We start from the raw sequence: 144,179 nt of genomic DNA, 5'->3' as shown, positions 1-144,179 counted from the left end.
TTCTTTTAGAAGGAAATAGTATTCAGATCACAATTGAGGCATTAAATATAGTTATTGCCACAAGGTTGCCATTGCTTCAAAAACTTTTCCTTGGACAGCAGAGGTATTTCTCTCTCTTTTAGAAATAAATTATGAGTTCATATTGATTTTCCCAATTAAAATGGAAGATTACAGGGTCTTATTTAGGCTTATACTTGTGTCTGTTGTCTTTTATGCTGAAAATCTTGGTTTGCAGCGACATTCATAAAAGTACTTATTTGCTGATCCTACAGTATGAATGTGGTAGTTTCAAAATAAAAATACTGATCATACCGCTCTCTGTGTCAGACTGTATTAATCTTCACTCCCGTTTGGTGCACATCTCTGCAGTGCTTCTTGCTGAGAGAGGAACATAGATCCTTGAGGTTTTGAACTCAGATTATGTGACTTTCTCTGGCCAATAAAAGATGGAATAAGAGTGGTGGTCACTTCCAGGAAGAGGTTTTATGAGCCTGAGGATCTTTTTCTTCTGCCTCAATGACTAGCAAATATACCAGACAGATGCTGTTCCCCCACTTGGGTCACGGGGGGAAGAGGACATACATCAGAGCTGTAGCTAACATACAATAAACGTGTAGTGTGGGGAAAAAGAAATTTTAGTAGTTGAAAGGCACCAAGATTTGGGGTTATTTGTTATCACAATAGAAATAATCTAGTCTATCCTGATTGATATACCACTGAAAGCAGTTTTAAGATTCCTCATGGTCCTTTTTTGTCCTTAGGCTATATCCCATTAAGGATATACTGCCGGGACACCTGGGTGGCTCTGTTGGTTGAACGTCTGACTCTTGATTTTGACTCAGGTCATGATCTCAGGGTTGTGAGATCGAGCCCTGTGTCAGGCTCTGCGCTCAACATGGCGTCTGCTTGAGATTCTCCCTCTCCCTCTGCCCCTCATGCTCTCTCTCTAAATAAATAAATAAAATCTTTTTTAAAAAAGATATACTGGCAAAATATGGTTTTCTAGAGTCATTTGCAATACCTCTTCTTCAGGTGGCTGAACCACCAACCTAATATACAAATATTGTTTCCATTTACCCAAATTTTATAAATCTTCTTTTCATCTTTATTTAATTTTACATTTGAATTAAAATATTTACATCGCTCTAAATTACACAATAAATTACATGTAGTTAAGTCTAGGTTCCATCCCTGCCCTTCTATCCTGTTCCTTCTCTCTCCTTATAGGTCTCCATTCTTATTGGTTTTTGGTTTATTCTTCCATTATTACCTTTTTTTTTTAGAGAGTGTGTGCACGCAAAAGGGGTGGGGGAGAGGGAGAGGGAGAGAGAGAATCTTAAGCAGATTCCATATTCAGCATGGAGCCCAACTCGGGGCTCAATCTCACGACCTTGAGATCATGACCTGAGCTGAAATCAAGAGTTGGTCGCCTAACTGACTGAGCCCCCCAGGAGCCCCCCATTATTACCTATTAATAAGATAAGCAAATGTTTCTATATTCATATACCCCCCTTTCTCAAATAAAAGATAGCATACTGTTCTGAACTTTTCCTAACAATATATTCTGGAAACTATTTCACATAAGTGTAATAGAGGTCCTTCTTATTTATTTTTGTAGTTTTGTAATACTCCCTTGTATGAATGCACCATAATGTTTTCATCCAGTGGCCGTGATGGACTTTTGGACTGTTTCCATTCTTTTACTATCACAATTATTGGCAGTGCATATCCTTGTGCTATCTCATTTTATGTTTTTACCAGTTTATTTTTTGAGCTAGATCCATAGAAGTAGAATTGCTATGTCAAAAGGTAGGTGAATTTGTAATTTTTCTAGATGGTCCAAATTCCCCTCCATGGGGTTGTATCCTTTTGTATTTCAGCAACTTATAAGAACCTGTTTCTGAGAATTTTATTAATGGAACATGTTGTCAGACTTTGGATTTTTGCCAATCTGATAGGAAGGAAATCCTATCTCAGTAGAGTTTTAACTTTCATTTTTCATATTCTGAGAAAGTTGAGCCTCTTCCCATATATTTAAGGGTCATTTGCATTCCCCTCTGCAAACCATTCATATACCCTGACCATTTTTCTGCAGCGTTGTTGGTGGTTTTGTTCTCAATGTTTAGAAGCTCTTTATCTGTTAAGAATATTTATCTTTCATCTATGATATAGGTTCTATTTTAAATGGTATGATCCATATCCAGGGGAATTTGGGGACATTGAGCAAAATTACTAATGCATCTTCCCTTTGACCCAGAAACTGCACAGAGACAATGGACCTGGCATTGTCAAGCTGCTGATCCAGCAGCTGCCTACCTCTGGGCTTTTTGTTATGCAAGAAAAAAAACCTTTAAGTGCCTGTACTCAGTTTTTAAATGTTATTGTTATTTGAAGATGCTTTCCTACTTGTTTTTCTAAATACGAGATTATTGTAAATTTTATTTAAATATTTTCCCCTTCCCCGAGGCAGGTCAAAAACATCTATTCTCTCTAATTGCTACTTGTCTCCCCTCTCATTTATCTCTTATATTTTCTTCCACTTTTTGCCACCATGATGTTACCCCACCGAGTGATACAACCATAAAGCAGGAGTATCTGGTACAGAGTTGAATGTGGGTCCCCCAGCGCACAACCGGGGTTCCCAGGGAAGCCAAAAGGAGAGAGGTGTGGTTTCATTGTTTTTTCTCCTGTCTTTCTTTGGAATGAGCACTCGGAGACTAACAGGTGGATACCTTGGTGTCAGGGCAGCAGGACGGCTCTAGCTTTGCGTGCCCTGGCGATGTCCAAGGACATTGCACATAGCTTGAGTAGGTGTGGAGCCTGGACCCCTACTGGCTTCCTCTTGGGCCGGCTCAGGGGCCCCAGGGCTGTGTGCATTCTTTGGCTATCATCTCCTTGGCCATATAAATGGTCTCTCTTCTCTCCCTGATCTCGGAGGAGCTCACAATATTTCAAGAGTCTGATGCTTTGGTTCAGCTCATGGGTGTGCCTGTCATTTTATATGGAGGATTCCAGGTTCGGCACGAACAGCCATAAACTCTATCCTAGAGAAATAAAAGCACTGGTAGCTAAGGATTTATATTCTGAGTTATTTATTGCTACAATGTCTGTACTGCCCCCCCCCCCAAAGGAAACAACATAAATGCCTATCAATAAGGGCCAGTAAACGATGGTGCATTCATACAACGGGGCGTTGTGTTGCTCCTAAAACACGAGTTAGAGCTGCGTCTATTGACCCGGAGAGGGTGACAGTGATGTACTGTACTTGATACGCCGCTGCAGTGAAAAAGTCTGCCCCACTTTTTCTCTGTGTCTTCTTTCGGGGAGCCAAAGAGACTTCCTTGGTTTATGTCTACGTTTGCTTATAGTTTTGAATATTATGCACCTGTTGGGCCTCGGTTTCTTCATGTGTTAACTGAGGAGGACCCCAGGGGCTTCGGTCACGCGGCCGCGGGGAGGGTCCGAGCACCTGCAGCCGACGTGGACACAACACGGTACAAACAGCGCCTCCCCCCGGTCATGAGCGGGAAGTGAATCTCGGCTGTTAGTGTCACTCTTTGCAACGCACACAGAGAAAGACATAGGAGATACTTTCAGGCTGTTCGTACTGGTTACAGGGTCGGGGGTAGGGAGGGAAAGTTGGGAGAAAGAGATAAACTGTGATTTTCACAAAAGAGAAATATCATGTATGGTAAAAATTAAAGTGAAATTGTGGAAATTAATATCCTAAGTTGTCTCTTTGATGTGATAATGACTAGGAAGCACCATATAGGTATGGGGGGAAAAAAATAAAAATATTGACTTAATTAGGTGACTGGAGTGCAGACAATTTTTATCTTAGATCCTGTGGTTATTTCGATGCGGTTTTTCCTATCAACTCTTTGAAAAGAGGGTCTCCCACTGCTGCTGGCACGCAGGGGCTCAGGAAATGGTAGCTATGGCTAAAGGAATTTTATTTTAATAACTGCTCTCCGCTCAGCTTCCCAGCCTTAGGCTCCCTCCACAACACCCATGGCTCCTCACCAGTGCCCTGAACTCCCCTCGACCCCGCGGCGTAGCTGCTGATTATTCCTGTTTGCAGAGCTGTTTGGGTCCCGTGACACCGAGCAACAGGGAACCGTGACTGAAATGGTGGCTAACGACCGACCTGCCAAAGGCAACAGTGCCTGACGCTGAGGGCCCGTGCCTTTGGCCACCTCACCCTACGCAGTGGGCATGAAAGGGATATCCTCATTGATATTCTGACACAACGCAGAACCAATTTCCAGACTGGAGTTGTAACACCAGGAGAGCCACCTGGAGAGAAGATAATAAAATTTTAGTGTCAAATTATCTCCTCCCGTTTAACCGGGTGCGGCGTCCCAAGCTCCAGCACTGTAGGCAAGCAGAGGTGCCGGCCAAGGGTGAGAGAGGCCTCGGATGGGCGGTAGCGGATGGAGGTGATGAGCTCGTTCTGTTAATCTTGCATTCAGTTTTACGGCCTTGACCATGGGGACTAGAATTTTACCCGCCCTCTCAGGGAGGAATGAGGACATCTGATTCTCGAAATACAACTGCACGCCTCACGTCCTATGGAAGAGGAGATAATGGGAGCGTATGATGGACCCGAGGGACTCAAGGGCTGAAATGCGTTGGAAATACCTTGGGTACTTCCTCAGATCCTCTGGACTTCACCTGCTCTATCAGATTCTGCCAGCTTCCTCGGCAGCCTGGGCCCTCAGCTGATGGCTCTGTGTTGACCCTCGAGCCTCTGTAGGCCTCCTGAGGCTGATCACATGCAGAACCAGAGCCTCTGGTTCTTTCAATCACTTCCAGACTCAGATACCACATCACAGCAAAGGGCGTAGCATCTGGCCTTCCAAATCACTCTCAAAGGGGCCCAAATGATGCCGCTCAGAAACGTGCCAGGATTAACCCCACGTGGACCAGACTTTGATCAAGGGGAAATGAGGCACGGGAGGGAAACGGACAGATACATTCTGTCTCATCCCTCTTTTCACCTGACTGCTCCCAGAGACAGCTAGCTGCTCCATACAACGTGCCAGGAGACCTCCACCCGGATGAACAATTCACCTGCTGACAGCCTGCTCTCTTCAGCTCATCCTGAGGCTGGGTCAGTTCAGGAGTCACCGTCTCGCATTGCTTTGCAGTCTGCTGCTTTGCCTCCCTCTGCCCTCATCTTCCTGCTCTAGGTTTCTACAGCACAATACAATGGTCAGCGTGTAATCCTTCCCCCGGGCTCTGTTTTCTAGGGTAATGTGGCAACCAGAATAGTGGCTCCCCAAAGAGGCCTATGTCCTAATCTCCGGAACCTGTGAATGTGTTCCCTTCCATAGCAAAAGGGATTTGGCAAACATGATTAAGTTAAGCATCTTACAATAGGGAGATTATCTTGGATGACCCAGGTGAGCCCAGTGTGATCACAGGGATCCCTACGAGAGGGAGGCAGGAGCGTCAGAGTCGGGAGAAGGTGATGTCAGGATGGAAGCCGAGATGAGAGACATGCAGCTGTGAGCCAGGGAATGCGGGCTATTCTAGAAGCTAGAAGAGGAAAGGATTGGCCTCCCCCGGAGCCTCCAGAAGGGACCCTAACAACAACCTTGTGCCCCCTAAGACTCCCTTCACACTTCTGGCATCCGGAACTGTGGGAGAATGGATGTGTGTTGTTTTAAGACACTAAGTGTGTGGTAATTTGCTGTAGCCGCCATAGAAAACTAACCAATAGGGGAAAGTTGGCTAAAACATCTTTTAATGCCCTGGTTTCCAGCATGATCCTATTTTGCATGATTAAAGCTGAATGTCACATTGTATTTACCCTTTGAATTCCTTCTGTGAACAAATCCTAATCTCTTCTCAGGCAGATGGATGCCCTGGTCGACTAGGGCAGAGATTTATTCTCAGAAAGGCAACTGTATACCTACCTGTTTATCTCTACACAAACAAACGAAACAGGAAGTCTGGGAGGAAATATTATGAACAGTGGTAGCAGGTGGGTTATTTCCTGCTTGAACTTTTGTGGATTTCCCCACTTACCTCTAACAAGCAGGCATCTCTTTTATAATAAAAAATAATAATTTAAAGTGATTAGGTATGAAACGGGCTAAAAATTTGCACCAGCCTCTGGTATTCTGGAAGTTAGTATAAAGGATAGGCCACCATGAGCTGGAGGTGGTCAGGGAAGGCTTCATGGAGGAGGGAGGAATCCGAGCAACACCTGGCAGGATGGGTATTTGAGGAGTAGAGGAAGGGGAGAAGGCATGATGTAAGCCGAGAAAAGTGTCTTTGCCGAGGTTAATAAATAAACCCATTTGATGTAAAGGGAATATCTGCAGAGAATGTAATAACAGTACAAAGAAAAAAATAATTTATGCGGCATTTGCTTTTTTGCTGGATATTGTACCAAGCCCTCTGCTGGATTATCGTATCTAATCCTCCCAACAATCTCATAAGGAAGGTTCTGTAAATATCCTAAATATATAGACAAGGACATGGAAGAAAGAGATGCCATGTAACTTGGCAGCAAGTGATCCGAGTCCAGATTCAAATCCCACAATCACTCCCAGCTCATGTTTGAGAAGCCGATTGGAGAAGAAGCCTGGATAAGAGCGTTTAAGGCCTCAAAATATCAAATGTATCAATTTTCTACTGCTGCACATTACAGACTGAATGTTTGTATCTCCTCCCCAGTTCATACCTTGAAGCCTAATCCCCAGGGTGACGGCATTTGGGGATGAGGCCTTTGGGAGCCCTCATGAATGGGATCGGTGCGCCGTAAAAAGAGACTCCAGGGAGACAATCTCTCTCTCCACCATGTGACCACACAACAGGAAGGTGACCATCTGCAAACCAGGAGAAGGGTCCTCACCAGGACATGACCCTGCTGGCACCCTCATCTTGGACTTCCCAGCTTCCAGAACGAGAAACAAATTTCTGTTATTTAAGCCACCCGGGCTACGGTATTTTGGTAAAGCTGTTTCACCCAAGACCTTGCATACCAAATTACTAAACATTTAGCTGATTGAAATGACACCCATTTATTATATCACAGTTCTGTGGGGCAGGGGTCCAGGTAGGCTCACCTGGGGTCTCTGGTTAAGGTCTCACAAGGCCAAACTCATGGTTTGGGCCAGGCAGGGCTCTCCTCTGGAGGTTCTAGGGAAAAAAATCAGGCTGCTGGCTGAATTCAGTCCCTTGTGGCTGGGGACCAAAGCTCCTGCCCCCTCACTCCCTGTGGAACCCTCCTCCCCTGCGAACGGCTGGAGAAAACACTGCTCGTTCGGGGCTCATGTGATTCAGTCAGGCCCACCTGCGTCATCCTCCTTCTGCTATTTTGTAATTATGAGAATGGCAGCTCATCCCGTTGACCGGCTTCTGGGTGCTCACAGGAGACTGGATGAGTGTCACAGTAGGGTTCTGCCCACCACCCCCAGACTAAGGATTTGGGGTTTTATCCTGGTCAAGGAGCCTCACTGGAGTTTTTGTAGAAGGATGCACCTAGCTGAAGGGTGGGTTTTACAAGGTTCCCTGGGCGTCGGGACAGAGGTGTGGAAGGAGGGAAGACGGGGAGACCAAAGATCAGGGATGGGCCGGTGAAAGCCTCCATGAGGGCAGGCATGGGGGAAGCTGGCGGGGAGACAGATGGCAGAGACATTAAGATGGTGAAACATTCTGCAGGACTGGCGACCCTTCGGAACACCTCCGCATTCCCAATTTCATCTGGGCCTCATTACGCACCTGTGGGGAGGAAGACAGTGGTCTCTCCACGGGACAAGTGAAGAAACGGGCAAGTCTCTGAATCTCTGCTTCAAAGGTCATACTCTGGATCCGTGGTCCCGGCCGCCTGACTCGGGCTCCCTGTTCCTGGAGCTCAGGAACTGGAAATTGGGCCTTACTGTCCTGGGCTACCCGGTTCCTGCCATTGTATCCTCGGAGGATATGAGGGAGAGAGACCTTTTTTTTAAATCATCACTTTGAAAAGGCAATGACATCGCTTCTCCACCTTTTGGCTAAAATCAAGCGTGGGAAGGGAATGACAGGGGAAAGAGGGTGGAGGGAATGTGGAGACAGAGCGAAGGGGGTGTGGTGTGTGGTGCAATGACACCTGTGGATCGTTAAGTGATACAAGACTATAGAGGGAAAACGAGGCACTCCAGAGGAGCAGGAAGGAACAAAAGCCACTCACGTTCCCACCACCCAGAAATAACCCCCTTAAGATCTTGGAGCCAGAGAGTCCAAGTTTTGCATGTGAATATGTGTGTCCTATAACGGGCACGTATTATTCTAGAAATCTGCTCTTGTGGTTGATCAATACCTATGACGGCTGTCAGGGATGGGTCCATGGGGCCCGTGGGAGTGGATGCCTCTCCAAGCAAATTTCTGCAGGGGCTGTTTTCCCCCTCTCTTCCCCCATGACCAGTGGACAGACATCAGGCAAGCCCTGTCTTCCGCTCTCTCCAGGAACTCAGTCCACTTAGCTTGCCCTGGACTGCCTATTCTCCAGAAACAAATCACTTTAAAAAAAAAAAAAAATCACTCCATTAAGAAGTTCAGCCCAATCATCTCAGGCCTCAAATGCTTCCATTTTCTCCAGTCTGCCTGAAAAGGAGAAAAGCCAAAAGGAGAATTTTAAGTTGCACATATTGATTGGCTTGACTCACCAAAAGAAGGCACTTTTACCAGCTTTTCAAATTACAATTTATTCAATAGTGAAAAAGTAACTCAATTTGAGAAAGAGCTCTGACATCCCGTAGGAGTTGCTTTCTCTCCACTTAAATTATATCATCATCATTGTTCACTCATTGTTCTCTGGAAGCCACTGGGCAAAGCACAGTTCTTGGCACTTAGGAGATAATCAGTAAAGATTGTTGAATTAATGAGACTATAACTGGCAGGGAAGTTCAAAGTCCAGAGACTTGGGAAAGTCAATGTGGATGAAATGAGTTGAGCTTTTAAGGTTTACCCGCTCTGGTCAGCACTGGGAAGATCACACGGTTTGGAAACAGCCTGACCTACGTTCAGATCCTGCCCCCTTTTATCTCTGTACTTCGTATCTCTGGGCCTTAGTTTCCTTGTCAATAAGAGAAGAGACATCTTTCCTGCATGTTTGTGGTGAGGATTCAAATAGATGCCCTCCATCAAGTGCATCTACAGGACGAGAAGAAAGAAGGTGCTTCTAGATCCTGTTCTGCTGGAGGTTAGGGTTTGATTTCTCCAAGGGGAGGCCGCTATATCTTGAGTCCTGTAAAATAGTTGTTGAATTAAAAAAAAAAAAGGTGGTTCATCTCTCTCTCTCTCTCCTTTTCCCCTTTATTCCTTTGTTTTGTTTCTTAATACCAGAGGGGAGTTGGGTGGGGGGATGGGGGAAACAGGTGAAGGGGATTAAGAGTACATTTATCACGATGAGCACTGAATCACTATATTGTACACTTGAAACGGATATAACACTGTATGTTAACTGTACTGAAATTAAAATGAAAAACTTAAAAAAAAAGTTGGTTCTCTTTACTTCTCACTTCCTTGTCCTTGCCTTCAATTCCAGAAGCTGCTACCAGAGCTAGAGAAATGGGTCAACTCAGATTTGAGTGAAGGGCACTGGGCCCTCCTTGTGAGGAGTGCAGGAGTTTTGTATACATCCCTTCCCCCGTTTTTCTGTCTTTAAATGATCTGAATTTCTTTACCCACAATAAAAAGATTCATTTGTGTAGTAGTTTCTCAAATGTAGATCTTGCTCAACTTACAGTGGGGTTATATCCCAATAATCCCATTGTAAGTTGAAGATATAAGTCAAAAAAATGCATGTAATACACCTAACCTACCAAACATCATAGCTTAGCCTACCCTACCTTAAACGTGCTCAGAACACTTACATCTACAGTTGGGCAAAATCCTCACACACAAAGCCTATTTTACAATAAAGTATTGGCTATCTCATGTAATTTATTGAATACTGCACTGGAAGTGATGAACAGAACAGTTGCGTGGGTACAGGATGGTTGTGAATGTATCGTGATCGCGAGGCTGACAGGGAGCTGAGGCTGCCCTGCCCAGCATCACTGAAGAGGATTGCACCACTTATCACTAGCCTGGGAAAAGATACAAATGCAAAGTACAGTTTCTATCAAATACATATCACTTTCACACCATCATAAACTCAAAAAATCTTCTGTTGAACCACTGTAAGCTGGGGGCCATCTAGATTCATTGTCAATGTCGTGGGGGTGCATCTTGGCTTGGGGCTGTCTGTTGCAGGTGAGAAAGAAGAAAAGTAGGGAGAAAAACCTTTGCAAGTTTCTGGGTCCTTGCATTTGGGATCAGTTGATGACAACTTGGGGAGAAGCTTTCTGCTAAAAGTTCTGGGATGCTTAATGGGCTTCTGGAAGATAAGTGATTTACTCTTAGGTCAAACATTGGAATTAAGAATAAAGGTCATCATGACATGAAAAAGGATTTTCTTTCCAACTTGCATGGGGCTTTCTCTCATTTTTAATTTCTCTTTATTCATCCCTTCTCATAATTTCATCCTATTCTATTTCATTTCTTTCATTTATTCATTCATTTCATTTCATTTTCTTTCAAACATTTATGGGCGCATTTGTGTGTGTAGGACTGCTAAAGCCAGGCCCTGGGGGATTTATCTGGGAACAAAACAAATGAAGTCTTTGTCTCATGGAGCTGATGTTCTGATGGGGGACACTGTAGAAAAATAAATAAACATAAGATACTGGCAGGCAGTAATAAATGTTCCAAAGAAAAAGAAAGCAAAGTAAGAAGCTAGACCATCATGGAGGTAATATTTGGGCAAAGTAAACAAGCACAAAGGCAGAGTAAGCTTTTGTAGGTGTCTGGGGGTGAAGGACTCTTCTAGGCAAAAGAAGTAGAAAGCGCAAAGGTGTGAAGGCAGGAGCATGCGCTGTGGCCATGAGGAACTAGGAGGCCACTGTGACCAGAGCACACTGAGCATGGGAAGAGTAGACGGGGATAAAGCCGGAGATGTGGCCAGGCCCAGATCGCACGGCCCCTAAGCGGATGTGGTATGGACCTGGGGTTCTATTCTAAGTTTGTTGGGACATTGTGACAAGGTGTTATTTATAGGTGTTATAAAAGGGATGAATTATACCCCCCTCCCCAAATTAACACGTTGAAGACCTAACTCTCCGTACCTCAGAATGTGGCTGTATCTGGAGACAGAGCATTTGGGGAGGTGATGAAGTTGAAATGAGGCCATTATGGTGGGCCCCGATGTCATATGACAGATGTCCTTATAAGAAAAGGAAATTTGGACACAGAAAGAGACACCAGAGATGCACATGCATAGAGAAAAGACCATGTGAGGACACGGCCATCCACAAGTCAAGGAGAGTGGCTTAAGAAGAAATCGAAACAGCTGACGCCCTGATCTTGGACTCCCAGCCTCCATAACTGTGAGAAAGTAGATCTGTTGTGTAAGTCACGCAGTCTGTGGTGTTCTGTCATGGCAGCCCTCCCAGACAAATAGGAAGGGTATCGAAGTATAGATTGCTATAATCTGCCTTTAATTTCCAAAAGATCACTCCAGCTGCTATGAAGGAAGAGCCACGCTGGGGAAGACTGGAGGCAAGGAGGCCAGCTAAGAGGCTGCTGTGGTGACCCAGGTGAAAGGGGGTAGGAGGCTGGGCTGTGCTGGGAAGCAAAGAGGTGAGGAGAAGTATCCTGAGTCCAGATGGACTTCATGGGCAGCGCCAACAGGACTTGTCGGAAAGAGGAAATGGAGATGTTGGCCAGATCAGCCTTGTTCAGAATGTCCACTCCGGCACTGTCCAAAATCATTCATCCTCTGTCCCCTAAGAGGTTCTGGGGGGTACTGTGAGAAGACCTTAAAAAAATTATTCCTAAGATTTCAGAGCCAAACCAGCCTTCAAAGGATCAAAAGGCAGAGGTCACTGAAAGAAAGGAGTTCGTAAGATGGTTCTAGAATCAGAATGCTTGGGTTAAAATCCTGGATCCACTTCTTACTGTGTGACTAAGGACAAGTTACTGAAATGTTCCACATCTCTGTTTCTTCATCTACACAACGAGGATGACAATATCCACTTCATGGGCTTGTTGGACAAATGGGCATATTTTTGTGAAGCTCTCAGCATAGATCTGTCCTATAGTAAATGGTATGTAGCAGTTAGCTCTTGCTGTGTAACAACCCCCCCCCCCAACAACTCAGTAGCTCATATAAGAAGCATGTATTATTGCTCATGAATCTACATGTCAGTTTTTTGGGGTTTTTTAGGGGGCTAAACAGGACCAAAGATATGAGCTCTGTTTCCAAAGGGCCTATGATCTAGGCAAACAGTGGAAACATACACATAAAGCTCATAAATCTTTGCACAGGGGGCAGGAGCATGTAAATGTGGACTGGGACTGGCTGGGAGATTTGAGTTCTCTTCCGACTGTGGGATTCAGGGCAAGTTCCTTCCCTCACTCTGCCTCAGTTTCCATATATAAGGGAAGGAGTTGGATCAGACCATCTTGAGAATTTCCTTCAGATATGGATTCCCTTAAATATACATAACATTACCTGCCTACCTATGGTTTAAGCAAATGGGGGCAGTCTGACGCAAATCCAGAGTAAGCAGTCCGGGACCCACGTGTCAGCTCAGCAATAGCTGCACTCTCCCCTTCTGCCACCCTTAGGGGGCTGGCTTGTCATCTCAGTCCCAAGGCAGTCACGGTGCCTCCAAGTATCACGTCTTTGTTCTAGGCAGGTAAAAGGGAGGGGGCATAAAGGGAGCAAAGGTTTATACCCACGGAGTCTGTTTCTATTTGTAAGGAAATCAAAGCCTTCCTTGGGAGCCCCATCCTGATAATTTACATTTGTCTTATTAACCAGAGCTGTTCTCCATGGCTGCCCAACTAGAAGGTGGCTACAAGTCCTGAATAGGAGTTGGGTCAGCAACTCAGGCTGCTGGCTGCAAACATTAACCACAAGTTCACAGAGTCCCGTGGGAGCCCCTTTGGGCCCTTGGACCCACAGGGAGCTCTGGCCAGTCCAGAGGTTGTCACTCAGGGAACATTTCCCACATCATTTCATGGGACTATACACTCTAAAAAGACAAGGACACTGCTTGCTCAGTCTCACCTGGATCTTTAGAACCCGGTTCAGGGCCCGGTCCTTCAGAGTTGTACAACAAACTTTGTGAATGAATGAATCGCCCATCGATGTGTCTGGATTTCAATGGACGGGGCACTCGGGGAATGAGGGATCTGGATAATTGGATTTTCTGGCAGTCTGAGGGTGAAGCAGAAAAGCTTATGATTTCAAATTAATTCCAGCAACACTGAGTGCCTTCTGCATGCAAAGCTCCAAGGTAAAACCATGCGTGCTATGTATGTGTAATGGTCAGGGTCTTGGCAAGAAAGATGGCACAGTCAGGGTCAGGGGGAGGCTGGGGAGGCTCCACTGGCACAGGGGCGGCAGGCTTAAGGGAGCCCGACAAGGGGTGGTGGAGTCCCCTGGGGCCAGCCATGCTGGGGAGCCCTGCCGCCCCTGGGGCCGACAGAGGAAGAGGAAGAAGTGGATCCCGCACACGCAGAGAGCGGGAGCAGGGGCTGCAGGAGCGGATGCCTGGCGGGAGCTGTGGCCCCAGACGCACAGAGGGGGCTGGGGAAGGGAAGCTGCACCCCTCTCTCCTTCTACCCACTGCTCACCTGTTGGTGCATTTCCTTCGCCGATTCCTCCCGGGGACCAGAGGACGGAGGCGGGGGGGGGGGGGCGGCTACTGCAGTCAAACTCCCGGGCACAAGGCTGGAAGATCTGTGGTGGGGTCGACGGAGAATAGCTGGGACAAGGTACAACTTTACAGCCTCCTGATGGCTCTCCGAGGTGGACATCACCGCCCACCTCTACACAGTCGGACGGAGACCCGGAGTCGCTCAGCCATTTGTCCAAGTTCCCATAGCTTGTTAGTGGCCAAGCCAGGATGAGCGCCCATTCCCGCGCTTGTTTCTGGCTCCTTAACACCCCCCCCCCCCCCGCAGCCGCCTACTTGGGAGAGAGCCTGCTCCTTCCTTTCGCTTCTCTATTCTTCTCGGGAACCATGAGACCAGGGTGGAAAGCGCTACCTTTCTGGCAGGAGAATGAATTTTGCAAAGTGTAGATTGGAATTTAGGGGCCCGGGATGGGGGTGTTCTGTTTCAGCCTTTTTCGGAGTGGCAAGAAAACTAGGGTGGCAGGGAGCAGGGCTGAGTGCTCGGTGGGCCCCCGCTGACGACAGGTATTACTTGATCGAGGCTCCATTATGTGCCAGGCATCGTCCTCAGTGCTTCACACACATCATAACCCTCAAAAGAGGGTATTATTATGTTCATTTTCCTGGCTCCAAAACAGAAGCACAGAGAGGTTACATTACTTGTTAGGTAGAAATAGGATGCAAAAGCAAGACTGGGTACAAAGGCCAAGTTCCTTCTTTTATTCCAGTGGTTGCCCTTCAGGGGCCTGCAAGCTGATTTTGACCCACTTGGACCCCAAAAGTTTTGCGAAAAAATGAAATCAGTGGCCAACATTTTAAGTGTAATTTCACATAAAAACCCGGATTTCTGACTTCTGTTAAAAAGTGGAAGATTGGAAACCCTGGGCCCATATTCTCATGTGGCCACAATCAACTGAAGCTAAGTGACAGCTGACTTCTTTAAATGGGACATTTGCTCTCACTTGGCCACAGTCCTCACCACTCCCTATCGCCCCAACACTGAGGCTGCAAACCAGTGGCCATTCCTTACCTGCCTGAACTATGGTTCCCTTACACTCAGGCCACTCCACTTGTTTGTGTCGCCTGCTTGGCTCCAGAAGGCACATGGGTTTGTGTCTCCAAAGGGCCCACATCACTCACTGATGGTACACGATGATCTACTGGGGTGAGAGAAGCAAATATTTGACCTTCTGTTCCTATGTCTGATCTCATTCATCCTTAATGTTTATCTTCATGTTTTATAGTACACTTAATATAGTAACACGATAGCCATGGCTGCATTTTATAAATGAGTTTTATGCACATCTCTTGGGGGTATTGCTCAGAACATTTTTCTAATGGGGCCCTGAGATAGCAATGTTTGAAGACCACTGCTCTTTATCACCCCCTGTATGGTAGCTGAGACGCTGTGAAAACCCCTTTGACTTTCTAGGCTTTAGATTTTTTTTTTTTTTCCATCTGGAAAATGGAGGTATTGTTACTGTCTACCTTGAAGAGCTGTTTCAAAATTCTAACCACCCAGCAAACCGTAAAGTGCTGAGCAATAAACGCAGAGAGCCACCCAGAGAGAAGGAACCGCTCCTCTTATCTTCATGTCGACCTGGAAGGGGAACTGGAAGGTTCCCTGCAGGGGGTTGAGTCATAAAGCCTGGGCTGCTGGCTGACTCGCTCCAACCCTCCCCCCCGCCCCCCCGCACAGCAACAAGGATTGATTTCCAGGTTCATTAGTGCTGATGACGTGCTCCCGAGGAAGACAACCGCTCCACTCTCATTAAAGAGAGGCAGCTGCCCCATTTCTCTTCACCTTCCCCTCACCTCTGGCCTCCACCTGATAGCCCAGAAAGACTTTTTTTCATTTCCTTCAACCCCGGTGGCCTCCTTTGTCCTTGGGTTCACTCCTGTTGGGGAGAGTGTGGATTTAGAGGAGGACTCAGAAACATAGGTGGGGGTGTCCAGAGTGTCTGCCCCAGTGTGGTCATGTCGAAGCTCCCTCCCGCCAGAAGGGAAGAGAAGAACTTGAGATGAGTCTCTTCATGGCCCCTTAAGGGCAGCTCCGCCTGAGATGGGACCTGGGCCTCCTGGCGGCGAGCTCTTTGGTGGACTTAAGGGGTTAGGCAGACCCCGAACATAGAGTGAATCTCTGGGACAGGACACTCCACGCACTCACTCCTTTCCTTCCAATACCCAGGAGGAGTGCAGAATTGTTCAAACCCCCAAGGTGCAGAGAGAGAATGTTAACCAGGACTACAGCCTATTAAGCAGTGGAGTGTGGATGACCAAATGTCCTGCTTTGCCTGGCACCGAGAGGTTTCCTGGGATGTGAGACTTCGAGTGCTAAAACCAGGACAGTTCAGGGCAAGCAGAAAGGTCGGACATCCCAGATGGAGCCAGAATTCAAATCCTTACACTCTCTCTCCGAAGGCCACACCCTAACCCATGCCTCCACAGCACCCTGAGTAGGACAGAGAGAGCCCCCGGGGGTGTGAGCAGTGTGACAGGCAGTGAACCCTTGGAGGAGACAGCAAAAGAGTCTCAAATATAGGGACAAGTTCTCTGTGTTATTTCTCTGTCTGGGAGTGTGGTAGGAGACAGCAGAGAGGGTAGCTCCCTACCCACCTTGTTTGCAAAGTGAGGTTCCAGGAGAGAGCGGGCCAGCACCTGTGAGATCCCATTTATGGAGCATCTTTCTATTTATAACTTTAGTCCAAACCCTTGTGAGGTAGGTTTTCCAGATGAGGAAACCAGAGCTTTGAGAAGCTCAGAAATGTGCTCAAAGCCCACCCCAGTCTCTTTGCTCTGGAAAAAAAAAAAAAAAGCCATAGGCTGGGAAGCTTATAAGCAGTAGAAATTCATTGCTAACAGATCTGGGGGCTGGAAGTCCATGATCAGGATGCCAGCATGGTTGGATGAGGGCCCTCTTCTGGGTCACAGACTTCTCACTGTGTCCTCATATGACAGAAGGGGCTAGGGAGAGACGTGGGGTCTCCTTTATGAGGGTATTAGTCCCATTCACGAGGGCTCCACCCTCACGGTCAAAGGAAAGAGATGACCCTCCACTGAAAGTGGCAGAGTTTGCATCTGACCTCAGGTCTGTTTGCCCCCAGTGGCTGTGCTTTTTAACCATTAGGCCAGACTCTCCCTCTGAGAGGACTTTCTTAAAACATTGAATCATTTCCTATGATTATAACTCAAAGCTGGCAGGGGAGGGAAGATGGTAGGTGAGAGTTTGTTCCATCTTTCTGTGCCCTTTGAGTATTCTCAACTTTCTACTATTGGTTGCTGGTGGTGAAGCAGGGAGAGTGAGCCAAACTTCAGTTTCTCGTATTTCCTTGTTCCTAACATCTGCTGAGGAGAGAAGGTCAAGGCTGTTTAGTGCAACAAGGTCTTGGAGGTGTCTGTGGAGTTCAGTTACCCTCCCCCACCCTGTACCTACTTTTCCAGCCTTATCTGAGCCTTTAGGGGTGTGTGTGTTGGGGGGGAGTTTACCACAGACATGTGCACACCCTGGGTTTGATTTATCAGTGTTACAAGTTAGGTTTTGCCAAACTGCCTATGGGCAAGAGCCAAAATTGAAGTGTTATTTAAAATACATGAGAGAGGGGTGCCTGGGTGGCTCAGTCGGTTGAGCATCAGACTCTTGGTTTCAGCTTGGGTCGTGATCTCATGGGTCTTAGGACTGAGCTTTGAGCTCAGCAGGGGGTCCGCTTAAAGATTCTCTCCCTCCCTCTGCCCCTCCCCCCACTTGCACACTCTGTCTCAAATAAACAAATCTTAAAGAAAAGATAAAAAAGATGAGAGAGACTGATAATCATTTAAATAGCTTTGAAAAGTGTGAGACCACATCGACTGTAAAATACTACCTCCTTGGGAGATCCAGTCCAAAGAAAAGTTTTTTCCTAGGTCCTGTTAATACATGTACCTGCAATCTTCTCACACCTGAGCAGAAGTCATTCATTTCACAAATGAATTTGTGAAAATTCATATATCGAATGTCTTCTATGTGTCAGGCCCTGTGCTGGGTGCTGTGAGGATATAAAGATGAGACTGACTAGGATCTTTCCCTCATTGAATCCTCAGGTCATTAAAGGAGACAAAAGACACAAATTAATGTACTACTGGGTAGGAAGGAAGAAAGGGAGAGCACTGCAGGCAGGGGCAATGGCCTGAGCGAGGATCTAGAGGGTGGAAACTGGCACCCATGGGACAGGGGAAGAGCCTCTTGGGCTCACAGAGCACCAGGGAACAAAAAAAACAGAGAAGGCACATTGTTTGAAGTACCTGAATGGAGGACCGCCCCCCCCACACACACACACAACGTCAGCCCTCACTCCTGAAGATAGGGCGATGTATACATATGCCAGAAATAGGTCTCAGGAGAACCTGATGGTCGACAGCAAGAGTTAAATGTTGGTAAGTCAAAACCCAAAGAATGGCACAAACTTGGGGAATTGCTAAACCTTGGGCACAGACGAAGAGGTGATGCGTTCAGCTGGGGGAGAGCTTGGCATGCGCGGAAGGAGATGAGGTGCCCTTCACAGGCAGAACTGGAAGTCAGCCTAGAGGTGCGCTTTGGAAGGACGGAAAGAATTTCCTTGGCAGGAGAGGGCGGCCACTGGCATTCTGAGCCCGGGAGTTGTGTGAAGAAGGTGGGGAGCCGGGGAGGAGGGAAGGAGATGCAGCTGGGGTGTGTGAGTTCCCTGGTTTGACCTGTGCTGAGGATCTGCTCTAACTTCCTCCCCTCTGGACAAGTGACTGATCGGGGTGATGAAGGGTGCCCAGGTTTTGGGGGGCAGATGGAGCTGGGCTGGGTTGAACTCTAGCTCTCCTTAACTGATCTGAAGGCATCTCTCTGTACCTCCCTCGGCCTGGGTTTCCTCATTTGCAGAAAGGCCTTCCCCAGGCTTCCCTAGCAGGGCTGCTGTGAGGGTTAGAGCTTGATGTCGGAGCACTTTGTGGGCAAGTCATAGTGAGTCCCAAGCCGCCTCGCCTTTCCACTTTGCACCCCTACCTCTGCTTCCGGCTCAGAAGCTTGGCCCACAGCCACGTACCATTTGTGGAAAGAAAAGAGACAGCCCCTTGCGGCTTTCTCCTGTGCGTGGGGAAATCTCCAGAAGCCCCTGCAGGTCACGTGCTCATTCGGAAGCACTCGCTGACGGAGGGGGCGGGGCTTCCCTTAGGCCAATCAGGGCGGGCCCTGAGCCGGGAGGCGGGGCCGCTTCTGTTTCCCGGAGGGGCGGGGCCGGCTGCAAGTCTGGGGACAAGGCTAGCTGCCCCGGGGTGCATGACCCAAAGTGCCGGGTTCAGTGACAGTTTGCAGAGTGCACGTTCAGAGTAGGGTCTCAGGCGGCGGAGGAGCTCAAGGTCTCTTCCCTTGATGGTGTCTGGGTCACTAAATCTCAAAATGAAAGGGAGCGGAGAAAACGAAGCGAGACTCTGAGAGAACCCGCGCAGCTCAGAGTGGTTGGTATCAAAATCATAACGTTGTCTAAAAAGTTTTTTGAAATCCATAGTTCGTGACTTTGCTTCCTCCTCTCTTCTCCAGGGCGTAACAGCCTATCCCTTTTCCTTTAGTCCTCACAAGCACCCAGGCTCCTCGCGGGGACAGTTCTGAGTGCTTCCTGCTACCGTTTTGTGCCATCTGGAGGTGTCCTGTGGTTGGCGCCCTAGTGACTGTGAACACGGTGGGCCAGGCTACCTGGGGACAGACGTCAGGTGCAGCGCCGCGCGGCAGCTTGAGTGTATGCAGGCTAGGCTCCCTGTGCTTGTCCTCAACGGGTCCTAGGAGACAAGCACTAGCCCTTGGTAGTCACGGTCAACAAACAGTTTGCTCTTCTCTGTCAGGAAGAGGTGGCCGGTTGAAAAGGGGACGATTTGTGAATCCCGCAGGATTGGATTCTTGCCACTTCCTGCCGTCTCATCAAAGAGCAGAACACAACAGGGCCATGTGAAGGGAGGGAACGTGCAACTTAATGAAAAGCATGTGCTCCATAATGTAAGGAAATTACAGTATTATTACTTCCCAGCATAGCAACAAGATATAAATAGATGCTAATAAGTAAAATTAGGTTAATTGCTGAAAAAAGTACCATTCATAATAGAGTTGCATTATATAAATGTTTGCACATGTAAAAGTCCTTTAATATACATGGACTTTGATGCACTGGCATGAAAAATTGCCAGTTCTGTGACTACTAGCTGTGTGATCTCAGGCAACTCTCTTCCCCTTTCTAAGCTTCAATTTCATTGGCTATAAAATGAGGCTACTAATTTCTTTCTTCTAATAGAGGACCAGATGAGATAATGTGTGAAACGGCTTTGAAAACTGGAAAGCACAATCCTTTCCTTAGGTATTTCCTAATTACCGTAACTAATAATCATCACAACTAATCATCCACAATAAAAATGTATTTAAGGAAATCGTAAAAACTCATTGTTTGAAATACCAAACTTCAAAACCATCTTTACAACAGTGTCTACAAATTGGAGACATTTAATTTGCTTTTTTAGATACCTTTTGATCAACAACAACATTGGGCCTCACCGCATCTTCTTTAGGGACTGAACAGCAATTTGTGGATTGTTTCAGACTGAAATCTGGGTGGTCCAAGTTCCTGGATTAAGGTAGCTCCCTTTATGAATGTATTTTCTGGGTAAACACGAAAACCAGATTAAATCAGGCACTTCATCATGGATAAGGAAAAATCAATGCCCTGTGGGATGAACTGTTTATAGTCTTCCTACAGAAATGGATGCGCTGTTTATACCTACGAGTTCTGCTCTCTCAAACCATGGCTGTTAGCTTCTCACTTCAAGTTCCTTCACCTAGCCGTCACTGCGGAGAGTCTGTCGTTGTGGGTTAAAAGCAACTAATGTCAGACCCCTGCTGGCCTAATCTGGCACTGCATGGGCAAACACAATCTCTGGTTCCTAATAATGGGGACCTTAGCTACAGGGGCAGGAGAGCAGAGATGCCAAGGATTCAGTGTTGCCTTAATTTATTTCTAGGTGTCACTATTCATCAAAACGTGTGCCAAAATGGGAGCAAGAAGAAAGGTCGAACTTGACTTACAATGGAGAACAATGGCTCTTAGGGGCAACTGAGGATCATAATCTCCCTTCAGAGTTCAGAGCTTGAATCTGTCCCACCAGCTCACCCTTCATTGCTAACAGCATGTAGAATGTTGCATTGTTCTTCACGATGCTTTCAAACTCATTGTGGGTTGAATGTTCTAACCTCCAGTGGGGCAGAAGCTTTCTCCCCAGCTTTTTTATTCTGCCTCTCAAAAGCAAGGAGGAAGGACTCTGAAGGCTCAAGGTCAAAATGGAGTGCTCAACCATATATGTGATGGAACCACCATAATGGGAGGTGGAATCTGCAGGTATAAGGAATGTCTAGAATTACAATGCTTTTCCTTTTTGTGGTCTGAACAGGCTTATTCTTTCATGAAACCGAAATAAAATGGGGCCTGCCTCTGCAAGGAAAATGGAGTCCAGGGTAAAGGAAGCACAGAGCAGCCCGGGGAGGGACAGAAGAAAACCCAAACCAAACAAGAATCTCAGATGAAGCAAGCGCAGCTTTTGTTTTGAGGAAGAGGATCCTGACTTGTGTTCCTGGCAGGTAGAAATCAGAGCAAGAATGAAGAACCCATTTTGGAGGAGCAGAGGTTGGAGAGTGGCCAAGAGGCTGAGGTGCCAGATAAACTCCCAAACTGGTGGTTTGGGCTGCAGTGAATGGGTAAACCACAGGGTGGGGGTGGGGAGCCACGAGGGATGGGGAGAGTCCTTCCATTTTCTCTGCTTTAACATGGTTGAGCAGATGAACTCTTCTTCCTTCTTCCTCTCATGGTAGAAAGCTCCAAGGACGGTTTCCAATGGTCAAGAGTCAGGGCCTTGACTCATCTGGTCCACCCTTGTGGCCCCATGATTTGAAGGTCACAGGGTTACACTGGACATAAGGGTATCTTTCAGCCAAGCCCTTCAATCCCTTCCTCTTCAGGGCTTGTGCCTCTTGTTTGGCTTAAGTGATGCAAATCCACTCTTCCCAGTAAAACAAAATCATCATCTCATTAGCATCCCGAGAATGTTCTGTGATTGCAGGAAGGAAAGCTGTGATTGCCAATCTAAACACAGAGGACTTGATGATTTTCAAAAGCACTGTTGGCTGCATTGAGCGGGCAGTGAGAAACCCACCCTCAATTTTCTGTGGAGTGTTCCGTTACACGGATGGACTCTAAGATACTTAGCTACTACCCTGTTGATGGATACTTAGGTCATTACCACATTTTCGCCATTAGAAACAATGCTACATGAACATTCTTATGCAAAAAGCTTTATAGATGTGTCGTATTTCTTTGCTAGAGAGATTTCTAGAAATGGGATTGGATACCACCAAATTTCCTTCCAAAAATCTTTTTTATACTTCATCAATCAATTTGTTATAATAATGCTAATATTAATCATAACTATTTTATTTCTTGAGGGCTCACTACGTGCCAGGCAGTGTATTAAGCGCTTTTTGTGCATTATCTTATTTGATTATCTCATCAACTCAGTATGGCAGGTTCTATTATTATCATCCCCATTTTAGAGATGGGGAAATGGAGACACAGGGCATGTAAGTTACTCATTTAAAGTGACTTAGGGGCACCTGAGTAGTGCATCAGTTAAGCGTCTGACTCTTGGTTTCGGCTCAGGTTGTGATCTCAGGGTCCTGGGATGGAGCCCCACATTGGGCTCTGTGCTCAGTGTGGAGTCTGCTTGGGATTCTCTCTCTCCCTCTGCCCCTCCTGCTTGTGCTTTCTCTCTCTTTCTCTAAAATAAATAAATAAATCTTTTAAAAAATTAAATAAGGTGACTTAATACATGCGAGGCCCAGGCTTTCTGATTCATTATTCCACTCAAAAAAGAACCCACCTCCATTTCAGGAAGAGAAAGCTTGAGCAAAAGGCATAGTGAACTTGTCCATGAAAAGAAGCCAATGGGAGGCTTATTGGTGGAAGTGTCGCCATCTTGAGTCTTCATTGACAAATCCTTGACTTTGGTGTTGATACAAGACCTTAAGCTCAAGGTTACAGGAGGATTTCACTCCAGCTGTGCCTACAAAACCTCTTTTTCAGATGCATAATTCAATCAGTTTTGTAGTTGCTCCATTTAACCTCTCCCAAACAGCTGCTTGACGTGGTTTTCCCCTCCATTAAATTAGCTGGCTATCTCGGTGTTCTGTTGTGTCAAGCTGAGAGTACATGAAATGGGATGGTGGGTAAATGCAGTTCAAGGCCATAGGTGGTGTGCATTCCTAGAAACAGAATCCCTCTCTAAGTATGAAACGTCACAAGGAGAACCGGGGACCACTCAGGTGATGGCTTCTTCCGGGCACGCTTGTGTCCATGAGCTCCTCTGGGTGATGCACCTTCGTCCCTGGGAGGGAAAGGGTCAGAGTGGGCTTAAGGAAAGAGGTGAGAAGGAGGAGGCGGAGGGAAGACAGCTGTCCCGGCAAGTGGGGATATTTATTCCTTACCATTGCTAAATGCTCTTGTTACATTCCAGTGGATCTACTAATCTCCTAAGAAAATACCACCTGTGTCTCCTCTTGCCTTGGAAGGACATGGACTCCGTCCAAGAAGGCCCGCAACCGCATGGAGGGGGTCACGCACACTTTGTATATAAAGAACAGGGTCACGACTAAATCACCAGCCTGATGACACACACACATACGCACACGCACACTACACATGATGCACGACCATTCTGGCTGGGGAGGGGGGGTTGTGTAAAAACCTCACTAAAGTTGTAGTGCGGTGGACAACTGCATTTCTATGAACTCCTTTCAGGGAGACAATTGCATGGAGTTGGAAGAAATACTTTGCAAGCCATTTGGAAGTGGGTGGGGGTGGGAAGCTTGTGGGTGCTGGAATGAGAACAGGTGGTCGCTCAGTGGCCTTTTCTAAAAAGGGGGTCAGGGCTTTTGCTTCTAAGTGTGGTAGGCAGGTGGGGGCCGTGGCCTCCAGTGGGTATGTATATAAATACCCACATTTCCCTCTGGTATTATACACGCTGCCTCTCGCGGGCACGTCCCAGTGCCCTGATGCTAAGTGCCAGAGAAGGCATCTGAAAATGGTCCATGGTCAACTCTGTTAGAGGCCGGGCACAAGCTCCCAATTTTTAGCGACCTTACACCTCGGAAAAAGGATGTGACCATTCAGCTGGAGTGAAGAGGCTGCCAACACACAAGGCTTCCCGAGCACCTTCACCCTGGGCCCGGTGCACTGTGGGGCCAGACGTCTTCGGGAGGCAGGCCAGTGCCGCCTCCACTCGCCACAACCGTCCCCCCAGGATGCGGGGATGGGGGGCAGGGGTGGAGGAAGAGAGCCAGAGAGAGAACCACAGCTTGTCAGGGCTGCACCCCACATTCCAGATGGTGCCGCTCGCACCAGAACGACTCACTTGTGGTAAACGCTCATGTCTGTGCAAGCCCTGAGACGAGAAACCCCAGCCTGTGGAAAGCGTGCTTCCTTTCAGTATCAAAGAAGGAAGCTCAGGGTGACTCCCAGAATGTTCTAATGTGGGCTCTTGGGTCGAGAGCCAGACTTTCTCTTCTGGGAGATAGTGGCCAAATCTGGATACGAACTCAGGTCCCCCAGCAGCCATATGACCTTAGGTGAGTCATTTATTCTCTTTCAACCTCAGTTTGTTCACCAGTAAAATGAAGTCTTTGGGACGCCTCTCTAAATCTGTTTTCTATCATTGTTACAGGGATCACCAGAAAACCATACCCTGACCCCTTCTTGACGTTCCCTGATGCTCATGAGCATATGAAAAAGTCTGAGAAGTCCCACAGGGAAGAAACCAGTTCAACTTTGTGTGGCCTCCGGGTCCACTTCCTGAGTCGCTCGACTACACTGCATTGTCTCATGGCTCATGCGCGTTTGTGGTCTCCGTCTGCTCGGGCTGCGATAACCAAACACCTAAACTGGATGGTTTATCAACAAAGGTCGATTCCTCACAGTTCTGGAGGCTGAAGTCTGAGATCACAGTCAGGTTCTGGTGAGGGATCTCTGGGTGGCAGCCTGCTGATTTCACACTGTGTCCTCGCGTGGAGGAAGGGACAAGGGACCCAGCTCCCTGGGGTCCCTTTTCTAAGGGCACTGATCCCATTCATTAGGGCTCCACCTTTATGACCTAATTATTCCACAAATACCTCCTCCTATACCGTCACCCTGGGGGTAAGAATTGCAACATATGAATTTTGGGGGTACACGAAAGTTCCCCAAAGCATTTGGGGGAATCGCTGATCTCCATCAAGTCTACGTATGAGTCCAGTTCTCCTGGCATAGCCCCCGTGCGTGCACATATGTGAACCCACACGTTTCACCCATGGACACACACATACACATCACACATACGCGTGTGCACACACACACACATACACAGTCATGGAGAGGAAGAAGGAAGAAGAGTTGGGGATTCTTCGAGGAAGGCTGTTTCCATTTCTACCATCACTTCTCACTTTGCTAAGATCTTAGAGTGTTAGAGCTGGCCGAGGTGGAGAGATCCTCCAATCTAGCAGACTCTACCCCTCATTTTAGGAGCATTTAGACAGGGAAGCTGACTTGCCAAATGCTGCACAGGTTGTTAATGGCACGGTGGGGAGAGCAGCTAGGTTTCCCAGCTCTCGTCCCCCTTCTCCCAGGAAAAGCAGGTGCCTTTGGGTGGCCCCACGTGCTTTGGACACTCATGCAGCCGTCAATGTAGCTAAGGGCGGCTCCCGGTTTTCTGCGTCAAGATGTAATCTCTGGAATGACTCTGGAAATGAATGCTATCAAATGTGAGTCACGATGTTTTCAAACATCTATTTTGCAGCAGGCCATTTTGTCAGCATCGGTAATACGGTGGCGAACAAACAATACAACCTTCAGAAAGTTATAGTCAGTAACCATATGGACAAATAAATGTACGTAACTGATATGAAAGTGTAATTGGCTGGGTGTGGTAGCGAGGGCTGTGAAGTAGCTGAGCAGAGAAGCTAGTCTGGGGCAAGCTAAGGGCAGGCTCCGTCTGCCAGGACGACTCCATTCCGATGCGTGATGGCCATCACAATAAATAGCAATCACAAGCCACTACTTACCAAGTTCAGGTGCTGTGCTGAACCCTGTAGATCTAGCTGCTCCTTTAACCCCTCGGAGTTAGTTCAAGGCAGAGCTAGTACCAGAACCAAGTTTGTCTGCTTCTAAAACCCAGTATCAAGAGCAAGCTCATTTCATTTTCCAAAGTCCACACATTGCTTTTTCCTGGAGATTCCACACTGGGGTTAAGTGGCTTGTAATGTTAACAATTTCTCCCTAACAATTAACAATCCCCCCAGATTTTACCTTTTACTTCATTCCATCACTGGTAGGTCTACCCTCCAGAGACCCTTCCCTTCCCCAATAACACACACAAAATCAATTATGTCCTATTATCTGATACCAGTCATGTTTAAACCTCACAAGGGAGAAAAATATGTTTTTATGAGTGGAGACTTTGTTTTCGCATTCTATTCTCTCCCAGGGGCGGGGGGAGTGGGTGAATCTCAATACTTTTTCTGACTTTAGACATAGTTGTGAGTTTGGAGCCGAGTTGGCAGAGGGGATGGATAAACACCACACCTTGTTTTCTGTGGAAGGCTCTCAGCTGTTTTTCTGCCCAAATTGAATTGTCTTACCCTTGAAGAATGACCCAAGCAGAGAAATTTCCCAAACATCCGAAATCTGAGAATTTGTGTCTGGAATCCATGAGGCTCATGGTTTCCAGATGGAGGGACCGGAAGGAGAGGAGGTGGAGGTGGAGAGGGAGGAGGGTGGGAGGATAAAAGGCAGGGGGAAGCCTGAACTCTGGATCATTTCTGACGGCCTTGTGAGCCAGGCCAGGGCTCTTATTTGCTCTGCCAAGTTTGCCATTTGACAATGTGCCAGGCCCTAAGGAATGCAGCAGTATGCATGTCCTCATGAGACTGTTCCGGTGATTATTAGGAAGTAAGTCATCATGAAATTGTCTTTTCTGAGGGCAGCGACTAACCTCATAGCACAATATAAAAGCAAGCTTATGGCTTGGCTATCAAGAGGAGCATAAACACTCCAGATGGATTTTCTCACCATCGCAGAAATGGTGAAAGACAGATACTTCTAGAAATTTTGGCTTCTAAACCATATGCAACAGTGGACCCCAGGTGACCTAATTCTTCCTCCGCATGTCTTGTCCTTATGCCAGAGGTGGGGAAGGGAGCTTAACAGGAAACCTAGTTTTAAGTAAAGTAACAGGCAAGTGTAGTCTGGTCATAAGTGTGAGAGGTATGATCTCAGAAGGAATGCCCTTGTTTGATCAGACAGGCCAGTATTTTCCACGGAAAAGAGATCAGAACCTACCTGTTAGCAAATGGGAAATTGGTTTAAGTGCTGAGAAAATGCCCATTTTTATTCTTAACTAGTGGTTTCTTTATCATCACCTCCACCTACAACCACTCCACTGATGTCCCCACCACCACCGCCACCACCACCAAGCCAAAGAGCAACCTTGCTCCTCTGTCCTGGTTCTTTCCCTTTGGAATAGGCTGAGTTTGATACCAGGATATAGCCATCCATTTGGGCCCAAAAGGTCCCAGAAGGCCAAATATGTGGGGAGAAACGAAATAGAGAAAAATTATTTCCTAATTAGACCTACAATCTCTAGATGTCTTAATAAAAATGGTGAGCAGCAAACAGCCACCTTCAAGCCGGAGAACCACACTTGGACTCGATGTTTTCCAAGAGCCAAGCGAAGTGTTCAAGCTCTCCTTAACCTGGTCTCGCGGTCTGGGACGTGTAAATGTTTAACTACCCTTTGGCTTGCGGGAGAAAACAAGCAGAGCTGAACAGATTCTGAAATGGCGTAACTTCCACAGACCCCTCATTTCACCCTGAGGTATGAAGGGACACTGCCTGCCTCAATCTGAGTGGTGCCCAGAATTTATGAACTTCTTCAGAGTATGACATGAATCTGGGGTCCAAGCCAGGCATTATAACATCGGGAAAAGGTGGACAATTTTCCTCTCTGCTGCTCATCCTATGCTGATTGTACTATTCAGAAGTGAAATACGATTTAATCCCTTCTGTGCTAAGGGTGTTACAAAATGTTGGGTGCAATGTAGTCATAAATACTTAAGTAAAAGGGAGAGAAAGACAGAAAGAGGAAGGAAGGAAGGAAGAAAGGAAGGAAGGGAGGGAAGTGGGAGGGAGTGAGGGAAGGAGGGGAGGAAGGAAGGAAGGAGGGAAGGAAGGAGGGAGGGGGAGGGAAGGAGGGAAGGAAGGAATGAAGGAGGGAAGGGAGGAGGGAAGGGAGGAGGGAGTGGGAGGGAGGGAGGGAAGGAGGGAAGGAAGGAAGGAGGGAAGGAGGGAAGGAAGGAAGGAGGGAAGGAGGGAAGGAAGAAAGGAAGGAAGGAAGGAGGGAGGGAGGGAAGGAAGGAAGGACAGAGGGAAGGAAGGAAGGAAAAAATGTAGCAAATGACAAAACTGATCACTGCCACCAAAAGAAGATGGATATGCATGGAAAAATCCTTGCCCGTATACCAAATGGAATGCAGCTAACTTAGATCATTTCTATATATAATCAATGTGGAATGTGCTTTTACAATTATGTGGTGTTGACAGCAGTGCATCGTGGGAAAAAGGATGGTTCCAGTCGCATGCTTCTGGATTTCTTTATCTTAGGGTCATCAGAGCAGGGCCAGGTTGCCACAAAGTGCTCAGTGATCCATGGGAAATGAATCATGTCTTCATTCCAGGGCTTAATATATGCATTACATCACTATTAGAAGCAAGGGACTCTGTGGTTGATGGCTCCAGCATGGATTAAGGTCAAAAGTGGACCTGGAGACCAAATTCCCTAGAGAGGGCTCGCCACACAACTCCGCGTGTCCTTTGCTTCTGAGTTTTCTTCTCCTAGCAACAACTGCTAAACACCAGCTTCCCAGGCTGGTATTATGTCTACACAAGGTGTATTCTTCCTGCAGCAAAGAATTGGAGAAATACAAGGGAGAATCTGTTATTACAGGTTAAATTGTGTTACACCCAACTTGTGGTGAGGGTCCAGTTTCTTTTTATTATACTCCCAATTTTGTTGTAATGACTATTGCTTGAAATAAATGGGCAATTGATAGGGCCTTAAAGATAACAGGGATGCTTAAGTGATTTTTATAGTAGCAGTATTTGTTCTAACAGAATCTGACCTGTATTCTGGTTATTAGTTTTATTCATCACATTGGAAGCTTGGCACTTCCATTGTTCATGACATTATATGCAAAGCACTGTAGCATGAAAGTCACTTATAAAGCTACGAAAAAACCTCCCTAAATACAAGAGGCTCAAGGAACAGTAAAACCTCAAGTAGGGGGATGTTTTGTTTTATTTTGTTTAGCTACATGCTCTGGATGGTCAGAGGTTGATTGCTTTTCACCCCTAAAAGGTATTTGTTTTGTGTTGTTTTCTACCATTTGTGATAGAAACACTTCTAAAAGGTTAATATGCACATTCTTGCCTTCTTCTGAGCATCATTTCTTTAGGCGTGATGCTCAGGGTTGTCATTTGGAATATGGTTACACTGTCCTGTAATACAACAGTCCCCTGTAGGGGTTGAGCTGGGTGTGGAGCTGTTTTGGGCACTATACACTCCCCTAAAGACAGTGCTTTTTAACCTCTTTGGTATACATGACATTTTTTTGTCCCCACTATTGCTCTTTTTCCTTCTTGACCTGAATTTCCTTTAGAAGTCTGTTCCTCACCCTTGCGTTTCATCTGCTGTAGGCTTGGAAACCATCTAACATGTAGAATTATGTGTGATGTAGGAATGGTTCCTGAGTAGTGGCTCGATGGGGAGATGTATGGACTGTCTCTCACGTATGTGCTTCATGGTATTTATTTCAACTGGGAAGAGCCTCGTATGCTCACTCTTGAGTGGGTCTAGCAGAGGTGCTAGATTTTTCCAGTTCCGACTCAATTACTCATTGTCAAAGCACTTGTTTGGTTTCCTGTTATGGACATAAGGCGAGGTGAAGCTCACAGGCGGCTGAGCCACAGGTGAATGAGCTGCTCCTGAGTCCCTGAGCTGGTGTGAGGTTTGTGAGGCACATGGTCCGCTGTGGGCCATAGCCATGATGCTCACTCAGTAAGCGGACTACACCGTAGACAAGCTCCTTCTGCAGTCCCTTTCCAAGAATATGAAGCTGGCCCCACGTCAGCCTGGGGGAGACGTCTTCAAGATGTTTCATTAAATCAGACTCAATGTCAGAGTTGGCTGACTTTCAGGATTTTAAGACTATGGCAGAAGAGGCCCTGACTTTGCCTCTCCTGGTGATTTCATTATTTATGGCCTTGAAATAAAGGAGACACAGAGAATCCAATAGTTCCCTTCCTCCAGAAGTGCAGTTTCAGGTCCGAAGAGGATTTCCCTGCCATCCTTAGCCCCCTTCCCTCACTGTACACTGTACTTTGCAGATGGTACAAAGCAAGGCCTAACACGAAGGGCGAAGTCCTCTGCCCCAAAGCCACGCTGTGAGTTTATTCACCAATCCAAGGTGGACCCCATGCCGCTCGGAAGGAGAGATTGAGAGCAGGGGTTGCAAGGCCTGTGAAAAGCCAGATTTAAATCCTGGCTTCCCATTTATTAGGATGTGACTTTGGGCAGAGTATTTAACTCTCTAAATCTGATTCCTGTGCAATAAAATAGGAGATGGTAATACCAGTGCTCTGAGAATTCAGTAAGATAATGAAAAGCAACTAGGCCAGCGCCTGGCCCAGAGAAAGAGCTCCCGAAATGGTAGCTAGAGTTATTAACGAAAGGATTTAACCCTGGAGATTGCAGTATTTAACAAGTACAGACACATACCCAGGGTGGCCAGTTACGGACTTAGAGCAGTCGTTTTGTTGTTTTTTTCTGTGACATTTTCTCCTCTGACTGTGCTGGGTGTGGTACCTCTGATGCCTCGTTAAGTCCAGGAGAGACTCCAGACAAGCTGCAATTTCACCCTTTTAGGAGTGTAAAGGAAATGGGGCCACCTGTAAGTTGGACCAGGTGAAGATCAATGAAACAAAATAGAGAGTTGTAGCTCTCAGAGGGGAAGACAATAAAATGAGAGAGGCCTGGGGCAATGGGATGTGGTGTTGAGATACTGGCACCAGGCAGTAGGGAAGAAAACCTCCACACACATTGTGGTTTGTTAAAACGCTGAGACTCCCCAGTGCCCCAGGGCTTGGCAATCCCACCCCACCAGGCAGAAGTGGCCTCGGCCACTGGGGAGGGAGGAGGGAGGGCCTAATGATCGCTCCAGGAGACAGAAAGTCTGCTGTCCCGGCTCTATCCGTGTGGCTCGCTGGCTGACCTTCAGCGATGGACTCAGCTCATCTTGGACAATTTCTCTGAAGTTCACACAGTCCCCCCGGCTAACTAACGAGGTCTGATGGAGACGGATTTGTTCAAAGCAAATTTAGAGCAGGGTTCCTGAACCATAGCTCCTCCAGACACACCTGCTGGGTGGGGGCAGGGGAGGGGCAGGGCGGGCTTTTAAGCAGTGAATTTCAAGGCCTTCAGGCAGGACTTGGCGCCTTCTGGCTCACACAGCATCATCGACCATGTTGGGTGTTTGCATTTTGCCTCTGTGTATAGGACTGTTGGTTTCAGTGCAGCCTCTGGTCCTCGTATGACAAACTGGACCAGAACTACTTCATTGACAGCTTGATTCTACCTCTGTATCAATTATAACAAATGGGTAGCTCTAACTAACGTTCCACCAAGATGATTTTGCTGGCCTACCTGTAATTTGCTCTACAAAGAGTTTTTATTTCTAGAAAATATGATAAAAATTAAAATCAGGTTAACCCAAATGGTAAAGCTTTAATGTTATTTGAAAACATCATTCAGGATCAAGTATTCTTCAGGTTATAATCTAACTTTGCTCAGAAACTTTAACCTAGGCACAGACTGTTTTACTTTGAGGCGAAAACATATCTCTAAATAACGATGACATTACATGTGCTCACGTGCCCCTTCCCAGAGATCTAAGTCGCTCCGGAGAAGTCGGGAGTAAATGAGCATCCTGTATTAATAACCAAACACCATCATCTCCAGCTTTACCACAGTTAAGAGTGGAGATCATCATGAATATTTACACCTAGCAGGGTCCTTTGTGCACAACTCTCAGAGACAAATGGTATTTCCAGTAATAGTTTATTGATTTCCAAATGCACAGGGGCACTGAGTCCAAACATCCTGGGATAGCGGTAAATCTCTCTTACAAAATAATTTACAGTATGAAAATGATATACTGAAACATTAACTCAAATGTGTAATTCCCTTGAAACATCGCGTGTCCCCTTGTTTAATGTGAAGGGTGAAAGGGGAAGGTGACTAAGGAGGGAATGTGACTGTGCACGGGAAAACAGGCAGAGGACAAAGGGCTCGTCGGTTGCCCCCCCAACCCCATGCAGTGTGGCCTGTCACTGTACAAAGACTGGTCAGGTTTGACTCCTGTTAATATAAATCTACTGTCCCCTCAAGGTCATATCAAGCCCAGAGCTCTGTGGCAACTTTTGCACCAGTATACCCACAAGTGTCTTAATTCGTTTTCCTTTTCCTGCTCTGGCACTTGCTCTGCTGTTTCTGGTGTGTTCTCAGTTTCGAATGCTACTCTTCTACCAGGCAGATCCCCTGGGCCTCTGGGTCTTGGAATGGGCTGGGGTGGGGGCTTTAGAACGCCGCTGGGTAGAGGCAATGGTAATGAGATCTCAACTCTCCCCTATGGGCCTTCTTTCTCTCCTAAGGCCGGGCCAAGTTCATCCAAAATGAGATTTGTGTTTTAAATAGAAACTTCCAGATGTGCTAGGCACACAGTAAACATGCAACCGATTTTCTTATTACAAAGCATGTACTGAGCGGCCATTATGTTGAGTATGGAATTTCAGGTATTAGAAAGGGAATATTTTCTAGGTGGGGGAGAGGGCTTCCTATGCCCTGCCACAACCACAAGTCATAAACTCAGCAGCTGTGCCCTCAGGCCTGACCAGAGTGGACAGATCCCCGGGTCACCCAAACCGTTAGACATCTTGGAGCAGCCTGGGAAGTCCCCTCAGGGGCGCCATGTTGGCTCAGTGCTTTAGGAGCTGACAACCGTCGCCAAGGAGCTGTTCTTCTTGTAAGCACCTTGTAAGCAAGCACCGAAGCTCCGACTATCTGGTGACGCTTGTGATCAGGGCTGGCAGAAACCTCTGCAGGGATATGCGAGGTAATGAGGGGCTGTTCTGAATTCCCCTTAGTTCTTAAATTGCGTGTGCGCACATATGTTTACGTGTGTGTATATACAGATGCACGCATATCGTGTGTGTGTGCGTGCATATACACACCAGTGTCAGCAGGAAAGTCTAGATTCACTGGACTCTGAGTTAACACAGCCTCACAGAGCACAGCACTGGCTGGGCTCAAATATGAAGATTTCCTTTTCTGCAGGATTGCAGCACCAGACATTTTCAGATAAACTTAGAGCAGAACACCCTCCACTTTTACTATTTCTTAGAACTTCTATACTCTTGAAGGCCTAGAGACACTTTATTTATGGGGGATGGCACCAAAAAGGAAAGGTCCCCCCAACTCCTGGGGGCAGGCTCAAGTTAGCAATGTGCACTTCACAGACCTGCTAAGGTGGAAGAGTGAGGCCACCTTGATGCCATTTCTGAGCCCAAACGGTAGCCATGAAATGTAACTTTGAAAAAGAATCCATAAAGTGGGATAGTCAGACTGCAGTAGGGGAACCGGAAGCCTTTTCCTCCCTCTGTACTGTAGATGTACCACGGACCACCACAAAGTTAGGAAGAGCTCCAGTATTTCCTAGCTGTGTAACTCAAGGCAAGGGGCTCTATTACTCCACATCCGTTCTATCATCTGACAAATGGGGGCCAAGTACAGGGCCTGGCTCACAGCTGGTCCTCAATACAGGTCATTTCCCCTCCTGGGCTGTCAGAGCTGAGACTCCTAGGAGAACCTCTTGGAATTGCCCTGGACTTCAGGACATCAAATCAAAGGACCAACCCACTCTCAGCCTCCAGAGAACCCAAATCTGGAAGGCAGCCAGGGACTGCTGTGAGGCCCCAATTCATTCTGGAGACATTCATTACCTGCTGCCCTTGATGACATCTCCCTGGGGGTTTCTGCAAACCCAGAGCCTGCAGCCAGTCGGCACACACTGCTGAGCACTCTAACTTACTCACCTGGCAGGAGCTTAAGGCCGAGCCGCATCCTCCAGCTCTGGGGGAAGCTGGTGCCACTGCAGGAAGCACCCTAGTTCTTACACTGAGAAAGGCTGTTGGCAGGGACTCCGGAGCCTGGGCAGAAGCTGCTGCTCTGTGTTTAATGCTTCCCTGGTTAAAGTTTTATCAGGTGCTGAAGACAGCAGGAGCCCATAAAGCAAATCTGAAATCTTAAGTAAAAGCAAAAGGGCTTTCCTTGAGGATTACAGAGATATGATAATATAATGATAATATATTGAGACAAGCTGGCATGTATTTTTATATTTCTGTTCATATCCGCTGCATAAATGCTTGGGTTTCCCAAATACTGATTTTAACTAATAACATACAATCAGATAGGGAGGAGCCAATGGTCTATCCATTGTGAAGATAAGACTGCTATTTAGAGATGAAACAATAATTATTGGGGAAAGACAAACACAAGCATCCAGACCCTAAAATCGAAGTTCTTCATCTTCTGGCTTTTAAACTCTTATAAGAGTGGCCACTTGTCCTTCTTTATGGGTAGTTCTGTGGGATACGGCTGGGGGTTGTAATTAGTGGTATGCCAAATTCTCCAGTCTTTGCAGGAGGACAGGTAAAGCACCGAAATTGTCTTAGCCATTTTTTGGCCACCAGTTTGAGAGAAAAATACTTTTTTTTTTTTTTTAACAGCCCAAAGTACTCTCAGTCCCAACATCCTAACATATTTAGTGAGCTAGGATAATCTTAACCCAGAAGCATATACGCCTGGTAGCTTCCTGGCCTCAAAGAAATAATTTTATAGCATGCACAGGATTGAACAATGACATAAATAGGATTCTTACAGTAAGTACTGTTTCTGCCTCAAAACCATCCTGCACACACACACACCAGCTGGCCCTAATGCTGTGTGCCAGGTACACAGGTCACGGGCAGGCAGGCTGGAAGAGGGACTTCTCCCAGTGCAGGCCTTCAGTTTTGCTTCAGAGGCGACTAGAGGTCTAGGCCCCAAGTCAGCTGCTTGGATACAGTTCCAATTGTACTTCTCGGAAGTGAACACCAAAATACCACTAAAGGCAGAGGAGAGGGACCACGTACCCCACTTGCAAATAAGCATTCCCTCTGAAGTGTCCCACTCTATCTTAACTGTGTGTATGAACACTCTATTTCATAATGTAGCTGTTTTATCAAAAAAGAAGGTCATCCCCCGACTCCAAACCATTTCAGTAAAACTGATGTTTCAGAAAATGCAGGCTTTTTAACTTGCAGGTTGGTATTCCCTGGTAATCACCTTACTTGGGAGGAGAAAACTTGGTTGTAAGGAAATGTGACTTGGCAAGGGGGAAAGGTTGGAAGTCCAACCGTGGGATGTCTCTGCTCAGGGTACTTGAGAGGGAAGAACCTGGGTGTGGGGGCGGGGCTGAAGGCCTGTGGCGGGGTGCCATGGAAAGAGGGGTTCCAGCTGGAGGGAAAGGAGGGTGTACCTGCCGGGAGACGGGGCTTGATTCAGCACACCAGAGTGACGAGAACTCTCTCTACACTGCCTTTAAGCCAAATGAGGCCAAGGGGGCTGGAGCAGGAGTGACAAAAACCTACACTGAAAATCCCCACTTGGTAATACACATCCCGGCCTTCATGTTGCGACAAGACCCAGAAAACCGGCAGAAAGCACCCAAATAATTCAGGTTCCATCAGATCCTTTAGTGACTATTTTGGAAACTCAGGCAATTTGAGTTCAGAAATACTGATTTCAACTTTTAATCAGATCTCTTTGGTCCTTTTTTTTTTTTTTTAAAGTCATTTCCTTTCTACCTCTTCAATCATTTTTTTCATTTCCACAGCACTGAATTATGGATTTGAAGTGCTGGATAACCTCATGTACTAAAAATATCCCTGTATTTCGAACTTTTAACTCTTTCTCCAACCCCGTCTTCACGCCACCCATCTTACTTCGTGGAGCCACATTTTCACAAATGTATAATTGGACTTTTAGAGACTATCTACAAAGCCCTACTGTGCCCCCCACTATTTCATGCTGCAATATAAATAAAGTGGGGTTTTATTAGCAGGTAGGGAAAAAATTCTGACTGCCCTTCAGGATTATTCCAGATCCTTCCAGATAAAGCAATGCTATCTGGGTATACAATATCATGGGGGCTGGCTTTCCTGAGTAAGTTCAAAGCAGCCATTGAGGGACTACCTGAAGGACGCTTCTTAATTAACTGCTCCTGGTTGATCATAGGGGCACTTTTTCTTGAGCTACCACGACAAGAGAATGAAAAGCACAGTCAGTAACAATAAAATTGGTCATCCCTTGGAGAGATATGTGCCTGCTGTGGATCTGGGGATGTGTCCGGTAGAAGTACGTTTGTTGCTGGGCAGCTTTCACAGAACTCAGAAGCCGCTACATACACGCCGTCACATACACACAGGGGGAAGGGGTGAGTTTCCACGGGGGATGGCAAGCCTTCATGTGTCCTCTTCTTCACTGGCACCGCTGCAGAGGAAAGGAGAACCGGGTGAGTTAAGACATCAAAGAAGGGAGCAGCCTAGTCTACTGGCTGAAGACACGGGCTCTGTTCTCAGACCTACCTGGATCCCGGGCCTAACACTACCTCTGTTGGGCCGTTGGCCATGGGCAAGTTAATTAGCTTCTCTAAGTTCTGGTTTCTTTATTTGACTCCAGGGATAATTTTGATAATAAGATATACTTCCTTGGGTCACTGGAGAATTAAATCAGAGGATACATGTAAAATGTACAATGCCTGGTACATGGTAAGTGAATATCTCTGTAAAGGCACAGGTGAGGGTCATAATATTTTTTAAGCTTACTTGACAAAATAAAGAGCTGGTAAAAATCAGGAGTTTGACTTCCGCTTAGCCTGAAACCCTCTATTGTTAGGAGAGAAAAACGGGAGAAGCTACCGCTTGGCACTCCCAACAGAGCTTCTCACTTGAAATCAAGCCAAGGTTTCAATTCCTGCCCAGGACAGCCACAGGATTCAAATGTCACCTCTTTAGAGAAGGTATTCTATCTAAGTAGGATTCCCTCGTTATTCTCCATTTTATTTCATTAATTGTCCTTATTACATTCTATACATTGTCTGCTATTTACTCTCCCCTCTACCTCCAACTAGAGTGTAAAAAAGTAGCAACACTGTTTATCAGCACCAGCACTAGGATTAGTAGAGAAGTGTTAGTGTTACTAGTAGAGAAGTGTTCAATAAATTGTTGTTTTCAAAAAGGGAGTGAGAAATCAAAGCAAGAGGAAGGGAGGGAAGGAGGGAGCTGAAAGGAATAGTCAGTCATGATTGCCCTGGCCAGGGCGTCCAAAACGTCAGTGATATTTCAGTGGCCAAAACGTGCGCTATGAGTCCCAGGGGCATGGCCAGGCCCACGGGTGCCGAAGGTTAGAGCCTCCCTGGCTTGGTCCTGCTGATCCAGGGATTGGGGTGGGGAAAAGGCAGGGCCAGACAGGGAAAGGGGCAGAAGCGAGCACACTGAGAAGGACGAAAGCAGCGAACTTGCCCGTTTCTCCTCCTCCACTTCCAGAGGCCACTATCCTTAGAAGAGTAAGAGCCAACCTGATCAAGTGCCTACTGTGTGCTGGGGACACTGAGCTGCGCGCTCCGCTTTCCACTGTTCCTCACCACAATCCCAGGACGCAGGGACTGGTGTTGTTATCCCCACTTTGCAGATGGAGAAAGTAAAGCTGAGACAGAAAATCCTCAGTCACCAGTAACGTCTGTGTCCTTAAAACTCAAGGATGAGTTCTGGCTGGAGAAAGTCTGAAGTAATCAAGTGGGGGTGTCTGGAAGGGAGGAATACTCTCCTTCCTCTGGTAAAGACAGGAGCTGGAGAAGAGGGAAGGCCTGGGGTGCATCGGCTCCCAGCTATGACGGAGACATTTTTTATCTCACAAGGGATCATCTGTGTCTATATAAAATCTGCTTTTTTGCATCCATTTGGGATAGACTTTAAGGGAAAATATCCTAGGCAATAGACTTGTAGTACTTCTGCTACAGGCGAAAACATTTCAAGACACGGAGCCTGAAATGAATGGAAGTGTGCTCTAGCAGCCAAAAGAACCAACTCAGCAACCTTCATGATCCAAAGCTCTGCCCTACTTCCATTCCCTCTTCCTGCCTGGTGTCCGATCACAGGATGAAGGGTGCATGCTGGGAAGGGCTGGACAGTGGACTGTCATTAAAAAAGCAGTGTTTGGTGGCATCTGTCCCAAAGGGAACAAAGGATCTTTTATGAAAGTGTCTCACCAGAATCAAGGCACAGTTGGAATTGGCGCCATATTCTCCCCTTTGGTATTATATCCAAAGCAAGCTCTATTGTTCTCTTGTCAATTTTCCTCCAAATACAGGAGGTCCAGCATGATGACTGCACCCTTTCCTTAAGCTGCGGTTCACTTTTCAGCATTCTTGAGATGCATAGTTTAAAGGGTTCATGAACCTACTTAAATTGTACACAAAATTTTGTCTGTGTGTTCCTTTGTTTGAGAAAGGCCATAATTTTCATCATATTCACAAAAAGGTCAACAACCCTTCCCCCCCAAACTGAGTATAATAAAATTGAGAATAAATTAAGTGTTTTTCTAGTTGCCAGGTTCTCTAAGACTTGTACAGTTGGCTTGGGGAAAAGATCAGAAGTCCTGACTGATAAAATCTTTTCTCATGACCCTCAAAGAGATCTGTTCTTGAGTCTGATAAAGTTCATCTCATGGTTTAAAAGCATGAGATCTTGGGATTCTGGCGAATCACTGATTCTTTCATTTGCTAAACATTTATTGACTGTCTACTATGATGCTAGGCACAACAATGAATGATGGACACAGTAGTTGCCCTCACAGACTTTACAGCCTAGTAGGGGAGGGGGGAGGGGGAAGGGGAGAGAGAAGGGGGAGGGGGGAAGGGGAGGGAAGGAGAGAGGGAGGGAAAAAGAGAAATGGTGGGGGAGAGAATTATAATTATTTTCCCACAACTGGCATCTTCAAATACAGCATATTCATTTTCATAATTAACTAGCAAACTGCTTTTCACAATAATGAAGAAGAAAAAGGATCTTAAGTGAATGGATAACAGAACTTTGCTCACCCTGTGTGTGGTCTCTCCTGGAGGGTTACACAATATAATTAGTATGAGACAGCATCTCCCGAATGCTTCTTCACTTTGTATATAAGCTGGTCTGTGTTCATAACATTTTATCTTAAATAGTCTATAAAAGTCTTTACTTTCTCCAAGGGAAGTAACACAGCCTTCTACCTCGGCCGCTTACCATCCTCCTCTGACCCATCTACCAGCCACATTTAGATTTATAATCGGATCAGTACTCAGAGGTTACTGAAATTCTTTCTACTGTGTTGTCATTGAGGTCACTGTTGCTGTTCTGAGAATGAACTAATTGTGTTAGAAAGACAGCCCAACGTTCTGCATGGAGCACTGGGTGTTATGCACAAACAATGAATCAGGGAACACTATATCTAAAACTAATGATGTAATGTATGGGGATTAACATAACAATAAAAAAATTAAAAAAAAAAAAAGAAAGCCCATTCATGTCAACTATACTGGAATTAAAATTAAAAACTTCATTAAAAACAAAGAGAAAGAATGAAGGACAGCCCACTCTGTAGGAGGTATTTACCGACGAGAGCGGCAGTATTATATAATGGCTCTGAGGTCACCAAGACTGAACGAGGTTCAAATCTCTGCTCTGGCACTAATGAGCTGTAGAACCTTGGGTGAGTTACCCAACCTCTCTGAGTCTCAGTTTCCTCATGGTAATTCTATCTATCTTATAGGTTTATTGTGAAAGTTCTATTTACTTCATGCAGTATAAATGATTAACAATGGGGACTCTCTTCTTCAACCCACCTTCCTTCTTATCCTCAATCAGCAGCTCCTCCTCCTGACTTCTCTTCACTGTTCCTGGTCCTAGCATCTGAAACACTACCCTCTAGAGCAAATGTGTTCCTATCCCCAGATGCCCTTAGCTTTCTGGAGAGCAATAGTGCTCTTCTTTGCTTGCTTGGGGAGTGTTGTGTTTTGTTTTTTTAATGACAACTCCAGACAAAATGAAACACCGGTACTGAAGAGAAAGAAAGGCTGAGTTCAATGGCTTTGACCCTTCCACCTGACAGGTCTCTGCCAAACCCTGGTGAGGACAAATATTGAGCGAAGCCTAGTTAACTGGCCTCCGTCATAGGCAGATGGAGGGTGAGTGTGCTGTCGTATCTAAAAGCAGTGGTTTTAAGGCTGGGACACATATATCTTTGTGGTACGTAATGACTTTCCAGGGGGTATTTGGGCATGTGTAATCTTAAGGAAATACACGTTCAGACCCTTAAACTTCCATATACACTCCTTCTTACAGCTGACCTTTCCAAGAACATGCCTGGGATCTATACGTTCTCTCAGCAGCCACTCCCATTCCCAGTACAATCACCATACTGCACTTCAGAAAAGAAATGCATACCTCTCCCCCGCCTGAATCTTACCAGGGGACAATTTGAAAAGGCCTTCCTTCTAAGAGGAGTCCTATGAGAGCAGAGCAAGAAATATTTATTTTGCCCAGTCAATAAACTCTTGGCACGGTTGCATGCTCCCGTCTGTCCACAGACCTTAAGAATTCACATTCAGAAGTCAGATGGTGGTCATGAGGTATGTACTAATAAGTTTATTTGAGTTGAAAAAATGAAATCAGACTTGGGTCTGACAGAAAGCAAGACTGATTTGGCTGGATGGTTTGACCATAAAAACCTTTGCCAATTAGATTATATAGTGAATCTTGCCTGTACATTTAATAAGTAGTGCCAAAGCTTTGCCAAAAACTTATGTAAAGCTCAGACCATGTAATATGTCAGATATCACACCCTTTTCAACTATCTCCACTTGATTTGTCATTTTAGGAGTTAACTTTAAAATAGGCAAGGAGGCACGCAGTTTTTTCTAAATTTCAGGGGGTGTAAGAACACAAAGTTTAGCTGAGGAACTGAGGGCTCCCAAATCCTGACTGGGAGAGTGGTGTGCCATTTACCACTTCCCTGGCCGGGGGCTGGGGTCGGGGCACACTGTCGGGGGGGGGGCGCGGGATGGGACTAGGGAGCCCCAGCCAGCAGCCAGCCGACACAGAGTGACACGTGTGGCCCACAGCTGCCACGCTGTCAGAGGAGGAATCCTGCGAAACTGAGAAGCTGTGAGAGGTATGCCACGGCCCGTCTCAGCCAGCCCCCAAACACCTGCTGACAAAGCGGCTGCGATGGAGGCGTGTTTCCTTGCCTGGCAATTTTCCAGCCAGTCCACACAGATAGGCAGCCCAGCCTTTCCACTTCTTCCCCAGAGATGGCAGCTTATGAGAGGACGTTAATAAATGAGGTGGAAGGCACTCTGACCTCGCAAGTCTAATAGTTTCTTTTCCTGAGAATATAATACAACTTAATTTGATTTGGCATCACTCCTATCTGCTGAATCTTTGGCTATTTATTAATTCATTATTGCTGTAAAAGGATTATTCAACTCAAGAGGATAGAGAAATTAAGAGGTACCAACAAGGGAGGAAGGTTAGATTCGAAAAGATAGATTTAGTATTCTCCCAGAATGCAGCCACGCGGGTCTTGTCAAGGAGCTCACGGGCAGTGTCCGTTCACCATCCGAGGCTGTGGCCACCCAGTGCTGGGAGGTGTGCAGTCAGTCTGCCTTCGGGGATGGACCACCCGCCCCGACCCAGAGACACTCCTCCACCAGACGGAGCAGAGCTGCTACTTCTGTGTCCCCTGTCACCCAGCAGCCCAGCCTGGGGCGAGGGGGGTCATGGTGCTGGAAGGAATCAGAACTTCTATCTGTAGCTGCCGCCTAGGGAACTAAGTGAGGTCTAAATATAAAATAAGGCAAAATGTCCTCCGTTTATCCTGGGTTAACTGAGAAAACATGAGAGGACTTCAAAGTTTTAGTCCTGGCTTTGCTGGTGACTCTGGGAAATCAGGATGTGTTGCATTACAAGTAAAATTCAGAAAAATTCCAAACCAGACAAAAGCTAATAAGCTCCTTTCTGACTTACATACTTGCTAATTCACTAGCTCTCATCTGCTTTTGTTGTGCGTCCTTCTCCCTGTTCCTCCCCAGCTCAATCTGAAGGCTGGCCTAAATGGTCATGGTTCTTTCACCTCTTTCTGTGGCAGGGCCCAAACACCAGGCTGGTCAGGACCTAGTACAGAGCCAAGAGCAAAAGTCTGTTGGGAGCAAAAGCCCCATGAGCCCATGAGCCTATGAGCCTCAAAAGCCTCGTTTATTGTTGGTCTTAAAAAGTCTCACATAGCTCCAGCCTGACCGCATCTTCCTTCTCAAATCACAGGAAAGACAGGGAGAAGGACCCTTCTCTCCACATTGCATTCTACTTTATCCCCTGAACCTTCTCTTCAATAATAACCATTATTCACAGAGGGCTGACTTAATGTTCTGTGCACTGTGCAATACCTACCTCCAAGGGTTGTTATGATGAGATGGAAGGTACACACAAATTCTAAGACAAAACAATGCTAGGTACTGACAGGATTGCTACAGAAGGAGAAGGCAACCCACCTGGGTTTGTCTCTCAGCTCTCCAGCTGCCTCTGCCTTACAGACCCACGTAGGCGCTTCTGAAAGAGGCTTGGGGCTCCAGCTTGGCCTCAGGTCCACACTGGACCTCACTGCCAAGACTGATCTCCACGCACCTTGCAACCTATTTACTGTGTTTACAGGGGGCTACGCTCCTTGCACCCCACAAGGGCTAAGCGGGTGGTGGCCTGTTTCTATGGAAGATGGAGGGTGCCCGAGGGTCTGTTCAGGCAGTGCGCTTCTATAGGGAGACACTTGAACAGAAGTAACAGGCAGGCTTGCTAGCCTGCCAACGTCCCATCTGCTCTCAGAACTGCCTTCTTGGAGCGCCTGGGTGGCTCAGTCGTTAAGCATCTGCCTTTGGCTCAGGTCATGATCCCAGAGTCCTGGGATCGAGCCCCACATCGGGCTCCCTGCTCCACGGAAGCCTGTTTCTCCCTCTCCCACTCCCCCTGCTTGTGTTCCTGCTCTCGCTCTCTCCCCGTCAAATAAATAAATAAAATCTTATTAAAAAAAAAAAAAGAACTGCCTTCTTTAGGATCGAGTCTCCTGTTGCTGCTGTTGGATTTATAATGGAATCATTTCCAACCTTTTTTTTTTTTTTACTTCAGAAAGTAACATTTTATTTTTTGCTGATCTGTACTTTCTGTAACAAGCAAATACTGCTTCCATGAAAAGAAAAATCCATAGCATTATGCATCAGTGATAATTACGATTAACACACTGAAATACATTTATCTATACCCCCTCATGCATATATAAAAATATATATATTTTGCAGGCTCTTTCATAATCTGATTTTTCCACTCAACTAACAATCATAAATACCTTTCCTTATTAAGAAATATATTTCTATAAGATTGTGATTCATGACTGAATTGTATGGACTTACTGTACCCACTACTGGATATTTAAATTATTTCTACCTTTTCATTTATTACCCACACCTCTGTGACACATATCCATGTGGATGAGTCTTTAGGTTCATCCTTAATTATTTCCAAAGGGAGTGGGAAGGGAAACGCCTGGGTCATACACCTTTTTACAGCAACTTTAGATCTACAGAAAAATTACAGAGATAGCATCAAGGGTTCCAACATGTAGCTTCCTCTACTATTAACATCTTATGTTAGTGAAGTACGTTTGTTACCATGAGCCAATACTGGTATGCTACCATTAACTGAGGTCTGTATTTTATTCAGATTTCTTTAGTTTTCCCCTGATGCTCTCATGCCGGTCCAGATTCTACCCAAGAACCACACTACATTTAGTCATCATGTCTCCCTGGTCTCTTCTTGGCTGTGACAGTTTCTCAGATTCCTTATTTTTGATTACCCTGACAGTTTGAGGAGTACTGGGCAGAGATTTTGTAGAGTGTCCCTTGGTTGGGATTTGTCTGATGTTTTTGTCCTGATTAGGCCATGGTTACAGGCCTTTTGAGAGGGAACCACAGAGGGACCCTACCATTCTCATCACATCACAGCCAGGACACACAGTCAGTCTGACCTAGCACTGCAGATGCTGACCTTGATCGCTTGGCCCAGGCTGTGCTTGTTAGCATTTCTCACTGGAAAGTTACTCTTTCCCTGCTTCCCAAACTGTACGTTTTGGAAGGCAGTCACTCTGAGCAAATCACACCTATGGAGTGAGGAGCTGTTCTCCCCATCATGGAGGGTAGAATATTTGCATACATTATTGTAAATTCTTCTGAAAAGGAGATCTGTCTCTTCTCCTTTATTTATTCAATAGTTTACTTAGAACACTATGGACTCATGGATGTTTATTTTTACACTTTGGGTCATAACCCAATACTACTCTATTTATTGTTGCTCAAATTGTTCAGCTTTGGTCTTTGGGAGCTCTTTTCATCAGTTCCTATGGCCCCAGACATATCCTCATCAGCGTGGGGTTTGCATGGGGTTTGTTCTGAGTACTTCCTTACTTTCTGGCACTACAAAATGCTCCGGGCTCATCGTGTAGATTTCCTTCCCCAGTCCTATAATCAGATATTTCCTCCAACAAGCAAAGGAGATGTACTTTTAAAGGTATTTGATCTATTATTGTTAAATTGCCCTTGAAACATCACCTTATACTGATTTACAATCCTGAGAGTGCCCCCTTTCCCCACACCCTTGCCGACACGAGGCAGCTGCAAAGTGTCTGTGGGGATGGGGTGCATGTGTGTGTGTGTGTGTGTGTGTGTGTGTGTCTCCTCTCTGAAATAACTTCCTTGTTATTATTCGGGTTCCCATTGAACTTCAAGAGGAAGATGCCATGGGGACATTTCTCTTTCTGTGGGCCTTCCTCAACCTCCCTTCCTTCCTCCAGCACAGTGGGATTTCACCTGACAACCTCCTGCGGTGAGGGCTGGAAAGGAACTTTTCCTAAACCCCTATTAGAGCCCAGGCAACTCCAGGGGGTGGAGGAACTAGAAGCAGAAAATAGCCCAACAGCTTACCTTCCCTGCTCCCTACACCTTCAGGAAACCCCTCCCCCCACCACCCAGTTTTCTCATTTTTTCTTGGCAAGTAAATAATGGAAATCCAATCTCTCTCAAGCAGCTTCCTTCCACAGAAATCTTAAACGTAAGATTTAATAAAATGCTGGACTTCAAATTTCCTGTTGCCTCAGCTGCTGTATCTTACAGGTTACCAAAGGGAGAGGGAGAAAGGATCAATAAATAAATACACACTTGACACTAATCTCTAATCTCTGTATGAATAGTAGGCTTTTTTTTTTTTCCTAAGTATTCCAGATTAGTTCTCAGTAGTTTTGAGTCCCACAGTGACCTTGAATTGAAGTCCGGAAGTTGGAAACTGGAAGCAAACCAACTCTCAAGACCTCCTGCGACTATCTTATATTGCAGAGGGTTATAAATGTGGAATTGAGAGTTAGAAGCACCTAGGCTTGGGTCACAACTTTGCCATTTACTAGCTGTGGGATTGTGAGCTCAGTGCTCCTACCTGGAAATGAGGACAATTTAGTGCCTACCTGGAAGAGTCGCAGAAAAGATTAAGTGGGGATGAGCATATATAGAGTGTCTGGCGTATACACACATACATACATACATACATACATACATACATACTGGAAGTCAACATCTCGGTTCCTGAAAGCATTTCAAACCTGCAAGCCCCATTTTCTCGAAGAATGCCGTTTATTTATTATTTTATTTATTTATTTAAATTGTGTCGACTGTTCTTGTACCTTTATTCTTTTTTTTTTTTAAGATTTTATTTATTTATTTGACAGAGAGAGACCTAGCGAGAGACAGAACACAAGCAGCGGGAGTGGGAGAGGGAGAAGCAGGCTTCCCGCTGAGCAGGGAGCCCGATGTGGGGCTCGATCCCAGGACCCCGGGACCATGACCTGAGCCGAAGGCAGACGCCTAATGACTGAGCCCCCCAGGCGCCCCGGAACGCCATTTATTAACAGAAGAGAGCAGCTAACACTGATGTGACACAAGTGCTGGAGGCATCACACTGTCACTTGAAGGGGCTCCAGATTCCTTCCCGAGCCTGTTCCCTTGGTGTTTGGTAAGAGGCCATTTGTTAATAACGGCAGCAAACACCTACAGCTTATTCAGTACTTCCTATGTGCCGACGATTGCGCTCAAAACATTAGAAGCACCATCTCCCTATCCCATCGGGTCCACAGCAAGTTCTGTCCCCTGCCTGTCCCCTCCGCTTCTCCACGGCCGCCACCATCTCTTGCTGGAATGACTGCCACTGCCTTCTGACCGGTCTGGCCTTCCTACTTGTACCCTTACTTCACTACTGTTCCATTTTCAAGCTGCATTCAGCGTAATACTTCTTAAATGTGCAACCGATTATGCCACGGCCCCACTTAAAAATCCTTTAATGGCTTCCTACAGCCTTAGAAGAAAGCCCCATGGCCCCAAATCCCTACATGATTTGGCCTCTGCTTACCTCTCTAACCTATTTCGGGACACCTGCCGGCACACTGGCTTTCTTTCCGCTCCTCAAACAAGTAGAGCTTGTTCCTGCATGAAGGCCTTGGCATTTGCTGTTCTGTTCCAGAAGCTCCTCCCCTCATGCCTTGGAATGACTGGCTGGCTCCTTAACATTCAGGTCTCAGCTTCAATGTCACCTTCTCTGAGGCCTCCCCTGACCAAGCAGTCTCGAGCAGCCCCCCAGCCCCGCACTGTGGGGTCAGGCTGTTGTACTGTCTTTACAGCACTTGTCACTATCTAAAGTTATTCTGAGATGCTAAGGGTCCTGAAGTATTTTGTCCCCTGCTACATCACCTGTACTGGATAATGCGCCTGGCACCAGGGAAACCTCACCAAATATTTTTTGAATGAATGACTAAGTGAATTATCAAAACAACTCCTTAAGGTATTATTGATCTAGAAGCCTTCCAAGCTTTCCCAGGCTAACTGTGGGCAGCTTGCTGGTCTTAGAAATACTGCCCAGGCATCTCGTGGACAGCTTATTTCTAGAGGCTCTATTTCTTTTCTAACTGTCACCACAATCACCAGGCACATATAACCACAAGGGGTGGGGGGAGGCACCAGGTATGGATGAAAATGCTGTTATCATAAACAGGACTGCTCTTACAAATGACTAAGCCTTACTGGTAAAGGCTGGGTGTGTCCAAGGAATGCTGTTTCACTGAGGGCAAAGCAGAAGCAAGCTCAGGTCCAGCCCTTCCCAGGCAAGGAAATCTGAAGAACCAATTCATCTGCTGGAGGAAATGTTCTCATCTGGCTTCCTTATAAAACAGCTGCACGTTTGGCAACTTCCAGCCCTCCACAATCCAGCTGTGAGCTGTGCTCAAGGCAGGCTTGGGTTCTAAGACTTTAACCATCCGCCCTTCACCCTAATGGTCTGTGAAGGGAGAATGACACCCAGGCCAAGAAGGAAGTAAAGGGGTGGTTATCACTGTTCCCCTCCCTCCCTAGTAGGAAAGCCAGCTGAGGCGTGGGTGCGCATGTGGGCGAGCAGGGTTAGCTGTCCTGATGGTGGGGACAGTGGGACAAGCACACAACTACAAATCGGAGATGTGCCTTCAAGACCATGGTCCAGCACACGTTAGCATATGACCTTCGGTGGGATGCCTCATTCATTCACTCATTCATTATGTGCAATTAGCCAACATAGAGTACATCATTAGTTTTTGAGGGATGCCTCTTTAAACGAAGGTTTCCACATGTGTAAAATGAAGACAGTGATACATGGAAGGACTCACTAAACGGGTGCTATCATTATTATTCGCTAGGCTCTGAACTCATCACCTTACTAACATTTTCACATTCGGTTTTCATAGTAATAACCCTAACAGAATGAACATTTTACAGATGAAAAAACACGAGGAGCACAGAAGTGAAGTGACATCCCAAAGTCCCACAGCTAGGCAGGGCTGGAACGACACCCGTGGCCTGGCCCGTGTTCCTCCCCCTGGGCGGGGATGAGGGGGAGCCCTCGGTGGTGGTGAAGGCCGCGCAGGAGGGCGCTTGTCCCGTCAGCTTGGCTGCATTCCTCACTGCCAGTAGCAGAGGTGGGAACCTCTGCGGATCGCTAAAGATCATCCAAGGCCTTGGCAGACTCGAGCTCCAGCTTAGACACCAATTACCAGAAAACTTCCTCCCTGCTATAGGGCATCCCAATAGTCTCTTTTAAAAAAAAAAAAAAAGGGTATGGCTAGATGTCTTCTGCGTCTACAACTGTGATCTGTCTGGACATTCCTGTAGCCACCTGGCTGCAATGTAGTGGTTTCCCTCGGATTCCTGCTTGGTTCCTGTGCGCTCTGGCACACAGTCCCAAGACACCGTCCCGCAGGCTCAGGGCAGAAGGTCTCTGGGTCAGATACCACTTTCAGTTTCAACCCTGTCCTGAGGTGAGAGGCACCCACTTCTCACTCTTTTAATTAGGATGCAGAGAAACTCTTCCAAGGCTTCAGCTGATTCCCCACCCCCACCCCCGCCCCGCCACTAGAAGATACAAAATATGAGTTCAGTTGGGATGATGCTCCCTTGTCTGCCTACGGAGAACTGACGACGAAGGTAGTCTGATGGGTCCCTGCTCTGTCCTTGCCGCCTCCCGGGGTTCAGGGATTCAGCACCCCTTGGTGTGGTTATATTGTAAATGTCTTTGCCGCTTGAGCTCCTGGGAGGCTGACTCCGCTTCCCATTCACCATTTTACCCCCAGTGGTTAGCACCACGCCTGGTACTTAGGAGGCATTTTGGTGGCTGTCACACAGGATCTCACACAACCTGCACTGGCCTAGGAGAAAGGAGTTAGCAGGTAAAGTGCAGGGTGGGGAAGACTGGCCTTCAAGGCAGTAACTATGACCAGAAGAAAAGCAGACTTTTCTCCTAAGAGCATAAGATCTATTTTCTTGGAAAACGCCTAAAGGAGGTAGTATAATCTGTCAGGATCATCCACGCTGGAGTAACACCAGGATTCCCATCTAGGCCCTTCTGAGCTGGGTGACTTTGGCACAGCTACTGAACCTCTGTACGCTTCAACCTGCTTGTCTGTGACACAGGGTGTCATGCATTCATTCACTATTTCAGTGAACAAATGCTTACTGAGCACCCACAGGATATGAGGCGCTGTCCTGGGCACTGGCATCACGGTAGTAAGCAAGTCTGACAAGGTCCCAGTTCTACGGAGCCTCACTTCTAGTGAAGGAGACATCTAATAAACAAGGAAATGGATAATTTCAAATAGAGGAAAGTACTGTGGAGAAGGTAAAGCAGGATGCTGGACAGAGAACGATGGGCGTATGTGTGCTGAAGGGCAACCGAGACGGGAAATACCAGGATATCCCTGCTAGAGTGGACAGGAATACTAAATGAGCTCAAGTGTTTAGCTTGCTTACTACCAAGTAATGGGCACTCTACCAAATTCAACTGTTTTTAGATTGCTCCCCATCCCTAAGCCGACTGCTTCTATTTTGCCTCACGACGGCTGAGCCCCCACTACATGCCAGGGAGGGGAAGACAGAGGGCACTCAGCTGGAGCTCTCAGACTGGCAAAGAATGCAGCCAGTGCTCTATGAGAAGAGGAAGAGATGGCAAATTCCACCTGTAGAGTCAACAAAGACTGCCACTCAATGTGGGCAGACGGACTGGAATGTTCCAGGAAGCCCATGGGGCGAGAGGAGGGCATGGCAGGTGGGGGGAGCAGCCTGAACAAAGTCCTGAACGGTCCCACTCAGCACGTCCAGGGAGCCGTGAGGCGCTCACAGCGGCTGCAGACAGAGCATGAGGGGGCGCCCCAAGAGACAGAGTATCTCCCGAGCAGCTCCCAATACTGCTCTCCAGGGGTCACGCTGGAAGCGTCTCCTAGGAAGATGGGAGGCGTGTGGGCGGGACCGAGCAGCAGATGAGAAGGGCGCCAGGGCTCCATGTGGCGTCTACCGCACTGCCAGCACGAACAGCGGGAACCAGGCCTATGTTTAAAATAGCCTGGGTTCCGTGTGGCATTCCCCGAGGCGGCACACACAGATATCTCAGAGAAGCAGGAAAAGACAACCAGCCAGCGGTGGCTCAACATAAAGCCTGCGTGGCGGCCAGGCAGGCACCGGGCTGCTCCAGTGCGACTGTGGAGCATCAGTGCAAGTCTGACCCTCAGCTTGGAAGGCTATCCGAGGCACCCATGTATGATGCCGGGGTCTGCAGTGAGCGGACGCACTCCCAAGCACAGCCGAGGGCTCCTTCTTCGCCAAAGTCAGACTCACTTGTCCAAGAGTCTAAGGCCTATGCCAGGGACAGTGAGAGGGCTTGGAACTAGGGAGACAGTGAACTACAAGGAGATTTCTTGTGCCTATCAGTAACTCAGGCACCCCCACCAGCTCACCTTCTCTGAGTGTAACTACGAAGCAGAGGTTTGTAAAAGGAAACCATTCAGATGGAGGCCTGGTTCCCTATTCATTACCCTGTCCTATCCCTGCCCTTGCAGTGAACACTCTTGTTAGGAGACCCCTCAGGAAATGGAGAAGGCAAGAAAGCTATCCCCACCCCACTCTTCCAAAAGCTCGCGATACAGCCATTAGGTCTGGACTGTAGGAATCTGCCCCTATGGGTGCAGAGCCAAGGAGATGAACATCACATCCAATTTACATTCAGCCAATCTTACCAGAGGCTCTCCCTGGATTCCACACCAGTTCTGTCAGATGACAGACAGGCACTAGCCTGGCCAGAAGAGAAGAAGATGACCCAAAACACATGAACACACCAAACAGGAGAGGGCCCAAAACAGAGAGAAAAGAGGAAGGGACACTGCAGGTCTCCACCCTTCGCATATCATCACCCAATCTCAAGACTGAACAAAGCCCACTGCTCTGAATCAAAGGGCTGCCCTAGGTACTGGCACGTATGACACTGGGTAAAAGGCAGCTGTGGCCTTTGTCATGTTCAAAAGATCTCCCCATAAACCACTAAACCTGAAGAACTTATCAAAGTTGTTTCTTTAGTCTGAGGTACTGCACTTCTGGCTGAGCCCCCAGAATGAAAAAATCAGTCATATCGTAAGACAAGAGTAGGTCATGGGGCTACCATACACCACTTGAGCACAGGTGAGTTTCTGGGTGAGCCAGCTGTCCTCTTAGAAGCTGATGGGACAAGGAAGATGGTTAAGTTTTGCTAGGGAAAGAGAAATGCTCATCTTTAAAGGGCCAGGTTTAGGGTCTAAGCAGAGGGTGCTGAAGGAAGCACATAAAGATCATTAAAGACACATTCTGCCTTCCTCCTGGTTTTTTCTGAGGCCAGCTCAGCTGTGACACTCAAATGACATCATCCCACCACTTCAGACCTGTCCCATCCATTTGCAGGAGAACTTGATTACGGCTCACTTTTCAACACAAATCAGATGTCATAACATTTATTCATGATACCTGAAAAGCAATTGCTCTTCACTGGCCCAATTTCAGGGCTTAGCCAGAGCAAGATAATCCAAATACCCCAAAGGGCACCAGGGGAATGTTCCCCTTAGTATCGAATAAGGCCCAGTCACCCTCCAAAGCTGCAGAGTTGAGAGGTAAATGTCTACAATCTAGATGGCTCACTGCTGTCAGACTTTTCACCCTGGCTTTCAGACAGAGAAGAGCAGGAAGGGCACAGAGAAACCAAGGTTTGAATCCAGTCCTCCCACTTATTAACTGGGTCCCCCTGGGCAAAACTTACTCCACTGGGCCTCAGTTTCCTCATCAGTTAAACAGGGTTGACGATTCCAGGTTCTTTATGAAAGTAAAAGCATATGGCACATGGTAAATGCTCCTGAAGTGACTGCTTCTCTCAGGAAATGGTGTGTAAGACAGTGCCTGACACATCAGACTTCCACTCCGCCTTGCTCTGCTCCCTTCCTCCTTCCTGGATTAGATGATGGCTCGGGCTCTCACTTCTGAGTCCCAATCAGAACTCCATCGCATATAGGATAGTACACGTATCAGAGGGCCCTTCTACGCCGGCATGAGAAATTAACAAGAAGCGTAGAGATCTTTTGCTTTCCCTACCCACTCACCCACTCGCTATTTAAAACGCTCCCCTGCAGTCTTCACTCAGCCCGGCGCCAGAGGGATGGAGGGAGGGAATGACAGCAAAATAAACATTCCAGCTAACCACTTTGGGGAAAAGATGAGCGAATCCTTTCAGGGGTTGTTTTTAAATTAAAAAACATTTGCTGTGAGACAATAAAGTCACTCCTCTCTACGAACTATTTTTAGGGCCCTTGACTGAAATACATGCAAGAAAGAAAGAAAAGAAGTTTAAAAAAAGAGGACAATTCTGTAGATGGGAGTTTCAACAAAGCCTACGGAACTGCTTGCTTTATGCTCAGCTGGAAAGAGAAGGTTCTTTTCCTTCCCAAACTGCTTCTCCGATCTCTGGGGTCTCATTTCCCCCCAGCTTTACTGAGATCTAACTGGCATGTAACACAGTGCGAGTTTAAGGTAGCCACTCTCATAATCTGGCACACGTAGTATAGGTTTTAAAATGTCTGCCACAATAAGGTTAACACATCCTTTACCCACATAATTGCCTTTGGGTTGTTGCTCTTATGATGTAAGTCTGACTGCTGACAGTGCTTGGAGTGCTGCTGGGACGAAGGGCTCTGGTGGCTAATCCTACACCTCTTCCTGCCCACTGGAGAGAACGGCAAGACCAGGCTTTAGAAATGGGGCTAGATTAACTGGAGGGGCCTAGCAACCAATGTGGGAACGACCAGTCTCTGGAAAAGAAAAGATGCTCACCCACTTAGCTCTTACTCATCTCAACTGGAACGAACGGTCACAACACGGCTGTAAAGGGCACTCCTGCTGGGGGTTAAAAGCAGACGCGCAAATCAGGCCCACCATAGGAATGAAAAAACTGCCTGGAGGAGGAGTGTAGGACTCCATGAATCTGACATAACTCTGTACTAGAGGCTTTATTTTCTCTTTCATTCCAACTCCTCCTCCCCTCCCCTCCAGTAAAGAACAGTAATGGCATTGAAATCCACAGATAATCCTTAAATCTCGGTGGCAGCTCCAGTTCTAAACTCCTCCCTCACACTGACGGCTTTAACAGCTGTTAACAAGTCACAACAAGGACCTCTCTTGCTCCAGCCTGGAATAGCAGTATCCTCTCCCTTGGCCTACCCAAATCAGACCCGGCCTTCAAAGGTACGTCCTCCACGCACGTTGTGCGGAACCCTCTGGCCTCCAGAGACTATTCCGCATTCACCCCTCAGACTCACAGAGCCTGGTGTGGCCTGTAGGGCCGCGGGGACCTTAGCGGTGTGCTACTGCTCCCGGGGGAGCAGGACACAGGTACAGTCTGGAGGCCCGGTGAGGCCAGCCGAGCCAGAGGCCGCCTCCGTAGGGAAATACGCACGAACGACCGCCATGGAGGCGCGGCAGGGGCAGAGCTGGCGCGAGGGGCAGAGTGGCAGCCTTAAGCAGTGAGCCGTGTCCACGAACAGGACAATTCATCACAAAGTCCAAGCTTGGGGAGGGCCAGGCAGGCCGGGAAGTGGAGTGCAAGGGGGGCAGGCCTGAGATCAGGATGGAGGCTGTGAACAGTGGTGGGCACCGAAGCCTCTTCGTAAAGTCCTGGCTGTGCGGTTTAGGGCACAGACCGTAAGGTACAAGGGAGCCAGGGGCACATGACTAGGCACGAAGCACTTGACGTGAAAGGCATTTCCCTGGCACTGGTCACCGGCTACTCTGCATGTCTCTTGCGGTGGGATTAACCCTGTAGGATTCTTGGCTTTTCCTCCTCTAGACCAAGAGCTGTTGCTCGAGGGCGTATCTTGTGACTAAACACTTCCAACCCGGCTTTGCAGCTGTGAGTCTATTTGTGAAATGAAGATAGAAGGGATTCGCATTTTGCCTCCATTTCTTGTACCTCAATCACCTTCCCCTTGGTGAGGACAGTCCTATTTAGGTTTTAGTGGGAGGCTGCCTAGGTTCCCAGGTGGCAGGCCCCGGAATGAGGGCTGGCTGGCTCTGGTGCATACAGGGCGACCCTAAGGACACCGCATTCCTTCTCTCAGTAACACAAACACTGCGGACGTGTACTCCTAGCAGCCTGTGGTCTTTATCTGTGTTTCTGTTTTGCTTTTTTCGTTGGGGCTAAGAATGTGGGAGTTTGCCCATACCATAATCCTCTACTGGTCACACTTCCAGGCCCGCAGGACAGAGGTGGCAAAAGGCATGAGGGGATGTGTGGAGCCCCTCCTCCGGTGGCCCGCCAGCCCATCGGGGCCCATCGCCTCACTTTGCGGGCGCAGAGCCTGCCTCCCCCCTCCAGGCCCCACTGCTTTCCCAGAAGCCAGCCACAAGTTCACATCAAGCAACAAGCGGCAATTACAAACTAATGCCTGCTGGGAATATCTTTCTAGTGTCAAGCAGCCATCAAAAGCACTTAAGGAAATCATAAAAGGGAGGTGAGAGAATTCTTGGGGAAGAGCTATAGGATAGGGAGGGCAGAAGGGAAGGCATCGGCCCACCTCCGACCTTGGAGGGAAAAACAGGCCATAAAAAGCAGAACTGGTTCTAAAGAATGAACCTGCCTTTGGGGAAACTGCAGAACACTGACATTTTAAGCACTATGTATCTTTTTAAAAAATCATCTAGTGAGCATGCATCATATTTGGTAGTTATATACAATCTCTCATCCCATGTGGACTGCATCTCTGTGAAGAAGGCATTATGCCTCCCTGTTTTACAGATGTGGAAACTGAGGCTCAGAAAGGTCAGTGACCTGTTCACGTTTGGAGCCCAGGTTTGTCCCACGGCAAAGCCACTGTTCTTCCCACCAAAGACAATGCTGGGCTGGGCTGGGCCCCTTGCCGGGTGTGCATGGTGCTGAGCCGCCTGCCGGCAGCTCTTACCACGGGGTGCATCAGGCACTAGCGTGGCTGGTGTGGGGAGCCCCGTGGCCTTTCCTGTGCACTTGCTTAAAGGAGGAGGGAACTCAGCTCTCTTAAGTGGGCTAGCGGAGTCTCTTCGAGGGACTCTTTCTTCAGTCTTCTAGTTGTCAATGACCATGTGAAAGGGAAGGACTGGGCTCTGAAATAAGTAGCTACTGTCACGTTGGGAACATCACTTTCCTCTCTACGTTTTAAATCCTCATGTAAAATGGGCCCAATAAACCCTATGTCACAGAGCAGTTGTGAACGCTAAATAAGATACCTTATTAAAGTCCTTAGTTATAGCTGGCACAGGTCAACATAAATGATAGCTATTAAGAGTAATTTCTGCTTTATTTCAGATAAACGGTTTCAAAAAACACACAGATTTGGCATCAACCTGTTCTCACTCAGTTGGTGCCATTTGCTGTTGAGGAAAAACGTAAAGCCCTTGCATTTGTTTCATGGCTAAGGACAACTATAACAGAATGGCCATGGAAGCGCAGACAACTTGATTCAGGAAAGAGCAAGCCATATTCTCCCTGGGCCTGGTCCTCTCCCTTGCTGCTCAATCAACTCAGAGTAGACTCTAAGCACAGCTATTTAGAGACCAGAAACTTATATACACATATGGCAGGAACCTTGAACATTTTAGGAGGCTAAAGACATGTGTAGGATGAATTAATGCAAATGGCTTTGCCTCTGGTTCTATAGTCCCCTGAAGGCACATTTGCTAGAGGTACCCTCTTCAGATGGGCGGCTCCTCGGGAGAGCAGTGCAGGCTGGCTCCCAGGCTTGCCCGCCTGCTTCACCGAGCAGGTAGCAGCGACTGGAAGGAGCACCGGGCAGATACTTTGTTCTCACCCTGGTTCCCCACTCTAACCCCAACAGTGGTGTGGAGACCCAGAGGTTCTTGGGTTTCAGTCTTCTACACTTCTGACTCAAAACGGCTCTGGTGGTAAACTGCATCTTCTTCTGTGATCTGTCCATGGAAACCTAAAGCCACCACTGTAGGACACGGCTTCTAGCTGCACCCTCGTTTCTGCACTCCTTTCAGAGACTAACCCTGCCCCTGGGCAAAAGTAAAATGTGCTTCACATAGCTGCCCCTGAGCAAATGGTGAACAATGGCGCAGATTGCCCAGACGTGCAGAGCTCCGAAAGTGTTTGCCTCTTGCTGTTCCCTTTTAGAGGCTGCAGCGGGCATTACTAGCATTTGAGTTTGCAATAATGGAGAATATGGGACTCAGAAATTCAACTCAAGAGCCAGATCCATTTCTGTTTTAAACACAACATTCCTACAGAATCTCCTATAAAACGGTAGACTTTTCAGTATAGGACAAGTGTTAGTAGATTGCTGGCATCAAGGAAGCAAAGAACAAACTTCTTTAAGGTTATTGCATTGGTCTTATCTGGGCTTAGATTTCTAGGTAGATTTGGAAAAACTAGTTCTTTCAAGTCTGTCTTTTGGGTATTGACAGAAGAGCCAGGTGATGCACTGTGCAAAAGTTAAGGCTGCAGAGACTCGGAGGGGAAAGCATTCCCTATGAAACAGAAAAGGACAAATATTGAAATTCCAGTCTAGATTCTGATAGATTTTTTAGCAATAAAAACCTGGTGAGATTTAAGATCACTTAGATATAAAGAAAAATTCTGCTCTCCCCCAAGCCAAATTTTAGAAAGGGTCTTGCCCTTTTTTGTTAAAAGAAAAACATTTCCAGACCCCTTCATCTATGTGTATATCGCATATCTGTGTGTATACTAAGTCAGTAGTCCTAAACTGAGTAGACAATTTTTATTAAGGGGCAACTCCTGATATTTAAAAGATTTAGCTGGAATAGGTGATATAAAAATGTAGGATTTTACAGACATTTAGGCTATTCTTCTATTCTGTAAACCACCGTGTTACCTCCTTTTTAGCTTAGTTATGAATGAAGATTCCTAAGAATGGGTCTCACAGGTTATCTTCCAGGTACCCTTTCACCACCGCAATCCTGAGCCTTGGAAATGTTTGGCATAGATGTATCTAAAAAGATACCACCCCAAGTATCCCCGACAGACAGACAGGCTCAAGGTCTAGAGACTTATGGCCCACATATTGTTTCAAACATAGGGAAAACCATTTCTTGGATAGCTGAGTACCTCAGCCTCTCTCCACAAAGGAGCCACATTCTACCACAATCTGGCATTTCAAATTCTATGCCTATGATCACCCCTCTACTTCACAGACAGACTCTCAACGTAAAGATCAGTTCATGCAACTAGCCCCAAACCAAGCACCTTATGTTCCCCAGGGGCCCTGTGTCACTATTCACCCTCAACGTCAAAAAGGCAGTGACAGTGTGTGGCTGACTGATGGGGTGATTTTGTTGGCACCAAGCATAATAGCAACCTTGCCGCCTGTGCACATGAAGGCAAGATCTTGGGGTACCCCAGAACCTGGATCCCCCAATCAGCTATCTTCTTCCCTTTCTAACAAAATCGGACTATAATTTGTGCCCCTTCAGCTGGCCCAAACACACATTCATAAAGAAACCTGCTTGCACAGGTTTGCTGACATGCACGGCAAATTACCTCCAGTGTGTCCTTCCAAGAAAGGGCCAGACTCATTTCAGGCACACAATTCATTCTGACCAAAACATTCTATCTGCTGCATGAATGCAAAAACATATGCATACACACAGGGTGTCCCTCATTTCCTCTGGAGTAATGGGAGCCTGGGCAATACTTTAGGTATTCATTTTCCAACATAAATTAGAATGGAGCATCAAAAACACCAGTGACATCTGCACGGATACAAAATGTACTCATTATGGTCGGTGCTATTACAATGAAAGGAAATGCATTCATAATGGCAGGACATTTTAAATAATGTGTTGCTGGATTCTCTGTTCATAAAAGCAATAATGGAGAAACAGGAGTGGGTCAAATAAATTAACATGAGTAATAGGGGCATGGGGTGGCTTCAAGGGCTCTGGGCCATTACAGTGAGATGGCACACTTACTGGATCCACAGGGAGACAGTTACGAGAGTTTAAAGGTAGAAGAGGCAAGAAGAGCATCTGGCTGGCATTTTGGAGAACTGACATTGGAGTCCCGGCTCTGCGCTATGCTAGCTTTGTGATCCCATGCGAGTTAGGCCAACATCTCCCTACACCTCAGACTGCTCACCTATCAAATAAGGAGAGCCTCCCTCTCAGGACTGCAAGAGGAGGAAGTAAGAGAACAATGCAAAGTGCTTAGTATAGTCTGGGTTGTACTAAGCACACAATCAACATTAGCTTTCATTTTTTGTGTTATTATTGCTACATAAAGGTACAGCTCTGTGATTGCAGGATCTCAGTTTCTTCTTCTCTAAAGTGGAGCCAATAACACCTGCTCTTCCTACTTATAAGCTTATCATGAGGAGCAAGTAAAATGAAATGTGTGTGGCAGATACTACTGTTGGGTTGATTTAGTGACTGCTAACTTGCTTCCCTTGCTGGTTTCTACTCTGGAGGGTAGAAGGGTTAAGTATCTGCACACAAAGCCTGTACTGCAGTGCGGGGTAGGGGGCATGTGCCTGGTCCAAGCCCATGACACGGAAGGATAAGTCTTCTGGTTTGGGTGGGGGTGCTCCTTGGGGATATGTTTACTTTTCTGATTAATAGACATGGCCCTTTTTCTGACCCCTGTTTCATGCTTGAACACAGATACGATACCCAAAGCTGCAGCCCCTTTTCAATCATAAGGCAACAAGCCCAGGGAGTCTCAGAGACACGTGGCAGTATTGACATCATTAGGCACTGAACCAAAGCCAGCAGTCACCTCCCTCCAAACTTAATAGGTGAAACAAATAAACCTCTGTTTGCTTAAGCTACTGATACCAGAGTTTTCCTCAAAGCTGAACACAATTCTGATACAATGCATAAAAGTACTCTGGAGAATTAAAAGCCTTTCATATAAATATACGATCACTCCTCTGCCAAGAATTTCATTCCCTTGGACGCATCTGGCTAATTTATATATGTCCTTTAAACTTAGATTTAGTAAGATCTCCTCTAGGAAGCTTTCCAAAACCCTATCCCTAGCCCCACTGTGTGGACTTCTCAAAACACTCCATAAACACCTCTATTGGTACATGTTACACTGCTTTGTAATGATCCATTTACTTGTCTCTTTGTTCTCCAGATGGTTAAAATGTCTCAACAGCAAGGATTCTTATTTTAGTCATTTAAAAAATTTCCTAGCACTTTGCATTACACCTGGCACACAGTGGATATCTCATTAAGGGTTTGTTGCAATACTGAATAAGCCAATGAAAGAGTGACCTGAAAGGCATGGAGTAAATGATAGCCTGTCTAGCCCTATTACCCATTCATATTTCTGAAACATGGTAAAGAGCTTTCTAATTCCTATTACTATGTTCAGGGTGTCTAGGTTAGGGAAGTATTGGTCTAGGCAGTGGTTTCTACTGTTTTAAAAGTTACTCCACTCGAACCTTGTTTGAGTTCATGGTACTCCCCCTATTTCTACTCCCTAAATTATTTTAGGCTGTGTATTTAGTCCCTACTTTTCTACAAAAAAATATATATATATAATTTTATTTCCCTCTTTGTTGTTTTAGAATTTACCCCTTGGGATAACCAAAAACATCCTGGGAATAATCTCATTTGGCACCAAAACAAATGTTCACATCATCCAGCGGCTCCCTTCCTAGGTATCTAAGTTCTGTGTGACTGGGGCTTCTAGAGGCTTCCCGCTGATCCTGCCATATCTGGATCCTTACCAGCCTCGAATGCAGTGCTCCACTGCCCAGGCAGAGCCTAGGGTATGTGGTTCTCTCCCAGGAAACAGATGTAAACCCTGTGTCTACCTTTTTCCTATAAAGCCAACTTAGGTCCGTGACTTGTATAGATCACAGCTTTCTTAAAGTAAGATTACTAGCCCCATTGCCAAAATACCCAGAAAAATAATAGTATCAAACAATATAATATCATCATTCAGATTATATATCAGACACACTGCTCTGTTAAGCACATTAAAAAATGTCTAAGAGGTGAGGTGGTCTTCACCAGAGGCCAGCCTCTAGTCTGAACTTCCTGTTCCCTTTGCCTGCAATGCTCCCTGTGCGCACTGCTGCTTGACTAGGTCCTTTGTTCAGTCAGGTTTCAGCTCCGAAGTGGCCTACTCAGCTCTTCTTTGAACACCTTGTCTACAGTAGTTTCTTCTCTCCGGTCCCTTTTAATCAAATCACTTTATTTCATTTCCTAACAATGATATCTGAGATTATTTTGTGTATTTAGTGGTTTACTAGTGCTTTTGTTTTTTTGTTTTTGTTTTTTGGTCTCTTTCCACTGGAGTTAAATTCTACCTGAGAAAGGACCTCATCTCTGTCTTGTTCACCCTGTATCCTCAGCAACAGGAGCTGTGCTGGGCATAATATGGATGCTTAAAAAACATGTGCTGAATGGAAGTAAGAAGAAAATGAGCAGCTTAGTAAATCTACTTTGCTGGCCTTTACTTGAGCTTCCTTTTGGGAGTGGGAATGAGGATGGGTTTGGTGGCCACAATGAATACTTTGAGATGGTGAGGTTGGCTCTGAGAGGCTCTGTGTGGTTACGGAAAGAACCATAGTCCTGTCCTGCCGCTTACAAGATGTACGAGAATTGGAACGTGTCCCTTAATCTCTCTGAGCTTCAGTTTTGTCATCTGTATAGTAAAGTGTTTCAGAGGATCAGTGTAACAATTAAATGAGACAGTGCTAGCACACAGTAAGTCCGTCCGTTCCCCTCAGCCTGTCCTTTAAGGCTGTAAAAAAGAGGAAGCAGTCCAGTAGCTCTGGGAAAGTGGTCTGATGCTTCTTCCCATTTGGGCAGTCACCTTAGCAACCATGATGATTGTTCACAGAGATAACGTCTACCTGCTATTTCAGGGAGTCTTAGCCTACTGGCCAATTTTGAAGTCCTGAGTACATTTTCAAAACACTAAGCACAAGTCTACTTTGCAAGATTAGTAGAGATTTATTCCTCTCTTCTCAACTTTGTATCAACTTATATTAAACTGAGGGTTGATGTTATTCCACAGAGGTAAGCTTATAAATCCGCTTTAAAAAACTCTGGGTGCTGAGCCACAACATGTGCTTCCTCTAGGCTCATTAAAACCAGAACATTCAAAGCCATCAAAAATCTGTGTTCTCCAGGCCTGCCACAGACACTTTTGGTGACATCATCCTTGACAGCTATTTGCCTATTTAAACACAGTCAATTCTTCACACTGAATTTATTCTGCCCACTCATCTGTTAATTCAACAAGCATTAATTGAGTGCCAACTGCATGTCTAGCCCTAGTAATCAGAATCAGCACACACTGGCAGTTACCAAATGTTAAGCACCATGCCTAACCCCTTATGAGCATCAGGTCATTCAATCTGCATTTCACCCCACAGGCATCAAGATTATCCCCATTTAATAGGCCAGAAAACTAAAGCTGGAGAGTTTACATAAATTGCTTAAGTGGGCAATAAAGGGTGGGTCAGTGCTCCGACCTATCTTTCTGACATCAAACCCCACCCTGTTAATCACAATACTCCAGTTAAGTAGGCCTTGAAGATGCATTTGGTACTTATCAAGGTGACAGCCGCTTTCCTGAATTAAAAAGAAACAAGGCTGGGCTGTGATCTTCCTCAGGGTAGGATTTCCATCTTACTCTTCTTTGCATTCCCAACCCCCCAAACTATGCCAATAGTGCTTGCTGAACTGATGATGAGCATGTGGCTCCTGTTCTCAAAGATATAGTACAGCCAAATAGACAAGGTGGTATGAAAGACCTTAAAATAACAACATAAGAAGACCAAGACACAAAACTGTACAGGGTACAAAAGATGTGAGTGATTACAACCAGGGAATGGGTTTAACTTTAAAACCAAGCAACAAGGGGCACCTGGGTGGCTCAGTTGTTAAGCGCCTGCCTTCGGCTCAGGTCACAGTCCCAGGGTCCTGGGATTGAGCCCCGCATCGGGCTCCCTGCTCGGCGGGAAGCCTGCTTCTCCCTCTACCACTCCCCCTGCTTGTGTTCCCTCTCTCGCTGTGTCTCTCTCTGTCAAATAAATAAATCTTTAAAAAAAATAAAAAAATAAAACCAAGCAACAAAATGAGGAGACTGGACTAGCCCAGACATCACAGATGCTTCTAGGGATCTGGCAGGTAATGTGAACAAATGAATAAACTGGGCCAGGTGAAGAATGGTAAATTGGAAAGAGCATGCCCTATCTAAGGGGCCGGCTGGCCAATGTCATGGGAAAATATGGATCTAATATTGTCAGAATGTTTGAATTTTCAAAAGAAGCTAAAAATATCTATTTTTTGATGTGGAATTGTCCAATTTTTAAATGCTGGTAACTCATAAATTAAAAAAATACTTTATGAGCCAAACAAAACACTTCCTTAGGCTAGATTTGGCTGATAACCCATCAGTTTACAGTCTTTGGATCAGACTATATTTCACAATTTTTTAACCACTAATGACCCCTATATGCCCTCCAGGGGCTTCAGAATTAGAAAATCTTGGTCTAACAAATAGCAGTTTTGAATATTAGTTTTCTTGTATGAATTAAATAATCAATAACTGACAAATTAGGTCAGAAGGAGGGGAAACAGCTAACATAACTATGCCCTGTTATAGTTAAATGGAAGATTTCCCATTACAATTTCTGAAATACTGAAAACAGTCCACAGACTTTTATTTCTAGCTTCATAGATCCTCTTGGGATTTGAGAGCCCCCATTAGAAATCACTGGACTAAACTGAGCTCTAAGATCTGGTGGCAGTGACGCAGAGTGGAAAAATGTGGGAATTTGATTCAGGCAGAACTGGATTGAATCCTAGCTCTTGAACTTACTAGTTGAATGACCTTCAACAAATTATTCAGTTTTTTTTTACTTGTTTGCAAAATGGAAATAATTTGTGATCCATGTTTCTTCCTCACCATCACCATCTAATTAAAAGAAGCACCCCAGATAACAGCCCATGTAACACCATTATAATGATTAAAACATTACCACCTCCAAAATGAACAAAAGGCCCTCTATCATGACCCAGAGCCATGACGATATATGCACACTGATGGAGGCGCATGCACCTAGTACCTTTCATTACACCTTTCATCCAAGGAACTCCAAGTGCTTGATGACAGCCCTGAGACGTAAAGGTAGAGAGCCAGAAACTTGGTGTTTACGGATCTTGCCTGAAGCCATGGCCTGCCTTAGGTAAGCAGATGCCAGAGGGTCTATTCCTTAGCACCTCATGTTAAATCCCAAACAAAAAAACTGTATCTTTGTTACTGTCTCTAACATAATTTATTAATAACTGAACTCATCTGTACAGTGCTCTACTATTCACAAAATTATCAGTTGCTCCTCGCAAAGCACCCAGGGAGGCCGGTGAGGAACAAGTCAAGCCCATTCTGTGAATCAGGGAACATGTTCTAAGAAGTTGGAACTGTTCATAGTCACCCAATTAGCAAGACATGGAAGTAGCTCCTGAGATTTCAAATTGTTTTTCTCATACACCCTGGCCTGTAAGAGGTCACAGCAAATGAAAACAGTGTGCTATTAGGAGCCACATGTTGGCTGAGTGATCACTATTCTGTTTTTCTGTGAAATGTTAGCTGAATAAGAAATGGAATTTGTCTGTGATGGGATACTAGATGTAGGCACTTAGGGGTACTCTCTTGTCTAATTATCAAAAACTGTGTTAAGAAAGACTAAATTATCATCTTAGATTATGTACTAGTTTGCCTCTAGGGTAGCATAGCAGAATTTCATTCAATTTTGCTTACCTTTCCCAATTTACTCTGCTGCCCTGCCCCCTCCTTGGGGAGGAGAAGCCCTGCAAACCACAGGTCTCTTCCTCCACCCCCACATACCCTTTGTTACTGGAGCTGTCTGTGTGAGGTATGACCACCTAACTCAAGGGCAGCTAATTACTAGACGTGAATTAGCTGGGTTTTCTCTTGAGACTGTGATGAGGCAATTTTGAATCCTGCCTCAGAAAACCGCTGTACAGCTGGATCTGAAGCAGTGCCAGGGCGAGCAGGAATTATAAGGGAAGATGAGGGACAGGAGTAAACACAAGAGGCTGCTCTGTCATGGGGAAAGAGAAGCAGGAAGCACAGACAAAAATGGAGCCTGAGAGTCTTAACCAGTTCCCATCCTGTCTCCACCAGGCACAGGAACACTTCCTTGAATGGGGTTCTGTGAAATGCCCTTTCCATGCCCCACTGTGGATCTGAACTAGTCTGGGTGGGTTTCTGCTCCTTACCAGCAGTCTCTAGTAAGAAGCCGCAGTTAGAATACAGAACAGCTGAAGACTAGGAGGCTGTTAAAAAGAAACTAAATCTCTTTCTTTTAGATTGCAGAGAGGGAGTGAATGAATGAATGAACGAACGAATGAACAAATGAAACTTCCAAGTTGAACAGGCCCCCAAATATGGCCTCAATATATGCTAAATTTATTTCTATTATGTTCATGCTCTTTTTAGAACCAGAAGAATGAATGGTGGCAAAGCTCTCTTCTTACAGAATAAAGCACAATGCCGACCAAGGACATAACTAGTCATATAGCACACAGTTTCCCCTGGTGAACGAACCGTGGCTCCAAATCCCCTTGTAATGAACAGTTTACTATTCTGAGTCCATTCTCCACACTCCCCCAATCCACTTCCAGCTGTAAAGCTCTGAGCAGGCTGCTGGTTTGAATGGGTCACCATCTGTGACATCTTCCCAGTTTGCTAGGAAGAACTACTTTTTACTCTGCCTCCCATAGCACTTAACACATTTCTCCACGTGGTTCTCATACTGGTACAGCGTAATTCTCTGCTCACGAGTTCCAGTTCTCAACTGGCCTGTAAGTGCCTTGAGAGCAGGTCTGTGGCTCGTCCTTTATTCCTACTGCGCCTCGCAGCCTGTCTGGCACACGTGCGGGTGGAGTAAACCAAGGCCCACTAGCTGTGTCTCCTGAGGATTCCTGCAGACCGTGATCAAGACTGAAACTTTTTCTGTAACAAATCAACTGAGGTCACAACGATGCACACAAATTGGTTTAACCATTTCAACTGAGTGAGCCTGTAACTTTAAAAAAGCCTATAGTTAAAAACAAAGACAACGTGCCAGTATCACGTCAGGATTTAAGTATCTGCCAGTTAAAAGGTATATTTCAAAACACTGCCTGGTGTTGGAGATAGGCAAGAGGTTAGAAACCTCAAACTCATTAGGTACAACTCTCATCTTTGGTGAGCTTAGACTGTACAATAACGTCAATACTGAAAAGTCCAAGTAGTCATTTAACTGAAACGACCACACGAGAAAAGCACCACATTCAGCATTCCGGCTGAAGTGGTTAAAATGCCAGACCCAGAGCTGCACTACGTTTCCTAGAAACACAGCTTCCAGGTCAAGCAGACACTGGCTGACGGAAACTTAGCTTTGTAAATAAACTACTTCCTCTGATGCACAGTGAAGAACAGTCTCCTCTTTCACGGCTGCACTTTCCCCCTGGAAAAGCTGAGGATGGGGGCTAGAAAGCCATGAACTGTGATGTGACATCAGAAGTGTTCTGTTGAAGGTCACGGTGTCACTTATTCACCGTATTCTCATTTCAAACAAGGAGAGCAAAGACTTAAGGAGCTAAATTGCCATTAAGGTGCTACTTTTGTTAATGGAGACTCAATTAATAAAATGTCGTGCTGACCGAGGATGGTGTCTGAGGCTACACGAGGTGCTTCCTGCCACTATATCAACATTTTCTGAATCCCAGGGAAGGAGTGACTCAACTTACTCATCTAGTCACTGATGGAAGTGCTGGAACAAAGACCTATCTGGGTCCATCAGAGGCAGTTCCTTCCTAATCTGCTTACTGCAAAGGAGAGCAGAAGAGCAAGGATGGCCCATCCTGCCTCAACCAAGTGATCCAAGAGATGCAAAAGAGAAGAGAGAAAGATATGGCCATGTTGTCTCTTCAGTGCGGTGATTGTTAACATATGAACCCTGCACAACAGAGAAGAAAAGCCAAATGACCGCCAGACTCTCACCAATCAGACAAGTTACCCCTCTTCCCAAGGGAAGGGGCAAATAATGGCTAAGAGAGGCAGAAGCGTGGAAGGGAGGAGGAGTTGTCAGAAATTTCTCATTCTGAGGATATATGGGGGTGGGGGGAAATAAGTTTTCTCCCCAAGCAGACTCCCAGGCTGACACTGTGAACATGTTATCATAACATGAAATATGCTGGAAGAAGCATATAAAGATGCTAGCATACCAAAGATGCTGGAGACACACTGTGCACAAAGCTACATAAGTCCCATGACCTCAAGGCCCTGTGTGTCTATGGATCCCACTTTGGAGATGAAAAATAAATTCTAGCTCCTGTTTCAGATTCATAACAAAGCCCAAGAGAAAGTGAAGGCTATGAGCAGAGGCACAGTGGAAAGGCACGTAATCTGGTGCACTGAGACAAATGCAAAACGGAGTTATTACATCTTCCTCTCCAAACCAACCTTTCCTCCCAACAGCATGACTCCCCACAGTCTGTGGTCTCCTAAGACAAAGACCTTGGAGTCTTAGAGCCATAGAGGGATAGAGCTGGAAAGCACCTAAGGGGCCACATTAGACTCAGGCCTCTCGTTTTATAAATGTTCAAACTGAAGCCCAGCGAGGCTCAATGACTTGTCCGAGTGTACCTAAGGAAGTAGTGGCCGTGCTGGGCGTGGAAGCCAGGGCTCCCGAATGAGCTCCAGCTTTCTCCTTTATTCCTCAAATACACCCATTCACTCCATACTCTCCATCTCCCTGGCCTAGCCCATGTGGCCCCCAGCTATTCTCCTCTCCCCATTGCTCCTATTCTTATCCAGGCCTAGAACTTCACGATCTTTCACACGAATCACTGCAATGATGTTTGGGCCAAGACTCCTCTCCATCTGAAATCACGTCACACACTGCCCCAACAGCCATCCCCTGCTCTGCTGGGGTGGGGTACACGGTTTTGCCATTGCTCTTTTCCCTTTGCTGGCATGTTCCACATAGGAGCTGCTCCTTAGCCTTGGTCTTAGAATGGAGGAGAAGGGAGCAGAGCTAAAGCTGATCCACAGTGGACATGTAGTGAGTGAGAGAAAGAAATGTCTCTTGTTGTTGTAGCCACTGAGATTTCAGGCGCATGGGCATCCCCCATGCACTTACAACACTGCCTTGCACAAAGAAGACACTCCACAGACCTTTTTTGTTAACTGAGTAAATACATCATCTCATTAATCCTCACAGTAACCTTACTTTAGACACTACCAGCAGCTCCATCTTGCAGATGAGAAAACCAAGGCCTAGTTTAAACAGCAGGACTAAGGTTCTAAAACCACTAGGTGATGAGCTGGAATTCAGACCCAGAACCTCTGATCCCAAAGCCCACATTCTTTAACCAGTGCATCACACTGATTCCGAGAACTCTTAAAATTATGAGAGTTTGAAACACACATTTGGTTTTTAATAATGTATTATCTCATTGTTGTCTTATTTCTTCATATATTACAATCTTGACTATCCCCCACCATCTCCTCTTGGTTGTAAGCAACTGGCATCCTACCACAAGCCTAATCACCTGGGTAAGACTCCGGAAAGACTTGTTTACTGACTGATGATAGCTGATTCATGGCAAGAGCTCACCTTTCTTATTTCCGGTCCCCTGAGCCAGAAGTCTGGCTTGCGCACTCCACACCTTGACTCAGAACTCCAGCGGCAACATCTTCATTTTAAACAACTTTCAGGTCTCATGGAGACATGCCCTTTGAAGGAGGAGATCACTTCCTTCTTCCCAGATGTCAGCCCTAATCACTCAAAGGCAGGAAGGAAGAGAAACGCCTTCAGGAAAGATTGTTTTAAAAGAAGAAAGAGGAAACAGCCAGGCCTCAAGCTGGGAAAGCAGGAGTCAGAACAAAAAGTCTGTTTATCTTGGGAAATACCTTGTGATGATACATCTGACCTCGCCCCTGCTTTTCCAGACAGTAGCTTGCACCGAGGCTGGCTCAGATGGGCCGCTGTTCTCCAAGCTCCTTGCGCACGCGCACACAAGTTTGAAGCCTAATGGGCGGCCGCGGGCACGATGGCACTTCTGCAGCCTGCTACCGGCCAAGGACTGGCAAAGAGCACTACCCAAATCTCTCCAGAGGCTCTGCCGCCACAGTCCTGAGAGCGCAGTTTACTCCCTCCAAAGCTCTCCCTGCCACAACCCTGCCCTCTCAGAAGGCCCAAACACAGCAGACGGGGCAAGTGTGCAGCTTGAAGTGAAAACAGCCAAGAAACTAGCCTCAAATAATTAGGTTAAAGCCCCTCATTAGAGCACATGTCCAAGAGAGACATTTCATTTACTTAATATTAATTTACTAAATATTTTAAATTTTCGTTTATTTATTAACGTATTTATTTCAGTGCAAGCCTACAATGGTGATTCGAGAAGGCAGTAGAGAGGTGGCTATCCAGATGGCTCTGGTTCAAACCTTAGGTCTCTCCCATTTACTGGCTGTGTGACCTGGGGCACATTATTCAAATCTTTCCATATTTCATTTTCCTCATCTGGAAAACGGGGACGGTAATAGCCTCTACCCTTAAGGGGCTACTGTAAGAATTAAATGAAATCGTGACACATAACATCCTTAGGACAGTGCCTGGCACACAGTATGCCTTCAATCAGTGTCAGCTATTATGGCCACGATCATTATTATCTAAGGAATGGCCAAGGGCTCATGCGTCCTGGTCAGTAGTCATTCTCCAAGTCTGGAACATGGCAAAATATTGCTCATGCATGTCATTAGCAAATAGTATAACAGTCCTGCTACGCATTACTGAGAGAAAGAAAAATCAAGCACAGATGTTGCCGGAGCTCATAGGCTGTTGGTGTGACAGAGCACGCACCTGATTACAATACAGAGAAGAAAGTGCTAAGTCCAGAGATGAACCATAAAAACCAGAGAGGGGATCAAAGAAGGATTCATGGAAGAAGAGGGAGTGAAGTTGGACCTTGAAGGAAAAATAGGAGTGGTACAGGTTAAAAAGCAGACAGAGAGCTGAGTCTCCATAACAGCAGAGCGCTGGAGGGAAGCCAGAGAAGCCGCTGCTGAAGAGGCAGCTGGGACACTGGTCAGGAGCATGGCACTAGATCCAGAATGGTGGTGTGCGTGTCCACGAGGCCTGTAAGGAGACTGACTCTTCCCTGTGCTCTTTACTTACCTGAGCATTCTCACAAGAACTTCTCCTTTACGAAATTTCTCCTTACTTCTCTTTTATGTACCTGAAAGATTCCCACTAACACAAAGCCTAAAGGCTCAGGGCAATGTTCACATACATGCAAGGTGCTTAGTACTTACTAGGCGCTTAGTAAGTATTCAGTAAGTGGTTTCTATTATAATGTTACTGTTACTTTGACACAGATCCGACATTTGTAATTTGATTCAGTTCGGAAAGAACGAAAGGACCTACAGTGGAATCAGGAAGGCATGATTCTCTCAGCTCCAGACTTCAGAGAGACAGCTTCCTCCACTGAAACTCCTCTTGGTACTACAATCGGTCTCAGCCATCACGCTGGCTCCAGAACCTGCTCCAGGAGGTAACCACTCCTCCCCCTACCTATACTGCTTCCCCTCCATCTGAAGGGGCTAGCAGCAGCAGGTCAGGCTCTTAGAATAGTCCAGTCCTTCCTCTTCACCAACAAACCATCCTCCTGTCCTTCTTTTCTGTGAACAGCTAGATTTTACTTATCTGGTAAGGACCTTCATTGCTGCAGGATTCACGCTACAACTGTCAACACAACTTACAGCAACTAGAAATTTCACTGCCTTACCGGTCAGCTTCTATTGAGAAAGAAATGGTTCAGAATGACAAGTGCTTATGTGGGTCTGAGGGTAAGCAAGAAGGCCCCTTTGATGAGGTACGGGGAGAAGGATGCTGGAACTACTAAGACCACATAAAGGCTGAGTAGCCAGGGGCAGAAAGATAGAAGAGTATGAGTCTCTGAAAAGAGCCCTAATTGCCGGAGGTGTCGACACACAGCGTTTCCGACAGGAGGGTCAGTTCCTTTAAATCAATTTGGCAACTGCAGAGGATGAGGCTTGCCCATCCCAAACAGCAGTAAGGTTAGATCTGGTTGGAGAAATGACAGTGCTACTCATTTATTTAAACACGGGCATGTTCAGAGAAATAAAACAAGACTGAAAATAATCAAGAGAAGACTTTCTTATCATTAAAGTAGCCTGGGTCAGTGAGCCGCCCCTAGATACTTTAGTAGTTGGTTCTAAGCAAAAAGTATGATGCATAAGCATTATTTTGATAGTCACTTGGGAACCCTATGGCTTGGGCAAGGTGTTCTTTAGGCTAGGGTTTGAGGATGAATGAAAGAGCCTAGGCTTAAGAATGTTAACACTGCCAGTACAGTCTCTGGCAAGCCTTATGGGTATAGAACTCCAGAGCAGCACGGAAGAAAAGTCCCCTACCAGCGCTGCCCTTGAGCAGCTCAGGCTCAGAAAGTCACGCACGTTTTCTCTTCCATGTCTTTTCAAAGGGTGCATATACATTTGCTCATTTCATCTCCCCCCACTCCTCCCACTCTGAATCCTATGACCTTGTTATTCTCATTCTGTGGAGTTCTGTGGACAACAAAAGCAGACCCACAAACAACAGCTGAAGGTAGATGACCTGACAAGTGACAAACTCAGAATGCTCTCAAGTGAATCTAAGGGTTTCCTATTCCAAACCGGGGTTCCCTCCACAACTCAAAATGGGTTTTGCAGAGCTATTTATTCATTCAAAAATTGAACTGTGTGCCTATGATGTTCCAGGCACTAATATACGGTGGTGAAAAAGGCAAAGCTTTTACCCTCATGACACTTATTTTCTAGTGGGGAAGAAAGAAAATACTATGTTAAATACATAATATATTTTCATGTAGTAACAAGTGTATACAGAAAATCAAAGCAGGGTATGGACTAGAGATCTAAAGAGGTAATATTTTGGCAGAAGCCTACATAAAGTGAGAGAGCGAACTATGTGTGAAGACCTGGGGATGAACATGTGGGCAGAAGGGAACACAAGCACAGAGGCCCTGAAGTCAGAAGGAACACCACACCTGTTTAAAGAAGCAGGAAGATTCTTCAGGAGAAAGTATATGATTGGACCAGGATGGTGGGGTGGTGGTGTTGAGAAGTCCTTGGATTTGATGTATATTTGGGGGCAAATCTGACAGGATTTATTGATTAATTGGACATGGAGTGTGAAGAAAAGAGAGATACTGACTACTGATATTGAGACATGATGATACCATTTACTGAGAAGGTGAAGTCAAGGGCAGAGAAGCACACTGAAGAGGGAGGAGAGCATAAGAATTATGTTTTGAACCAAAGTAGCTGTGAGAACAAAGGTGCAGAATGTAAGTAAGGAGGCCTTACTTCAAATGGGGCTAACTCTCACCACTTCCAGCTCTAGCTGGGAGACCCTGGACAAGTCACTTACTCTCATGCAATCTGCTGATTATGTAATAGGAGGATAGCAAAACCATCTCTCAGTCTTGTTAGAATAAGGAAATGAGAAGTCTATGCGCACCTTTTAAGTTGTAAAGGTGATGAATCAAGGTCAATCTTCTTGTTTCCTTCATTACTTCTGGTAAACGTTTATTCATTCATCTTAAAAAAATTTTTTTGGTATTTATTTAAATGAATATATGAACCTCAAGTTGGAATGCAATAATGTTCTTAACAAATACCATTATAAAAAGACTTTATATCATCCAATTCTGTTTCACTTGTTTAGTACTTTATACTTTGAAGGGCACAGAGCATCATTTCCATTTCTTCTTTGCATTTCTTACATACTACCATTCACATATATTATCTCGCTTGCTCCTTAATACAGAGTGGGTGCCACTGCCCCAAGATGACTGATGAGGAAGTTCAGGGACAGAGAGTTCCACTGAAGGCCTGACATCTTGGTTTCATTGCCTATCTCTCTTGGCTTTTATTTTTCTTTAAAGATTTATTTATTTTGAGAGAGAGTGAGAAGAGAGCATGAGTGGGAGGGACAGAGGGAGAGGGAGAGAGAATCCCAAGCAGACTCTGTGCTGAGCACAGAGCCCGACATGGGGCTCAATCTCATGACGCCTAACCAACTGAGCCACCAGGCGCCCCTCTCTTGGCCTTTAAATAAAAATACTGTGATCCTGGTGTATAATCCATTTGGCATTAGTGCTTGGTCGTATCAAGGAAATTTCTAAAATAGAATGCTGAGCACTTCCATAATCTTAGTGAAAAAAAAACCACAACTACCCTTGGATGCAGCACTTGACAGTTGGCAAAATACTCTTATGTAAGTTATTTTCTTAGTTCCTCCAAATCTGTGATAAGCACATGATTCCTACTGGATGTAAGAGGCACTATCATGTGACAAAAGGATAAGCCTACTTTATTATACACTGTCTATATCAGTGTACAAACCAAAAATGACCTTGCTCTCCATTATTTTGTATTTAGTAATGCTCCTTGTCATTGTCTGATTCATTCATTTATTCCTTCCTTCAATCAATGTTTAAGGGTCTACTCCGTACTAGGCAATGTGCTGGGTGCCTGGTATATACACTGGTACCGCAACATTTTGTTAAAAAGTGAAAGGAGTTACATTAAGACGAAAAGAACAAAAAGCTTATTTATGATGGATATCTTATTTTTAATGAAATTACAGACATCCAAATTGGTTTTTTTTTTTCCCATGTCAATTTAAAAATATATCCCAGTGGCCCTTTCTAGGCTTCTTTTTCTCAGGAATGTTTATCAGCTTCAATTATCTGAACCCTGTTAACTACACTTCCAATTATACTGGAAATAAATTACATTAATAATAACAGTTCAAAAATCCCAGTTACTTGAAGTACAAAATTGCCTTACATCTCTTTCTGGGTGGCAAATTTTTAGTATCAGGTCTCAACATATAGTGGAGAATGAGCTACATTCCTCCAGTTGAGGAACACGGCAGCTAGAGTATATTTATGTGACAGGAGTTAAAAGAGCCTTATAATCAGTAAGTTTGGGAATGCTGGGCTAAACAAAGAGACAGGACTCATTATCACAAGGCTTCTCAAACTCTTTATTATACCACGGTACTTATGGAAGTCCAAGAGGTGGGTCAGCCAGCAGCATGTGCCACGCTTACTGGACAATGGAACCCTAGTTGAGAAGGGTAAACTCAACAATTCAAATAATTAGTGTTCAGTCTAATACACCTGGGAAACCTCACATTTGGGGATTCCCATTTATAACCGCATGTGACATGCATTTTTTTTTTAAAGTAGGTTGCCGATTCTTTAAGCTTGCGGAGAGTTGAGTAGACAGAACAGATGTATGCCCCTGAAATGTGGAGGAGAGACCAATCGCTATGCGTAAACAAGGACTTTTTTTGGTTTTGACTTCTACTATAGCTCCAACAGCTAGCACTGCTTGGTACATGGCAGACACTTGGTAAAATCTGTTAAATAAATGGATAAAGGGATGAAACTTGCAGAAAGGAAAGAAGGTTATGTTGATTTCAGTATGAGTGGCCACACTGTTTTTCTGTCTTCAATGATTTCAATTTTCATATCCAGACTTCTAGACAGTGCTTAATTTATTTTCTTAGAACAAAAGACTGAGAATTATTCCAACAGCCTTTTGCATCATGACCCTGTACTAATCTAATAAGAGAAAGGTTACTCTGCTCTTTGTTAATGAACAGCACATTAATGAGAGCTCCTTGAGATAATCCCACCTCTATTATGCAGGCAAAATTACATTTTCTAGCATAATTATTGTGTCAATCGAACTCCCAAATTTTGATATTAATTGTTTCACTTGCAAAGGCAACATCAACTTATTAGAGTTTGTTAAGCCTCTGGAAAATTGAGGGGAAACTCATAGTTTTAAGTAGTGATTATCAACCTATACTTCTCTTTTATTCTATCTTCTGCATATTTTCTTCCCAGCCAGAAGGACTGGGCAAGTTTTATTTCCTATAATTGGTTTTAAGAGAGAAACCAATGGGTTTCTTTAAAATGTGTTTTTAAATTACATACCACTTACATTTCTCAGTCCTTACTTGAGACTCTAGGATATAAACTCTTTGAGGACATGGACCTTGAATGTTTTGTTGAAAATTATTCCTGGGACACCTGGGTGGCTCAGTCGGTTAAGCATCTGCCAGAGTCCTGGGATCCAGCTGCGCATTGGGCTCCCTGCTCAGCAGGGAGCCTGCTTCTCCCTCTCCCTCTGCCTGTCGTTCCCCCGTTTGTGCTGTCAAATGAATAAATAAAATCTTAAATTAAAAAAAAAAGAAGAAGAAAGAAAACTGTATTCCTGGCACCAAAGACAACACCTAGAATGAAGAAGGTGCTCTCTAGATACTGCTGGATAAATGCTATGTTTCTCTTCCCACAGAGACTCCTCACTTCTGTTGTTGTAGCTGTTATTTAATCTCTACACCCAATGTGGGGCTCAAACTCACAACCCTGAGATCAAGAGTCACATGCTCTACTGACTGAGCCAGCCAGGAGACTGAGACTCAGCCACCCCCCCAAGACTTATCATTTTAAAGTAAAAATCTCTCTCTCTCTCCCTGATCCTCTCTTTCCCTCTCCACCCACCCCTATCTCTCTCTCTCTCTCTCTCTCTCACACACACACACACACACACGAATACAGGAAAGTCTTGCTACACACTATGACATTTTTTTCCCAATGAAAACTACACAAACATGGAAGTTTGATTAAAATACATCATTAGGAGCGCCTGGCTGGCTCAGTCAGAAAAGCATGCAACTCTTGATCTTGGGGTTGTGAGTTCGAGCCCCATGTTGGGTGGAGAGATTACTTAAAAAAAATATTTTTCATTAGAGGAGTTCTAAGCCTGCGTATTTGCATATAATGTCCCCAAGTCACCTCCTCTTCCAAGCCTTAACCCATCCTGAGCCACAGAACAAGTTAGGAAGGAACCATAGTTCATATTTATTCACCTGATCAGCACTGGAGACATAGGGTTAATCTATAAGCTAGGAGTGTGTTAGATCTCAGAAGCATGACAGGATATTCTCCAATATATCTCCTTCAATAATTTTTATGTTGCAGCTGACCTTACCTCCGCTAGAAAAAATATTATTTTCCTTTTTACTGTAAATTGTTTGTATCTACTTAAGTCTGATTTTATTCTAGATTGGGACCATGACTTCCCTACAGAGTAATACAGGTTTTATTTTATAAATACAAATCAACAGGACAATAGGATTCAGTACAGTGACTTAAGAGCTCTGTGACATTGGGCAAGGTACTGAATATATCAAAGTCCGATATGAAAATAATAAACACCTTTGTGCTAGGCTGCTGTAAGGATTACATGAGATGGATAATCCATATGGAATGCTTAGCTTACTTTCAATATTACAGTCTCTGAGGGCTTATAGACTAACAGCCACAATGATCAAGTACCTCAACAAGTGCATCGTCTCTACAAATCTTCCTTTTTACTCTCTAATAAGCCAGTCTCCCTCATTCCATCCACAGAAGTCAAAACTCAAAACAGGTATGCTTTCTCCCCAAGCACGAATTCTTCCCGCAGAGTTTAGATAGCATTTCTAGATTGCTCCTGGCTGGGTGATATCATTTAGGGTAGTCATTCCTCTGACCCCCTGCACTTTTATGTAACATTCTTCTTTCCTCATCTGGTTCCTTAAAGAGTCTTGGTTGGGTGGGGACTTGACCCTTCATTTCAGTTTATCAAAAATTCCTAACCAGAGGGGATGAGTGCTGAATTCTAGGGGCATGCTGGGCTGGAGCATCTGTGCCTGGCCTTTTCATCTATGCAGCTTGCCGGTAATTGCTAAGTTTTCCCTCCTGAAACAATTATCCCCCCATTTCTCTCCCTGCCCCCACCCCACCCCCCAGTTAATTATCAGTTCTGGAATTAAACATGCTCGCCTCTCCTGCCATTGCCATGACAACAGTTGGCCTGCATCTGCCACTGGGTGAACACTGGCTCTTTTAGAAGAGGCGATGGTAGTTGCTGGCTCGACAAAAGCCAGGGAATAAACTCCTGTTTACCTGTCTGGGGAGAGAAGTTCTGGTTCGTTCCACTTTAGGCATTTTCCTGGCAAGCTCCATCTCAACTTCTGTCTCAGGCAAACTGCTTTTCGCCATTCAACAAAGAAAATGAAAAAATTTCCTGATAAAAATGCCAAATCCCTGTTGGGTTGTCACTTATTCCCAGCCAAGATGTTGGAAGATATGAATCTTGCATCCCCTGAGAAAGGCAGTATAATGCAGTGGTTGAAAGCATAGAATTTTAAGCCTGAGAGATCTGGGTTCTAATCCTGGTGGACTCACTTTCTGACTGTGTGACCATGGCTTAATCATATAACCTCCTGTAATATTAATTTCCTCATCTGTAAAAAGAAGAACGGAGTAACTACAGCTCACAGAGGGGTTCTGAAGCTCTGAAGAATATATGTGGGTCTGGCTCCTATTTATACTGTTCAGCACAGAAGCAGGTATCACTACTGCACCTGAGCAGCTGTCAGCCCCGGACAGCTGTAAAGCCAGGGCAAAGCTGGCAGCGCGGTCAGCTTTCAGCGGTCCCTGCCTGAGGGGCAGTCCCTGTGCAGCTGGGCCGTGACAGCTCGCTGCCCCTCACCTCAAGACCAAGAAGCGCCGAGCAGCCAGGGACGGCTGAGAAATGCTTCTCTCCCGACCTTCGCTGCAACTCTTGCAGCTCCTCCTTCTCTGGGCTGTGTTCCTCGTGCTCAATCTCACTTTCCTTTAAATAGAATTGATGGAACCAGAGTGGAAGGAGACAGGTACTCACCAAGGAAACAAAATGCTTTTCCGTTTTACAACCACACTGCAACCTACGGGGAACAATTTGGTAGTGGTGCTGGGCGGGGGGGGGATGAGGCATTTCTATAAGAAAGTGCTTTTCTTCCCTGAAACCTCTGCCTGCCTGTGGATAAGGAAGTATTTCTTTTATGAACCACTCATAGTTAGGTCCTAGGTCCAAACGAGCACAGGCACATACATGAACACTGCTCCTTGGCAAAGACCTCACCATGTAGGCTACCCAAGTTTTATCTCAGCCTTTGGCCATCTCTCTTAATGTTCTGAAACTACCTTCCTGGAGTTGTAGTTTTAAAGAAAACTACATTCATTGACTCTAAACTTCACATCATCTTTAAAAGAGAAAAGTAAAAACAACAAAAACAAACCAAAACACAGGAACACACCAGCTTCTGCTCCCAGCATCTGCTAGAGATGCCTGCTGCGGGTTTCTGGGTATAGAGGCGAATGCAGTTCAGCCACATGGAGCTACAAAAAAGGGGAGGATCCTTGGAAGCTGTTGGGAAAATGGAATTACTGACCTCTTGCCTGCCTCTCACTGGGAAGAAGTGAGAAGATGCTAGAGGCTAGCAGGTTTCTCCTAGAATGACAAGATACCACTAACCACAATTTCACTGTGGCTGCCACAGTTGAGGGGGCATAAGTAATGACATCAAATTTAGTTATTCTTAAAACACAGACTGGAGTTTTGTGACTTCCTAAAACTGATTCTGTTTAGAGCCAGTCCAGAATGGCTATGAAGACAAACAAGGAAGAAGAGAACTAGGCCCCAGCCAGACTCTTCAGCACCAGATCTAATTCAGGGACAAAGGTAACATCGATTTAATTCTTAAACTAGCTTTTAAAAAATGCCTTTGGTCTTAAATCTATTTGGAAAATGTTGAGGCTTTAGTATTCCTTTTCTCTATTAATTTGGAAGGAACCAGATAACTACTTGCCAAACCTGATCTTAAATTTGAGGGAGGCAGGTGCTGTCAAAATAGGGGTAGAAGATATAAATCAAACAATTTCCCTCTTCAGCTACTTTAGCTCAGTTGCTTGTTTTTCCAACTAAAAAAAGAAACCCAAAAGGAGAACACTTTCAATGCTTCATAGCATATTTGACCTTTAAGTAAACAGAGTGTGCTATTTTGATGGGGAAACTGAGGCACGAAGAAAGCAAACAATTCACCCGCAACAAATCACAAGATGTGACTACAGGAAGAGACCCGTAAGATTCACGATTCTGCCCACTTCTTCTAAAGAAAGGACAAAGGGGTAGTACAAACCTCTTGGCACCTCAGTATAGCACGTGAGACCCGCCTCAAGGTGGACTCACCCATCTTTCAGCCTCCTCTCCTGCCATAGCCCAGGTACGCAGTGCCTCACCATTCCCCACACAGCACATGCGTTCTTCCTCTGAGCTTTCAGGCATGCTGGTCTCTGCTTGGGTGCCCTTCCTACCGTTTCCAACTGGAAAAGCCCCCCTCTCCCCACTCTTCAGGGTCCAGCACAAATGCTCTTTTCTGATTCTCTACTCTGCATTAGTTGTACCCTACTCTACATCCAACATACTCATTATAGAGCACCGTTATGATTAAGAGTCCACGTGCTTGAGTCAGACGACGTGAGTTTGAACACCAGTTCTACCACTTTTAGCTGTGCCATCTCATGTATATATAACCTCTCTGCAACTCTAGGTAATGTATTAACCACCTATTAGGACTGCTAAGAGAAATAAATGAGATAATATACACAAATGTTTCGAGGAAAACCATAGCATGCAAAGTGATATTCAGGCCCCTTCTACTGGGCCTTTCATTTTTCTTTTCTTTTCTTTTTTGCATTACGAAGCCAGAAAAGGCAGGCAGATGCATGTTAGAATACAGGATGCTCCTTGCCAGCATTTCTAGTGTGAGACAGATGGAAGTAAACCAGAGGCACCTTGGCTGAATTTTCCAGCTGTGAATGGATTCTCTGGTTATATACCAATATGCACAAAATAAAATAAAGTGACTATCACAGGTAAATTTCTGAAAAGCAATTACTTTAGCAAAGGAGGCTTGCTTTTATTATAGGTAGGCAGCATAATGCATAACATAGCTTTATCCTTTGTCTGGATGAGTAGAGGATAAATAATTGACATCAGCAGGGGAAAACAAAGTCAGCCCAGGTTCCGAAACAGGGAAATGTGATCAAGAGATTCTGTACGCTGAAGGCCAACTGAGATATTGGAATCCCACTTCTGTATAATAAACAGCCCTGACATCTCCATTCCATGCCACAATTATCAGAGCCATGTTCTTTGGCTTCTAGCTAGGTCTTCCGAAATGAAGACAATGCAAAAACCAAACCAGGAATTTGCAATCAGGGGACAAAAGAAACCTAAGTGTATCATTGACTTAGTTCCTTTTTATGTTTCCAAACTAAGTTGTCAAGAAGAGAAATGTCGTATCTAAGAACACATGGTTATTATTTGGGGGAGGGGGGAGAGTACCTAGTATATAGCCCCAAGAAAATTTTTAAACAAAATTGAGAATATTTTTTAAAAATCTACTAAATTACAGAATCTATAGGCAGATTCCTTCCACTCCATACGTGATATAAGACTATTGCTTCACACAACGTTAGCCCAAAAAAACTGGGTGGGGAGCAGGGGAAAGAAAGGCTAGTGTTTACAGGGAAATAAAAACAGCCTACAATGAGGCAACGAGGTTGAATGACTAGCCCAAGGTCTCATAGTCAGTCTCAGGCAGACCAAGACCAAGAATAGAATAGGTCTGCTGACTCTCCTTGAGCTCCTACTCCTTCAGAACTCACTGCCTGTTTGATCACAGACTCAGATGGGTCAGATTCACACTGATCTCAGCAGGAGCTTTCTGCCTGAATAAGAGCCAGCTCTGAAGATAAAATATTCTACAGAAGTCCCAAATATGGTTGTTACTATTAAAAAGCCATTTCCCTCTAAGTTTAAGAAAAAAAAAAAAAGCACAGAAAATCTTAATAGCAAATCAAGATTTAATACTGATCTTGCTCCTTTTTCCTCTGAGCACAAGAGTTTCAGGGTCCTTCCCTCTCTGACTTCCTCCCACTACAAAACAGCTTCGAGGCAGCAGATCCTACTGCCACCCCCTCTCCTCGAATATATATTATTTCTCAGCAGGCTCCAGTAGGAGTTGAGGAGCCAATCTGTGAGGGAATGAACACAAGATCTCCCATAATAGCACAGAGAGACAGAAAATTGCTGCCAAAAGTGTAAATTGCTTTTTTTTTGCTTGAAAAAAAAAAAAAAAACACTCTGGGCTTCAAAGACACCCTCTTAAAAGATAACTCCATGGTGGTTAATATCCATGTTCTACAGATTAGGATTTCTGTTCATCCATGCCCTCCAAGAATCCTTGCCATCTATGTAACTGTAGAATGGATTTGAAGAGTAAACCACCAAACACAGGGGCAACAGGCAGGGAATTCTGCAGGGTCAAAGGAAGGCTTGGCTGTCTGCTCCCCAGGGAGTCTGAAAGTACTCCTTTTGCTGCTGACCCTGAAAGGGCACTGTGTGAGGGTGAAATGAAGAAATACCCCTTTATAATGACAGAGGCTAAGGAGAGGAGAAGTAGCTTGCAGAAAACAGAGGCCCTAGCAATTCAATGTCAAAGCAAGTGAGACCTCCCAGGTTAGAGGAATAAGAGCAAAGCAATCCTCCGAGAGTATGCGTGAATCCTCCTGGCTTTCCTTCAGGGTCACAGAAAGAAATGCGCTGGCAGATGAGGGCAGGTAAGGGCAGACAGTCCAAACAGCGGTGGAGGGCATGAACCCTGAAGCCAGAGTAGATTCAAATCCTAGCTCTGCTACTTACTGGCTCTGTGATCTAGGGCAAGTTAATCTTTCTGAGCATTAATTTCCTCATTTTACAAGTGGGCTAATAATTACATCATAAGCTTTACATGAGGATTAAATGAGAAGTGATATAAAATACCGTACACAGTAAACCTTCAATAAATGATAGCTATGATTATTGTTATTAATCAGCAGGACAATTACACAATAAAATTCAGGACCAGGAACAGACATGACCAACAGCACAATATTGGGATGCTTCACGTCAAATGGCTTGGGGAATCAGAACCAAAAGGAGGAAAGAAGGCAGGGAGGCTGGCAGGAGGGAGAACACAAGCTCTATTATAGACAAATATGTATCCATAGCACGATTTCCCTTTGTTCCTGTGGAGTGGCTGGAGCCCAGTCTCACTGGACTTGGGTGCGGATGGTGAACAAGCGGCTGAATGGAAAGAATGCCAGCAAGGGAGACACAAGTGTCCTAATCCAAGAGGCCTGGACACAGAGTCTCCCAATTCATTCTCTTCCATCCCCTATGCAGGCACACCCACACTTCCCTTCATTCAATACTTTCATTCAATACTTTCAGCAATACAGAAGCCTCTGGAACAAAACTCTGGCTTATTGAGATGGTAAAACGTGTATCATAAATGAGAGAATTTCAGATCAAAGGCAATCTGCCCTGAAGTGTTAATTGGAATTAACTGAGACAAATGGTAGTTCAACACAAACTGAATGGAACCAACAAATATAAATTTAAAGTTTAAAAAGAAAATTTGACTTCGTTTTCTTCTTTCTGTCAAATTAGAACATGCTCTTCATTGTACCAAAGGGTTCATTATACCAAAAAAGGGTTCTGTCGTTGTACCAAAAGAGGATTCTATCAAGTCCTGGTATAACAGATTCCCTGCTGACATCCACGATAGCCTAGCTCGAAGGAGACAGCTTGATATCTTGGTTGCTAGTAAAGAAACTCTATGCTTCACGACTATCTTGTCAAAATGACATGAAGGTATCTGCAATTAAACTCTAAAACCAGTATCTACACTAAATAGTATCTTTGAAGCAAGTTAATCTCTTCATCAAGGCCCTGTATTCTTCTACTCAATGTGACTCTGACATGTAACCATGAAGACAAATGAGTGTGTTCATCCTAATCAGGTTCCTCCAAGCTACATGACATCTGCTAAGGTGTTTTCATTATACTGGTCTTGTCTGAACGCTCTTTCTGGGGAAGAAGAAAGTCTAGGGCTCTGTTTGGCCTGGATTTTAAGGAGCTAAAGCTAGTCTAGACAGTAGGAGAGATGGGAGTGCCAAGGAGATAATTTAGAGTCTGTCGAAACCAAAGGTCTGTGCAAAATGGTAAACACCTGGCCAATAACTAGAAAAGATGTGGATTTAGGCTCCCATCATCACTACTTTAGTCTAACTAGTCTCCCACACTCTGGTGTTAATCCACTTCCAGTTAAGGCAGGGGAGACTTCCAAAATGCAAATCTACTCGAGTTAATTCCTGTTTACAATTCTTTCAAGCTTTCCCATTGCCTGCAAGACAGAGCTCAAACACCTTAGAAGGTCTATAAGGCCCTAAAGGATCTGGATTCTGCTTTCTTTCTTCCACTCTTCTCTTGTCTAGAGCTTCTGCACAAGTTGTTCCATCTACCTAGAACAACCCTACCGCCTACCCCCTGCTCCTCCTTTGCCTGCCTTCTCATCTTTCAGAGCCCTGTTTATATATGACCTTTTAGGGTAAGCCTTCCCTTACCCTCCAAGAACAAAGCAGCCTAAACTTCCCTCAATCATAGCACTTGTCCCACAGTATAAGGGCCCAGTGATATGCTTATTTCTCCCACAAGGACAGGAATACTGGGTACTATATACCCAGTGAGTAACACAGTGCCCGACACATAGTAAGTCATGAGAAAAGAAAGGGAAGGAGTGGAAGGAAGGAGAGAGGGAGGAAAGAAATGAACTGCAATTCTGAGGGAGCCTGTTCCTGAGAACGGCTGGAAGGTGAATTTGAAGAAATTCCCTGAGGCTTTGCAGTTCTAAAGCAGGGTGCCTGTGGCTTTAGCCACAGTAGACAAGGAGCTAGATCTAGGCTGAGAACCATAGTTCTCAAAGGAGAGAAGCACCAAGAGATGCAGATGTGGGATAATGTCTGGCACCAAGAAACTGGCAGAGGGTGGGGGGACAGAGAAGGAAAAAAGAAGAAACTTTCTTTGTTGGTTTATAAACCAAAGAAGGACTGAATTTTGGTTCCAGTAAGGTAACCTTGGACAATTCATGTACCTTCTTCCAATGAGAAATTTGAACTAGATAAGTGATTTTCAAACTGAGTTCTTTGGAACCCTAGGTTTCTGCAGAAGCCCCTCAGGGTCTATTGTATTGAAGAGAGAAGGTTCACCAATGGATCTGGCCCGCAACTTTAGCCAGAGAAAAACTCTTTGTATACTGGGGTTCTACTTAAAGCTCATTTGAAAAAAAGGCGGGGGGGCCACTTCTGCTAAAACTAAAGCTTGAATAGCAGCGGCCTAACTGAACTCTCTGACACTTCCCAGCCTGAACAGTTCTTGATCCTATGTGACACAGGACCCACCTGGACATTTTATTTTACTTTGTACAAATGCCCCTTGACTGTGTGGATGGCAAAGCTGCAGCATTTCCTAGAGCCTGTTCTCACTGAGCAGCATGACAGCAAAAGTAAGGAAACCAAAACTCCAGGTTTACTGCAAGGCTGAGGCAATAATGAAATACACTTTCACATTTCATGTGGTGATACAGAAGCAGAAAGGAGCATCTTCTTTCTCCTAAACCAAGTTAAGAAATGTAATACCTATGACCTAGGATTCATGGTATCAGTGTCTCGAGTCAGATGCAAAAATGTTATACGTCAGAAACAAAGAATATTGGACCCAAAGCCCATTAAAAAAAGCAATCCAATTCCAGTCAAGAAAGAACAATGCAAAAGTTTATCTAGGCAGTCCACCTGATAGCCTAATTACCATTTAAATATAGTGCCTACTCTTCCAAGCAAGGTATTCTGAAGTTACTGTCATTACATACTTTAAAGTCTACCTTTATCTGAAGGTTACAGGCAGGAAATGGCACAGATGGGGAAGGAGATGGGAGTCTTACAAAATAAGATTTTCAAAGCCCTGACTTAAGATGTTGATCCCTCTTCTGTGCTGTTCTTTGGCTGTCCATATTTCATGGGGCATTAAAAGGCCACAAATGTCACTCTACTTCAATTCTGAGAACAGACAAGCAGCAATAATGTGATCTTACCTGGGTCCTTCCTCGTCACCCTGAAAGAAACAGAAAGAAACAGCATTAGAAATCAACACTGGTAGAGACAGATTTAGGTTTCTTTCTTTTCCCTCCCCTCTTGCAACCTGAAAGCAAGGCTTGTGCATTTACTTTAACACAGACAAACCAGCAGATGTCCAAGGGCTAAGGCAAGGGCTAATATAATCCTATGCTCGAACTGTCCAGCAGAGATCAACTGATAATTTGCCTTTGCAAGCAGGTAAGTGAATGCACAGACCTAGGAGGCCTAAATAATAGCCTTGCCTTTTTATTTGTATGGCTGGCAGTATTTAGTTCTGAGCAAACTGAGAACCCAAAATAGCAGCAGGTCTTAGGCAAAAGCTGACCAGCTCCAAAAGCACCAAGCTGTTTCCTTCAAAGAGTCATTTCTGCCCTGGTCTAGCATTTTTCTCTCCAAATATGAACATAGCAACTCTAATATAGGGCACACTGTGGTAAAAAGGGCACTGAACTGGGACTCAGAAAATTGGGACTCTAGTCCAAGCTCTATTATTTATTAGCTATGTGCCCTTGGGCAAGTTAATTAATTAATCTGAACCTTGGTCTTCTCCTTTATAAAAGGGGAGCTCTGGCATTTGATGATCTACAACATCCCTCAGCCCAACACTGGCTTTTCACTTTTTCTCATTCACTGTCTATAAAAACAATGTGTGAGGGGTAGCTGTCAGGTACTGCATGCTCTGAACCTAACTTTATCGGTGATCAGAGCAGAGTCCTTTGACTCTCTTCTTGTGATCACACAAAATTTTTCAAATGATTCTTAAGCCTTCTCCAAGGGACCTCACTCCTTCTTTTGGTGATGGGGTATTTTACATCCTTCTTTTTAGCCTTTCAGGGTTGGTCTCAATGGAGAATGTATCTCCTAGTTGTTAACTCCCCAGAGCACTTAATGAATTTGATTGTTCCTATAGGTATAAAGAATGAACTCTGGAGTCAGACACTCTAGGTTCAAATCTTGACTCCATCACTCATTTGCTGTATTACGTTGGTCACGTTATTTTGCCTCATTTAATTTTAATTTCCTACTTTGTAAAATGGGGTAATAACTGTGCCTGTATCATAGGACGAAAGGAGGATTAAATGAATTAATATGTATAAACATCAAGCACAGTGCCTAAGACACAGGATGCACTTAATAAAGGTTATCATCACTATCAGTAACAATTCAGCATGATAAGCTACTACCGGTGAACACTAAGGGTAAAAGACAGTAACTTAACCTAGGAACTCCCATTCAGGAGCAGGGGAAACACAGAAAGAGAAAGAAAATGAATTATGTTAAGGGCTCTACCAAAGACATAAACAGAATGTTTGTAAGTCAGAAGGAAAGTGATAAACACAGCCTCTTCTGGAGAAAGGGGAAGGGAGGGCTTCACAGAGGTGACATTTATATTGGAACTTAAGGGATAAACAGGATTTTCCCAGGTTGGCAACAGAAGATGAGTGGGAAGGGCACTGGACAAGCAAGAGCAAACGCACAGCAATGTTTAAAAAAAAAAAAAAGTATGTTAAAGGAATTTTGAGTTCGAGGATACTAGAGAATGGGGATGTGTTTATGTGTGTCTTGGACAGGGGTTGTGGCGAAGTGGCCGTGGTGTGGGGTTGGAGGGTTGGTAGTGCAACTGAAGTAAAGGGAGATTGCCAGGGCAGAAGCATGTAAGGACAGCTATAGCTAGAAAGGTGATTTAAGTCAGATTATACATTGGAGGTTGGATAAGGAGGGCATTTAGTAGACTGTTCAGGATTTGCAGTACTGGTCAGGGCACTAATCATCCACACTCTAATGAGAGAGAAGTGGGGCGAGTAGTGCAAGGAGGGTATAGGGATGGTGGGAGCTTTCTTTCCATTTTGAATGACTGGCATGTCTTATGGGAACTATAATCTAGTAAGAAAAAATTCATATAATTTAAATTTGAGTTACATAACTATCAGTGACTTAATTAAACCTCAACACAAGTTTTCAATTATCTTTGGATATTCAAACATAATTGTCTAGGAGAATCTTACAGAAAAAAGTATCCAAACATTCTCCTGTGATTTAGAGTGAGTCCTCACAACTGTAAATCTTGGCACAGTGGTTAAGAGATGGACTTTCTGACTTAGAGAAACATGGCTTCAAATTTACGTTCATCAATTCCAACAGCAAAGATTTTGGCAATTTGCCTTAACTTTTCCAGGTTCAGTTTCCTGATCTACACATGGAGATTCTAATTCCTACCTTATAGGGTGGCAATACAGATTAAAATAAATGAGAAAACATGTAAAACACTAAGAAAATGTTTGGTACATTATAAGTGTTCAACAAATGGTGCTCATTATTGTACTTTCCCTGAATTAATTAATAACATCTCTAGGGAAGAGTGAGGAAGGACAGAGAAGATGGGACACAAGACTGTGCTTCACATTCATCCATTTCTACAGCTTATAGATACGTGGCTGTTCAGAAGCAATAATCACTATCACAAAGCATGGGGGAAGACCAGGGTGAGAGTTTCACTGTTGAAGGAATGAATAAATGAATGAAAGAACAAACACACATACATATGGCAATTCTGAATACGTCAGCAGACACTCAGAAGATTGCTAATCTTCCTTGTAAAAGATGTGCATGCTATTCCCTCCTATTCTGAAAGCCTAAGCTAATTCCTGTCCATTCTTGAAGATCAAGCCTCATTTGGAAATTTTTTTCTCACTGACAGACTGAGTGGAGTAATCCTACTCTGTCCTTCACAATTGTATGGCTCATACTCCTAGGCTGGTACTTAAAGCAGAAAACCAAGTGACAGCAGTATACAGTGTCTCCCTCTTTGGATTTCAATTCCTTGAGAAGAGAAACTGTACTGTTAATCTCTTTATTCACTGTACCTTACACAGCATAAGGCACATAATTAATAATTATTCAAAAATGGGGCGCCTGGGTAGCTCAGTCTGTTGAGCGTCTGCCTTTGGCTCAGGTCATGATCCCAGGGTCCTGGGATCGAGTCCTGTATCAGGCTCCCTGTAGAGCAGGGAGTCTTCTTCTCCCTCTCCCCTCTACCCCTCCCCCTTGCTCGTGCATTCTCTCTCTCTCTAATAAATAAAAAAAAAATCTTAAAAAAAATAACAATTATTCAAAAATGGAAAGGAGAGAAGGCAAGATATAAGTAGGATTTAAGATTAATTTCTACCCCCCCCCATTACGAGTAAATCTTGGTTTCAGAGAATATTAGAACTGAAAGTTTGCTAAATACCAGTTTCTATTTAAATGACTTGTCAGGTTAAGCAATGTTCCCAAATCCCTCCATCAAATATCCTCAACGCTCTTGGCTGGTAGGCTACATTCTAGTATCTTACCACCTTGTTTCTACTTCCACCAGTGGAAATGTCTGTTCACCAAGAAGCAAATAATTTTGTTCCTAAGGCTGTTTAAATCAGTTGAGCTTGTAATTATGACAACACATTTTATTAAATAACAAAAAGTGAATGCAAGAGGGAAACACTGCCTCCATGAAAACTAAGCTGAATGCTTCCAAAGCATTCAATAAAGATGAGTTACTTGAAAATTGCTGTCAACTTTGGGGTGCCTGGGTGGCTCAGTCGTTAACCGTCTGCCTTCAGCTCAGGTCATGACATGTTACTAGGGTCCTGGGATCGAGCCCCACATCGGGCTCCCTGCTCAGCGGGAAGCCTGCTTCTCCCTCTTCCATTCCCCCTGCTTGTGTTCCCACTCTCGCTGTGTCTCTCTCTGTCAAATAAATAAATAAAATGTTTTAAAAAAAAGTTGCTGTTAACTTTGATGTAGGTGAGACACATGCAAAATATTAGAAAAAATAAAGTATAAAAGTCTAGGATTCCACATTCAGCTTGCTTCGAATGTTATCCTGAAATTGGACCTTATAAACAGTGCAGTATGGATGTGGTTTATGCCAGAAACATAACATTCCACTCCAAGCGGCAAACCCGTATACTCAAAGGCCTGAGTCAAAAATCAAAGAAATATACATATACATAGTTCAGTACTCTTCTCTCAAAACTAGACAAAAGATGGAAGTACTCATGACATGCAAATAAAAATAAACACCATTTTTTAGTACTTGACTTTGGCAAAGAAGTTTATAAAATTCAGGCAAAAAAGTGAGAGACTGTCAAAACTGGTGATGAAAATATACACTGATGTAACTGTTCTGGGGATAGTTAACAAATATGTACAAGAGCCTAAGAAACGTCCATACTTTTGACTCAGTAATTACGATTTATAAACAAAGGCATGCACTATAATGTAATAAATAGCAGTAAGGAAGTTGGAAAAAACTTAAAATTACATAAAAGTTAAGTTTGTATCATTGATTCAGGATTCAAACATTATGTTTATTAAGAATTTCTGGTAATACGAGGAAAATTTTAAATATACTGTTAAGAAAAAAATATCAAGGGGGGGACGCCTGGGTGGCTCAGTCGGTTAAGCGGCTGCCTTCGGCCCGGGTCATGATCCCAGGGTCCTGGGATCAAGTCCCACATCGGGCCCCTTGCTCAGCAGGGAGCCTGCTTCTCCCTCTCTCTCCCTCTGCTTGTGCTCTGTCAAATAAATAAAAATCTTTAAAAAAAAAAAAATATCATGAGGGGATGAAGATATTAACTAACCTTACCGTGGATATCATTTTGCAGTATATATGTGTATCAAAATAATCACACTGTATACCTTAAACTTACATATATGTCTATTTTCTCTCAATACACACACAAAAAAGAAAAAAAAAGGAAAAAAATACCCCAATAATAACCATCAATTTAGTGTGTTTACTTTCTGCTCTGTCTATAAGTTTTTAGCATTCCAAAATGAGTAAGAAGGAAATAACTTTATTTAGTTATTTGAAGAGGAGAAACACCACATCTCATTAGATCTGGGGAATGGTATTAAAACTTGTCCTGTATACTATATTCTATAAGAGGACCCAAAAAGATTTATTAAAAACACATTTTTAAAAAGAAATGTCATCAGGAAACCTTGTAATCTCTGGACTTCTTCAACCAGAAGCTCTGTGATTCTGCTTAGCCTAGTCAAATTCATCTGTACTAAAGATTTCTTAAAATATATTGTGTTAATGGACTGGTTTTAAAATGATTTTCAGATATCAAAGGCAAATAGTACTTGAGCAGGTGGACTATTTACAATTTTTGTTTTTAGCAGCTTTACTGAGGTATAATTTATAATACCATAAAATTACCTGTTTTAAGTTTATATTCAATGACTTTAAATTTACAGTTATGCAACTATTACAAACTTGCTTAAAAACTATATATATACAGATATAAAATTATGATTATACTTTCCTTAATTTCTTTAGAAACATATGATTGTTTAAAATTGTAACTGTCTTGCAGTATTTATAACATGTAGATTTTCTACTTGACAACTATAACAAAAGGGCATAAAAAGAGTGTTAATTGGCCTATATAGTTTCAAGCTATCTACAATTTTTTTTGAAGATTTTATTTATTTATTTGAGAGAGAGAGAGCAAGCGAGAGAGATCACAAGTAAGGTGGAGGGCAGAGGAAGAAGCAGGCTCCCCGCTGAGCAGGGAGCCCAACATGGCACTTGACCCCAGGACTCCCAGATCTTGACCTGAGCCAAACGCAGACGCTTAACCAACTGAGTCAACCAGGCGCCCCTCAAGGTATTTACATTTTATGTGAAGTTGTACTGTATTAATTTTTAGTAGACAGAAAATTAAAGGATTTCTATGTATATTATATATGCTACATATATTATAATACATGTTATAATCCACACAGAAATCATTACAAAATAAGAACAAAGTAATAGAGCTAAAAGGCCAAAAAATGTATTAAAATGGAATTCAAATAACTGTTTCAAAAGTCTAAAAGAAGGCAGGAAAAGACAAGAGGAATAGAAATAGAGGGACAAGCAGTAAACAAATCATGAAATGGCTGACTTAAATTTAACCATATTAATAATAACATTAAGTGTTAATGGACTGCACACTTCAATTAAAAGGCAGAGATTATCAGAATGGATAAAAGATTGTAAGAACCCAGCCATATGCTGCCTAGGAGACATACACTTTAACAACAGACCAAAAACAAATTGATGGGGATAAACCATGAGAACAGTAAGCATAAGACTGGATCGGCTCTACTAACGTTAGATAAAACAGACATGAAGACAAACAGTATTATCAGAGAAAAAGAGGGACTTTCATAACGATTAAAGGGTCAGTTCATCAGAAAGACAGAACAATCATAAGTATGTATTTGCTTAAAGAGACTTTCAAGATATCTGAAGTTGATAAAATTAAAGGGAGAGATAATTCCTTAATCATCCTTAGAAATTTAACACCTCTCAGCAGTTGACAGAACTAGGCACAAAAATCAGTAAAAATATAAGTTATTTGAAAACCTAATTGATATTTCATAGAACACTACACCCCAAACTATAAAATAGGTGCACATATGCATTCACCAAGACAGACCATATGCTGGGCCATAAAACAAATCTTAATAAATGTTAAAAGCTTGAAACCACTCAAAACATGTTCTCTGATCACAATGGAAAAAATTAGAAATGATTAACAGTATGACATGTAAGAAAATCCCTAGTATTTGGAAACTAAACAAGACATAAATAATCAATGAGTAAAGAGAAAAAAAACCACAAAGTAAATGAATAATATTTCAAACTGAATGATAAGTGAAAAGAAAACATTGCCAAAGTTTAGGATTCAACTAAAGCACTGCCCAGAGAAAAGTATAGCTTTGAAAGCTGACATAAAAAAGTAGTAAAATCAACCATCTACAAAGCTAGAAAAAAGAACAAGTAAACTCAAAATAAGCAGAAAAAAGGAAATAAGAGCACATATAAACAAAATGGAAAACAAAGAAAAAATTAGCAAATCAAAAATTCTTTAAGACTAACAAAATTAATAAAATGGTAATTAGATTGTCAAGGAAAAAAGGGAGAAAATCACAAATTATCAGTATCAGAAATGAAAGATGGGTTATCATTCTAGATGCTACAGACAGTTAAAAAAATCACAAGAAAACAGTATGAACAACTTTACACTAAAAAGTACAACTTAAATGAAACCAACAAATTCTTTGAAAGTTACAACACAAATTTAAATAACACAATTGAAATATAACACAAATTAAAATTTAAATAAACATGAGATCAAACAAAATTTGAATAGCTCTATATTAAAGAAATTAAATTGGTTATCAAAAACCTTCACATAAAGAACTCCAGGACAGATGATTCTGCTGGTAAATACTACCAACTATTTAAGGGAGAAATAACACAAATTGTACATAAACTTCCAGAAAATAGATGACGAGGGAATACTTCTCAGCTTGTTTTCTGAAGCCAGCTAACCCTAATACCAAAGCCTGACAATGATGTTATAAAAATATAAAACTACAGATGAATATCCCTCATTGAACACAGACCTAAAAATCTTTTTAAAAAATTAACGAATTGAGAGGCACCTGGGTGGCTCAGTCCGTTAAAGCCTACCTTTGGCTCAGGTCATGATCCCAGGGTCCTTGGATGGAGTGGGCTCCCTGCTCAGCGGGGAGTCTGCTTCTCCCTCTCTCCTAGCCCCCCCCCCCCTTGTGTTCTCTCTGTGTCTTTGTTTTCTCTCAAATAAATAATATCTTTAAAAAAAAAAAATAAAAAACTAACGAATTGAACCCAGATTATACATAATAATGAAGTGGGAGTTTATTTCAAGAATGCAAGGTTGATTTAACATTGTAAAATTAACCAATATAATCAGCCATTACAATAAAATAATGAAAAAAACCCCATATAATCATTTCAACAGATATGGAGCAAATATCTTATATATACTACATTCATTCAAATTATTGTTCCCCATAGCTAATTGTGTCATTTCTCTCTGGCTAATTTGCTTTCAAGATTTTTTTCTTTGTCCTTCCTTTTCATTACTTTGATTTTGATGTGTCTAGGTATGGATTTCTTAGAATTTATCTTGCTTGGGTTCACTTAACTTCTTAAATCTCTAAGTTTATATCTTTCAACCAAATTTTAGAAGTTTTGAGCCATATTTCTTCAATTTTTTCAGCACCACAATCCTTTTCCTCCCCTACTGACATGGGTGACATGTACGTAGATCTTCTTTTATTGTCCCACAGGTCCTGAAGACTCAATTTCAGTTAGTTTTCAATCTTTTTTCTTGGTTGTTCAGATTGGATCTCTATCTTCAAATTCACCAATTCTTTCCTCTCTTATCTCCAATTTGCTACTGAGCCAATCCAGTGAATCTTTTATGTCAGTTATTGTATTTTCCTGTTCTAAAATTTTCATTTGGCCCTTCTTTATATCTTCTACTTCTTTGCTGAGATTTTTTATTTTTCATTTGTTTCCAAGTTTGTTATTGCTAAGTCATTTTCAAAACAGTAGCTTTAAAATCCTTGTCTAATAACTCTATACTGTGTCATCCTGGCGGTGGCATCTTTTCTCATTAGATAGTCTTTTCTCATTAGAGTTGAGATTTATTGGTTCTTGGTATAATGACTGATTTGGGACTGTATCCTGAACATTTTGAGTATTTAAGAATCTGGTTCCTATTTAAATCTTCTATTCTAGCAAGAAGTCAACATATTTAAATTCAGAACACATGTCCTATTACATTAATGGAACACTGTGTGTCAGCTATACTTCAATTTAAAAAAATAAAACAAAATAAAATGAAAATAAAAATTATGATTAAAAAAAAGAAGAAAGAAGCAGAACACATGTCCTGGATCAGGTTTGTGGACTGTGGTTCAAATATCAATATAGTTTAAATGATTCTGCAATGCTATTCTGATCTGCCCCCCTCAGATGACAAAACTCCATGCTATCATCTCCACAGTGCTGGCTAGGGAGAAGGAGGGTACCAACTCATTACTACAGGACAAGAGTGGAAGATAAGGTTCTACTCACTGACCCAGTTGGGGATGTACATTGCCTAGTTAATGTAGGGGTGGGAGGGAGGAGTTAGAGCTCCATCTACAGTCTCCAAAGGGGAGGGATACTATTTCCTTCCTGATACTGCATGGCAGGGGTAGAAGTAAGAGTTTACCTTTAGGCTCCAAGGGAGACAGGCACCACTGACTCCTGAGAGGGGCAGGGGTGATGAGAAGTCAGACTTTTACCTAAAGGCTCCAGGGAAAAGGAATGATAACTCATTACTGCAGGAGAAGATAACAGATAGGTTTCCACCCCACTGGCTCCACTCCTGCAGTGCCAACTGGGGCTGGGAAAGGGTATAGTTTTATTCATGGTGTGTTTCCAGAATAGGCAGGATTGGTCAAAACGTTTCTCTATAGCTGAACTGTCCTTTTCCTAGTTCTTTGGCTACAGAGAGCAGGCTTTTCTTGGAGATTTTCTTTCTGTCTGTGCTCATTATAGTTTCCAGTTTGCAAGGCACCCAGGCCAGGATATACAGGAAGCAAGAAAAATCCCAGGGAACTCACTGCCATGTAGTTCCTCAAACCCCAAGATCCCTGGTCAGAACCATCTTTTCTCACTTTTGAGAGTCTTCTGGTAGGTGACTTAAATATTTTGTCCAGGGGCGCCTGGGTGGCTCAGTTGATTAAGCATCTGACTTCGGCTTGGGTAACGACCTCAGGGTCCTGGGATCAAGCCCTGCATTGGCTTCCAGGTCAGCGGGGAGCCTGCTTCTTCCTCTCCCTCTGCCCCTCCTCCCGCTCATGCTCTTTCTCTCTCAAATAAATAAAATCTTTTATAAATATACATATATATACATATATTTTGTCCAGGAATTTTTGCTGTGATTAGTGGAAGTAATAAAGTGAAATATGTTTACTCCATCTTGTTCAGAATCAGTATCTGCAATCCGATTTTAAATGCATCAAAAAAATAAGATGCATTAAAGAGTGGAAGGCTGGAAAGATGGCTATGTGTAAATCATGATTCAAGTATATTAAAATGTTGATGGCAGAATCTAGGTGGAAGTGTATGGGTGTAATCTGTAAAATCTTTTCAACTTTGCTATATGTTCAAAAATTTTCGTAATAAAATGTTGGGAGGAAGACTCTTTTGGCCAAATACGAAATGCAGGTGATTAAAAAAAATCCATAACATGCAAAAGGAAGAAAAGAATTCCTCTGCTGAGTGAAAAAGAGGTACTGGAGATTTGAACTGATCAGTAAGTTACCAGATTAGCTGGAGCGAGAGGCTATCAGATGAGAACAGTTCTTTGTAAAAGCTCTAGCCAGCTGAATGCTACTTTTTGTCTTTAATAGCTTATTTTGTCCACAGCCTGGTCCTTTGGCCTTGCCAGTTTTGCATCCCTAGGAGTAATTCCATCAGAGTTAACAAGCATAGCGCAGTTGAGCAGCTGAAGTGCTTAGAGGATGGTTAATACTGGGGAGGGACTAAATTCATTACTTGAAATGAAAATAAAAGAGAGGGGACTCTCTCTCAAAAATAAATCTTTATTTTTGAAAAAACAACCTACTCAACACAGAGAATAAATGTGGGGTTCCGATTTGGGGGGAATTTGGGACAGAGTCATGCCATTGATCCCTTTGAGTTAATTCTGGTTGACTTTTTTGTTCAAGACACAAAGTGACCACCTCCACACTATAAAAGGTCTCAGGAGAGCGCCTGGGTGGCTCAGTCAATTAAGTGTCTGCCTTCGGCTCAGGTCATGATCCTGGGGTCCTGGGATTGAGTCCCACATCGGGCTCCCTGCTCAGCAAGGAGTCGGCTTCTCCTTCTGCCCCTCCCCCCACTCATGCTCTCTTATGCTCTCTTTCTCACAAAGATAAATAAATCAAAAATCTTTAAAAAAATAAAATAAAAGGTCTCAGGAACACAGAGCTGTCTAGGGCACTGATTCTCTTCATTTTTCCCACATATATAAATGGAACACTTGACATACTGCACATAGTAGGGAAAACACATAGGCATTGGGATAGAACAGACTTCAATCTGAATCCTGGCTCTGTTTTCTACTAACTAAATGACACTGGCTCAGTGTCTCTGCAGTTCTCTGCATCTCAATATCCCATCTGTAAAACAGAAATAATGAATGCTGATATATAAGGGTTAAATTAAATGATGAATATAGAATGCTCTCTTGCCTATCTAGAAACTTATTTAGGCACATATTTTCTTCATCCTGCGGAGGATATAATGAAAAGAACAAGACATTCTATTCTTTTCACACACTGATGAAAATTAATCAAGAACCTTGGATGAGTGAAGCAGATAACTGTCCAACGGTCTCTGACATTTTGTCAAGATGGCTCAGACAATACCTGCCTCTTGAATGATAACCTGGCTGTTCTGTCGGCTCATTTATTCTGTATGTAGGCTCTCCTGGGCCAAGGCAAGACTGCTAGCTAAGCAGTAAGCTCAGTGAGTCAGTAGCAGTCCTGGAGAGTCCATGGGACTCGCCTAGGTTTTCTTCTAGAAGGACCTACCCTTCTGGCATAAGCCTGACCAGAATTTTCAACATAACACTATGAAACCTTATGAACAAAAGCTTCTCCCCAGTGGGTGAAATATAAGTTCTATAATATTTTTTTAAATAGCTATCTTAAATTTTATTTTAGAATTATATTCTAAATGCCTGAATATGTTGTTTGATAAAATGTTTAAGACTTTTTTTGCCTGTTACTAAATAACAATGAATACAGAGACTCACATATGTAGTGATTCAACATTTACTTTGTGTCTTTCATTCACACCTTTTTTGATCTTTCCAGTGCCACATGCCTCCTTTAATCTAACAGTTATGCCCCCAATTTATGCAGTTGGCTCCATATAAAAACCAGACTAAGGCACTTTTTTACTATTCACACAATCAGTCCAAAACCTTTCATTCTGGCCTGCTTTATGCTCCACTTCCTGACATTCTCATTCACCCTGTTCTCATCCCTATGATGACTTTATTTATAGGCTCATTTCACAACTTGGAATCTGTCAATTGCCTTCTTCTCTGGCTCTGATTTCTGGCTTCCCTCCTTAACTGCGATTAGTATTTGCCCTACTGAATATACTCCTTTAAGTCATGGTAGACAAATATTTTGCCAGGCCCAATTGCTGGGTGCAGGCCCTAGCAGCCAATGCTTCCACACTGGTTCACACACCAGTCTAAATACCTATACCCTAAGCTTTCAATTCATTCATGTTTAAGGACCATAAAAGAGAATTTCCAGAGCTAACAAACATAGCAGTCAGTTTCCTCCTATTCCTCCTGCTACTAATAATTGCAGGCATTCTCCTTTACCTCTGCCTTTGGCTCAGCTGATTCATTAGAGGTATCAAGTTGTTCCTTGGCTTGGGCCATCTGAGTCATCAACCTGTCCATGTGGGACTGGATGTCTGCCAGTATCTCAGTCACATGAGCGGTGGCCATTGCTTCCTGGATGTCCACTAGATGAAGGGCCTTCTGCTCCTCATCAGCAATCACTTTCTGAACTTTCTTAAATTCCTGCTGTATAAACACCTTCATCTGGTCCCGGGTTACCTGCAGAACACAAACAAGTAAAAATAGTAAGTTGGACATACAAAGAATGGAAGGATAGAACTGTACTGTAAATGCTAGGCAGCCCTGGCCAAAATATAGACCAACCATGGTTCCTACATGGTCCTGAAATTTTGGGACTATCCTCTAAACAATGTTCCCATAATACTGTTGATGAATTTCTTAGTAATCCTTTTGCCTCTTTTAGTCTTTAGGAAGTAATTTCTTTTCCTCCTTCCCTTTTTGCTCTTCCTTTTGTTCACTTTTACACCAGCAATACCTGATTACTTTTTAACAATTTAATAGGTGAGTGTAAATTGTAAAAAATGAAATTCCTCTTTTCTCTCCATCTGAATACCATTTTTCTCTTTGGAGGGTAATTACTATTAACAGTTTGGTATGTATCCTTCCAGCCATCTTTCTATCTAGTTATACACATATACATATACAGACAATTATGTTGTTTTTATATAAATGGGTCATAGTGAACATTAGGTTCTGGGTCTTGCTTTTCTATTTAAAATATGTTTGTACATACAGATCAACTTCATTATATTATTTTTAATGTCTGTATGATGTGGATATATACAATGAATATTTATATATATAAATAAAAAGATAAACGTACCCATTAAATATTTCCCTTCTTAATGGAAATACAGGATATTTCCAAATTTTTGCTATTACAAACAACACAGTAATGAACATCCTTGGATATATCTCTTAATATTCACATATGAATTTTTTTAGAGACTTTTAGAGTCACCGAGTCAATTTATTATATACTCTAAAAATACTAACTGATAAAGCCAAATTGCCCTCCAAAAAAGATGTACCAATTACATTCCCACAACAATGTGTGAAAGTAGGCATTTCTTTATACCTTCACCAATATTAGATCATGCCAATCCTTAAAATGTTTATTCTCTGATGAGTAAAAATATATTATTGATTTATTTTATAGCAACCACTAAGCAGATCAAATAAAATATGGCTGCAGGATATATTTGGCTGGGGCATAAGGTAAACAAAGTGAGAAACTACCAAAATAAGAACTTCTAAACTCTGTATCTTACCAGTAACTCTACTTACTGATGCTTCCTCACAACTATGTGTATTTTAGGAATATTTTCAAACAACTCTGCACGGTAACTATGGCAGGGAAAAGGGAAAAGGTAGAGCAGTGGACAGAAGGAGGAAGGAGAAAATAGCTGTCACCTAAGCGAATCCCTTTCTTTGCCAGATAAGGGAACAGCCGCAGCTGCAGGGCACCTGGAGAAGATGCCGGGGACACCAATCTTCCTGCTCCCAGTCTGGTGCTCTGTTCACTAGAACAGTCTCTGGGAAGGAAAGCCAAACTGGGAAAACCTAAAAAGGAGACTGAGGAAGAGAAAGTCTACAGAAAAGGGGAAGATGGGGCCATTTTTAATTAGCCTCTTAAAAACTGAAAGAGGCTTGATACTTTAAGCAGCTTTTGTAACACTGCCATAAGAACGTCCATACAAAATAAGGCCTGAAGGACAGTCTCTCTTCACACATCAAGTGACTAAGTGACATAAGCCCTCAGGAATTCATTATACTCTCTGCAGGTACTCTCCCTGGTGCGAAGGAAAAGGGGAGGGGGAGTGTTAAATGTTATTAATGTCCCCGCAAATTCTGTATCAGATTGAGAACTGTGATTTGTGCTTATTTATGTAATTCCTTTTTATTTTTAGTGTGTTTATTTCAAGGTTGTTATGCTTTATGATGACCTTTTATGAATGGATCTCAAACTCTGAAATAAATTAGGTCTTATAAAGACCTAAGACCTTCTCTTAGAGACTAAACCTAGCAAATTTTAGCTAAGAGATGAACTTTTCTGAATGCCTGCGAAAATCTCTTTAACAGTTGCAAGTGACTAAAAATGGAGAACACAATAAAAACTGACTCGCAACCTATTTTACTAGCCCTCACATACACATGTGGTTCAGGTCAGAAGCTGACATCAGTCAGGAAAGGTGTGGCCAGACTGCAGTAGGTGACTAAATCATAGGGCTTAAAAAAAAAAAGAAAATCAAATTCTCTATTTCCCATTGTTTTACACAGATTTCTCAACCTTTATTTTGTACAGTTTATCTTATACAGATCAGGCCACAAATAAGAACTGAAGGCAGAATAATCTACTCTCTAAAACCTTTATCCTTTTCACCCCCGTTCTCTACTAATCAACAAAAAGATATTCTCCAACCTAGTTCAAAATGGTAAGAACAAATTTCTGGGTCATAGCTTCCATTCACATTCAGAGGCCAAAGGAGAGACTCCCTGGGGGACCTGGCATATAGTAGGTTGAGTACTCTGGAGAAAGGACTCTTACCAATGGCAGGAGCGAAACAGCTTTCAAAACTCCCTTTCAAGCTTCATTTCACCTCCCTGCCATCAAAACTCCATTCTGCTACAAACTTCACGGTTCTCCAAGAGCAGCAGACCCTTTCTGTCAGCCCCTGCTACCTGAGAGCCACTGACATCATTTCTGCGTAGGTTTCTCAGAATTTCTTCAGCCTCTATCCTACAGCTCCTGAAAGGTGAGAGTGACAGTCTGATACTCCTGACTGTATTACATACAGTGTCAGTAAAAAGAAAATTCTACATATGCAGAGAAGAGAAGCCTGGGTGTATCACAGAACAAGCTTTTTTAGAGGCACAGAACTTCACTTACCCTAAACAAAATCTTAATGTAGAACCCTAAATCATAACAGAACCAAAAGTAGAACTACTCTGGTTAAAAGAAAAATCTCCCCCTCCTCAAAGTAATTCCTAGGGCACTGGTAGTGGCCTCCAGCAAAATCTCCCCTGTGATACCTGGGTCCTCTACACAAATGAAACCCTAATAGGAGCTTCCTCCCTTTGGTCAACTGGCCCCTAAGTTGTTGAAACTTTAAAGTCCTAGGTTACAAGCCATTTGATATATCTTTGTTATCGTCGTATTAGGGTGAAAATCTGTGTTACTTAAACATAGCATTTTACTAAAATTACTTAAACACAGCATTATAATTTGCAAAATTGGGTGGCTTATATGTGAACAGTCATAACTAGTGAAGATCTGACTGTTCTCATTAGAGCTGAGTCCAACCTCCTCAATTTATAGGCCACACACATACACACACACACATACATGTCAAGCTTAGAAACCAGCTTTCCTTTGGTCCAGTCCAGTATACTTTGTGCTACAATATATTGCCTGTTATGATCCCTTTCTGCCTGCTTCAGGTTCTTCAAACTTATTTCTTCTTAACTGAGATGTTTCCTTGGTCAACAGGCAGCTCTGTTATTATCCCCACTGAGATGTTATTCCCCTCCAAGTGAATCTTGGGATAAATGATACACATCCGAAGAGTTTAAGTTTCATCCCATGCTACTTTCTATATGATCTTGTAGTTAATATTTCCATGCTAGGCTGGACCCACGAGGCATACAGACTGGCACTCTACACATACATAATTAAACACATAAAACCTTGAATTAAGAGCTTATACTTAAAAACAACACCATTCAATGTGCTTGACATGGGTTGCAAGCCATTAACTCCTAGCTAGCTGGCTTGTAGAAAACTAAGATTTTATTTAGTTTTCTATTATAGGCAAATTATTTAATAATAAAAAAAAAAAAAAGGCATACTAGCTAGAAAGCATCATAGCTTAAGAAAGATTTGTTCCAGAAAGGTGTTGCTGACATGAACTGAGAAAGATGGAACAGGGTCAGGAGCAGGAAGCTACACAAAAGAAAAACATTTGAGTCTAGTTGATTGAAGAGTTCAGAAATACTTGTTCTACTAGCCAAATTCCTTGCAAGTAAGTTTAAAGGAGCCTACTCCAAAAACGATCTTAAAAAGTGTGAACTGTATGAAATAGTTTGTGAGGACTCTAAATACCTCCCCAAAAGGTCAAGAAGTCCACTTTTACTCCCCCTTTTCTCTTCTGAATGGCCACTATTCTAAAATAGAAAAATAAAAAAGCAGGAAATGCAATTTTTTCAGATGCTACAAGCTGTCTTCACTCCCACCAGCAGAGTGCCTTCCCAACATGCCAGTGTCCATGGAAACTTTCAGGTTGGGAATCTCAAAGTTAAGGCTTCTGCACAGCCTCCAGTATTTATTCTGGCATTTTGCTCCAAGACAGTGCTTTCCAAATCTCTATCAGGCTCCAGTGAGGGCAGGTGAGGGAAGAGATAAGGACAAAGTCCTTTTTCAGGATCTTTCGTGTATGAGAAGAATAGCCACTATTCGTGAATAAAACCAATGCTCATTCCTAAGGCTTGGAAAATTATCCACAGCAGCCTAGAAATACAGCAGACATGAACTATGAACTACATTCCATTACTAACATTCTGAGTGCGGTCAAATATTTTCCTGACAACCTGGTTAGAAGCCTCAGTTGCTTGGATTTTACAATGGGGGTATTGAGAAAAGAAAAGGTTATTAAAGTGACCATTTAATCTCTTCCTTAAACCAATTTTCTCATCTTCATCAGAAAATGCAGACAAAAGCAGTCATGTATATCCTCTTTACCTCCTTTCATTACTCCACTGTGTAAATACAGCACCATGGGGTCTCTACCTCTGTATCCACCCAAAGAAGTAATAATAACATTTACTGTTGCTGTTATTAATATTTCTATTACAAAAGATTGTAAGAAATACACCAAAATGATGGAGAGTGATTACTTCGGAGTGATGGGATTAAGAGTATTTTTTTTTCCACTTTCAGTCCAAATTTTCTATAATAATGTGTAACACTTATTTTTTCTTGAACAGTAATTTTTAAAAATAAATGAAGCTTAAAGAAAAAGTTAAATCCTCAATAAGATATTAGCTAACTGAACCCAACAATGTATAAAAAAATTATACAGCATGACCAAGCAGGATTTATCCCAGGTATGCAAGGCTGGTTCAACATTTGAAAATCAGTTCATATAACCTATCATGTCAACAGGCTAAAGAAGAAAAATCACATTATCATATCAATAGATGCAGAAGAATCATTTGATAAAATCTAAGATCCATTTATGATAAAAACTCTCAACAAACCAGATTATAGGGAAACTGTCTTAACTTCATGAAAAATATCTACAATCTACAGCTAACATCACACTTAATAATGAAAAACTATAGGGGTGCCTGGCAGGCCCAGTTGATGGAACATGTGACTCCTGATCTTGGAGTTGTGAGTTCAAGCTTCACGTTGGGTGCAGAGATTGCTTAAAAATAAAATCTTAAAAAAAAAAAAAATTAGTGAAAATCTATAGTTTTCCTGCTAAGATCAGGAACAAGGCAAGGATGTCTCCTCTTACAACTCCTTTTCATCATCATACTGGAAAGTGCTAGGTAGTGCAATAAGACAAAAAAGGAAATAAAAGGTTTACAGACTGGGAAAGTAGAAATAAAGCTGTCTTTGCTCACAAATAACATGGCTGTCTATGTAAAAGATCTGAAAGAATTGACAAAAAAACTCCTGGAACTAATAAGCAATTACAGCAAGGTTGCCAGATACAGAGTTCATATACAAACATCAATCACTTTCTTATATACCAGCAATGAACAACTGGAATTTGAATATAAAAACAATACCATTTACATTAGTACCCCCAAAATCAAATACTTAGGTATAAACCTAAGAAAATATGTATGAGGGAAACTACAAAATTCTGATGGAAGAAATCAAAGGAGAACTAAATAAATATAAAGATATTCCATGTTCATGGATAAGAACACTAAATATTGTTAGATGTCAGTTCTCCCAACTTGATCCATAGGTACACTACAACTCCAATAAAACATCCCAACAAGTTATTTTGTGGATATTGATAAAATGCTTCTAAAGTTTACATGGAGAGGCAAAAGATGCAGAATAGTCAACATAATATCAAAGGAAAAGAACAAAGTTGGAGGACACTACTTAACTTTAAGACTTATGATAAAGCTACAGTAATCAAGACAGTGTGGAACTGAGGAAAGAACAAACAAATATATCAACAAACAGAATACAGAGCCTAGAAATAGACCCACATAAATGCAGTCAATTGATCTTGAACAAAGCAGCACAGGCAATACAATAGAAAAAGTCTTTTTAACAAATAGTGCTACAACAACTGGACACACATGTGCAAAAAAAATTAATCTAGCCATAGAACTTTCATCGTTCACCAAAATTAACTCAAAATGGATCACAGACCTAAATGTAAAATGCAAAACTATAAAACTCCTAAAAGATAACACAGGAGAAAATCTAGATGACTTTGGGTATGGTGATGACTTTTTAAATACAATTCCAAAGGCACTATCCATGAAAGAAATACTTGATAAACTGGATTACATTAAAATTAAAAATTTCTCTGTGAAAGACACTGTTAAAAGAATGAGAAGATAAGCCACAGACTTAGCCACAGACATATTTGCAAAAGATACATCTGATAAAGCACTGTTATCAAAATATACAAAGAACTCTTAAAATACAATAATAAAACAAAGAATCCAATTAAAACATGGGCCAACAACCTGAACAGACATCTTGCCAAAGATATACAGATGGCAAATAAGCACAGGAAGGATGCTCAACATCGTATGTCATTAGGGAAATGCAAATTAAAACAACAGTAAAGTACCACTACATACTTACTAGAATGGCCAAATTCCAAACACTGACAACACCAAATGCTGACGAGGATATAGAGCACAATGGTGAGAGATGAGAACGCCAAATGGTACAGCCACTTTTAGAAGATAGTTAGGAAGTTTCTTACAAAACTAAACATACTTTTACCATATGATCCAGCAATTATGCTCCTTGGTATTTACCCAAAGGAGTTGAAAACGTGTGTCCAAACAAAAACCTGCACATGGGTATTACAGCAGCTTTATTCATAACTGCCAAAACCTGGAAGCAACCAAGATGTCTTGAAGTTAGGTGAACAGATGACTAAACTGCGATACATTTACACAATGAAATATTATTCAACACTAAAAAGAAATGAGCTAGAAAGCCATGAAAAGACATGAAGGAACCTTAAATGCATCTTACTAAATTAAAGAACTTAATATGAAACAAGGCTACACATTGTATGATTCCAATTATATGACATTCTGGAAAGGCTATGGAGATAGCAAAAAGTTCCATAGATATCGTAAGTCTAGAAGGAAGGAAAGATGAGTATGAGGATTTTTTAGGGCAGCGAAAATACTCTGTATGATACTATCATGGTAGATAACATCCTATACATTTGTCCAAATCCACTGAATATACAACACCAAAAGTGAACCCTAATGTAAACTACGGACTTTGGGTGATAATGATGAGTCAACACAGGTTCATTGATCGTTAACAAATTTATCTACCACTGTGGTGTGAGATGTTGATAGTGGATAAGGGTAAGAGTGTGGAGGCAGGAGGTACATGGGAACTCAGTATTTTTTGCTCAACTTCGAATCTAAAACTGCTCTAAAAAAGTCTATTTAAAAAAATTAATACAATCAAAAGAGAAAACTAAATAGCCACTGAAATGGAGCCTAGAGAACGTGGGGGAGGGGCGCATGGGGGTGGAGTGACCATCCAAAGGGCCATGCAGGATAGTTCTTCCACCTGAACCTTCATCTCAAGCATGTCAACATTTTCATTCTTTGCCTTCCCAGTTAATACTAGATCCTTCCTAATCTGACTTCCCTTTTCTATAAGAAATCAAAGTTTTTTTTAAAGCCCTTTTCAACTTAAGCCCATTAAAATAATGGCTTCCATAACAGCCAAGCACTTAGCACATGCTGCTCCTGTCATTTGAAGGTTCTTCTATGGGGGTGCCTGGGTGGCTCAGTCGTTAAGCCTCTACCTTTGGCTCAGGTCATGATACCAGGGTCCTGGGATCGAGCCCCGTATCGGGATTCCTGCTCTGTGGGAAGCCTGCTTCTCCCTCTCCCACTCCCCCTGCTTGTGTTCCCTCTCTCGCTGTGTCTGTCAAATAAATAAATAAAATCTTTAAAAAAAAAAAAAAAGAAGGTTCTCCTATGAGAGCTTCAGTCATCCTGAGGCTCCTCAAAAGAGCAGATTTTAGTGTCTTGAAAAACTCTAAAAAAGATCTAACTAGGTGATCCAATGAGTGACCAAACTGTGAAGCCACTTACTTTAGAGAACTACCAGGCTCATCAATGAGAAATGGACATCCTTACAGTATGTTAGAGGGACATCTGCTTCAGGACATTATATAAGCACAGTGGCATTAACCCTCATTATACAGCTCATATAATAAAGTGGGAGATGGAGTTAGGAGCGATGCTGGGTGAAAAGAGAAGGCATGCCTAACTTTGGCCTGATTCCGTCATTGGACATTCTCTTGTCCTTTAATCCATGACAAAGACAGGGCCTTATGAATAATGAAAATGAAAACATAAAGAGCTACCACGTGTAGGCAGTGTGCCAGAGGCTATTACATATGTGTTTCTCATCTTTCAAGTAGGCAATGATATTTTCATTTTATGTTAGGGAAACTGAAGCCCACAGTGATTAAGTCACCTGGCCAGTGTTATGCAGCAGGTAAACTATGGAGCAAAGATTCACCTCAGGTCAGCTCTGTTCCCAGGTCAGTGCTCTGACAACCACTCCATAGAGCATCCTGCTACTGAAAAGGAAACTGAGCCCCTGAGAACCAGTATTAGACCACTGGAAAGCAACTCGGCATAGAGGAGAGTGCTCAGGATGAGAAGTCAGAGGTCCTCAGTGTTAGTCCTGTCTTTTGGAACCAACCAGCTATGTGACTTGGGGCAAATCACTGAATCTCTCAGAGCCTCAGGCTCCTGAGCTACTAAAAATGAAGAGCCAGTTCTCCTTTTATCTCTAAAATGATACAACTGCATAAATTTTGCATTCTTGGAGCAGTAATTCACCAATCTGGATTTGTCTCTAATCACAATTGTTACCTAAACAAGAGGGGCTTTGGGGGACTAGAAATCTGCCTTAGAAATTCTAAAGATGAAACAAAGTAAGTGTAAAGAGAATAAAATAACCTTTTTCCTTTGACAATGCTGCCCTATCAAGCAATTACCCTCTCTCCCACCTTTAACCACCAAGCTTATTTAGAAGGTCACATAAAACCTGCTGTCATAAACACCAATAAAGAATCTACTAGTCGCCAACTCTATTTAATCTCACTACTGACCTGTCTGTAGCATTTAGCACTACTGATGCCCCTCAGTCTTTAATTTCCTTCCAGGGTTTCTGTGACCCTGGACTCCTCTGGCTTTCTATCAGCTCCATCCCTACAATTTTACATACTCTCTCTAGATGACTAGAAAAACTCCTCTAAACCAGGGTTTTTTCAACCTCAGCACTATTGATACTTGGAGCTGATAGCTTTTTGTGTAGGGGAAATGTCCTGTGCCTTGTGAAATATGCAGCAGCACCCCTGGCCTCTACACAGGTGGTGAGAGTAGCATCACCCCTCACCTCCAGACGTTGTCAAATGTCCTCTGGGGCCCAAACCACTTTCTCTCTACACTTCCATCTTAGTGATTTCATCCCACTTTTGCAATTCAACTCCTCCCTCCACAGAGATGGCTCCTACACCTGGATTTTCTCTCCAGGCCTCCAGTCTCACAATTTCTTTTGATGTCTGTCTCTGCCTGGATACTTTTCTATTACTTGAACCATTAAGCCTCAAACTGAGTCCTCTCCCTCCTCCTCATTGTTATCACTGCTGCCTTTTCTGAGTGCCCAGATAGTAGGTACTACCGTTAAGCATTTCACGTGTTACTTCAATTAATCGTCACAAAGATACCAAGTGGTGACAATTATTATTCTATCAATTTTACCAATGAAGAGACTGAGGTTCAGAGGGGGTGAGAAACCTGCCCAAATTCATACACAGAGTAAGTGGCAGAGCTGGGATCTGCACCCACACAGTTTGACTACACAAGCTTCCTTTTAACCACAATATTATTCTTCTATAACTTCCATTCAGACCTTGTCCTATTCCCTGCCTTCCCCCTTAACAACACCACGGTTTAGGAAATCACCTAGGCTCTAAATTCTGGAGCTCAGTTTTATTTTCTCCACCAGGAACACGTCTCTTGACTTAGTATCTGGAGGAGAAACTATGACACCTTTGCTTGGGCTCTTGCACAAAATGGTGGTCAGTACATTAAATGTCAGAAGCCATCCCACATCTGCCTCTCCACCACACTGACTGAAGAAGTCTGCCCTTGTATCTATGAAAACCCCCTTCTTTGCATTCCCTCAGACTACTCTCCACTAAATCTCTCTATCCAGTCTCTAGACCCAAATGCTCCATCTTAGCTCCACCTGCCCCCTTGCCCCAGGGCCTTTTAGCCCACTCCCACTCTCATTTGCACCTCTAACTTGCTGAAAGAGATTCCGGGTGATCCCCTCTATCTCCTCCTTGGTGTTTAGACCTTAGCTTTGTCTTATACAGTCTTTGGTTTGGCTTGTACCTTCAGCTCAGGTAGGAGCCCCATATTTCAATCAGAATACTCCAGCCTTCCTCTATTTCTGCCAAAGTGCTTCTTCCTGAGACTATAAATTTTGGTCCTTGAGCCTAAGTACGCTTGTTCTTCAACGGCTTCGTGCATATGAACCTGTAGTATGCTTCTTCTGAATCTCCTCCCTTTCATGGTTTTCCCTCCCCCAAATATAAATATGAATATACATGTACATGCACACATGTACACACAGCATTAGAGACTGAGGACTATATTATCTAAAGGCTTTGTATTGGAAAGATCCTAACAAACATTTGAACTGAATCTGCTAATCAGCTATGAAGCCACCTGAGAGAGACATGGTCACAGCAGACTGCGGTCCAGCCCTTACCGTGAGAGATGGCGATCTAGCCACTATGGTTGTGGCATCCCTGCCAAGCATCCCCTCCTCCCAGGGCTGCCCGTTCATGCTGTCAGCTGCTATGACTCTATCGCCATGAGAACGTGATGTGGAACCCAGTGTCATGGCACTGAACCGGATGCACCAGAGAAAAGTTCAACAGGAATGCTAGGCTCCCTTTGAATCGATACAACTGCTTGCTTCTTAGATGCTTCTCATCTTGCCTGACTCCAGGGTGGCAATAAAGAAAGCAATCACAAACTTCTGAACACCACTATTCCTGAGTGAAAAGAAAAAGAATTCTGGGTGACCCCCCTGTAGAAATGTGAAAGTAGAAGAAGGAGTCCCCAGAGACACCCAGGACCTGTAATAAGAATGAGTGAGAACTATTTCACTTTGTTTTCTTGCCTTTCTTCCATCTTAACCTGTGCATAAGCTAGAAAGACAGTTTCTGCTTCAGAAATTATCCCATAGGAAGTGGGAGGTGGGAACTGACACTGAAAGTTTCAGGGGCAACTAAACAAATTATTTTTAAGCCTTTTAGACTTGAATATACAAAGCATGTCTATATTATTTGCTGAAGATTAAAGCAATTTTAAAACAAGACTCATCCCTCCACCTTCATTCCACTTCTCTATCCAAACATTTTCCCTGCAAAGCCACAATTATTTGTGTACTATCGAAACCAAACAACTGTGCACCACTAGGAACACTCAGGAAAGGGCACTGAGATGTATGTCTCAGTCTTCTTTGTTACAGCTGTCCAAATGGTAAACCTCATGGAGTCTGTTGTGATAGAGAAAGAGATGTGAGTACTGACTCTGCTAACTCAATGCTTCTGAAGCTCAGAAAGGTGAAAGTTTTATTTGTAAAACAGAGGTAATAATATCATTCTCACAGGTATTTTTGTGAAGTTTACACAAAATAATACATAAAAAGAATTTAGTATTCTCTGGGCACATAGGAACATCGGCAGAACTATTCTGCTGGTCCAGATAACAGTAACCACAAACATTTATTGTGTGCTTTTCATATGGTACCCCCCCACTGAGCTTTCACAGATAAAGAGTCCCCAATTAGTTTTCTTAGAGAAAGAGCCTACAACCTTGGGAGTGCAGATGCTAATTTCCCAAAGGAACACAGGAACGACTTTCTCATACGACCTAGGCATGAAGACTAAGGATGTCAATCAGAAGCTCCTTGCCTCAGTTTTCGTAAATGGCCACAAGCTGTCAAGGAGCAATGTTTGCCTTTTCTAGTTTGATATAATCAGATACAGTCTACTTCAATGATATTGCAGCAAAGCACAGAGTGCAGGAAGGACAGGTCACATTCTGCCCCTCCGCTCCCACACACAGTCTGTAGGTATAGTCAACCTCACAACCTGCTTCCATCATATTGTCTCTCTTCTGCAGACTAAAACTGTATTAGATCCCTGGAGCAGCTAACAATCTGCTTACCTAAGAACCACAGGGCTTGTTAACTAACTACCATTGCTAAAATACTTTTGGGGCCCCTAAAGGCCATGCTAACCATTCTCCATTCTTTCTTTCTTTTTTAAAGATTTTATTTATTTATTTGAGAGAGAGAGAGCATGAGTGGGGTTAAGGGCAAAGAGAGAAGCAGGCTCTTCACTGAGCAGGGAGCCCGATGCAGGGCTCCATCCCAGGATCATGGCCTGAGCTGAAGGCAGACGCTTAACTGATTGAGCCATCCAGGTGCCCGATCCTCCATTATTTATCTCCTCTTCAACAGTTTCTGTTCTCAGGGTACTCAGTAATAAAAGTATAATATGATTAGCCCTAGCTTACAGATGACACTAAAGGCTCAGGCAAATCAACAGGTAATAAGTGCCAGAGGACTCGGGTCATCTGACTCCAACACCTGTGCTCTTCCACCATAGTAAAAGCAAGCATGTCATACTCAATAGTTTTTTTTCCCCAAAAGTCTGAACAAACTCTCTACTGGTATACTATTCCCAACCCATCTTCCATAGGTAAAAGTGAGTAACCTCCTACAACTACTAACAATTCTATATAGCAATCACAGAAAGGCAATTTATTGGCATCATTAGCCTTAGGTCATTAAACCTCTTAAATCTTTGCTTCTTGATCTGTAAAATGGAGATTATAATGTCTAGCTAATCAGGTTGAGTTAGGAATTAAGGAGCTATCAAAGATTCTATTTCACTGGCCACAGAATTAAACAGAAGCCCTTCAACAAAGCGTAATCATCAACTAAATCACTGGGTTGAATGGACATTCTCTACAGCTACAGATGGATTTTGTCCTTTGGCTAAAAGCAGTCAGGAAAGATGTGATTCTCAAATTTTGCCTTTTATATACACACATAAGCATCTACATACAGACCTGAGGTAGACTGAGAGTTGTACTCTGTAACTCTAGCCTTAAGTTATCAAAGAAAACATCTTTTTCCTTGAGCAGACCTGAGTTTTATTTCCTAGCTGAATGAGAGGTTGAACTAACAGGAAAAGGGGAAGAAGGGAGACAGGAGAGGAGGCCCTTAAATATAAGTCTGGGTGGTTTTTATCACTATTATCACAGTAAAGTTTTATATCTAGGCACCCAGGCTCCTAAATTAAATGTCAAATACAATCCTGCACTGGCAACATGAAGTGTGGCTGCTTTGGGGGTGTCCTGACAGCTCCCCTCCCCTCTCCCTGTTGGTCACGTAATAAGCCCTTCAAGCTTTGGCAGAGAGTATATTATCAAGTTTCCTGTCAGTGCAGACAGGAGCTGGAGCAGGGGGAAAAGGACATCACAATGTGTTAATTTTATTAAGCCATTTAAAGCTCAATCCCTTTGCTTTCTAACAATGCTCCAGCCCACCAGGCAGCTCAGAAACCATGCCTACCCTAGTTTCAAAACGCCTAGAACTTATTTGTACAGTACTTCAATTAAGAGCTCTGGTGCCCCACAGAAAGAGGATGACCAAAGGGTAAAGCTACAGGAGAAGCAGGAAGGGGAAGTAGGAAGAGAACAAGAATCTCAGTGGTGTTTAAAGTGAGGACATATCTCCTAATGTGTCTCTTAAATGTGACACTTAATTTCTTTTGTGACCCTTAATTTATTTTTCTTTTAATTTGGCACCAGGCAGTTTTGCTAACTAGAGAATTTGCTCCATAACAATAAACATAATTGCTTCTATGCATTGATTTCTTGTTTCTATTGGGAATATAGGGACACACAGCTGTAAACTCCCAAGGCAGATATATTTGCCTCAACTTGAATGGGCAATGGAGCTACAGTGAACTAACCCCAGGCGAGGCAGCCACGCAAGGCCCAGAGTCAGCCAGCCAGCCAGGCAGCAAAACCAAGGGGCTCCAACTGTGGGGATTTAACTCAATTTATCTGAATGCTATTATCACTCAAAAGAGGTAGCAGTGGTCCTTTAAAGTGTCATTAATCCCAGGAAGTGTTAATTGATCTAAGTATAGAATCTAGTCAGTTGTAAACACGTGGCTTCTTTTTCTCGCAAGGATCCGAAGGCCTCCTGAACTATGGGTGTGGGATTGCTGCCCCCATGGACCCCTAGCCTTCTGCTGGAAGAGGGGGTGGATCTCAGGACTAGGAGAAGGCTAGCAGCCGCCACCCTGGACAGGATGCTGTACTAAGTACTTTAAATGGATTATCTCATTTAATCTTCCTAACGACCCTGTGAAGTATATACGATTACCCCTCTTTCACAGCTGAAAAAAATGAAAAACCTGAGACATGACGATATGAAGCACAGGATCTGCCTGAGGTCGAACTGGTGGTCAACACTGGAGGTAATGTGACCAGGTGCGGTCTGATCCAGAGCCCACGCGGGTAATAACTGTAGAATACTGCCTCTCCCTGACAAGCTAACATCGGGTTTCTGCCCCTCATCCCTGCCTAGAAGAAAGGAGAAAGAAAGACTATTCAGTGATGAATAGAATTACTGGGTCATATGGCCACTCTATGTTTAGCCTTCTGAGGAACTTTAAGTGAAGGGCTAACAAAAGTGATTCAGAAGGAAATCTCTCACCCTCTCTCAGCAGCTTTATTGAGATAGAATTCCCATATCATACAATTCACCCATTTAAAGTGGTCTTTAGTATATTCAGAGCTGTGTGATCACCCCACAATCAATTTGAACATTTTATTTTCATCACACCAAAAAGAAACTCCACGGCCCTTAGCAATCACCCCCACCCCATTTCTCCACCTCCCTCAGTCCCAGGAAACAAGTCTATTCCTAGCTGTAGAAATCTGCCCTACTCTGGACATGTCACACAAAGGGAATCACTCAGTATGAGGTCTTCTGGGAATGGCCTGTTCCACCGAGCACCACTTTCGAGGGTTAGCCTTATTGCAGCATGTATCCACACCGCACTTCCTTCCTGCCAAATAGTGTCCTGCTGTGTGGATAGACCAGATTTTACTTACCTGGTCATCTGCTGGGTTGCTTCCACAGTCTGGGTGGTATGAATAATGCTGCTATGAACACTGGGGTGCAGTTTTTGTGTGGATATGTTTTCATTTCTCTTGTGTGTGTACCCAAAAATGGAATTGCTGGGTCATATGGCAACTCTATGTTAACCTTCTGAGGAACTGCCAGCCTGTTCTCCAAAGTGACTGTACCACTTCCAATTTTTCCACATCCTTGACAAACGGAAAACTTCTCTTTATTGAGAGAACTACAGAACTGTAGTCCTAAAAACCATCAACCTGCTCCGGCTCTGCTATTACTGCCTGGGTGACCTCGGGCAGGAACGCTTGGCCTCCTGGCACCTCAGTTTCCTCTGCTGTAAAGCGGGGGATTGCAGATGGCCTCAGACTTCCCACTGAGCCCTACATGTATTCACTTAGTCCCATCCTGTGAGACACCCTGACTAGCAGGGGGGGATGCTTCAAAAGGACCGCTTGGGGCTGACTGCATGACTGTGTGTCTGACTTTGCATTAACTAAATTTCTGAATAATCTTAGACTGTTACTGGCATGTCTGGGGAAAACAAACCTCAGAGTGTGCTTATGCTATTAGGAAGAAGACAGAAATGCCATATTGGGTAAAACTTCCATTTGGCAATAATGGCAGACTGGCCTTCAGGATTTTAGTTTTCTAAGCTGCAGTTCAAAGACTGAAGTGGATTCAAATGATAAAAATGTTTATAAGGGATGATGTCCGGTGGAAAAAGCAGGATACAAACTATGTATGCATGTCTATACACACAAAAACATATACAGTTATCTAATTGTATATATACTTACACACACACAGAATAATAGTTATCTAGAGAGAGAATACTAATTCTCTATTTGAAAGGCAAAGCACCATGATATTAACCAGTTTTCTCACAGGTGTGTCTTAAAGTGTGATGTATTGACCATGTGCATTAGAATCATCCAGGCTGTATATTAAAAAAGCAGTCTCAGAACCACCAAATTAGATATTCTGGGTGAGGCTCAAGAATCTGCATTTAAAAAAAGAGGTACTCATGTGGATGGACTAGAAGGTATTATGCTAAGTAAGTCAGAGAAGACAATTATCATATGATCTCACTCATATGTGGAATTTAAGAAACAAAACAGCGGATCATACGGGAAGGGAGGGAAAAATAAAATAAGACCAAATCAGAGAGGGAGATAAATGACAAGAGACTCTTAACTATAGGAAACCAACTGAGGGTGGCTGGAGGGGAGGTGGGTGGGGGGATGGGGTAACTGGGTGATGGGCATTAAGGAGGGCACGTGACATAATGAGCACTGGGTGCTATATACAACTGATGGATCACTGAATTCTACCTCTTAAACTAATAATACACCATATATTAATCAATTGAATTTAAATAAGATTAAATTAAATTGAAAAAAGAGGTACTCAAAGTTTACAAACGACTGCAGGGAGATTTTTTTTCTTCTTCTATATACTGGTCTGTTTTTTCCACAATTTTCTAGACAGCATGTAACACTTTTATAATTGGGGGATGGGTAAAAGGGGAAGTTGTTTCATTTTGTTTTGATAAAGGCAGAGGGATGGTGAAGGAGGGCAAAGAGCTTGTTTCTCCTCTTTCTACCACCCAAGTGTCTACAGAGGATGAAAAGGGGCTGCATTTGCTCCTCGGTGGATTCCATGCCTCAGAGCCTAGCTCAGGCCTGAGACAGCACAGGTATTTTCCCATCTGGTGTCCTCCATCACTAATGGGAAACTACTGAAGCACCAGCCTCAATTCTTCATTTTTCCAGTGCTAAATGCTCTGGGCTGTCACAACTCCTTTCCATCTCCCCATACTTTCTGTTGGAAAAGGCCATTCTCCAGTCCTGGATCCTGGGGTTGTGGGCTGCCCTATCTAGTAAAGGCAGGTAGGAAGGAGAATGTAAGGGAAAAATAGTCAGTGAAGAGTCATACTGCTAATGAGGACAGCACATACTTCTATATTTACTCATCTATGGGTTCAACAATTGTGTGCAGGGGAAGAACGTGAAGTATGACACATGTGAAGTCCTAGTCCTGTCACTTACTAGCAAGCTCTTTACCCCCTCTAAACCTTGGATTGTTCCTCCATAAAAAAGGACAAATAATATTTCTTTTATAGCGTTACTGTAATAGATAACGCATATCTATTACCATGCGTATCTATTACTATTACATCATCTAGTAACTACCAGGCTAGGACTTGAGGGTACAGAGATAAAACACTATGAATGCCCTTCAAGATTACTACTTACATCTTCTTTTTTTTATGAAAAGTGTAGAAATAGGTCAATAATTCTAATAACTTTCCAACCGAAGGAACACTTTTGAATGAATCAACTTGATAACTGAAGCAGCTCAATTCTCTGCTTCAGTTGGCTGCATAAACACTGCCCCAGTGAATGCTTCTGTGTTGGGACAAGGCAAGGACCAGCATGAAGCCTGGCTTGACCCTGGTAAATAACAGGACACTAACAACAAGAATTCAAGTAGGTTTTGCTTATATCCATTACTCTTTGTACATGCAAAACCTATCGTTTCTTTAATGAGTCTTTTTTTTTAATTTTTTTTTTTTTTAAGATTTTCTTAAGATTTTACTTATTTTATTTGAGAGAAAGAGAGAACACAAGCAGGGGTAGGGGCAGAGGGAGAAGCCAACTCCCCACTGAGTGGAGAGCCTGACATGGGGCTTGATCCCAGGACCCCGGATCATGATCTGAGCCAAAGGTAGACACTTAACCGACTGAGCCACTCAGGAGCCCCGGAACCTATCATTTTAACAAGAGTCTGATTAGCACAGGAGAGTGAAGAACTGGGCTATGTTCCATGTCAAGGATATCAGCTACTAAAATGGACTGTAAAGTTCTCTTGCAATTATAAAATGCCATGTAAATGCTAAATAAAAATAAAACAATTCTCAGATCTATTTAATTTCATGTTGCTAGACAATTCTCTGGTTTTAAACTTCAGTAAGAACACCTTCAGAGATTGAATATAGAAAAAAAAAACCTGATATGTTTTAGGCAGTGTTAGCATGGCTAGGTCCCATGTTTAATCCCACTTCAATCTGAGAGAATAATGTGAGCCACTTGGCTTGAGTTTAAGGCACTTTTCTTGAGAATAACTTCTTGTAAGATTAGTATGATTTCGTGATACACAGCTGTGTTTCTGTTTGTTTCAAGCACACCAGCCAGAGGAACAAGGAACAGCGCATGTTAGATGGAAAGAAAAGCAATCAATACTAACAGAGAGAGTGGCTGTTATTAACTGCATACTAAGACGTTAGTTGGATTGAGTTTAGCATGTTATGTTTTTGGTTCAGTGCTTTCTGAGAGGCTGGGCAGTGGGAAGGAAGGGAAGGGACTCCATGTGTTTTCTGAGCTTCAGTTTCCATTGGGTATACTATGAAAGATAACTGCACAGTCACTTCACAGGAGAGTTTTAAAGAACTCAGAATACCTTCAATTTCTTAAAAATCCAGGTATGGACACGGACATGCACATGCACATACCTGATTAACTACATCTTTTAATTTCCCTAAAGTCTATCATAAATATAAGAAATCTACAGACAAAAATCCCACTTTGTGCAATAAATGTTTCTGAAAAGTATGACTGAAAAAAATATGTTTGCAAACTGGATCATATCAAACACATTGGGATGGCTTACTATTTAAAAGACTACTTTGAATTAAACAAAGATTGTTTGTTATTAAAAATACTCTCTCCATTATATACAAAGTTCTAGATCCCTGGAGATATGCATCCTTTAAAACAGGGCTCACCATAGCAACCTGCATGCACACAACTTTTTTTTTTTAATTACGTTATGTTAATCACCATACATTACATCATTAGTTTTTGCTGTGGTGTTCCATGATTGTTTGCATGTAACACCCAGTGCTCCATTCAATACGTGCCCTCTTCAATACCCATCACCAGGCTAACCCATCCCCCCACCCCCTCCCCTCTAGAACCCTCAGTTTGTTTCTCAGAGTCCATAGTCTCTCATGGTTCGTCTCCCCCTCTGACCTCCCCCCCTTCATTTTTCCCTTCCTACTATCTTCTCTCTTTTTTTAACTTATAATGTATTATTTGTTTCAGAGGTACAGGTCTGTGATTCATCAGTCTTACACAATTCACAGCGCTCACCATAGCACTTACCCTCCCCAATGTCTATCACCCCCCACCACTCCAGCAACCCTCAGTTTGTTTCCTAAAATTAAGAATTCCTCGTGGGGCGCCTGGGTGGCTCAGTAGTTAACCGTCTGCCTTCGGCTCAGGTCATGATTCCAGGTCCTGGGATCGAGCCCCGCATCGGGCTCCCTGCTCGGCGGGAAGCCTGCTTCTCCCTCTCTCAGTCCCCCTGCTGTGTTCCCTCTCTCGCTGTGTCTCTCTCTGTCGAATAAATAAAATCTTTAAAAAAAAAAAGAATTCCTCGTATCAGTGAGATCATATGATACATGTCTTTCTCTGATTGACTTATTTCACTTAGCATAATACCCTCTAGTTCCATCCACGTCATTGCAAATGGCAAGATTTCGGTTTTTTTGATGGCTGCATAATATTCGTGTGTGTGTGTGTGTGTGTGTGTGTGTGTGTGTGTGTGTGTGTAAGATTTCGGTTTTTTTGATGGCTGCATAATATTCCTGTGTGTGTGTGTGTGTGTGTGTGTGTGTAAGATTTCGGGTTTTTTGATGGCTGCATAATATTCCTGTGTGTGTGTGTGTGTGTGTGTGTGTGTGTACACACACCACATCTTTTTTATCCATTCATCTGTTGATGGACATCTGGGTTCTTTCCATAGTTTGGCTATTGTGGACATGGCTGCTATAAACATTGGGGTGCACATACCCCTTCGGATCACTACATTTGTATCTTTGGGGTAAAACCCAGTACTGCATGCACACAACTTAACCTGGTTCTGTGCCTTATTTCCCAACCACCACTGGCTCTGATTCCTGTCCTCAGGCTCACCCCTAGTGGCTGGGATTTGGTGTCTCCTGTTGTTCCTCTGGTTTTAGAACTCAACCCACTCCTGTCCCATGGCATGAGTCTTGATCCTTGTAAATCCTGACCAGAACTCCTCTCACTCTTTGGGCCCTGCTGCTTCTCTGCTGGATATGGCACTTTACAGGAATCCTGTCCTCTCAAGCAGCCGCAGGCCACCTCCCTTTCCTCTCCCCTGCTCCTCTGCTACCTCCGCTCAATTTGTTGGTTTTCTAAGCCTGGATTTTTATGGATCTCACTTTTTTTGATGTTGAAATCACTTAGACTTATTTATAAGGGTTCTTTTGGCCATTTGCTGAAAGGAATGAAAAAAAAAATCAAAACAAGAGAGAAGGAAAATCACCAGGGTCAGCATAGCCTCCAGTCACCCCAGATCCACTGAATCAGCAACTGTGGGGGTGGGCCCAGCACTCTGTAGTTTGTAAGTTCTCCAGGTGATTTTTATGAACATTAAAGGTTAAGAACAACTGGTCTGGAAGAAAAAAGGGCATGTGACAAATATTTTGGACAAAATGAGGCTTCTCATTAAGAAGAAAAATTAAGTCTACATTATTGACACAGAAGAATGTCCAAAATATTCTGTGTAATAAAACCATAGGTGCAGTATAATTCTTGTAAAAAAATCTTAGAGGTATATTTCCACAGGGAAAAATGTCTAGAAGGTTACACACCAAATTGTTAATAGTGGTTAGCTTGGGGGAAATTTATTTGACTTTTCCTTTATGAATATCTGTATTTTTTAATCTATAAGCATATATTATTTTATAATTTTAAAAAATGGTTAATCTAGTCATCTTCCACTCCTCTCTGACAAAACTCAGAGGTAAAAATTAACTCAGTCCCCAGTAGATTTCAGTGTCTGGACTAATGAAGCTTTGTGATGCTTTACGGAATTCTAGAGGAAGTGAGGCAGTGATAGCACTCAGTGCTCCATGACTGAAATCAGTGCTTCTATGAAAAGCTCCTGTGCCAGGAAATGACAGGTCATAAAGCCTGAGAGATTCTGCCCTTCTTAAATAGGCCAACTTAAAAAAGGGATGGTAGAGTTCTGAGGGAATGAATGCAGAACAGACTAAAAACTTCTCTTGGAAGACAACTATTTGTTGCAAAAACTATGTATATAGTGTCCCATTTTCCACCCCCCCCACCTGTTTGTGATCTGGCAGTCATTCTGCAATGACATTGGACCTTCTTCAAGCTGGCTCCAGGTATGTACAGTATATGCATATGGCAGACCAGAACGGGGTCTGAAAATAAAGGAGATTGGTGGAAATAATTCAGGACAAGGTAAAGAGAAGATAAAAGAGGTGTGTATGCACATATCCAAGATCAAGTCTGGTCCTAAGAAATATCCTTTAGCTCATGATGCACCATGGGAAAATCCTGAGACTTCTACAAGCTGCTCTCATGGGACCACTCAATTTTTTCACCTCTGGCAAGTTTCCTATTAGAGGCACTCTATGCATTCATAAAGGACCCCAAAGCACTTTACCTGTATTATCATCATGCACAGAAGCCACTCAGTGTAATCTGTATACATCCTCTTGCTCTTCACTGCCTACAAGCATGTGGGTGTGGCAGAAACAGAAAATACAGTTGTCTCCTTCAGGATAGCTGTTGCCCCAGAAACCAGAAAAACTCGGTAAAAAAAAAAAAAGCTTTCAGTAATCCTTAATAATTAATTAGTTCATCTTCACTAAAGGAAAACTACTTATAGCAGGGGTCTTTCTACTTTGAGCTAAGAAAATTGATAAAGGTTACACCAACTTTTTTCTATCAAGATACCCTCTATCTCTGGAGTCCTAACTACACCAGAAGGCAAGAGATATTACCAATGTCCAATACTTCCAATGCTGTATGAAGAGAAAGTTATTTAGTAGATTGGAGACTGCAGCCACCTTCTGAAAAGCCTGTCACTGTCTGTGGCTCCGCCTCGATACTGTTTCAGATTAGAAAATCGGGGCACAACGGGATTAGATGGTAGAAAGGAGATGAACCCCAGTGCTTGGTCTGCAATGTGACATAAAAGAAAGAGCACAGGTACTGGAGTCAATTTGAATCCCAGCTCTAAATTATACTAGATTCAAAAAATAAATAAATAAATTATACTAGATTCAGGGCAAATGGCCCCACCTCTTTAAGCCTCAGTGTCCTTATCAATAAAATGGGAATAATAAGCTACTCTACCAGGTTGTTACAAAAATCACAAGTATGCAAGAGCAGAGGGAGAAAAAGAAGTTAGTGTTTAATGGGCAGAAAGTTTCAGTTTGGAATAACTGAAGAAGTTCTGGAGATGGATGGTGATGGTGATGATGGTTGGACAACAATGGGAATACTGAATGCCACTGAACTATACACTTAAAAATGGTTAAAGTGGTAAATTTCATTATGTATATTTTACCACAATTTTTAAAAAAGATATGTAATGCTCCTAGCACAGTGTTCTGGCTCTCTCAGTGGGTACTCAAGAAATGCTAGTCTTTTCCCCATATAAAGAACTTTAAATTAAAAGAAAGGGGGTGGGGATACCAAAAATCAAACAAAATTGTGCTCCTTTCCCTATTGGATTGTAAAAGGCTTTGACTCTCAGGCAGAGCCAGCTGGGACCAATATCCAGTAGTGCCACAGGAAGTCTATGGGTAGGAGAAGGGAGGCTGTGTTAGTCAGATTCCCTCCGGCATGCTCAGATCCCAGTCCACCCCCACCCCGCTATGGAGTCTCCCAGAATATCAATCTTATAGCTCCCAACATATTGCAAAGAAAGCTGGGAAGCTGAAACCATTTCCCAGACCACACTCCAGGTCATGAGGACAAAAGCATTCACCGTGGCCGCTGGTTGCTATAAGTGGGAGAAAGACAAGACACTAGTGCTGAACACCAACTGGATGGGTCTGGAGCCTGTTCCAGTCCCCAGCATTAAGATGATCAGTACCTTGGATGCCTTTGACTGAGTTTAATGGACACAGATGACAGTAGTCTCAAAGGCCTGTTAAAGGAAGATTAAAAATACACTTGTCTGCAGTTCAGGGAAAACAATTAATGATTATATGTTGTAAGTCATAAAACAGAGAAGGGAAAAAACAGATGACTTATCTCTAGGCATATTAAAACACTGCTTCTGATAGGCGGGCTTAATTAGATCTCAATGCGATGTTCAGATAGATGATCATTAACATCCCTCGAACTTAGCTCAAGGAGAACGAAATACAATACCCAATCAATTCCAAAACAATACTTACTTTAGGATCTGAGCTCTTGAACTTCAACCTTTCCACCAACTCTATCATAGCCGCCTTCAGTCCGCCTGAGTCTTTGCTCTAAAAGAAAGAAAAGTCAGGGATCATTAGACAGCGTTTTGTTGCTCTCTCAAACACAAACAGCATTTCATGAAACAATGAAATGGAAAGCAATTTTTTCTTCTTATTAGCCAAGAGAACTGAATGACTAAGGAAAGCTCCACTGCCCCTCTTCCTCTCTCTATTGGACAAAGAGGGTCATGACATAAATTGCCCAGTGATCTGAGAGAACCATTGGAATGAAAATTAAATGCAATTTGTACAGGTTGATTCACTGCTTCATCTTAGGGTTCAACTGTGCCAGTGTTCACTGAGAGCTGAGGCTCTGAAAAGAGATTTTGATCTAGGATGTCCACTTTATGACCTAGTGATTTTTATCTTGAACTTCTACATACCAGATACAGAAGTATGCAGTATTAAATATTCTTATAGAAATAAAAACAAAGAAAATGCCCTAAGATTTAATTGGAAATGGTATTACAGTGTACTGGTTGAGTACAGGTTTTTGAGTCAGACATACAAGGTTTCAAATTTGGGGTCTGTCATTAACGAGTGGACTAACCTCAGGTAAATTACTGACTTTCTCAAAACCTCCTGCCCCTTCTTAAAATGTGGATAATAAACAGGGTTATTTTGAGGCTTAACTAGAACAGTGTCAAGGTATTGCCCAGTATGTGGCACACAGTAAGTGCTCAACAAACGTCTCCTATTATTACTACCGCATTATAACGATTTATTTAAGATATTATTTATTTGAGAGAGAGAGAGGCAGACGCTTAATCGACTGAGCCACCCAAGTGCCCCTGCATTATAACGAGTTAGAGTAGCACAGTCCAAGAGAAATGTTAAGCCACAAATGCAAGCCACATATGTAATTTTAAGTTTTCTAGTAGCCACAAAAATAAAGTGAAATTAATTTCTAACAGATTTTACTTAACTTAGTATATCCAAAATATTATCACTGCAACATGTGATTTCAACATGAGATATTAGATACATTTTTTCATACTAAGTCTTTAAAATCAGTCCAATTCAATTTAGACAAACCACATTTCAAGTCCTCCAGAGCTATATATAGCTAGTAACTACTGTACTGGTCAACAGAGATTTAGAGAATAGACTCTAGAGCCACACAGCCTGGATTCAAGTCCCAACTCTACCAACTAGCTGTGCGACCTTAGGCAAGTCACTTAGCGTCTCTATGCTTCTATTTCTTTATCTGTAATATGAAGCTAATAACAGTACTTATTTCACAGCATTATAGTAAGATTAAATGAACTAATATATGCTAAGGTGCTCAGAAAAGGGCCTGGAACATGGTAAATGCAACAGATTCATGAGACATTTCTATTATTGTTTGTCTGCCTCACAATATTTTAAACTCCTTTTTTTTTTTTTTTAATTTTATCTACCTATTTGACAGAGAGAGACACAACAAGAGAGGGAACACAAGCGGGGGAGTGGGAGAGGGAGAAGCAGGCTTCCTGCTGAGCAGGGAGCCCGATACAGGGCTCGATCCCAGGACCCTGGGATCATGACCTGAGACAAAGGCAGATGCTTAACGACTGAGCCACCCAGGCGCCCCACGTTTTAAATTCCTTAAGGGTAAGAACTACAGCTTCTATCTCTGTATCTGTGCCCAGCATCAAGAACGATTTGAAAAAGTCTGCTGAACAAATGAATGAACGAACATGCAATCTTAAGACATGAATGACCTAACTATAATACATGTGCGTAGCACACTCCAAAATCACATAAATTAGTTTATTTTCTTATCTCAACTCCTGTGTAGGATCAGGTAGGATCATCACCCGCATCTCACCAGTGATGAAAGGAAGCATGAAGAAGTAAAATGACTGACATTTTTTATGGGGGAAGGAATAATCAAGAGGTAAAATATAAACAAACACTACAAATATCTGTTAGTCAAAATTGGTCTCAGAATCAGTAATATTTTCCAAATTTTCAGAACCAATTCCAATTCCTCTAAAACAGGAAATTCTTACTAAGACCCCTTTATGTAGATTAAAATAGACTAAAGGCTCAGTCTTGTTTTCCCTCTAACTCCTTTTCCCAAGTCTATCCAGCAAAAGCCTGGTGTAACATGATTAGATGGGGAGCTTTAGATGTGCTCTCCAAACACAGTGTAGTTGACATTCCCATTCTAGTTGGGGTTCTAAATTTTAATAATTTGTAGTTTTAAAATGATGGTTTACAACTCTCCAAATTTCATCACCAATTTAAATCTTTAATCTCTGTGATCTCTCAGCAGACAGCTGGGAAAAAGAATCTGGAGGTCACATACCAGAGTGGGTGAGACCTGAAGGACCTAAAAAAGGGTTAAGTTGCCAGACACAATCCTGCTTTTATGAGATGATCAGACAATAAAGCCTGTCTGGTGATATCATTTCTGTAACCTGCTTCTCATTGGCTGAACAAGCAGGTCACTCGTCCCTGGAAAGCTCTCTTCCCCCACATCCCAGCTGCCAGCGCCCATTTTAAGTTCTTCAGCAAAAGCCCTGATATATTATGACTTCCCCCCTGGCTCTAGAGAACAGAAAGGAATGCACCAAAACTGTGCCTTAAAACATGCAGAAAAGACACAGAACGACGAAGGCATCCCTCAGAAGCAGACGACACTTTTGCAGGCAGATGTGCCTTGTGTGGAGAGATAAGGGAACCCTTAGCCTTCTTTCATAAAAATACAGTGTGTCAGCAGAATCCTCCCTCCTTTCACCAAGCATCAGCAGCACTGCCTACCCAGGGGAGAGACAGAGGAAGATGCACTGATACTCTCCCTTCAGGAAATTCACCCATTCCAACCCCCACCCCCGTTTTGAGAATTATTCTCAGAGATTAACTGGGGTCTACATTGAGTCAGCGATACCCAGTTTCTAAATGGGTGGTGAAGAAAACATTCCTCAATGGCTTTTTTTTCTACCCATAAAATAAGCAGATGGTCAGAAAGGAGAGGCTCCACTGGGCAGACCTGCCTCCAACAGCTGCAGGGCTGGAGCAAAAGTATAAGTGGATGACGCTGGCCCCAGATTCACCTCCTTTCTTTCCCCACACACTTTCTGTACCCCAAAAAGCCTTGTATAGTATACAGATGTTCGAGCTAGTACACCCAAGCTGTGGGTGTACTAAACAGTCACCCTTGGTCACACCTGGGACCCAGTAATGCACACATCAGGGGTAGAGTCTAATGGCTTGATCCATCTTTGGGAGGACAGACTCAGAAAGAGGCTCTGCAGGCCTCAAAAGCAGGTTCACGACATTTTGTCAGGTAATTCTTGGGTCCTGGGTACTTGAAGAGTAGTCAAGAAGGGAATGGGCATAGGCCCTCTAAAGGAAGGGCTCTCTAAAGCATGCAGCACAGGGTAGGGGCACAGGGTTATCTAGGTCTAAGGCGGTATCTGAGTTTAAGTGTCCCCAGAGCAAAGGGTGGTTATCATGTTTTAGTGAATTAATCTGTTTGCAAAGGGCAGTCATCAGTCAAAAGGTAACCAGGATCGGAAATTACACCCTCATACTTCCCTTTTGTGGTGGAATAGAACAACTGCCTCTGAAAACTGTGTTCTAATTGAGAGGCGGACCACGACAGTAACAAAGGGCAGGCTAATTCTAACCTCATAGACATTTGGTTCCATAAGTGTCCTGATTCTACTGTGTCAGCCCTTGCGGCCAGCACTATGGGTGGTGAAGTCAGAGTCTCCTGATACCGTTCTTCTCCACCTCCATCCCACCTAACACGTTCCAAGAACACAGGAGTTCAGTGTGAACATACCTTGTTTACACACCTCTTTCCTGCCCTGAAAGAATGTAGAATAAAAAGAAACAAGTGGTATGTTGTGACACCCACCTCTCAGAGTTTGATTAATCTGTGAAGATGTAGCATGCTTCACAAAAGCCAACTCCTGGGGATGAGTCATAACAAAGCCAAAGAAAGGACAAATGCCTTACACTTGAAGTTATTCTTTATTCTCCAAAGCACTTTTATATGCTCTTTCACTGGCATTTCCCAATAAACCTAAAAACTAGTGTATTCACAATTTACAGCTGAGAAAATGGCTCGTGGAAATCAAATGAGGAACCTATAAATCACAGGGCTTATACACTCTGTCACTGGCATTTCACAATTACACAGTAACTAAGAGGTGGTGTATTCTCACTTTACAATGGTCAAAAATGGTTCTGTGGAAGTCAAACAATGCCCCTCAAATCACAAAGCTAGTCAGTCAGCAGCAAAACCAGGATCAGAACAATCCAAATGAAAAAGATTTACAATATATACAGCAGAAGAGATTGGTGTCAACAATACATAAGAAAATACAAAAGGGATTCTTATAAATAAGAAAAAGTCAAATAAGCCCAAAAGAAATCCAAACAAAGGATATGATATAATAGAAATGCAGAATGGCTAACATACATACTAAAAGAAAAGATGCACAAACTTACTAGCAATTAAGATATTTCTTATCCATCATATTGAAAAAAAGTTCTGATCTGATATCAAGTGATGAGGGGCTTTGGAGAAACTAGGGACTTCCATATGTTGCTGATACAAAATGATGAAGCTACTTTGAAATCACATACCTCGCCAGTCCATTTCTCTCTTTATCCCCTTAAGAAAACCTAGCTCATGTGTCAAGGAGGCATGCGCAGAAATATTTATGGTAGCACTGTTTGTAGTACTGAACAAACTGCAAACATTCTAAACATCTATCAACAGTGGGTGGCTAAATAAGCTCTGGAATTAACAAAGTGTGGAATATAATATAGCAAATAAAAAGAATAAAGTAGATCTGTTAATGTGCCTGGATACAAGGCAAGACATACCGAATTTTTTTTAAACTTGCGAAAGGATACATACTATAAATAACATTTATAAAACAAAAAAAAAAAAACTGTTACTCTCCATGGGTGCTATATATGTATGTAAAACACCTGAAACAAATGATTGGAGGGACTGGTACTGCAGACAGTAGTAGGAAGAGTCTTAGACTTAGCTAAAGGTAGTCCTACTGTCTAAGATTTAGAATACATAAAGGTAGGAGTGAGCAAGGGAGGACAGACCTACGGCTTCTTCAGTGCTTCTCTACATGAGTTTGCTTAAATACTGTTCCCTTTACACTGCAAACATATAAACCGGCAGGTACAAGAGAGGGTTCTTTACCTGTTTATGTACAGACTTCAGGGTGTTTAAAACCCCTAAAACTGTGTACAAAATTTGGAATGTACATGTACTTTTCTAGGGAAAGGGACATTAGCTTTCCTCAAAGTACCAAAAAAGTTTAACTTTCCGTGTTAAGACAATTGCACACAGAAAAAAGACCCAGGTTCTATTCCTACTTCTGCCACTACCTACGTGAGCCTGGAAAAGTCATTTTATATCTTTGGATTTCTATTTCTCAATCTGTGAAGGAAGAAAATGGACCAAATCAGAATCTACAAATTTGTAGCCTGCAGCCTACAGAACTTTTTTTTTTTTTTTTTTGGACTTTTAGAGTGTTATCCCACACAGCATACTTGGAATTTTAAATTAGTTGCCAGCATTTAAAAATCAGGACATATGACCTAGCAATAAAGATTTCTAGCTTCTTTTGAAAATCTGAAAGATCTGATTATACTGGGCTCTCATTCCCACATGGCAGCAACTGGCTGAAGCTAAGCAGCAGCTATCCGCTTTACACCAGGCAAGCTCTCTCCAGTTTGCCATGGTTACCCTGGTTTGCCTCCCGATTTACGTTACCTTTCTGGTCCCTACAGACATCTGAAGTTGCTATCCCTGGAAGTAACACTCTGAAGGTTTTCTACCTCTAAGGGTCCTTGTATTTGAACACCAAAAACCTGGGATGTCTCTCTTTAAAGGGGTTGAGAACACCTCATAAACACATGTTCATCCGTTTACCCCCAAAACAAAAAAAGTAATATAGCTCATTTTAATGTAAACGTCCTTTGAAAATGTGTGAGGAGCAGAAACAAAGGTGGAATATGGTAGATGAAAGCGGCAACAGAACAAGAAATATCTCTTGACTTTTGTCTCTTGACAAGAAGTATCTCTGTTTAATGGGAGTTAGTCTAGTCTAATGCCAATAAGCAGCTGGGCACCAAAAGAACAGTAATTTCTCTGTAGAACTGTAAATGTTAATCACTTAAACATCCTAAGCTGGCTCCTAAATATTGAATTCTCTTTATAAAAAATCAGAAGATGCTGAGTTCAGAAAGAATACTGGCTGGCTGTTTTGGTTTTTTTCCTATCCCACTGGCCTTGTGTTGGTAACATGCTTTTAAAAAGAAAAAAAAAAAAGATCAACCCAACTTTCTATTTTTACAAAAAGTTTTTTGGGGGGGAAAGCAGTGGAAACAGACTAAAAGAATATACAGCAAGTCTTCCTAAGGAATCAAATCAGAAAGCAAAGGCCTTGTCAAAAGGAAATGAAACTGAATTTTTTATCACCATGCCATGTACAAAAATTCTTTACCAATATTACTTGATTTTCCAGCTCCAAGTCTACTCCTATGTCAGGCAACTACTTTTATACAGTTGCTCAGATCCAAAATCATTTTTGGTTCTGAGAAACCCATCGCCAAGTCTTTTAAAGCTAGCTCTAAAACACGTGCCACCTCCAACTACTCTTCACCATCTGTCCTACTCCTCAGGCCAAGCAAGAGCACTGTTCTCCTTCTTGCTACCCTACTGTCCATCTCCACACAGACACCAGAGTCAAAGTCTAAGAACCTAAGTCACTCACTCACTCCCTTGCTTGAATAGTCTATGGCTACTCAGAAGGAAATCCAAAGTCCTCATCACGACCTACTTGGTAATCTGATCTCAACTACTACTCCCTCATCCCCTTACCCTTACTCAGTTATTCTCCAGCCATCCTTTCTATTCCCCAGCAAGCTTCCTTCACCTCAGAGCCTCTTCACATGCTATTCCCTCCACTTGGGCCACTATGCCCCTAGATCTTCCCATCACTGGCTCAAAGTCTACCCAAGTCACTACCTCAAACAACTCCTTCTCACATCCTTAAATAGCCTCCCTCTTATTCCCCCATCCCAGTCACTCTCCTCCTCCTTCCCCTAGTTTGTTATCCCTAGTATTTACCTTATCATCATTTGAAATATAATTTACTGTTGAACTTCCTTATGTCTGTTTTGCTCATACCATATAAGCTCCATGAGAACAGGAACTTAGGACTACTCACTGTTAAATTTCCTACTGTTCCAAACACTCTACCTGATTGAATGAATAGATCAAAGGAAAAAATCATCATGCTACTAACTTCAACCACTATATAAAAATATCTTAATAAATACTTTACCTCAAAGAACTGTGGTAAAAATTAGATGAGATAACATGTAGGAAGCTTAGGGGTGCCTGGGTGGCTCAGCCGTTAAGCGTCTGCCTTTGGCTCAGGTCATGAACCCAGTGTCCTGGGATCGAGCCCCACGTTGGGCTCCCTGCTCGGCAGGAAGCCTGCTTCTCCCTCTCCCACTCCCCCTGCTTGTGTTCCCTCTCTCTCACTCTCTGTCAAATAAATAAATAAAATTTAAAAAAAACCAACATGTAGGAAGCTTATAGTACAGAACCTGGCACATACTAAGTTCTCAATAAGTTTTAGTTATCATTGTTGTTGTTATTATTAATTGAATGACAACATACTGAAGCACTACCAAGTACCAAGTACTGAGATAGAGAAGGGATGAACAGAAAAAAATGACAAAACAACCTGTTATTAATCAAAATACTTTCTAAAATATCTAGAAGAAAACTTCAGGTAGAAGAGAAAACGGTTTTAGAATATTCAGAAAGTATTAAATACTTTCATACAGAAGGTAAACATCAGAAAACTGCGTTGGTACAACTTTAAAGTTTAGATGTAAGTGGAAATAATTAAAATGGGGGAGTAGAGGCAACATGGGGTGGTGGAAAGTACATGTACTTTGGCATCAGACCTGGGTTCAAACCCTAGTCCTTCTACTTACTAGCTAGGTGACCTTCCACAAAGTTCAACCTCTTTGAGTATCAGTTTCCTCATCGTAAAATGAGAATCATAGTAACATAGCTTATTGTGGGAGTTCTACTGAGATCAACTGAAACAATGAATGAAAAGCACCTGACCTAAAACCACTCAATAACTATTACTACTATATTCTCATCTCTGGAAAGAGCCTCAAAATTCAACAGCAGAGTTTCTAGACTGTCTCAGTTTTATAACCTCAGCTGAAGACCAGTATTTTCATTCTTCATGCACGTGAAGTCAGAGTCTACCACTCACAACTTACACCCCACCAGGGTTTACACCGACCCAAAGGACAGAGAGAACAGAAGGGTGCCTATAATATCTCTCCCATGACTGCCTACTGGAAAGAAAATGGAAGCTATTTCCTAACCAGAAAATAATGTATTGCCCCTGCCTCCCCTCTGCTTCTATAAAAATTTCCCACAGTTCAGAATGTAAAACAGAATTTAAAGAGGACAACAAGCAAGACTTGTGAACCTAAAATTAGACCTACCAGCTGTGTTTTGGTTAGCTAGTGCATAAGGCACCAGCAGGACACTGAAACATACAGGAGCCTCTTCTCAAAGACAAGTTTTTCTTCAGCCTATCTACCCACCAGAATAAAGCAGGCAGAAGGAGCAGAAGGAGAGGGGGCTGAACACTTTTCACCCAAAGAAACTTGGTGTCCAGAACTTCTACTGCTGCCAGACTAACTGGTTTGGAATTGAACTCAGAATAGAACCTTAGATGGCTTTAAAATGGTAATAAGAATGAGCCACCAATGGCTGAGGGCTTATTATCCTCCAGGCACTACGCTACGCTCTTTAGAAGTATGATCTTTGTTCCTCACTATAACCCAACAAGAAGAAGCAATTATTATGCTGATGTTACCAAGACTCAGAGAGGCTGAGTGAATTATCCCACATGACACAGCTAATAAATACTCAAATTCATAGATTGCAAAGCCAACTAATGCAAGACTGCTTGGTCCTTCATTTCATTCTCCCATTTTTCCTTAGTAACAGAACCCAGCTTTTAGCTGGACACACTGTAGCCTGAAAAGACTGTTTCCTAGACTCCCTTGCAACTAGAAAAGGCCACAGGACTGAATTCTAGCCAATGAAACATAAGCAGCAATGTGTGCAACTTCTGCAGGGTTTCCTTAAAATGGAGGGGTGTGTCCTTCTTCGCTTTCCTATGCCTGCTATCCTGGAACTTGGATGTGCTGGCTCAACTCCAGCAGCAGTCAACTTGGTCCATGACAAGAACTATACCCTAAGGGCGGCAGAGTGGAGCTAGAAAGAGCGTAGATTCCTAATAACATCACAGTTCCTCCACACCAGCCTTAGACTGCTTACATCCAGACTTCGTTTACACAGAGAGAAATTAGTATCTGTTTGAGTTGCTATTATTTTGGATTTTTCCAAATTATTTCATTATATTAGATGCAGCTGAACTAATGTAAACATTGATACACTAAATCATTATGCAATACTGTCTCTTTCAGTTCTTCAACAACACCCTAGAAACTAGATGAGATATTTCATATCATATATTCACCAAATATTCCACGTACATCTACTACTCAACAGGCACTGTGCTAGGTACTGAGAACAAAGATAAACAACTTATAGTAGTAACCCTAGAAGAGTTTATAACTATAACCCACAGGGGACATGGAAAGAAATAACATCTCAGAGTATACTGTAATTAATGCTACAGTTAATGTATATAGTCTGTTGCTATGGGAACACAGGAAGGCTACCTAGCAGTCTAGTTTATATTTACCTAGTACAATCCTATCCATCCCGTCCACCTTGAATACCATTCCTGCCGAGAAATCTTTCCTGATTCCATGTTTTCAGCTGAAATTAGTTTCTCTTTTCTTTGAGCCCCCATAGTATACTGTTTGTACCTCTGCTCTATTTATACACAAATAAGCACCTGAAAAGACTGTCTTTCCTATTAAACTATAAGCTTCCTAATGTCAAAAACTTTTCTTTATTCTCAATATTCGTCACACAGCTCACCATAAATGCTCAAAAATTATTCAGAGAAATAAGATTAACCTAAAATACCAGTCTTTAATGCTAACTATATGCTATAGCTTGTACACATTAAAATGAATGTTTCCTCTAATACTCCATTGAAGTTAAAAGCAGATTTCTTTGCTACCTGACCAAAAACTAGTTAAACACATCTGAAGTGAGTTTAAGATATAGTTAAATGTTCAACAAGAATATGGTTATCTGGCCTACATTATGGATTGAGCCTTTAGCATATCTGAAGGATTTTATTTTTTTAATTCTTCATTCATTTTGTGACATATGAAAAGGACATCAATATTAATATTCTTTGATGCCATGTTGGCTTGATCTATGACAGTGATACACACACAAACACATAAACACACACACACACCCCAAAAACAAAAACAAAACACACATACAAAGGATTTAAGTCTGCCAGGGCCAGAATTCTGTGTTTCCTACCCCATTCTCATCTCTACCCCACATATCAGGACCAAAGCTTTTGTTCCACCTATTCCTTGTATATATTCTGCCCCCTCTCTTCTGACAGTCCATAAGCATCTGTGCTCCTTCCTGCCACACAAGTTTAGACTGTGGCTCTGGATATTAAAAGAACCAACTGGGACAGGAATATGAAACTGAGCTGGTCATCTCAGACTGAACTGTAAGTTCCAGCAGAAGACACAATGAGCACTGACACAGATCCACCTTTGGCTTCTCAGTCTTGGGTCAGATGCAAGGGAGGAGAAGTGGGTACACCAACGAATAGACAGGGCAACTTCTATATTGTGGGCTGTAGTCAAGAAAAGCTGATGTCAAAGGCACACAGTCCTTTATTCTCAGAGGGGTTTAAGAATAATAAGACTACTGCATCAGCAACCTTACCCTGAAAAGCAATAATCTAATAGTACATAATGCCCAGTAACCCATTCTATTTTGATCGAGAGGTCAGGGAAGAGAAAAAGAAGGCACTGGATTCTTGGGAGAGAGAGAAGGAAAAGCTTGGACCTTTTCTCAGGAGTCAGCTATTAGGACTCCTGGCTAAGCTCTGCCACTTTCCAACTGTATGACCCTGGGCAAGTTACGTGATCTCCCTATGCTTCAGTTTCCTTCCTCTTTAAAATAGAGATAATAAAATGTACTTTGGGGCACCTTGGTGGCACAGCTGGTTAAGCATCTGACTCTTGGTTTCGGCTCAAGTCATGATGGTAAAAATGCATTGGTTCTGTGCTCAGTGCAGAGTCAGCTTGAGATTCTCTCTCCCTCTGCCGTTCCTGCTCGTGCTTGCACACATGCTCTCTCTCTCTAAAATAAATAAATCTTTTTAAAAAATAAATAAAATGGACCTCTAGGATTGTTATGAGGATCAAATTAATATGTATAAAGAGCTTAGAACAGTGCCTACCACATAAGTAGTAATATAATAAGTGCCAGCTCTTAATCTGTTCTGGCTCCCAGACACCAACTGTGATAAGTCATCTTGATAGCATGCACCCTTAACTCTGTGGTCTTCCTCCCCAAAACCACTAACTCTTCCTCCCCAAAACCACTAACTCTAGTCTAATCTAGTCCACTAACTCTAGTCTAGTCTAGTCTGAGATGAACACAAGATGAATCCCAATAAAAGGACATTCTACAAAATACCTGACAAATCCCGGAGATTTTGATTTACCTGGCGTGGATAGGGCCAATCAGAGGTATTTTCTAAAGAATTGCCCTCCACAGATGATTCAGAAATGTGATACCAAGGTGAGAAACACGCTGTTTACTTTGCTGACCTCACCTCTTACTCCTCCTTCACTCCCCTCTGCTTCATAATGACCTTTTTATTGTCCCTCCAATACCCCGAGCTCACCTCTACCTTAGAACCTTTGCATTCACTATTCTTTCTACCTTAACCACTCTTCTCCCAGAATTTTTCTTAATTTTAGATTATAAGGTATAATTTTAATAATGAAGATTATACAAAGAGTCCATGCTTTAACAGGACACAGTGAGACAGCTTTTCCCATGTTCAACCCTGCAGAAGCCCTCCAGGACCTCCCCACAAGCTCATACTCCCTCCACAGGGTAGTATTTTTACCTGTGCTAACAGAACACTAAAACAGCGAGAATTATGATAATCTTCTCACTTCAAGAGCCAACAATCCCTTTATAAAAAGTTGTAGGAACCAAAGCAATCGTCTCTGCTACAAATCACTGAACTTTGCATAAGCAGTACTCAATTGGTAACACAAAAGAAGGGTTTTCCTAGATCTTTGCTAGATCTCATAAATTCAGGTCTCTGCCCACATGTCATATGCTCAGAGATGCTTTCCATGACTACCTCACCAAAATGTAACCCTCTACTGCCATGCCACTCACTCCTTCACTATGACATGCTGATTTCATAGCACATACTACCATCCCGAATTACCTCTCTTTCTCCCCAGCTAGAGGGAAAACTCCATGAAAGCTAGGGCCCTGTCTGTCCTCGTCACTGTATTAACTCCAAGACTTACTACAGGTTAAGTAAGTACATTCTGAAGGGTAGACTCAGATGGGCAATCCCAGAACTGTATGCCTCTCTTAGAAATTTTCCATAGAACCATATGGGGCTGCTCTAACTGACAGGAAGCCATTCCCTTTAAAGACCTTAGTCTTAGTTTGTCTTATTCTAAACAAATAAATAAGATACTGCAACATTCTGAAGCCAGGGCTTCATAGTTTTATTAGAAGATAACCCAAACCTTTCAGACAATTAAAAATAATATAATTAGATGTTTTTGGCAGACCTTCAACCTTCTCCCTCCCTACCAGAGCTGCTTCTTATGAGCTGACTAAAGAGCCTGAGTCATGAACCATGACGGGATAGAGCAGTGACATACCTCCATTTCTAGCCCTCCTAGAGCCACAGCTGTTCTGAGCATATGCCTATATCCTTCGAACCACCCTGCTCCTAGTGCTCCCTCACTGGCTCTTCTCTGCAGTTGTTCCCAATGCCACTTAACCAAACATTCTGCTCCCCAAATACTCCTCTTAAAGGCACACTCCAGGGCAAAGGGTGTGGCTTCAAACCCTTTGGATCTGTACATAATAAAGCCATGTTAAGAACTCCACAGATGCTCATAAGCATCTGCTGAACTCCGCTTACCACTTGTCCTTTAGCCATTTTATAACTCTACCTTTCCTTCAGTGATCCTACAGTGCACTAGACACGTACTTTTCAAGTCACAGGACACACCCATTAATAGGCAATATAATTACTTTAGTGTGAGAATCCAGAATTTTTTTGAACAGAATAGAACAATAACAGAAAACATCCTATCTGATAGAGCTACCATATGATCCAGCAATTGCACTACTGGGTATTTACCCCAAAGATACAAAAGTAGGGATCCGAAAGGGTACGTGCATCCCGATGTTTATAGCAGCAATGTCCACAATAGCCAAACTGTGGAAAGAGCCAAGATGTCCATCAACAGATGAATGGATAAAGAAGATGTGGTATATATATACAATGGAATATTATGCAGCCATCAAAAGGAATGAGATCTTGCCATTTGCAACGACGTGGATGGAACTGGAGGGTATTATGCTGAGCGAAATAAGTCAAACAGAGAAAGACATGTATCATATGACCTCACTGATATGAGGAATTCTTAATCTCAGGAAACAAACTGAGGGTTGCTGGAGTGGGGGGTGGGGTGGGAGGGATGGGGTGACTGGGTGATGGACACTGGGGAGGGTATGTGCTCTGGTAAGCGCTGTGAACTGTGCAAGACTGTTGAATCTCAGATCTGTACCTCTGAAACAAATAATGCAATATATATTAAGAAAGAAAAAAAGAAGAAGAATGTAGCAGGAGGGGAAGAATGAAGGGGGGGAAATCGGAGGGGGAGAAGAACCATGAGAGACGATGGACTCTGAAAAACAAACTGAGGGTTCTAGAGGGGAGGGGGGTGAGAGGATGGGTTAGCCTGGTGATGGGTATTGGGGAGGGCACGTTCTGCATGGAGCACTGGGTGTTGTGCACAAACAATGAATCATGGAACACTATATCTAAAACTAATGATGTAATGTATGGGGATTAACATAACAATAAAAAAAATTTTTAAAAAAAGAAAGAAAAAGAAAACATCCTATCTGGTAAGGCATACAGTGTTCCATTTGAGTTATTTAAAAGTGTGTGTGTGTGTGTGTGTGTGTGTAAACAAGGTTACAGTGTAAAATATACTTCCCCTATTGTAGGTTATGTTCAATTTTTTAAACTACTGGCCTAGAGTTCTGAGACCATCTAATTGCACTTCTATTGTTCAACAAAAATGACTCATTAACATAGCTATGAATGCAAATCCCCTTGACAATATAAGAATTTTCATATGAATAAATCCATAAGCCAGATTAAGTTCCTTTGTCAGACCCAATGACCCATTTTCAGAGCCAGAAATTATGGTAAGAGAAACCTGCATATCTGGATGAGAGGTTATAAATCAGGTGAGAGATCATAATTTGGGCTGTGTAACTATATTTCTATGATAAAGCTGGAACACATGCGCAATTCAAATCTGGACCCACAAAAATCCTTTGGAGACAGAAACTTCAGGCCCCTCTTGCCATACAGTCACCTTGGTTCTCTGCCCATTCTGAAGTTTGCTTTACTCTAAGTGTCAGCAACCCTTCGCAACAATTTGGCCTTCCTCCACCAATACCAGCCACTCACAGCCTGGTTAGGCACAAAGCTATCAGAACATGTATGTTTAACCAGACTCTTCATATTAATAATAAAAACAGCAGCTAACATTTACTGAGAACTTACAATGTGTTAAGCATTGTTAAAAGTGTCTTATCACAAACTAAACCATTTTATTCACATGAAAATCCTGTTTTATTTCATAACTTCATACCCATTTTAGAGATATGGAAGTAAGACCAAACTATTACATAGCTTGCCCAATGTCAAAAAGCAAGTGGCAGAGCTAGGATACTTTCTGTTCCTCTCTAATCCTACACTGTTCCATTTTTTCTTTATAACATTCACTACATGTTTATTTGCTAATTGGTTTTTCTCTATTTCCTCCTAATATAATGTAAGCTCCAATAGAATTAAGGACTTTCTCCATTCTGCTCACTGCTATATCCCCAATGCTTAGAAGCTCCTGCCCTTGGCTAATACTCCATAAATACTGGCTGTATGAATGCAGTGTAACAAAGACCCTGTTCCCTCACCATCATCATGCTGTGCTACTTTCAATATTCCAAGAGCCTTACTCTCTTCCAATAAGCAAATGTACACTGGCCTCAAAACATTTGAAACCAGAGTGAACTGAAACTAATTAAAGCTGCAACCAAGCTCTGATCAAGCTCAAATCTTTACTGGATCAAAATAATCAGCCCCTCATCCTAGCTGCCTAGTAGAGTAAATGGCATACCACTTCTGAGGGGGAGAAAAGAAAATACTACTCTAGTGTCTATAGTTCTTTTAAACACAATGTCTAGTATTGGATGAAAAATGATGAGATATGAGAAGAATTATGAAAATATAAAATCAGACCCCAAAAGATTCAAAGAAATAGAGCTTTAAAAAATAACCAAATAAGCATCCTAGAGTTGAAAAACACAATATCATTAATTAAGAATTTAACAAATGGGCGCCTGGGTGGCTCAGTTGGTTAAGCGACTGCCTTCGGCTCAGGTCATGATCCTGGAGTCCCTGGATCGAGTCCCGCATCGGGCTTCCTGCTCGGCAGGGAGTCTGCTTCTCCCTCTGACCCTCCCCCCTCTCATGTGCTCTCTCTCATTCTCTCTCTCTTAAATAAATAAATAAAATCTTTAAAAAAAAAAAAAAAAAAAATTTAAAAAATGACATAAAATGGAGAATTTGTAGCTTTAAAAAAAAAAAAAAATAGATAAATAAATAAATAGACATATCTGTGGAGTGATTTCCAAGACATACTGCTAAGTTAAAAAAGCAAAGCAAAAAAGAGAATTTATATTGCCCAAAACCCCATTAATTCCAATTTCACCATGAGAAAATCATCAGACAAATCCAAACTAAGACACATTCTACACAACACCTGACTAGCACTCCTCCAAACTATCAAGTTCATCAAAAGCAAAAAAAAATGTAATGTGACCACAGGATCCTGGTAATTAGAGGAAACACTGGTGAAATTCTAATAATGTCCATAGTTTAGTTAGCAATACTGTTCCAATGTTAACATAAGAGTACGGGAGGGGCGCCTGGGTGGCTCAGTTGGTTGAGCGGCTACCTTCAGCTCAGGTCATGATCTCAGGGTCCTGAGATCAAGCCCCATATCGGGCTCCAGCTCAGTGGGGAGTCTGCTTCTCCCTCTCCTCTGCTGCTCCCCCTTCTTGTGCTCTCTCATTTGTGCTCTCTCTCAAAATAAATAAATAAATAAATAAAAAAGTATGGGAAGCGGCTCTCAATCTGAAGACATTTACTGATCTGCAAGAAATTGGGCTGTGCATTTGATAGGGGTTACAAAGTGAGCTGGAAAAGGAGAAGATAAGAGAAAGCAAAGCTGTGGCATGCTCAGAGTGAGACACTGTTTTTTAATTTGTCTTTTAAGTAATGTCTACACCCAATGTAGGGCTCAAACTCACAACCTTAAGAGTCAGATGTGGGGCGCCTGGGTGGCTCAGTCGTTAAGCGTCTGCCTTCGGCTCAGGTCATGATCCCAGGGTCCTGGGATCGAGCCCCGCATCGGGCTCCCTGCCCCGCGGGAAGCCTGCTTCTCCCCCTCCCACTCCCCCTGCTTGTGTTCCTGCTCTCGCTCTCTCTCTCTGTCAAATAAATAAATAAAAGAGTCAGATGCTCTACCAACTGAGCCGGCCAGGCGCCCCCAGAGTGAGACATTTAAAAGAGCCCTTTCCACACAGACTTCGGATGCTCTCACCCCTGCCAAAGAGTAAAATCCTAGAGTAAAAACAAACTAAACTTGCCACTATCTCACCCTCTGAAGGGGACTGTGGGAGTGTTGCCTTGGAGCTGAACAGAAGGAGGGGAGGAGCTGCAGGGCTGGATGAAAATGAAATCTTTAAGAAGTTGTAAACTTAGGCAGGTACCTCCTGAAAATGTGATCCAAGAAATCTCAAGCAATTCATTTAGTTTAAGGGGGTTCTAAACAAATTGTACTCTCAGGCCTTAGCACAAGCAACGTCAATCCTCTTTCGAAGAATACAGCTTCATGCCAAGGCTTGGGAAATCCCCACAAATAATTTTCAAAGGCAATGAAGAGTTGTGCAAACATAACACAAAAGGAAATAAAGAAACATGAAAAATACCATCAAAAACAACAGCAGAGGAGATCTATAAAGTCTCCACATACTGGAATTACCAAAACCAGATTATGACCAACACGCTTACTGTTCTCACAGGAATAAAGAGGATAGCTACAGTATGAAGAAAGATAGAGGATATGATTCACAAATTTATACTAGTACGTTTGAAAAGTTAAACAAAATGGACAAACTTCTGGGAAAATGTAACTTATCAAAACTGACCTAAGGAAAAATAGACAACTTGGACAGACCTATGACCATTAAAGAAATTGAATTCATAATCAAAAATAGAAAACAAAGTAACAAAATTCTCTTTCTCTTTTCAGGTCCAGACAGCTTCCATGGTCAGTTCTACCAATCATTCTAGGAAGAAACATACCAATCTTAAGCAAACACTTCCAGAGCATTAAAAGAGAGAAACGATGTGAGAAACAATACAGTGTGACTCATACTATGAAGCCAACATAACCTGGATAGCAGAATCCCAGTACAAAGAAGAAAATTTACAAGCTAATTTCTCCCATAAATACAAATGAAAAAAATCCTAAATTATTAATAAACCAAATTTAAAAACATGAAGATACTTCACCATGACCAAGTTGCATTACCCCAGAAATGCAAAGCTGCTTTAATTGTAAAATACAGTGACATGAAGGGATGAAAATAAGACCATATTTATGCACACCCATCTTTCTGTGTACAAATACAAGAAGAAACATTTGAAAGATGTGCAAACAACTAATAAAAGTGGTCACCAATAGTTGCTGGGGAAGAAACCAGGTGAAAAGGACAAAGGTGAACTAGAGACTTTTGAGGCATGTGAACGTATTACTGATTTTTAAATTTAAAAAATCAATTAACATAACTTACCACATTAACCTAGTAAAATCAGATGAACACCCCAATAGATGTAGGAAAACCACTTGACAAAATTCAGTAGCCACTGAATATTAAGAAAAACTCTTGGGGTGCCTGGGCGGCTCAGTCAGTTAAGCGGCTGCCTTCGGCTCAGGTCATGATCCTGGGGTCCTGGGATCGAGCCCCGCATCGGGCTCCCTGCTTCAGCGGACAGCCTGCTTCTCCCTTTCCCTCTGCCTGCCGCTCTGCCTACTTGCGCTCTCTCTCTGTCAAATAAATAAATAAATAATATCTAAAAGAAAAGAAAAACTCTTAAGCTAGGATTAAAAGGAATTTTCCTAATCTGATGAAATATATCTGTGAAAAAAAACAAACTACTATCACACTTATGTGTGAAATGTAAATTATTCATCAATTAGAACAAGACCAGAATACCCACTATCACTTCTATTCAACATTATATTGGAGGTCCTATCTAAAGTATTAGGACAAGAAAAAAAACAACACATATAAGGACTGGAAAGAAACAAAAACTGTCCCTCTCTGCAGATAATATGGTCATGTACGTAGAATTAATCTACACATTAATTATTAGAATATTTATGAGAATTTAGCAGACATCTTAACATAAAAATCAATACATAAAAGTTAATCGTATTCCTATATACAAACAATTAGAAAACAAAAATTTTAAAATTTTGTACAATACTGTAGAATTTTAAGCAATAAATGTCAAAATGATATACAAGATTTTTCTGAAAAAAAAATTATAAAACTTTATCATGAGGCAATTTAGACCTAAATATATGAGAAGACTTTATCTTGGAATGCTGTTAATTCTCTATATATTGGTTTATAAACTCAATACAAAAAACGTTCTGCAGGCTTTCTTAACACAACTTTATAGTATGCTTCTAAGAAATGTAAAAGGCCAAGACTTTCTAGAAGAACAAAGTGGAAGAACTTGCTCTACCAAATACTAAGACATGTTACAAAGCTATGGTAACTAAGAAAACATGTTTTTCACACAGAGATGCACTAACAGGTCAATGGTAGAGAACAGAAGACCCAAGAAACATATTCACAGGCATATGGACAGGTGGCACAGCAGATCCATGTAGAAAAGACAGGCTTTTCAATAAATGCTGCTAGAGCAACTGGCTACCTGCAAGAGGAAAAAATGAAATTGAGCCCCTATTTCCACAATGGGAAAAGCAATACTAAGTGGAACAAGACACAAAAAGCACTAACAATAGAAGGCAATTATTGATAAATTCTACTATATTAAAATGAAGAGCTTCTACTCAAGGCACAGTTTTAAAAAACAGACTAGAAGATATCTGCAACCCACAGAAACAACAAAGAAGTCAGAATACATTTCTATAAATTAATGAGAAAAAGACAACCTAACAGAAAAATGAACAAAAAAACCTCAATGGGGCACTTCACAAAAGGAGAGATATAAAAGATACACAAAGTCCTCAGTAACTAGAGGAATGCAAATTTAAACCACAAGAAGATACCATACATATCCACAAAATTGACAAAAATTTTAAATTCTCTAATAGCAAGTGCTGGTGATGATACAGAATAACAGGAACTCTCATACACTCTTCAAGGCAATGCAAACTGGTACAACCACTTTGGAAAATAGTTGGCAAAATCTGGTGCTATTTAAGATATGCACAGTCTGTGACCCAACAATCTCATCCTAGGTTTACATTCCATTTAAATATATGTAGATGTTCACCAGGAGACATGAACAAGAATGTCTATACCAACATTGTTCATAATAAGCAGAAACCTCAGAATCTGGAAATCGAATGTTCATCACTGATAGAAGAAGTAACTTGTGGCATAGTCATAAAATGGAATTCTACACAACAATGAAAATGAACAAACCACAGCTCCCACTGGATGAATCTCACAAACACAATGCTAAAAAAATGAAGCAAAACCCACAAGAATGCACAATATGACATCAACTGTGTCAAGCTCAAGTAAGTTTAGGAATGCATACATATGTGATAAACTATAAAGATAAGCAAGGAAATATCACCACAGAAGTCCAGAAAATGGTTACCTATAGGGAAGGGAAATGGTTATAATTGGAAAGGGCATAGGTCTTCAATATTGCTACTAATATTCTTTGTCTTAATCTGGGTAGAGGTTACATCAGAATTTGCTTTATAATTTTTTGTTAGACTGTGCATACATTTTTATATACTTTGTGTATTTTACAATTAAAAAAAAGGAAAATCTCAACACAGGAAATTTTCATTAACAAAGTATTTGTTATCCCAGTGCCAGTAATTGCAAGGTTACTTAGGGAAACAAAAATCGTCATAACATGACAACATTCACTAATGAACTGGTCACTCTGCTCCAACTTTCCTCCCTGGTTAACTCCAGCAATTTCTCTGACTATAAAGATCAACAATATAAGTAAAAGGCAAATCATTTAAAAATTTGTTGGCCCAAAAAAAAAGATTTATTAATGTCTACGACTTTCCAAACACTGTTCTAGGGGATCAGCAAGGTCCAAGATAGATAAAGGTCCTGCCCTCCTGCCAAAGATGGTGGACGCAGGAACTCCCATTCCAAGTTTGCTTCCAACCTCTCATCCTCCTTTCCAAATAATTGTCACACATGAAGAACCTGAATGAAATTGGGGGCACATATGACCTTAATATAGAAACCACCACCTGTCAGGGGGTCTCTTCACTACAGAGGAACCATCTGCTTGGGTTCATCTGGCTGAAGCACGGTTTCCCATATTCTCAAGTACGCAAAGAGACTGCCTTACCAAGTCAAGGCACTAGTCTCAACAATGGCGATGCTGTGGGAATTGGCTTAAATGGGGTCAAAACTCCCAATGAATGCTTTAACTGGGATCCAGACACCAGAGGCTTGCAATTTTCCAGAAACTGTACACTAGGTTTCATGTGTACATATATTTCCCATCGGGTCAGAGTCCAGAACTTTCAACTGATTCTCAAAGTTCAACCAAAAAGAGGGTATAAGCACTGCCCTCACTAAGTTGAACAGATTAGCCTTTTAAGGTCATGGTGAAGGCGAATGTGGCCACAACTAGGCCACCTGAGTTGAAACCCAGGTGTACAGACCTCCAGGCCTATGCTCTGAATGCCCAATACTTACTCTTAGTTCTTCGAAGGCTTCGTCTAGGGTGGAGAGCTGGTGGCCCTGGTGAGTCCCAATGACAGGGCACAGGACACAGATGAGTTGCTTATCTTCCTGGCAATAGGTGCTCAAATCGAGCCCATGGTCCGGACACTTCCTCTTGGCCACTCTCTCTGCTTCCATTTCTATTTCTGGGTCAAATTCACTTTCTGCCTCCGTTTCTCCCTCAGCCTCGGATTCTCCTTCTTGGTTGTCTTCCTCTGCTTCGCTCTCTTGCTCATCCTCCATTTCTTCCTCACTGTCCTCTTCACTCTCATCCTCGCTCTCATCCTCGCTCTCTTCCTCCGTCTCGCTCTCTTCTTCGGATTCACTGTCTTCCTCGGACTCGCTCTCCTCCCCCACCTCGCTCTCTAGGTCCCGCTCATTCTCCACCTTGGCCTCGGCTTCTTCCTTGGCGTCGCCCTGCCCCGGGGCTCCGGCGGTCCAGGCCTGGGCGGCGCCGTGGACGTACTGGGCCAGGTGGTGGCTGGGGAACTTCTGCCTGTGCGCCTCGGCGTGGCGGTGGCAGTAGCAGAAGGCGCACTCTCGGCACACTTCCTCGGCCCCCGGAGCCTCGTCCGGCTCGCACTCGTCACACGTGCCGTCGTGCGGCAGCTCCTCGAAGGCCGCGCCCACTCCGGAGGCCATGTGGCTGCGGTGACGCGGCCCAGGCCGCTGGGCCTCGGAGCTCGCCGCCGGGCTTCAGCGCGGCCTCCTCCCTACTTTCTCCCCGCCCGGGTCCCGTCCCGGGCACTGGCCGCGCCGGGTCTCAAGGCAGGCTTGGGGCCGCGGCGCCGCTGCCGCCTGCTCCCGCCAGCCCCTGCCCGGCCGAGGAGCCAGGGGCCTTCCCGCCGGCTCGGCCGCTCGGCGCCCGCTGCGCTTCCTCCGGCGGCGCGGGCACTTCCGGCGCGGCAGCCCCGCGCCCCCGTCGGCCCCCGCGCCGCGCGCCGCCCTGCTTCGCGCTGCCCCCGGCGAGATCGCCGCGCCGCTGGCCCCGCCGCCCCGGTTCCGCTTTCCCTTTCCCTGTCAGCGGCCTCTTTTCACTTCCTGAGTCATTTAAAGTGGCAAGGGCCCTTTTCCGCGTTCCCCGGGGCGGGGGGAAGAGGGAGTGGGGGGAAGGGGGCGCTCGGCCGCCCCGGAAGGAGGGGGAGGATGGAGGAGGTCTCCCGCTCGCTGCGGAGGCGGGGTCAAATTCTCCCACGGCCCTGGAGGTGTCAACCTGACTTTTCAAGGCCGCTAGGCAGGTGTACGTGTGCATTTCAGTCTCGGTCCTTCCAGTTTGTCGCCGCCCATCCCAGTCCCCACCGCCAGGTGTTCTGCAGGGTGCCAGGACTGAGTGTTTTTTTTTACCAGACTGAACCTGATCGCTTGGGATTTTCAGAGCGCCCCGGGAAGGGTTGTGTTTGTTCTCCCAGGCTCAGGGAATTTCAGAGTCAGGCTCTGCAAACAGACATTTTCGATCCAAAGCAATACTACACTTTGTCTGTTTGCAAAGTCTATTTGCATTCCTGCTTCTTAGGGGCTTGGAATCTCTAGGGTGGCAACCTCTGTGCCTTTTTCTGAGTGCTTGCCTTGGGTTCTTCTGAGATGTCAGGTGAGGTAGGTGGGGAAAGAGGATTTGTCCATTTTCCTTTATGTAAGGAGACCACCTAGATCCAGATTGGGTTCCGAAAGAAATGAAAGGGACTGTTATTTATTAACCAATACCGAAGTGCCCAGAATCAGGCCAGATCTTTTTGTGGCATTTTAAAAGCTGGTTTTGGAAGATCCACTGTTAAGGGCTCCCAAATCCTGGTACTACAACTTAATTGGCTTTGTGACCATGGAGACGTTAATTGATCATTCTGTTTTCCACTTTTTAAAAAGATATGTAAAATGGAAATAATGATAATATCTACCTGATGGGGCTCCTTTGTGGATGAAATGTAAAGGTGCCTGTCTTCTGGAAGTATTCACTAGATTTTAACTATTATTATTGGCACAAATTATATTTAGTGCATATAATGACCCTTTGAAGGAAGTTTTAAACATTTTTTAAAAGATGGATTTATTTAAGTAATTTCTACACCCAGCGTCAGGCTCAAACTCACCACCCCGAGATCAAGAGTTGCAGGCTCCATCACTGAGCCAGCCAGGCGCCCCTAAACTTAATTTTTAACACATTGGGCATTTTTGGCTGGCTGCTGGTAGTATAAGCAACCCCTAAATCCACCCCATATCTTTTGTGTTTGTATTTAGGAGCTTTTGTTTTGTATTTAGGAGAGGAAAAGGACATTTTGATCTAGTCCAGGGAGAGGCTGAGGTGTGGTTGAGCAGATGGAGGGGAATGGAGTAGTATCTGTTTTCCACTGATTTCCCTTAGGTAATTTTGAGCTAGCATTTCCCTATGATTTTCCCAAAAATGCTAGGGCATGGGGTGGGACAAAAATCATTTGAAATAATTTTCATTGTCTCCACATATATAATGTATGCTTAATCCGTGTGAGGCTTTTGTCAAAGATTTATGTTTTTGAAATCTTTTGTTTTTTTAACCTCAGAACAATTCTGTAGAATGTTGGGCTGTTGGGCCGGGGCGGTGGGGTGGAATCAGAAGGTTTGTTTTGTTCCAATTCCATATACATTTCTATTTTCTCCAGTTCATTTCTTTGGGAATTATTTCTATATCTGCATTTGAAACAGGGATTGATGCACCATTCTGGAAAAAAAAAA

At 43.2% G+C, this 144,179-nt stretch overlaps 1 protein-coding gene across 1 annotated transcript; it reads right to left on the bottom strand.

Annotated features, from left to right (window-relative positions):
- Positions 1–31,930: 31,930 nt before the first annotated feature.
- On the bottom strand, positions 31,931–142,355 carry TRIM44 (tripartite motif containing 44). The gene is made up of 5 exons (XM_032413906.1): positions 141,450–142,355; positions 120,053–120,130; positions 96,261–96,500; positions 83,955–83,974; positions 31,931–36,479 (listed from the first exon to the last, which is right to left on the bottom strand). Exons 1-5 carry the CDS (start codon positions 142,116–142,118, stop codon positions 36,452–36,454), a joined length of 1,035 nt encoding a protein of 344 aa, XP_032269797.1. The 5' UTR covers positions 142,119–142,355; the 3' UTR covers positions 31,931–36,451.
- Between the last annotated feature and the right edge of the window lie 1,824 nt (positions 142,356–144,179).

Source organism: Phoca vitulina, unplaced genomic scaffold, assembly GCF_004348235.1.
Source record: "Phoca vitulina isolate PV1807 unplaced genomic scaffold, GSC_HSeal_1.0 scaffold16, whole genome shotgun sequence".
Taxonomy (NCBI): Eukaryota; Metazoa; Chordata; class Mammalia; order Carnivora; family Phocidae; genus Phoca; species Phoca vitulina.
The sequence above is the reverse complement of the archived record's forward strand: the minus strand, read 5'-3'. Positions and strand labels throughout refer to the sequence as shown.

Coding starts and splice junctions, on each gene's coding strand:
- TRIM44 (XM_032413906.1), bottom strand. CDS start 142,118: ATGGCCTCCGGAGTGGGCGCGGCCTTCGAGGAGCTGCCGCACGACGGC. Junction 83,975..96,260: donor CAGCTGAGCCAAAGGCAGAG/GTAAAGGAGAAT, acceptor TGTTTCTTTCAG/GGTGACGAGGAAGGACCCAG. Junction 36,480..83,954: donor GGTGACGAGGAAGGACCCAG/GTAAGATCACAT, acceptor TTTCCTCTGCAG/CGGTGCCAGTGAAGAAGAGG.